At 35.1% G+C, this 144179-nt stretch overlaps 1 protein-coding gene and 1 long non-coding RNA gene across 4 annotated transcripts; one reads left to right on the forward strand and one right to left on the reverse strand.

Annotated features, from left to right (window-relative positions):
* Positions 1 to 42868: 42868 nt before the first annotated feature.
* On the reverse strand, positions 42869 to 95464 carry LOC126716950 (F-box/kelch-repeat protein At3g06240-like). Of its 3 annotated transcripts, none has more exons than XM_050418012.1 (2): positions 94955 to 95464; positions 42869 to 43551 (listed from the first exon to the last, which is right to left on the reverse strand). In XM_050418012.1, exons 1-2 carry the CDS (start codon positions 95462 to 95464, stop codon positions 42889 to 42891), a joined length of 1173 nt encoding a protein of 390 aa, XP_050273969.1. In that variant the 3' UTR covers positions 42869 to 42888. The 3 variants fall into 3 exon arrangements, with proteins under 3 accessions (XP_050273969.1, XP_050273970.1, XP_050273971.1); XM_050418013.1 differs by lacking the exon at positions 94955 to 95464 and adding an exon at positions 44484 to 44673 and having other exon boundaries at positions 42869 to 44082; XM_050418014.1 differs by lacking the exon at positions 42869 to 43551 and adding an exon at positions 94193 to 94881 and having other exon boundaries at positions 95014 to 95464.
* A 23459-nt stretch (positions 95465 to 118923) lies between these two features.
* On the forward strand, positions 118924 to 120016 carry LOC126720033 (uncharacterized). Its single transcript, XR_007653211.1, has 3 exons — positions 118924 to 119106; positions 119521 to 119600; positions 119693 to 120016. It is a non-coding gene; the product is annotated as an uncharacterized LOC126720033 (long non-coding RNA).
* The last annotated feature ends 24163 nt before the right edge of the window (positions 120017 to 144179 follow it).

The raw sequence follows: 144179 nt of genomic DNA on the forward strand, positions 1-144179 counted from the left end.
ATTAATGAGGAGAATATAACCAAACTCCTAGCATTATTTAGTTATATTCTTTATTCGGTAGAGAAATTTTCATAATATTCAGAATTATGAAGAAAAAAAAAAAAAACCGATCCATGCCATTGCCATGTGAGCCAATTAAAAATCTAGTTTTGAAGAAGTACATCAGGATCTTTTTTTTTTTTTTTAATTATATATTTTTTGCTTACCACAAGTAAAAGAAGATTGGTTTTTTGCTTACCACAACTAAAAGAGGTTGATTTAATCAAAATTGTGAAGGTAATAATATTGAAACACAATATATTTAACTAATAGGAAGATTGACTGGCTTTCTTTTTTCATGTATAAGTTATTAAATGATGCCATGTTGGGTACAAATTAGTACCAAATCCTTTGAATACAAAACATATAATATGAAGTGCATCCTAAGTTCCTAACAACCATTGAATAAAGACAATATACTAACAATAGTCATGACTCATCCTCATTCATTAATCACTAGATGTCTTTTTTTTTTTTGCTACAAGTGATGTGAAACTTAAGCCCCAGACTAATCACTAGATATCAATCCATTTATTTATTCATAAAGTAGATGTCAATCCATTAACAAAAGGAATCTAATTAATTGTGCATCCTTGTTAATGGAGGACTTATTTAGCTTGTGTAAACTTTGAAAATCTATACAAAAAAGAAAGAAAGAAAGAAAAGACTAAACTTGGTCTTATTCCAGTTTAAAACAAAATGCAAGTCAATTATACACGAATTGTAAGAAGCCACGTCATGCAAAATTGGAATTGAAAATTTACAAGTGGAACTATTTGTAGCTCAAATGGTTTTGTATGAGTGGAATCGCAATTCCAATCACTCCAGCAACTATTGTATGACAGTAAGCATGATATTGTTGACATTTTTTGGCATAACATTCTCTTAATAACAATATTCTTGATTTGTTACTTTTATGTACTACGCATAAACACTCTTAAGTCCAAATTATTAGGTCTCTATTTTATTTTGGAATCTCTTAAAATAAATTCTTCTAAGAAAACTTGAAAAATAAATTACCGAAAATATTATTTACCTTTTTTTTTTTAAGTAAATTTTCATTTGTCCTAAATTGATTAACAAAATCAGGAGAGAAATAAATTAGATTTTTAAGAGAATTCAAGTGGATGTTTAATTGTTCCACACAATCTAACAATATTATAGTGGCCAATTTGAAAAAAGCATAACAAGCCGAGGTGTTTAGTTCTATGGTGTGGATATTTTTGTTTTTGATAGATATGAGTGTTTTAAACATATAGCGTTTGCTCTATGATATATATACATATATATATATATATATATATATCAGTTTGGTATCTTTGTCAACTTTTACATTTTAGCTATTTTTGATTTCTAAAACTCATATCTCGGTTGGATAGATTTGCAACATGTTTTATTTTATAAGAGAAAGAAGAAATCAATATTGTATAATAATTTAATTATATATGTAATTAGTGTTTTTATAATTCTAATTAAAAAAAATAAAGATACATGTTACTTGTTGTCCATAAGGCAAAAATAAAATAAAGATTTAAAATTTTTTAAAAGTTCAAAACAATTAATAGATTAAAACACAATTTCATTTCTTTTTGGGGGAATCAAAAATCAAAACTCCAAAACACTCCCTTTAACACGATTTAGCCTTAGGTGTTATTGAATTGATTTCAATTTTGGCTCGGGTTTGGGTATGTGATTCTCTTATACAATAAATTCTTTCTGTTAGCAAAGAACATTTATTCATAATGATTGTTTAAGGATTTGATAATATATGGTCTTGTCCTCACTTGCTTAAGCTAAATATCCAATACAAAACAGTAAAATACCGATCGGGAATCTTAGCACTACTCTTATTGTTAGTCACCTTAAGTTCAATGGTGTATGAAAAGAACAAGCATATGAGAAGAATGCTGCTTAAATAAAGCACACATATTCTTCATATTCAACTCTTGGCATATGGTGTAGCTTTTTTTTTTTTTTTTTTTTTTTTTTTTTTTTTTTTTTTTTTTTTTAAATTTGCTACAAACATCTTCCTCAAAGCCATTCACATTTTCCCCTTTTATCTCTTTATTTTCCCTTTGTTCTTGGTTGTTTTGCTTTCGAAGGGCGTGTTTAGGTGTTTTGAACATGTGCATTTTGGTGGTTTTGCTCACCGCTTATTTGATTTTTTTTTTTCATAGACTAATTAATGATTCGAGTGCAAATTCCTTTTCTCTTCTGTTTCCCTCTTTTTAAAATGATTTTGATGCTAAATATTTCTTGATTTTTGATAAACTATAAAATAATTGAGACATACAAGGATAGGAGGTATAAAAGAAATACCTTGATTTGGTTGCTGGAACATGATTTGTGTAATGAGGCAGAATAATGACATTGTTTTTTGGGAGAGAAGTATAAATTGCAAAGTATTGTATTAGAAATTTTTTTTTCAAGAACCCTCTTTTTTCATGTATGCTATCTTAATCATAAAATTATTTCCCCCTTGCTTATGGTTGTAGGTTATTTCAATAAAAATAAGGATATAAACGCTTTGTTTGTTTTGATGTAAAATATTTACAAGAAAATATTTTCTCATTTTATAGTTTTTGTTTTGTAGTAAAATATTTACTCAAAAGTAAAATATTTTCAATCAACCAAATCAACTCAAGCAAATTTGTGTAAAATGGTAAAATATTTTACACTTAAAATTTTGGTAAAATATTTTACACCTGACAACTCTTAGGCTATCTATTCTCTCCCTTTCCCACTATCCCTCTCAACCTAAAAATTCTCTCCCAAAACTTGGTGGCGCCACCCACTGACCAACGCAACCCAACAGCGAGGCCACCCACCGACCAAAGCCACTCACCGATTGGTGCTACCCACCAGCGATGGCACCCATCGACGACCATTGCCTCTTTTGTGGTGCCGATCGGTGATAAGGTCGGTAGTGGGGTGAGCCGTTGTCAGATCTGAGTGTCGATGTCCCTTCCGATGGTGGGGTGGGTTGTTGGTGATGGGTTTTAGTGGGCTGGGTCATTGGTGTTGGGTTTTGGTGGGCTGAGTTTGGTGTTTTCAAGTTTGGTTTTGAGGTTTGTGGCTGGAACGATTGCTATAGTTGTGGTGGTTCGTGGGTTTTGATGGCGGCTAAATAAGAGTGGGTTTCATTGATCTTTGATTTTGGAATTTTTGTTTTCATTTGGGATTGTTGCTTCCTGTTGGTGGTTGTTGTTGTCGTGGTGTGGCCGTGTGAATGGTGGTGTGTAGTCTGGTGGCAGCAGGGCGGTGGTGGCTTTTTTTTTTCCCAGGTGGTTAGTAGTGGTGCTGTGCTTGTATTTGGAGGCAGGTGGCTGTTTACATTTTCAAAGGTCTAACTTTGCCAAACACTCATGTAAAATATTTTACAGTAAAATATTTTACATGTAAAATATTTTACATCGAAACAAACAAAGCGAAAATAATAGTAAAAAAACACATTACTTACTTCCCAAAAAAAAGAAAAGAAAAGAAAGACATCACTTGGAAACATTAACACTTTATTAGAAAAATATGGTAAACAATCATGCATGTTGCTAGCAAACACTTACAGCAGAGATATAGATGAGTATTGAATCATTTTTATGAATTGCCTTGTTCCTTAAGATCATTTCCTCATTTGAGAGAAATTAGGCTCTTAACATAAGTAATCATCTGCATCGGTTGTCCATCAACTTAAAGATTAGTAATTTTTTGGGCCAAGGGATCATACAAGAGTAATTGCCCCTCATTATTTCTCAAAAACAAGCTTTCATTCTTCCAAAATCCTAGTGGCTTTTCAATTCCCATAAGGGGTCCAATAGTGAATAGCTTGATAAAAATAATAACACATTTTCCATGAAAAAACAAATAATTCTCAAGATTAAAATGTAACTTTAAGTCAAGACTTTTTTTTTTTTTTTTTTTACAAGATAGAAATTCTACTCTAGCCTAATTTAAATGTATATGTGTGTGAAGTTTCCTCCGGGAGACTTGAATCCTGGCCTTTGCCCCCTCACACCCCACAAGTATTAGTGACCATCATATCAAGGGTGCGTGGTGGTAAATCATAGTTGTTTTTTTTTTTTTTTTTTTTTTTTGTAAAATACTATTTTGGTTCTTAAGTTTCACCAAAAAAAAAATTTTCGACCCTAAATTTTAAAAATTTCTTTTCTCATCCCTAAACTTTGTAAATAATTTTTTTAATAGTTAAGAGACAAAAATAGAGATGAAAAGAACTTCCTTCTTTCAATAGTTTAGAGATGAAAAACAAACTTTTAGTAAAGTTTAAGAACATAAATAAAAAATTACAATAATTTAGGGATGAAAAATGAACTTTTTAATAGTTTAGGAATGAAAACTGAACTTTTTAAAGTTTAGGGATGAAAAAGAAACTTTTGGCAAAGTTTAGGGACCAAAAATAGTATTTTACCCCTTTTATTTGTAGTGTTTGTTACACACATTTTTTAATTGAAATCATAAGTTAAAAACGCATTCATTAGGTTCTTCGAGTTCAATTTCTAGATCTAGATCCATTCTCATTTCTTGTTTTGATTTATTTTCATCCATTTTTTCTTAAATTTTGGATTTTTTATACGATGAGAATTGATCGGTTAGGGTTTTTTGAGTTTTGATTGCTTTTTAATGCATATGATTAAAATGGTTGCCATGATTGATCGAATGGATATATGAGATCTATCTAGGTTGAATTTTCTCATTTTGTTGTTTCGTTTTGTTCTAGATTTGTAGATTTTGAGTTTGTGTTCAAAATACTTGCATGGCATTTGAATTTTGAGCTTTTTGATGGATTCATTGAGTTTTTTTGGACCTTTATTGCTTTTGAAAGTGGAATTTGACTTGGTTTTGATAATTGCTTTTGAAAATGAATGTTTCAACTTGATAATTTTTTTTTTTTTTGAAAAAAAGAAGAAGAGTACTTTCATAACTTGATTGGAAATTTAGCTACTCAAAGTAATTGAAATAAAACACAAAAATAAAATATTAAGCATTAAATTGCAAATAAAATAGAGAAAGGAATAATCATAATGCTACTTGTGGGGCCCAATAATTTGTGGTCCTGGCCCATTTTTACATTTGGGCCCAAGGCCCGAGCCGAGGAAGGGTATAGCCGAGGATGTGTAATAAAATCCAAATAGTCTTGAAACACAGCCGAGAATGATTTTGTCCTCAACATATCTGACGTCCCCCTGGAAGAAAGGGTAAAAACAGTATAGGAACAGTTTGGGAAAATATCTAAAATATCTGTGTCAATAGAGAAGGAGACGCTAGATAGTATAATGACCAAGGACAAAGGGAAAACTGCCATTACTACCATTCAATACTCTGCACCTGACAAAGCCATGCTCTTCAGCTTTTACAACCACCCCCAACCACTCTAGGTATGGGCTGACAAGACAAATCTTAAGTCCTAGGAAACTGAGCTTACACGTGGACGTTGGTGAGAGGATAAATGCCCGTATAAAAGGATAAGAGAGGCAGTGTGAGAGAGGCGGGGGACAATCCGTCCTCCCAGCTATGGTGTCCTAGAAACAAGGAGAATAAGAAGAGCATAGAGCTCTCCAGACTCCTCGGATGAGATTCACTGACCGGAGCCAACCCGAACTACCGTCCAGTGACCAAGACCTAGCCTTTCAAACCCACACTCTCCAAATAATATTGTTTGGGCCCTCTTTACGTACGAGCCCAATATTATCTTGGGGTCGTTACGAATCGAGTCCCTACACTACCATAAAGAAAAGTTACAGAAAATTCACATACGGCTGCTTCTACATGCTACACCTTCATCCCTAGCCTCTATTTTCTCTCCACAGTTTTACAAACTAACAAGAGGTTTGTATATGGGAAGCCACTCCTAATACAAAACAAATTATCCTACTTACTATTGCTTTGATTTGCTAATTTGTAATCCATCACATGCGGCTGACCCAAAGCCTTATTAATAATTAGCAAAATCCTAGGGTGGCCCAAAAGTTAGAACTCCTATCCCAGGTTCGTGTTTTGGTGAAGAAATAAGGTGGCCCATGTCAAACATGCAATCAAGCCCGTTGTACATCTCCTACAAAAGCAAACTATTATATTTTCCTCTCTTTACTTCTTCTTCTTCTTTTTTCCTTTTTTATTTTGCTTTTTTCTACCAGCTTAATTTCTTCTTGACTCTTTTATTCTTCTCTTCCTTGGCCTTGCTCTGCTCCTTTTTTTTTTTTTTTTTTTTTTTTTTTAATTATACTTTTTCTTCATGCTTTCCAGGTTCTTCAAGTTGGCTTAGAGGTTGGCATAGCCCCCACTTTGCATGTAAAGCCCTTACCTATAACACAACTATAATATATAATCAGTCTCAAAATAACATAAAGTAAGGTCAAATATGTATATATGAGAGGTCGTTATTATCTATATTTCATGCACATCAATATACTGAATATTGAAATTAATAGAACATTTTTGTTTATGACATTTATTCAAATATAGATTGTGTGTGTGTGTATATATATATATATATATATATATAAACATGATTATATATGAGACATTTGAATTGATATTTAAACTACTTAATTACTTCAAATTTAATATAAACAAAAGAATACTTAAAACTCATAAGTAAAGATGTAAATAAAATGGTGCGATTCAGAATTAATGTGGAGAATATTACCAAACTCCTAGCACTATTTAGTTATATTCTTTATTCGGTAGAGAATTTTTCATAATATTCAAAATTATGAGAAAAAAAAAAAAAAAAAACCATTCCATGCCATTGCCATGTGAGTCAATTGAAAATTTACTTTTGAAGAAGTACATCACGGTCTTTTTTTTCTTTTTTCTTTTTTTAAATTTAAAATTTTTTGCTTTCCACAAGTAAAAGAAGTTTGGTTTTTTGCTTACCACAAGTGAAAGAGGTTGATTTAATCAAAATTGTGAAGGTAATAATATTGAAACACAACATTCTTGACTAATATGAAGATTGATTGGCTTTCTTTTTTCATGAATAAGTTATTAGATGATGCCATGTTGGGTACAAATCAGTACCAAATCCTTTGATTACTAAAAAAAAAAAAAAAAAAAAACATATAATATGAAGTGCATCCTAATAACCATTGAATAAAGACAATTACTAACAATGGTTACGACTCATCCTCATTCATTAATTAGTAGATGTCTTTTTTTTTTTTTTTTTTTTTTTGCTACAAGTGATGTCAGACTTAAGGCATAAACTAATCACCAAATATTAATCCATTTATTTATTCAAAAAGTAGATGTCAATCCATTAACAAAAGGAATCTAATTAATTGTGCATCCTTGTTAATAGAGGACTTATTTAGCTTGCGTAAATTTTGAAAATGTATACAAAAAAGAAAGAAAGAAAAAAGAAAAGAAAAAAGAGAGAGATTAAAATTGGTCTTATTCCAGTTTGAAACAAAATGCAAGTCAATTAAATACGAATTGTATGTTGTCAACAGCTAGTTTTTGACACTTCTTAAACAAAATCTAACTTCTAATTTTAGTAATAATTTAACTTGCACATCAAAAAAACCTATTCAATTAAGAAAAGTACTAGCAATTCATCCATGATCACCAATTACAAAATGTCAAAATCCATTAACAAATGGATCCTATTGATTTTACCATAATTTAAAATACGCATATAATTAAAGAGTTAGCTTGAACTTCATTCTGATTTGAAATTCCCATGAAATAAATGACTAGACTTGGTCATATTTTGATTTAACAAGAGAGCTCAATTAAATGGAATGTGCATAGTCACCAATTAGCCATTAACAATCTTTTAAACAAAATTTACTTTCACTATTTATATTTTAACTTACACATCCAAGGTAAATCTATATAATATTCTTCTATGTTACATCTTGATTATGTTACTCACTATGATCATAATCATTTATTTCAAATGTTTTAATTTAAGAATTTAATTTATTAATTTTTATTTAAAAAAATATAAAAATTTAAACACTTACAAATAGTAGATATAATACCTAAAAATTTTAAGTAATAATTTTATAAAATTTATACATTACTTGTAAGTTTTCAAAACACATCTTTCCTTTCTTCATTTCTCCTCTAAAATAGACCATAAAAAAAGAAGATATTTATCTCACATCCGGATAAGAAAAGCGTTTGCGTGCGTTTTAAAGCCAATGTTGTGTATCCAAAAGTTAGCTCTTATAGATATACACCACTTGCTAAGTCATCAAAACATGTATTTCATTTCTCAAATAAAATAAGCTATCAAAAAAATGAATACTAATAGTGTTTAAACTATGTATTTTTTTTTTTTTTTTTGAATTTAAGACTTCCCATCCTCATGTGAAATCAAAATAGAATATAAATGGGTAAGAATTAGGAATAGTATTTAGGTGCTATTTTTAGGTTCATCTTTTTAGATTTTGTCATGTGGCTTTTATCTCATGAGATGAAAGAGTATTTTTTAATTAATTGGCCACATATCAAAATCTTAAAAGAAAACCCTAAAGAACCACACTTAAAATACTGTATATAAATTTTGTCCAATATAAATTCTCTTGCCACTAGAAAGCTTGAGGCCCAGGGTCACAACTTTTTTTTTTTGTTTGATGGGAAACCCAGGGTCACAACTTGATTTGCTATAATGGGGACCATCTATTTATCGCAGTCAATTTGGCTTCATATGGTATGATAGCTTAGCAGCATAGTATTTGTTCTTTTCTTTAATTCTTCTCTCAACGGAGATAGGTACGGTCTTTGTTACCTTATGATGGGCCCCACAGAACGGCACCGTACGAAATAGTATCATTTAGCTTTTCTTTGGGGATTTCGCGGAAGTTGCATGCACGAAAACTGTTTAACATATGCACTTCTATAAATATCTAAGGCTATATGGTTGCTTCATAGTTTTTGTTACTTAAGTAATATAACATATATTTTTACAATATTTTTTTATTTATATGTATTTTTACAATACGTAAATAACGTTATTAGAATAACATTAGAAAACGGATCCTTAAATTTATCCTTTACTTCTTTCACCACATCCCATCTTCTTTCTCAACTCGCCCCGTGTCCTTTGATACACAGTTCTCACCTGTTAGATTAAAGAGTCATTGAACCAGGGTTGTATCGGACTGGACCTAGTGCAGGCTTTTGTCGTACAAACTTAACTTAACACATTGACATTTGGGTTCAACAAGATCAGTGAGCTCAAGGAACAACGTGACAGTGAGGCTCAACTTCAATGCCATTCCAACTTTGGTCAATATATATATATATATATATATATATGAGTTGTGTTAACTTTGCAGAGAGAAAAAATATTTAAATAACCAAAAGGACTAGTTTTATGTCATTTTCATTTATTAATTTAATTTTTTTATTAAATGAGACTCACCTTTGTACAATCTAACAAGCACCGCATAAGTGCTTGTTAACATTTTCCTATATATATTATAGTCTTTAACACTCCAATTTCTACTGGGATTTTCACTCCTTTATATTGTTGTAACCCTTGTATCTCAAATCAAGTTCAATCCTCTAATTAAATTAACCATTCAGCCAATCTTCCTAAGGATTTCTCCCTTGTGCTACGTTCATCAGGACCCTTAAGCTGGTAATTTCTAGTATACTCATGTGAAAGAGAGGGTGGTTGCATTGAATATAAGAACGTAACTAAATGCTATGAGGAAGAGAAACCACCAAAAATAGTTGGAGAAACTGTGACCAGATAGAGATGTTTCAAAACAATTGAATAAAGATATATAGGGTTTTAATTAAGATAAGGTAGTTTTTGAGATGTGACAAAATGGGAAAGCGGTGGCTTAATAACTGTTGCTAGCTAGGAATTCAGCTTACCTTAATCAAGAGATACGCGTACAAGTTAGCAAAATAAAAGAGAAATAGTACTACTAATACTAATACGTGTAAATGGTTTATAAACTTTCCTATTTCTAGCTAGGATTGGAGTTGGAGCTGGAATAGTTTAAATTAATGAATTAATTGTTTTTTCCTCTTTCTTTTTCCAGTCCAAAACGATTGCAAGAATGGGGTGTCTTCATTTCTTGGTACAAATTAATATGGAGGGTCCTAAGCTTGGCGTAGCAGTTGAAAATTCAAACAACTTTAATTTCAATAGAAATTTGATTAAAGCAAATGTAGTGGTAATTGAAATATGCATTTGTATATGTGTTATTGTGCTTATTTGACTAATAAATTTGATGGTTGTAATTTATTATTTACTTATAAATTCATTAGTTTTTTCCCCTTTAATTTTCTACTATCAATTAATTTGTTAGTTTTTCTATATATTTTTAAATGAATCATTACCTTTTCTATTAATTCTTTTAGTAAAAAGCCAATTTTGGAACTCTGACAGTGACACATTTAAGCGGTTTGAGGTTCTTTTAGAATTTGGGATTCTTGATTATGTTACTCACTATGATCGTAATCATTTATTTCAAATGTTTCAATCTACTAATTTTATTTATTAATTTTTTAAAAAAAGAAAGACAAAAATTTAAACACTTACAAATAGAAGATATCATACCCAAAAATTTTAAGTAATACTGTTATAAAATTTATACATTACTTGTAAGTTTTCAAAACACATTCATTTTTAAGTGTGCCAATCACTTTCTTTAGTTCTTTAGTTTCATATTGCTCTCGTTTTTGATAAAACGAAGCTGCTAGCAAGCTCCTGACTACACGTTTAGCTATATTTGTAAGAGTTGATACCATTTAGCATTTAACTATCATCTCCCAACCAAATATCTTAACTTCTTCCTGTATACTTTCTCAATTTATACCATTCACACATGCATGGAAACAACCACTAGGCACTTGAACATACATTTTGAAAGAAACAATTACAAAGTGTCAAAATCCATTAACAAATGAATCCTGTTGATTTTACCTTAATGTAGAATGCCCATATAATTAAAGATTTAGCTTGCACTTCATTTTGATTTGAAATGCCCATGAAATAAATTACTAAACTTGGTCATATTTTGATTTAACAAGAGAGCTCAATTAAATGGAATGTAGTGGTAATCGAAATATGCATCTTAACTTCTATATAAACCCCTACCTGCCTCATTATATAGAATCTCATGACCATGTGTTCATGGGTGATTAACTTCTCAAAAGAAATTTAGTAAATTTAGGATCACAAATTATTTTATAATTTTTTTTGTCACGACTTTAACATGATAGACTGTAAGTTGTTAATCATCACTTGCACATAGACTCACTATTTTTTTTACCAATTACACTTTGCCATATCACAGTTGTAGTAAAAAATTGTGAAAAAAATTTGTGATCCTAGATTTGTCCAAAGAGATTGGGATTTTAATTTTTAAACGAGGCAACTCACACAAGTGTTGTTTTTAAGCTGCTTTTGGCGGTTGATGCAACTAGTGTTGTTTGGTTAGATGAATAACTGTGTTGGTTGGATAGATGAATAACTGTGTTGTTCTTTTTATTTTCAAGTAAAATGATAAAAAGAGAAGAGAGAAGAGGAGCAGCACCTGAGAGTGGAGTGGCTGGTAATTAATTGTGGTTGTGTATCACTGTTGTGGGTCTTGCCATTTTTGATAGTTTTTAGACCCCTTAAACAATTGATTAAACCTAGGTAATTAGCCAAGTTGTTACTTAGTCCAATTAAACAAGTCTAGGTTATCACAATAATAAAGATCAAATCATGCAAAGCAGCGGAAAATAAATAACACAAGATATGATCACCCAAGAAACTAAATCGGTAAAAACCTGGGGAGGATTTGACCTAGCTATCCTCAAGGTAAACTTGAATCCACTATCTTGAAAGAATCGAAGTTCATACAATAAGACTTACAAGCCCCCACGCTCGACTTCTTATTGCTACCAACTAGTAGAACTTACTGACACAACCACGTGCAAGTTCCGAATCCACGGACTCCTTCTTTCTTGGATTCACAACCAGATACAAGCACACCCGCTTATGTTTTCTTTAAGTTTCAATGGCAGCAACTGAGTTGATCATCAAGGTGTAGATAAATATTCTCCTTGAAAACCCTAAGTTTGTGTAAAGGAAAGCTTCTCTAGATCTCACAAGAAATTTACACAAACCGCAATTATGAACAACTCTAAAACGTGGCTAGGGTTTGCCTTTTATACTTAGGACAAATAAGAAACCCTAAAAATATTTTAAAACACTTAGGGCTGAGTTGGACAAATCTGTAGAAAAAAATTCTGCCCGAGTTTCGATCGATCAAGCCTGTCTTTCGATCGATCGAGCCAGGCCGAAAGGCATAATCCTTTCCTGCTTTAACTTGATTCCAACTTTACATAGATACACAACTTTGAGCTAGACTTAAACACTTCTAAACACATTGTTTTGATCATGGTTTGCCAATAACACAAATTAGAGTTCTAAATACATAAAATCCTAAGACTTTTAGAACCTAACAGTTTTTTTTAAAGCAGCACATTAATATGATTTTTTTTTTAAATCAAAAAAAAAAATTACGTGTAGGATTAGATTTTTTGATTATCAATTTATATCATTTTTGCAAAATCATGTATATAAATTTAGTTAGCAGATTGTGTTTTCTAACGTTTGGTTATGAGGGTATTTTGGAGTTTTGCTATTAGTTGGGATATTTTAGAAATTTCACAAAGGAATATTCTAGAAAATAAAATATTTTGGTAAGTTTAAAAGAGAGAGTAACAGAGTGGGGTATTTTCTCATTTCCAAAACAGTAAAGGACATTGCTTGGTTTCAAAGATTATGAGGGAAATTATGAACTATTCCAAACATAAAGGGAAAAAAATTTCTCATTTTTTAAAATAATTAAGTGTCTTTTTGGCATCTTGTAGTTTTCTGGTAGCTTTTTTACTAAATATGAGATCAAATATATAGTTTTCAATTAATAGCTTTTATGTTAACAAAAAATTAACTTATTTTCAAAAAGTTAACTAGTTTGGCTAAATTTATAACAATAAAAAGACTAACACAAAAGGCAAAAAAAAAAAAAAAAAAAAAAAAAAAAAAAAAAAAATCAAACAGAAACTTAGCCATTTAGTTGTTTGTGGGGTCATGGGCCCAGATCATACAATTGGGTTTTGGGCTTAAGGCTCAAGCCGAGGATAAGGGGCCGTCCAAGGATGGGTAAGTATAGCCAAGGAAACCCATGCTAGTGGATAAGGAAGACAATATTGAACATAATGGCCTAGGAGTTTGTGCCAAGGATGAATTTGTCCTTGACTAGCCAAGGCCGAGGTCCGTAAAGGATGCCTGCCATCTAGAGGTGTGATCCATGAAGTTCTAGAAATATGGATAAGTATTACAGGAGCAAAAGACAGAGAAGAATCCCAAAATATCTTGGGAAAAGCTGCTATCACCGCATTGAATGCACCCCAGCTAACTCCCTAGCTGCATTGATGAGGAAGTGGCCTCTGCACAGTATTATTGTAGTCTTACAACCACCCCAGAAGACTTCTAGAGGGGGCTGATGGGACAAGTATTAGCATAAACCATCAACTATCCACGTGTAGGGTAGAGATGAAGGAAGATATGTAGTTTAAATAAGGGTAGAGACCCCAAAGATCGAGGAGAAAGGGAGAAGAGAAAGCACTGTAGCAATCTCAACAACTCCTGTAACCATTTTCATCCAATATATATTGGAACAGAGCTCCTCGGATTGTGCCGAGGACAAACTCTCTTGTACAAACTTGGTTTGTTTCTGTTTGATTGTCTTGGAAACTCATTATAACTGTTATCCCATTCACTAAAGCCTAGTTCTTTTACTCACTCTCTACAAATTTATTATACAGGGTTCACTGGGCCAGAATCCCATACATTTTGGGCCTGGGCTGAAAATCGTGTCCCTACAATTGGCGCCGTCTGTGGGAAGAGCTTGTATGATAGTGAGTGCAATGGTTAGTTAAGGTAGGATCAGGCCCCCATCAACAAGAGTCCTTGGGGAAAGCCATTATGGTGGCCAGTTTACTATGTGAGTAAGACACTACATAAGGCACACACAGTTGTTGTCCTCACTCAGCTTTCGCTTAGGTCTATACTTTGAAGTGCGGATTATACGGGGAGGATTACTAAATGAGGCACAGTTCTAAGGGCTTCTGACATCAAGTACATGCCTCGTACCTCTGTCAAGGGTAAGGTCCTCACAAATCTGGTGGCCGAGTTCACTGAACCTCCATTAGAGGAAGTGGCAGCAACACAGAGCGATTCAAGGGGGCTCCGCGACGGGGCTAGTTCTGGTAAACATCACAGAGGAGTTGAAATTTACATTGTGAACTTAGTATTTTCCATAGTATGTTCAACAAAAAAAAAGGAGGGGCAAATTGCATAAATGAGATTACTCCATTATCAAGTAAAGCATGAGTTGAAATTTGCATTGTGGGCTTAACATTTTTTGTTACCCATTCAATAAAAGAAGAACCTTAGCTATGTCAGGTCTCTCAAACCTCCTGCTAAGAAGAACCTTAGCTATGTCGAATCCCCTTAGATCTCCTGCTAAGCGTTATACAGAGCCTTAGCTATGTCGGGTCCCTCAGACCTCCTACTAAGAAGAACCTTAGTTATGTTGGATCCCTTCGGATCTCTTGCTAAGCGTTATACAGAGCCTTAGCTATGTCGGGTCCCTCAGACCTCCTGCTAAGAAGAACCTTAGCTATGTCGGATCCCCTCGAATCTCTTGCTAAGCGTTATACAGAGCCTTAGCTATGTGGGGTCCTTTAGACCTCCTGTTAAGAAGAACCTTAGCTATGTTGGATCCCCTCGGATCTCCTGCTAAGCGTTATACAGAGCCTTAGCTATGTCAGGTCCCTCAGACCTCCTGCTAAGAAGAGCCTTAGCTACGTCGGGTCCTTCAGACCTCCTGCTAAGAAGAACCTTAGCTATGTCGGGTCCCTCAGACCTCATGCTAAGAAGAACCTTAGCTATGTCGGATCCCCTCGGATCTCCTGCTAAGAAGAACCTTAGTTATGTCGGATCCCCTCGGATCTCCTGCTAAGCGTTATACAGAGCCTTAGCTATGTCGGGTCCCTCAGACCTCCTGCTAAGAAGAGCCTTAGCTACGTCGGGTCCCTCAGACCTCCTGCTAAGAAGAACCTTAGCTATATTGGATCCCCTTGGATCTCCTGCTAAGCGTTATACAGAGCCTTAGCTATGTCGGGTCCCTCAGACCTCCTGCTAAGAAGAGCCTTAGCTACGTCGAGTCCCTCAAACCTCTTGCTAAGAAGAACCTTAGCTATGTCGGATCCCCTTGGATCTCCTGCTAAGCGTTATACAGAGTCTTAGCTATGTTGAGTCCCTTAGACCTCTTGCTAAGAAGAACAATAGCTATGTCAGATCCCCTCGGATCTCCTGCTAAGTGTTAAGTAGAACCTTAGCCATGCATAAGTCCTCGAATCACATGCTTTGGAAAAATTAACACACATGACAGCTTTCTATAAGTATCAAGACAGACCTAAAATATAACCAAATCCTCAGATTGGTAGCTCTGAAAGGAGCAATTTACAGTACAAATATGGGACGCGTGAAACGGCACTCCCTCGGGTGTAAATCAAAGGATCAAAGCAGAATTAACTCTTAAGAATTCAAAACCCCACCTTTTTCCTCGGATGAGAGGAAAAAACCGGAGTTTTGAGGGGCTATTGTAAGGTCATGGGCCTAGATCATACAATTGGGTTTTGGGCTTAAGGCCCAAGCCGAGGATAAGGGGCCGTCCAAGGATGGGAAAGTATAGCCAAGGAAACCCATGCTAGTGGATAAGGAAGACAATATTGAACATGATGGCCCAAGAGTTTGTGTCGAGGATGAATTTGTCCTCGGTTAGCCAAGGCCGAGGTCCGTAAAGGATGCCTGACATCTAGAGGTGCGATCCATGAAGTTTTGGAAATATGGATAAGTATTGCAGGAACAAAAGACAGAGAAGAATCCCAAAATATCTTGGGAAAAGCTGTTATCACCGCATTGAATGCACCCCAGCTAACTCCTTGGCTGCATTGATGTGGAAGTGACTTCTGCATAGTATTATTGCAGCCTTACAACCATCCCAGAAGACTTCTAAAGGGGGCTGATAGGACAAGTATCAACATAAACCATCAACTATCCATGTGTAGGTTAGAGATGAAAGAAGATATGTAGTATAAATAAGGGTAGAGACCCCAAAGATCGAGGAGAAAGGGAGAAGAGAAAGCACTGTAGTAATCTCAACAACTCCTGTAACCATTATCATCCAATATATATTGGAACAGAGCTCCTCGGATTGTGTCGAAGACAAACTCTCTTGTACAAACTTGGTTCGTTTCTGTTCGATTGTCTTGGAAACTCATTATAACTGTTATTCCATTCACTAAAGCCTAGTTCTTCTACTCACTCTCTACAAATTTATTGTACTGGGTTCACTGGGCCAGTATCCCATACATTTTGGGCTTGGACTGAAAATCGTGTCCCTACAGTTGTGATTAATGAATAAAAATATGATAGATAACAAGTCTATATTCCATCAATCAAAATCTATTAGGTTGTTAACCTGCCAAGTATTATAAATTTAGGATTATTCATTTCATCTTATTTCAAACACAAGTTTAGATGAGATCGAGCTCATCAACAAAGTAGATCGTGTATTTAAGCTTGACTTATTTTATAGTTGAGCATGCTTAAATTTTTTCAGGAGTTAATCAATCAACTTATTCTTTTTCATATAATAAATACTAAGAGTCTATGACTAAATTGTTTGTAACTTCACAAATCTATTTTAATAATTATAAATAAATCATAGTGGAAATTATATTATTTGAACTACTTGGATAAAATGATTTCTTTTATAAGTTTATAAAAATTAGATTCACTAATCTTTTATTGTTGAAATTTACATATAACTTTTCTACAAAAGAAACTATTTATATTATGAATAAATTACAAATAATAGTATGATATCTTATGAAAAGAACAAGCATATGAGAAGAATGTAGCTTAAATTAAGCACACAAATTCTTCGTATTCAACTCTTGGCAAATGGGGTAGCTTTCTAATTTTCTTTTTAATTTGCTACAAACATCTTCCTCAAAACCATTCACATTTTCCTCTTTTATCTCTTTATTTCCCATTTGTTCTTGGTTGTTTTGCTTTCGAACGGTGTGTTTAGGTGTTTTGAACACGTGCATTTTGGTGGTTTTGCTCACTGCCTATTTGATTTTTTTTTGTCTTAGACTTATTAATGATTCAAGTGCAAATTCCTTTTCTTTCTTTTTTTCCCCTCTTTTTAAAATGATTTTGATGCTAAATATTTCTTGATTTTTGATAAACTATAAAAATACTTGGGACATACAAGGATAGGAGGTATAAAAGAAATACCTTGATTTGGTGGCTGGAACATGATTTGTGTAATGAGGTAGAATAATTACATTGTTTTTTGGGAGAGATGAGGCAGTATAAATTGGAAAAGTATTGTTTTAGAAAAAATTCTGTCAAGAATCCTCTATTTTCATGAATGCTTTCTTAATCATTAAATTATTTCCCCCCTTGCTTATGGTTGTTGGTTATTTCAATAAAAATAAGGATATAAAATATCAATCGAAAAAAACATCACTTACTTCGCAAAAAAAAAAAAAAAGAAAAGAAAAGAAAGCCATCACTTGGAAACATTAACACTTTATTAGAAAAATATGGTAAATGAAGATGATAAAATATGGAGCCTGATGGGCTTACCTTAATGGGCCTGACGGATTGGAACTCTTGGGCTTGTGTGAAGATGATTCCATGCGCTTTGAAGGCCCATCACTGACAGGCATAGTGAGGGCCCATGATCCGAAATCTCTATCGCCTAGAAAAGCCCTAAGATCCGAAAATGGAAATCCTTGCTCACCACGTTCAGAAGAATTTGTATTAGAGTCCCACATGGAAAAGATTTGGAGACCAAGAAGAAAAGCCAACTCTCTACTACTATAAAAGACCTAACACCCTCGTAAATCGAGGTACATTTTGAATTGACCCTCTCTAACACTCTAGAGTGGTGAGAAGAATTCTAACTTGACCTTCGGAGAGTGTTTGGCCGGCACCATACCGGTGCTCTCTAAAGGTTTTCTTTCGATTGCTTCTGTTGTGCAGGTTCGCTTTGAGTCGCGAGTGCGGTGTGACCTATTGGTGATAATTTTCGTCGTCATCAGTAAACAATCATGCATGTTGCTTGCAAACACTTACAGCAGAGATATAAATTTAGAATTGATATTAGAGTTTTCACTATTGCACAACAAATACAATTAACCACTACTATAGAGAGGTTAGCGAGTGTGGTAATACACTTGACCAAATGGGGGTAAGACAATCCCAAGAAAAAAAAAAACAAAAGTGATAAGACGGAATTTAGGCCAAAATGGGCAAATGCCCTTTTCACGCAAAAAATTCAATATCTTGCCCTCTTTCTCAAAATAATTAGGGAAATACCCCTCTTTTGTAACTCAACAATACCAAAGTTGAGATTTATTGAAAAACTCGATGTTCCTATAGTCGAGTTTTGTATGAGGTTTATACATAGAATAGAATTGCATAGGTAATGAGTTTGTATGGAAGTGAAACCTAGTTATGGCTTGTAAAATTTCAAAAATAGGTTTAATATAATTAGATAATCAATATTTTTTTAAAAATAAAAATAAGGTTAAAATTATAATTTAACAAAATTCAAAAAAAAAATACCAAATAATTTTTTTTTCTTAAAATTAGCACTCTCTATTTGAATATAATTCACACACTTGTGATATATTTTTTCTTAAAAACTAACACACACTAAATGCAACAGATTACTTATTTTCAAATTGTAAGGTTGAATTTAATCAACCATTTTGTTGGCTTTATTTGTGCCAAATTTGCTTGTATTTCAGCATTTAGTAACCCTGTATTTAGGTGGGTTTGTTGTAAGGGTAGTGAGTGAGATAAAGTGTTGAATGCTCAAGAGTGTGCAAGAAAACAAAGTCTCGCGGCTGGATCTCGTGGGTGACTCACGGCTGTAAGCCGCCAGATGTAGCACACGTGCCAAGCATGCCAGAAGGTGAACAGTCATGCTAGCTGGAGCACTACAGGATAAAATAGGACAATTGGCCATACAGTTATCTCGCGACTCAGTCAAGTCGCGAGGCCAAGCCGCGAGCCACCCCTGTTTTGAAAAACCTGACGTTTCACATTCTCTTCTCACCCCAGTATAAATATCCCTCATACCCACAAATGAAAGAGAGCTTCCAGAGAGAATTTTGAGAGAGAAACCTTAAAGAAAAACAAGATTGAGTCATCCACAATCTTTACATAAGAGTCTCTTCATATTCCTTAACTCTCTTTCTTTCCATTGTCAAACCCTTGAGAGGCATTTTACCAAAACCTTGTTCTCACCATATTCATTACTGTGAGAGGGCTGTTTGGTGTTCTGGGAAGCAGTTAGGAAGGAACCAATCTACATTGGTTGATGCTATGGTCAAGTAGCGGAATCCGGGAAGCTAGAAAAGAAAAAGGTTCGGCGTAACCTCGTTGGAGCAAGAAGCTTGGAGGGCTTAGGTGCACTAGGTAGATTAGGCTTGGAGGGTCTATTTCTATCCATGTATCCCAACTATATTTTCTAGTGGATTGTTTACCGCTTGGAGGGCGGCGGAGAGGTTTTACACCGAGGGCTTCGGTTTCCTCTTCAATAACACATTGTGTGTTGTCCTTGTGTTTGCATCTTCCTTCCCTTTTATTTTTGCCTTTTATTATCTGCTGTGGGTTGTGATTTTAATTTGGTTTAGATAGTTTTTCCAATTCTGTTTTATAGCTTTTGTTCATTTTCTGCACACTAGTTGTTTGACATAAAGCTTGAATTGGTTTATTTGTAAATTGGGGGTCTAAACGTTCAAGGGTGTTTTTACACTATTTGAACTTTCACAAATCCTAAATTTTAGTTTCTTAAAAATTCATTCCTCTATAACTTTACTTATAATAGATAAATTCAAATTAAAAAGTTACATTAAACTTAAAATAAATAAAAAATAAAAAAAATTCATCGCACGTTCTAGAACTAGTATAATGAAATTAGTAGTAAATAAGAATACTGCCCTGCCTTGTTACAATCTTTGGAGTGCTTGAGATGGTGACATTTAAAAAAATATATTGATAAGGACGGTGACAAGTATTCATCTCACCCCATATGTGTTGGCTGGACTTTTGATCTATCATGAATTGCCACGTGACATATGGGTTGCCAGGTGCATTATCATAGTAATTAATTAATGCTGATGAGATAAAGATGACATATAAAGGAAATTTTCTTGGATTTCAAGAAATTATACACATCCATTAGTCTATGTTCAATGAGATGTACCTGAATCAAATAAATGTTTTTTCTCAAAAATAAATAAACAAATAAATATCAACATAATTTTAAGTGCAAATGGACTTGATAAAAATAATAACACATTTTCCATGAAAAAACAAATAATTTTCAAGATTAAAATGTAACTGAAAGTCATGACTTTTTTTTTATTTTTCTTTTTATAATTTTTATACAAGATATTCTACTCTAGTCTAATCTAAGTATATATGTGTGTGAAGCTCCCTCCGGGAGACTTAAACCTCGGCCTTTGCTCCCCACACCCCACAAGTATTAGTGACCATCGTATCAAGGGTGCGCAGTGGTAAGTCATAATATATTTTTTTTGGTAAAATATTATTTTGGTTCTTAAGTTTCGCCAAAAAAAAATTTTTCGACCCTAAATTTTAAAAAGTTCTTTTCTCATCCCTAAACTTTGTAAATAATTTTTTTAATAGTTAAGAAACAAAAATAGGGATGAAAAAAGAACTTCCTTCTTTTAGTAGTTTAAAGATGAAAAACAAACTTTCAATAAAATTTAAGAACATAAATAAAACATTACAATAGTTTAGGGATAAAAAATGAACTTTTTAATAGTTTAGGAATGAAAACTGAACTTCTTAAAGTTTAGGGATGAAAAAGAAACTTTTGGCAAAGTTTAAGGACCAAAAATAGTATTTTACCCCCTTTTTTATAGTGTTTGTTACACACATTTTTTTAACTAAAATCTTAAGTTGAAAACACATTCATTAGGTTCTTTGGGTTCAATTTCTAGATCTAGATCCATTCTCATTTCTTGTTTTGATTCAATTTCATCCATTTTTCTTAAATTTTGGATTTTTTTTATACGATGAGAATTGATTAGTTAGGGTTTTTTGAGTTTTGATTGCTTTTTCATGCACCATTTTGATTGCCATAATTGATTGAATGGATATATGAGATCTGTCTAGGTTGAATTTTCTCATTCTGTTGAGTTTTGCTGTTTCGTTTTGTTTTAGATTTGTAGATTTTGAGTTTGTGTTCAAAACACTTGCATGGCATTTGAATTTTGAGCTTTTAGATGGAATCATTGAGTTTTTTTGGACCTTTATTGCTTTTGAAAGTGGAATTTGACTTGGTTTTGATAATCAAAATGAATGTTTTAGCTTGATAATTTTATTTATTTTTTTGAAAAAAAAAAAAAAGAGTGCTTTCATAACTTGATTGAAAATTTAGCTACTCATAGTAATTGAAATAAAACACAAAAATAAAATATTAAGCATTAAACTGTAAATAAAATAGAGAAAGCAATAATCATAATGTAAACATGGATAAAAGTTACAGAAAAGCCACACGCGACCGCCTCTACATGCTACACCTTCATCCCTAGCCTCTATTTTCTCTCCACAGTTTTACAAATTGACAAAAAGTTTGTATATGAGAAGCCACTCCTAATACAAATTGAATTAGCCTACTTACCATTGCTTTGATTTGCTCATTTGCAATCCATCACATGCAGCTGACCTAAAGCCTTATTAGTAATTAGTAAAATCCTAGGGTTGCCCAAAAGTAAGAACCCCCATCCCAGGTTCGTGTTTTGGTGAAGAAATAAGGTGGCCCATGTCAAACATGCAGTCAAGCCCGTTGTACATCTCCTACTAAAGCAAACTATTATATTTTCCTCTCTTTAACTTTTTTTCTTTCTCTTTCTTTTGCTCTACCAGCTTTCTTCTTGTCTCTTTTATTCTTCTCTTTCTTTTCCTTGCTTTTCCTTTTTTATTTTATTTTATTTTTTATAATTTTTCTTCATGCTTTCCAGGTTCTTCAAGTTGGCTTAGCAATTGGCATAGCCCCCACTTTGCATGTAAAGCCTTTACCTATAATACAATTATAATATATAATCAGTCACAAAATAACATAAAGTAAGGTCAAATATGTATATATATGAGAGTTCATTATTAACTATATTTCATGCACATCAATATACTGAATATTGAAGTTAATAGAACATTGTTGTTTATGACATTTATTCAAATATAGATTTTATATATATATATATATATATATATATATATAAACACAATTATATATGAGACATTTGAATTGATCTTTAAACTACTTAATTACTTCAAATTTAATCTAAACAAAAGAATACTTAAAACTCATAAGTAAAGATGTAAATAAAATGGTGCGATTTAGTATTAATGAGGAGAATATTACCAAAATCCTAGCACTATTTAGTTATATTCTTTATTCGGTAGAGAATTTTTCATAATATTCAAAATTATGAAAAAGAAAAAACCATTCCATGCCATTGCCATGTGAGTCAATTGAAAATCTACTTTTGAAGAAGTACATCATAGTCTTTTTTCTTTTTCTTTTTTATAATTTTATATTTTTTGCTTTCCACAGGTAAAAGAAAATTGGTTTTTTGATTACCACAAGTAAAAGAGGTTGATTTAATCAAAATTGTGAAGGTAATAATATTGAAACACAATATTCTTGACTAATAGGAAGATTGATTGGCATTCTTTTTTCATGAATATGTTATTAGATAATGCCAAGTTGGGTACAAATCAGTACCAAATCCTTTGATTCCCAAAAATAAACATATAATATGAAGTGCATCCTAACAACCATTGAATAAAGACAATTACTAACAATGGTTACAACTCATCCTCATTCATTAATCAGTAGATGTCCTTTTCTTTTCTTTTTTTGCTACAAGTGATGTGAGACTTAAGCCCCAAACTAATAACAAGATATCAATCCATTTATTTATTCAAAAAGTAGATGTCAATCCATTAACAAAAGGAATCCAATTAATTGTGCATCCTTGTTAATGGAGGACTTATTTAGCTTGCGTAAAATTTGAAAATGTATACAAAAAAGAAAGAAAAAAAAAAGAGAGACTAAACTTGATCTTATTCCAGTTTGAAACAAAATGCAAGTTAATTAAATACGAATTGTATATTGTCAACAGCTAGCTTTTGACACTTCTTAAACAAAATCTAGCTTCTATTTTTAGTAATAATTTAACTTGCCCATCGAAAAGACCTATTCAATTAAGAAAAGTACTAGCAACTCATCCATGATCACCAATTATAAAATGTCAAAATCCATTAACAAATGGATCCTATTGATTTTACCTTAATGTAAAATGCACATATAATTAAAGATTTAGCTTGCCCTTCATTCTGATTTGAAATGCCCACTTGGTCATATTTTGATTTAACAAGAGAGCTCAATTAAATGGAATGTGCATTGTCACCAATTAGCCATTAACAATCTTTTAAACAAAATTTACTTTCACTATTTATATTTTAACTTACACATCCAAGGTAAATCTATAGAATATTCTTCTATGTTTTATCTTGATTATGTTACTCACTATGATCATAATCATTTATTTCAAATGTTTTAATTTAAGAATTTTATTTATTAATTTTTATTTTATTTTTAAAAAAAGATAAAAATTTAACCACTTACAAATAGTAGATATCATACCTAAAAATTTTAAGTAATACTGTTATAAAATTTATACATTACTTGTAAGTTTTCAAAACACATCTTTCCTTTCTCCATTTCTCCTCTGAAATAAACCATAAAAAAAAAAAAAAAGAAGATATTTATCTCACATTTGGATAAGAAAAGTGTTTGCGTGTGTTTAAAAGCCAATGTTGTGTTTCCAAAAATTAGCTCTTATGGATATACACCACTTGTTAAGTCATCAAAACATGTATTTCATTTCTCAAATAAAATAAGCTATCAAAAAAATGAATACTAATAGTGTTTAAACTATATATTTTTTTTGAATTTATGACTTCCCATCCTCATGTGAAATCAAAATAGAATATAAATGGGTAAGAATTAGGAATAGTATTTAGGTGCTATTTTTTAGGTTCCTTTTTTTAGATTTTGTCATGTGACTTTTATCTCATGAGATGAAAGAGTATTTTTTAATTAAGTGGCCACATGTTAAAATCTTAAATGAAAACTCTAAAAAACCACACTTAAAATACAATACCTAAATTTTGTCCAATATAAATTCTCTTGCCACTAGAAAGCTTGAGGCCCAAGGTCACAACTTGATTTGCTATAATGGGGACCATCTATTTATCACGGTCAATTCGGCTTCATATTGATAGCTTAGCAGCATGGTATTTATTCTTTTCTTTAATTCTTTTCTCTCAACGGAGATAGGTACAGTCTTTGTTACCTTATGATGGGCCCCACAGAATGGCACCGTACAAAATAGTATCATTTAGCTTTTCTTTGGGGATTTCGCAGAAGTTGTATGCGTGGAAACTGTTTAACCTATGCACTTCGATAAATATTTAAGGCTATTTGGTTGCTTAACAGTTTCCGTTATTTAAATAACATAATATATATTTTTTTAATATTTTTTTTATTTATATGTATTTTATCGTTTGCTTCTTTCACCGCATCCCATCTTCTTTCTCAACTCGCCCCATGTCCTTTGATACACACTTCTCACCTGTTAGATTAAAGAGTCATTGAACCACGGTTGTATCGGACAGGACCTAGTGCAGGATTTTGTAGTACAAACTTAACTTAACACATTGACATTTGGATTCAACAAGACCAGTGAGCTCAAGGAACGACGTGACAGTGATGTTCAACTTCAATGCCATTCCAACTTTGCTCAATAAATATATATATATATATATATATATGAGTTGTGTTAGCTTTGCAAAGAGAAAAAATATTTAAATAACCAAAATGACTAGTTTTATGTCATTTTCATTTATTGATTTAATTTTTTTATTAAATGAGACTCACTTTTGTACAATCTTAACAAGCACTTATGCGGTGCTTGTTAACATTTTCCTATATATATTATAGTCTTTAACACTCCAATTTCTACTGAGATTTTCACTCCTTTCTACTGTTGTAACCCTTGTAACTCAAATCAAGTTCAATCCTCTAATTAAATTAACCATTCAGCCAATGTTCCTAAGGATTTCTCCCTTGTGCTACGTTCATCAGGACCCTTAAGCTGGTAATTTCTAGTATACTCATGTGAAAGAGAGGGTGGTTGCATTGAATATAAGAACGTAACTAAATGCTATGAGGAAGAGAAACCACCAAAAATAGTTGGAGAAACTGTGACCAGAGATGTTTCAAAACAATTGAATAAAGATATATAGGGTTTTAATTAAGATAAGGTAGTCTTTGAGATGTGACAAAATGGGTAAGCGGTGGCTTAATAACTGTTGCTAGCTAGGAATTCAGCTTACCTTAATCAAGAGATACGTGTACAAGTTAGCAAAATAAAAGAGAAATAGTACTACTAATACTAATACGTGTACATGGTTTATAAACTTTCCTATTTCTAGCTAGGATTGGAGTTGGAGCTGGAATAGTTTAAATTAATGAATTAATTGTTTTTTCCTCTTTCTTTTACCAGTCCAAAACGATCCATTAACAAATGAATCCATTAACAAACGATCCATTAATAGTTTATACATTACTTGTAAGTTTTCAAAACACATTCATTTTCAAAACTGTAAGGTTGAATTTATTCAACCATCTAATTAGCTTTATTCCGTGCCAAATTTGCTTGTAATTCAGCATTTAGTAACCCTGTATTTAGGTGGGTTTGTTGTAAGGGTAGTGAGTGAGATAGAGTGAAGATTGCTCAAGAGTGTGCAAGAAAACAGAGAGTCGCGGCTGTGACTCGCGGGTGACTCGCGGCTGCAAGCCGCCAGAAGCAGCACACGTGCCAAGCATGCTGGAAGATGAACAGTCATGCTAGTAGGAGCACTACAGGACAAAATAGGACAACTGGCCATACGGTTAACTTGCGACTGGATCTCGCGACTTAGTCAAGCCGCGAGGTCAAGCCGCGAGCCACCCCTGTTTTGTAAAACCTGACATTTCACATTCCTCTCCCACTCCAGTATAAATACCCCTTTTACCCACGATTGAAAGAGAGCTTCCAGAGAGAATTTTGAGAGAGAAACTCTAAAGAAAAACAAGATTGTTTCACCCACAATCTATACCTTAGAGTCTTTTCAAATTCCTCTACTCTCTTCCTCTCCATTGTCAAATCCTTGAGAGGCATTATACCAAACCTGGTTCTCACCATCATCATCACTGTGAGACAGTTGTTTGGATTTCTGGGAAGCAGTTAGGAAGGAACCAATCTTCATTGGTTGATGCTACGGTCTAGTAGCGGAATCCGGGAAGCTAGAAAAGAAAAAGGTTCAGCGCAACCTCGTTGGAGCAAGAAGCTTGGAGGGCTTAGGTGCACTGGGTAGATTAGACTTGGAGGGCCTATTGTTGTCCTTGTATCCCAACTGTATTTTCTAGTGGATTGATTACCGCTTGGAGGGCGGCGGAGAGGTTTTACGCCGAGGACTTCGGTTTCCTCTTCGATAACACATCGCGTGTTGTCTTTGTGTTTGCATCTTCCTTCCTCTCTATCTTTGCCTTTTTATTATCTGCTGTGATTTTATTTTGTTATGGCTTAGATAGTCTTTAACCAATTTCGTATTATAGCATGTGTTAAGTTTCCGCACACTAGGTGTTTAACATATTGCTTGTATTGGTTAAGTTGTAATTTGGGGGTCTAAACGTTCAAAGGTGTTTTGTACACGTTTTTGAACTTTCAATTGGTATCAGAGCGGGTACACTTGTTGTGGTTTTAGTACCTAAGTGTGATCCTAGACCCCTGTGTTGTGATTGTTGTTTTGGAATATACCATGCTGAATTGTAGCTTAAGTGTTTGTGAAAATGACTCTATGCATATGTCTGAAAGGTGTCTTATTGATGGTCTTGTAGAGTTGTTAAAAACTAAGAAACATGCTAGAGTATTTGTTCACATGCTGGAATATCTTGAAAATCAGAATCATGTCTTACACAGTAGCATATCTGAATCTAAATCATTGATTAAGAAATATAAAAGAAAGAATAGAATGTTGTGTGAGATGATTGAGAATCTGAAAATGAAAAATCAATCTGAAAGAAGCATGAAAACTGATGATGAGTTTGTGTTTGAAGGTCAAGAATGTCTGTCACATGTGAACCTATTTGTGCATACCTCATTGAAGGTGTTTAATGCGTGTTTGTGGTATCTTGACAGTGGGTGTTCTCGCCATATGACAGGGGATAAGTCACTATTTAAGACACTCAAAGAAAAGGTTGGTGACTATATGACCTTTGGTGATGGAAGTCATGCCCAAGTTCTAGGCAAAGGAACCATTGAGATACCTGGTTTGCCTCTGTTGAAAGATGTGCTGTACATAAAAGGGCTGAAGGCGAATTTGCTGAGCATCACTCAAATTTGTGATAATGATTTCCTGGTACAATTCTCTAAGAAGGGATGTTTGATCATCAATGAAGAGGGGATTCAAGTTTTGGAAGGAAATCGGACTACAATAATTGTTATGGAATAGTTCCCACGGCACCCATATTGTGTAGAAGTGCTCGTGTGGATATGTTGGAGCTGTGGCATCATAGATTTGGGCATGCCAACTTCAAACAAGTAGCAAAAGTCTCCAAACTTGAAGCAGTCGAGGGACTTCCTAAGTTTGGAAAAATGAAGAAGACCGTTTGTGGTGCATGTCAAATTGTAAGCAAACTAAGACAAGTCATCACAAGGTGAATGTGATAGCCACCTCTCGGTGCTTAGAGTTACTCCATGTTGATCTAATGGGGCCTACCAGAACTGAAAGCCTAGGGGGGAAGAGATACATTATGGTCATTGTGGACGACTACTCAAGATACACTTGGGTTGAATTCCTTAGAGAAAAATCAGAAGCTTGTGAGAGGTTGGAGATTCTGTGCAAGAAACTACAAAACGAAAAAGGGATTCCGATAGCCAAAGTCAGAAGTGATCATGGGAGGGAATTTGAGAATGCAAGATTCGAGTCCTTCTGTGAGAAGAATGGAATTAAAAGAGAATTTTCAGCTCCCAAAACTCCACAGCAAAATGGAGTGGTAGAGAGAAAAAATCGTGTGATCCAGGAGATGGCAAGAGTCATGTTGCTTAACAAGCAAATACCTCAAAAATTTTGGGGAGAAGCTGTCAACACCTCGTGTCACATTGGAAATAGGATTTTCTTTTGAGTTGGTACAAAGAAGACTGCCTATGAGATATGGAATGGGAAGAAGCCTAAGGTGAAGTATTTCCGGGTGTTTGGAAGTAAATGCTATATCCTAAATGATCGAGAGAATCTTGGGAAGTTTAATGCGAGAAGTGATGAGGGTATTTTTCTTGGCTACTCTACTACAAGTCGAGCATATAGAGTGTTTAACAAGAGAACAAAGGCTGTAATGGAGTCCATAAATGTCAAGATTGATGATGCCTTACCTAAGGTGGAAATGATTGATGATGTAGAAGGGCCAAGCACCAAAGAGCCTGATGTTGAGGTAGAAGCTTTGGATATAGAAGGTGAAGAACCTATACCAGAAGTAGAATCGACTCCCATCAACCCAAGAATGGAAACGAGATCGATGTCTAGAACATCAAGTCCTCTTACTCCTCCAGAAGTTCATCCTCCTATCTCTCGTAGTGTGAAGTTTCCACTTCAAAAAGGCCATCTTCAAGAGTCATCAAGAATCATCCGGAAAGTAATATCATAGGATCTCTTGATGACGGTCTTCGCCTCAGGAAAGGAAACATTCTGCTAGCCAATCATGTAACATATCACTGTTATCTTGCACAGTTTGAACCAAAAAGGGTTGAAGAGGCTCTTCAAGATTAGAATTGAGTTGAGTTAATGCATGAAGAGCTGAATCAGTTTGTGAGGAATGATGTGTGGGAACTTGCTCCACGGCCTGAGAACGTTCATGTTATAGGCACAAAGTGGATTTTTAAAAACAAAACTGATGAAGATGGAGAGATAATTCGAAACAAATCTCGGTTAGTAGCTCAAGGATACACTCAAGTAGAAGGAGTGGATTTTGATGAATCATTCACTCCGGTGGCAAGACTCGAATCCATTCGAATCCTCATGTCCATTGCGTGCACTTTGAATTTCAAACTTTATCAAATGGATGTAAAGTGCGCGTTTCTGAATGGATATCTAAATGAAGAAGTATTTGTTGAGCAACCAAAAGGATTTGAGGATCCTCATTTTTCAGATCATGTATTAAGATTGAAGAAAGCCCTTTATGGCTTAAAACAAGCGCCTAGAGCCTGGTACGATCGTCTTACACATTATCTTCTAGATAGAGGTTTCAAGAGAGGATATGCCGATCGAACTCTGTTTGTCAAAAATGATGAAGATTATCTCCTTGTGGCACAAGTCTATGTTGATGACATAGTGTTTGGGGCAACTATCGAAGATCGTGCTACTGAATTTTCTGAGGAAATGAAGAAGGAGTTTGAGATGAGTATGGTGGGGGAGCTCACATTCTTCTTGGGTCTTCAAGTCAAACAACAGAAGGAGGGTATATTTGTATCTCAAGAGAAGTATGCCAGAAACATTGTCAAGAAGTTTGGACTAGACTCCAAAAAACATGCCTCCACTCCCATGAGCTCTTCCACTAAACTGAATGTGGATTCGTCGGGAGTTGAAGTAAGTCCTACATTGTATAGGAGCATCATAGGGAGTTTGCTCTACCTTACAGCCAGTAGACCGGACATTGCTTTCAGTGTGGGCGTTTGTGCCAGGTACCAAGCTAATCCGAAGGAATCTCATCTGACTGCTGCTAAGCGAATCATTCAATATGTGAATGGTACTGCAAACTATGGTCTGTGGTATTCAAAAGACTCAAATGCTTGTCTTGCTGGGTATTCAGATGCTGGCTGGGCTGGCAGTGTAGACAATCGGAAAAGCACCTCAGGCGGCTGTTTTTATCTTGGTAACAATCTTGTCTCGTGGATGAGCAAGAAGCAGAATTTAGTGTCTCTATCTACTGCAGAAGCAGAATACATCGCTGCTGGAAGTTGCTGCACTCAGCTTCTTTGGATGAAGAAATTACTTCATGACTATGGAATTCCTCAAGAAACGATGTGTGTCTTTTGTGACAACACCAGTGCCATCAATCTTTCCAAGAATCCTGTCCAGCATTCAAAATCCAAACACATAGAGATACGTTACCATTTCATTTGGGATTTGGTAGAGGAAAGAGTTGTGTGTCTTGAGTTCATACACACCGACAATCAAAAGGCGGATATCTTCACCAAGCCTCTCGATGGTCCACGGTTTGAATCACTCCGTAAGACCATTGGTGTTGGTACAATTCCTTGACTCTCTTGTGTGTTGTGTGCTTCACATATTTATTATATGATAAGTCTGTTTGTGTTGGGGCACACACCTCTTTGATTAACTATTTGTGCAACATGTTTATTGTTTGTTTGTCCATCTGTGAATAATGTTGTTTCTTTTTATGTTTGTTCAATCATTTTTTTGTGTGTCAAAAATCCAAAAATCACATAAAAATTAGAAAATCAAAAGGCTTGATTGACTTTGTTGAGTTTTGTCTCAAATCTTGTTTTGTCTTGTACCCTTGTGCTAATGGCTTTGTGCATTTTCGAGTATTGCTTGTTTTCATGCACTTATATCACTGTGGGAAAAATCTTGAAATCTATGTGATTGTTGTAAATAGATCTTCAAACTTGTCATGAATGATTAGTGAATGGTTATGTTGATCTTGAGACATGCATAGACTTGTGTCTATATATCTTCCCACTCTTTATTTTTGTTTTGCTAAAAAGAGCTCACCAAATGTAAATCTCCAAATGAAAAGAGATATTGAGCTGCAAAAGCCTATCGCACATTCTAGTATTCGACTAGGAAAAAGGGTAAGCAACCTTATATTAAAGTGAATGTTTATTCAAAAAGCCAAAAGCTTGTTCATTAAAGTGAAATGTCAAATATCACTCTCACAATGATAGGTGATTGCCTCAAAAGATCAAAAAGATCAAATGTTATGATTAAAAGTGGAGTCAAATGATAAGCTCCAAGTTATGTTATCAAGTTGTGTGGGAGGTCATATATACATATTTCTATAATTGAGATGGGTCACATGATCTAGTGCTAATTGTGTATGCCTTGGTTGAATTGATCATTGAAACTTCACATTAGACGAAGGACTATCTCATTGTTGATATCCACACACAACACACAAGTTTATGTTCAATAAATGCCATATTCATTTGTGTGATTGTACTTGATGAAATGTGTTTTCACATGCTCAATCTTTGTTAATTCAAGCACAAAAAGATTTTTGGATGTTTTAGGTGTTTTTGGAAAGTATTTTGTTTGAAAAATCTAAAAATTTCAAAAATCCAGTTTTGCCCTGTTTTGGCGGCTCATTCGCGGGTATGTCAAGTCGCGAGCCTCAGTCGCATCTTCGCTGGTCATATTTGGCGACTTGTTCGCGAGTGGAAGGTCCAGTCGCGAGGTTCACTCAGAGATTTTCGCGGCTCAGCTCGCGACTCACTCGCGGGTAGACCTTCCAGTCGCGAAAAACACTTAGAAATTTTTTTCATATTTTTGTTCTTGAGTGCTTTGGCGGCTTGAGCTGGCGACTGTGTGGCAACTCATTTCAATCGCGAAAATCGCATGTTTTGGACATACAGGGGCAGTTTTTTTTAAAACTTTTTGTTTCTCCCTCGATCGTTTTGTGATTGTTCATTGTCTTTCTCATCTGCTCTTACCCATTCACACCGTGCCTCCATTGTCGATCACCATTATTTGCTTCTTTTCAACTCAAAATCATCGACTAACAGGTATGGTTTTTCTGTCTTGAACTCTTTTTTACTTGTTATTATGGTTTTCCCTCTAGATTATTCACACTTGATTGTGATTTTGTGATGGGTTTTTAGCTCAACTATTACTCTTTGTCCATGCTTACTTATGGAATCTTGTGTTTCTGTTTTTGAGCTACTTTATTGTGGTGGTTATGTTCTTCATCTTGTGCTTAGCTAGGGTTAGCTATTTTTGTCTGATCTGCTGATTGTTGTCGTGTTTCTCTATGATACTGTGTGGTATTCTATTGATGTATTGTTGCATGTTGGTCCTTTTTCAGCTGATTATGTGGTTTGATTTGGACTCCCTCTACTGTGTAGTTCAATTTGGGCCATTTGTGTCCCTCATTGCTATTTTCGGACCATTTTCATCCAGCTCTTAGGGTTTCTTCATTGTCCCTAAATTTCCACTAACCCACTGCTAATATAGTCTGTTGGATTGTGTTCTGTCATTTCCCTTGTTCATAATGCAAACTGGTCATGTCACCATTCAAGAAAGCTGCTGTGAAAGGAGGTAGTTCCAAAGGGAAGGAACCAGTAATTGATGTTGATGAAGACCCACCTCAACCAAAAGGGACTCGCTCTTCATCAAAGAGATTCGATCCTAATAAGTTCAGATCATATGCAGCCTATCAGTTTTATGAGAATTTCTTTCTACATGCCAAACCATTACTAGAAAGAGTTTTGGATCAGTCCTCACTTCATGACATTGACATTCCGAAATGGTTTGCTTATAAGGATTGGAATTACCTTCTCTCTGATCCGGATGACGTGTATGAAGAGTTAGTAAAAGAATTTTATGCTAACGCGATTGTGGAAGGAGATGAACTTAAGTGCTGGGTTCGGAAAAAGAGCTTTTCTGTCTCTCCTACATATCTGGCAGAAATTCTTCACATCAACAGACCCATTTTCCGACATTCACCGGTTTATGATGATCTCTGTCCTGATGAGGAGCTTCTCAAAGAAAGTCTTGGTCAAGACTTAGAGTTCTCACCCAACGGTAAATCCATCCGTGTGTCCTCTCTTTCTCCAAAACTGAGAGTGCTTACAATTGTGATGTTTCACAATTTGTACCCTTTATCAAGCACTGGGTATATGAACCTCGGACGTGCTTTGTTTCTTGATGATCTAATCTCTGATGTGGAAATAGACATCTGTGCTCATATCTTTCATGTTCTGTGCAAAACGGTTCTTCGAACAGAGTCTCGGATATGCGTTCCTTTCTGCAGTCTCATTTCACGGATCTTGAAGCTCAAGGGAATTTATCCAACGGCTGATGAATCTCCTATCTCCAAACCAAGTCCAATCAACATGCGTACCTTCAATGCAAGCATTGGACATAGTCGGAAGAGAGCCAAACCAGAAACTTCTGCATCTCACAGTGACTCTCAGTTTAGCACTCTCTCCCTAGATGAGAAACTTGATCACATTGTATCCTCTATCCACGAGTTGAATACAAAGATGTCTGGACTCACCGCTTCTCTACACCATCAAAGCACTCGATGGGATATGAAGTTTACTTCTCTTTAAACCCAATTGGATCAAATTCAGAGAAAGCTGGAAGAGGATGACTAGCCTATTCCATGACAAAAAGGGGGAGTGATAGGCATGATCAGAGGGGGAGGATATTACCTAAGGGGGAGTGTCTTTACATTCTTCTTCAGTTTAAATTTTCTCTTTAAGTTGATATATTGTGTTTTGTAAACTGTTATTCAGGATGCTTTTGTGTTTGTACCCATGTGCTTTTGTAAGCTTTTAGGGTTATTGTTTTATGCATAGTTTGTAGGCTTTATGGTATGTACCTTGCTTTATGCAGCCTTTATGCTATGTTGAAATCAGTACTTTAATCTAAATGTTCTGCATTTTGGTTTATGTACTGTCACTCTTGTGCCCTTGTAGGATTGTTCCTAGATGCATATGCCTTGTGTGTTATGCATTGGTTAAGTGTTGAGCATACAAGTGTCTTGCCTTGTGCTTGTTATCTTGTATGTCCTTGTGTTCATTCCAAGTGTGAATGAGCACTGTGATCACTACCCTGTGGTGTTCACTTGGTTGATCAAGCCATGGTTTGTTTCTTAACTCCATCTTTGCTTGATCACATATTGCCTGTTTCATATGCATTTATAATTTTCTGCTTACAATGATCATGGTGTATTGTTGTGTTTCAGGAGTATTATGTTCATATGATTCAAGTGCTTCACAGCTTCTAGAGTTAGGTATGAGTGAGTTTTGTTCAACTGTTCCCAACTCACATATTAAGTCTAGAGTCTGTTTTAGGGTTTTGTCACGGAATAGCCAAAGGTGACGATTGTAAGGTTGAATTTATTCAACCATCTAATTGGCTTTATTCTGTGCCAAATTTGCTTGTAATTCAGTATTTAGTAACCCTGTATTTAGGTGGGTTTGTTGTAAGGGTAGTGAGTGAGATAGAGTGAAGATTGCTCAAGAGTGTGCAAGAAAACAGAGAGTCGCGGCTGGGACTCGCGGGTGACTCGCGGCTGTAAGCCGCCAGAAGCAGCACACGTGCCAAGCATGCTGGAAGATGAACAGTCATGCTAGCTGGAGCACTACAGGACAAAACAGGACAACTGACCATACGGTTAACTCGCGACTGGATCTCGCGACTTAGTCAAGCCGCGAGGTCAAGCCGCGAGCCACCCCTGTTTTGTAAAACCTGACGTTTCACATTCCTCTCCCACTTCAGTATAAATACCCATTTTACCCACGATTGAAAGAGAGCTTCCAGAGAGAATTTTGAGAGAGAAACTCTAAAGAAAAACAAGATTATTTCACCCACAATCTATACCTTAGAGTCTCTTCAAATTCCTCTACTCTCTTCCTCTCCATTGTCAAATCCTTGAGAGGCATTATACCAAACCTGGTTCTCACCATCATCATCACTGTGAGACAGTTGTTTAGATTTCTGGGAAGCAGTTAAGAAGGAACCAATCTTCATTGGTTGATGCTACGGTCTAGTAGCGGAATCCGGGAAGCTAGAAATGAAAAAGGTTCGGCGCAACCTCGTTGGAGCAAGAAGCTTGGAGGGCTTAGGTGCATTGGGTAGATTAGACTTGGAGGGTCTATTGCTGTCCTTGTATCCCAACTGTATTTTCTAGTAGATTGATTACCGCTTGGAGGGCGGCGGAGAGGTTTTACGCCGAGGACTTCGGTTTCCTCTTCGATAACACATCGCGTGTTGTCTTTGTGTTTGCATCTTCCTTCCTCTCTATCTTTACCTTTTTATTATCTGCTGTGGTTTTATTTTGTTATGGCTTAGATAGTCTTTAACCAATTTCGTATTATAGCATGTGTTAAGTTTCCGCACACTAGTTGTTTGACATATTGCTTGTATTGGTTAAGTTGTAATTTGGGGGTCTATACGTTCAAAGGTGTTTTGTACACGTTTTTGAACTTTCAAAAACACTTCTATATAAACCCCTACCTGCCTCATTCTCATTCTCATTCTCCAAACCCCTGCCTCTGCCTCTGCCTCCACAATCAAAAATGAAAATGAATCTCCTTCTCTTGTTCCTAGCAGCTATGGTGGTCAGAGCTATTTCCCAACCACCAAACCCCTTCCCTCTCCCTTTTGACTACTATTCCGTGGCCTTCCAATGGGCAAAGTCGGTCTGCAACACCGGCGTGAATCAATGTATAAAACCAACTTTCCCTGCTTTCACCCTGCATGGCCTATGGCCTCAACGGTATCCTTTTCCACCTCTTGATGACTGCAAACTAAACCCCCGAAGTACACAATTTAAAAATGCTTCGGTATTGTAATCTTCTGCTTCTTTTTATTTTTAGTTAAAGGGCAAATAATATTATACTGGAGTACTACTTATTTGTTATTTTTTATTATTTTGGCAGATACCTGATCCTGTTAGGAATAATTTAATACAATATTGGCCAAACATGTACGGTCCAAATGAAGATTTTTCGGGGCATGAATATGAGAAACATGGTTCATGCGTGGATCCATTTTACTCAAATCAGTTGACATATTTTGTAGCAGCTCTTAGAGTGGCGACTTCTACTGATTTGTATAGCATACTAGCAGCAGCAGGTTCTTAATATTTTGTATTGTATAAAGATAATTTAATTCTTGCTAACATTTTTATAATTTATATATTTTACTGAATAAAAACAAACTTAAGTTTCCCGTAACCCCTTTTTGTAGGCATTCTATGTGGTAACCCAACCACTGTCGGAGCCGTTCGGACCGCAATTCATGCATCAACTGGATTTTGGCCCACCGTGCAATGCAACAGGAGCATAACTAGAACTTTCCAATTATTCCAAATATATCTTTGCTTCAACAAAATAACCAACGTGCCGATGGATTGCCCAATAGTTCAGAATGGGTGTATTGATCCAATTGACTACCCTCGGCCTATATGAGGGATCCTACTTGTAATGTCTCTCTCTCTCTCTCTCTCTCTTTTTTTTTTTTTTTTTTTTTTTTTAATCTTTTTCAATTTTATCAGTGTAATGTCTCTTTTATATATGAATGAAATTATTAATTAGCGGTTAATTTTGGTTTTTTTTTTCTCCCCCACTAAAAGTCCATATCAGTTTCGTGTCTTTTCATGTGTCGGCTTCAATTTTTACATTATTCATTTATCTCAAGTTATATGAAAAACTCGACAATAAAAAGGACTTCAAAGTTTTTACCAATTGGCAGAGAAATTTTCCCTTTGACTATAGCTAGGTGGTCACCTTATTAATTTTATGTAAAAAGTGTAATTCCACATGAAGAATGGAGTATTTGACACGTCTAGGCTGATTATTGATTAATAATAATGCTGAGCCCACTCAATATAGTTTGAGAACTACTTAAGCGTTAATTAATTTAAGAGAGACTTTTTAATGTTTAATACTTATTTAAAATTCTATATCATAGTTTTTTATCTCTCTCTCTCCCTCTCTAAAAGGTGGCCATAAAAGCTTTATGTAAATTTTTTGAAGGAATGCATGGTCAACCAAATAAAAGAGCTAAAATGCCCCAATTTTTATTCTTTCGTAAATATCTCTGGTATTAAAAAAATTGACCCAATCAAGGATTCTCTAGCAATAATTCGGCAATATCAACATTTTCCAGTCTACTGAGAACTTGATCAGGATTCGGTATGTGAGATTGTTGAAATTAAAAGGAACAAACCTGGGAAAAAAATGTTGATGTATAAAAATTCTTGTCTTAAGTTGAATTTGGTTGTCTTGAACTAATTGTTTGTAAATTTTAGACTAGAAAGAACGTGACTTGGAATTTTCTTATTCTTTTCTTTTCTAGGCGGCTGTACGTAATACGTAACAAAAGTACTGTAAATTAATTAATTAAATAAAATGAAAAATATTTCATGGCATATTGGCATGGGAGCCAATTGAAAATCTAGTTTAGTACATCATGATCGATGACATATATAAATATAATATATATACATCATGCCAAGCAAGAACATTATTTACTAATATATATACATCATGCCAAGCAAGAATATTATTTACTTCTTAAACAAATTCTAACTTCTATTTTTAGTATTAATGTATCTTGCACATCGAAACAACCATTCAATTAAGAAAAGTACTAGCAACTCATCCATAATCACCAATTACAAAGTGTCAAAGTCCATTAACAAATGGATCTTATTGATTTTACCTTAACGTAAAATGCGCGTATGATTAAAAATTGACATGGTAAACTGTGAGTTGTTAATCATCACTTGCATATAGACTCACCATTATTTTTTACCAATTACACTTTGCCATATCACAGTTATGGCAAAAATTTGTTAAAAAAATTTGTGATCCTAGACTTGTCCAAAGAGATTGGGATTTTAATTTTTAAACGAGGCAACTCACACTAGTGTTGTTTTTAAGCTGCTTTTGGCGGCTGATGCGACTGTGTTGTTTGGATAGATGAATAACTGTGTTGTTCTTTTTATTTTCAAGTAAAATGATAAAAACTAAAAAGAGAAGAGAGAAGAGGAGCAGCACCTGAGAGTGGAGTGGCTGGTAATTAATTGCGGTTGTGTATCGCTGTTGTGGGTCTTGCCATTTTTTTAAAGCAACACATTAATATGATTTTTTTAAATTAAAAAAAAAATTACGTGTAGGATTGGATTTTTTTATTCTTAATTTATATCATTTTTGCAAAATCATGTATATAAGTTTAGTTAGTAGATTGTGTTTTCTCACGTTTGGTTATGAGGGTATTTTGGAGTTTTGCTATTAGTTGGGATATTATAGAAATTTCACGAAGGAATATTCTAGAAAATAAAATATTTTGGTAAGTTTAAAAAAGTGAGTAACAGAGTGGGGTATTTTCTCATTTCCAAAACAGTAAAGGACATTGCTTGGTTTCAAAGATTATGAGAGAAATTATGAACTATTCCAAACATAAAGGGAAAAAATGTTTTTCCCATTTTTTTAAATTATTAAATGTTTTTTGGAATCTTGTAGTTTTTTAGTAGCTTGTTTACTAAATATGAGATCAAATATATAGTTTTCAATTACGCTATGTTTATTTTAAAGTAAAATATTTTCAAGAAAATATTTTACACATTTTACTATGTCTGCTTTGATGTAAAATATGGTATACTATAAAATATTTTCTAGTCAAAGTGGAAAATTAGGCGAACCAACTGTAAAATATTTTACACTTAAAACAAGTGTAAAATATTTTACAGAAGTCACTCAATCATCTTTCCCTACTCTCTCAACACTGTGCTTTCTCAATATCAAAGTTCCCCTTCCACAAACTAGACCTCCACCGATTTGTTCACCGGCCACCAATCCACTCATTGGTGCCACTCATCACCATTGCCATCAGCACCACCCACTGATTCACTATGAAGCACGAACACAGCTGGGAGGGTGCCGCACCGGAGTCCGACGTGGGCCGACACGGTTGCTTCCGCGTCAGTGTCGCATTTGATCTTTTTTTTTTTTTCCTTGGATTCGTGCCGACTTGGCTTCAATTTGCGCTGATTCGACCAAAATCAAGTCGTATCGACCGAATTGAGTCGTATTGGCCGGAGACCGAAACGGTTGAAACGAACCGAAACAAGCCGAAATCGGCCATGAATCATACCGATGAGGATTCGCCAGATTCAAGGTATGAAGTGAAGGTCCTGAAGGAGTAGTTTTCCATGGGTTGATCGTAAAGAGAGAGAAACAAAAAAGAGTGGAAGATTTTTCTTTTTTGTTTTGGAAAAAGGAGAGGAGAGGAGAGGAGAGGAAATTGATGTCAGATGTGGGGTGGGTGTGTGCTTTGTTATGAGTTATGGGAAGGACTTTTTGAGGACAGTGGGTCCTACTCAGCATTCATTGATGAGGTGTGTGTGTGTGAGAACTATAGAAGCACTATGGCTTTATTTAGTTTAGTGTACCAATGAAACACAAGTGTGAAGTTGTGCCCTATAAAACAATTGAGATTTTAATATAGATTAATTATTGTTGTATATAATTAGTTACACACAATCGTGCATATATTTTGTGAAGTTGTATTTTAAAAATAAAACTTCAATTATAATTGTAAAATCACAAAATTGTATTTTCAAAACATAATTTTATAATTTATACTTAGAAATATATAGAAAATATAAATAAAAATATTTTAAATAATTTTTTAATCACCACACCCTGCTGCACCCGCACCCTACTTTTTCAAAAATTGCCGAGTCTCGCACCCGCACCCGAATCCGAAAACGCACCCGTACTTCATAGCTGATTCACCTCCCTATGTTTTTTTCTTTTTTTCTTTTTTCTTTCTATTATCCTCCAGCGTCGTCGACCCTACTGTTTCTTGGCCACCTCCACCGTTGTTGATTCATTCTTTTAATTTCAGTTCTAGGCCTTTTTTTTTTTTTTTCCTTTATTGCTGCATGGCTTTACCAATTTGGATTTTTGGATAGTTTATGGGTCATGGGTGGCTGGGTTTATGGGTTGTGGTGGATGGCTGGGATGTTTTGTGAGCTTGGTGGTGGCTGAGTTGTGGGTTTTGGTGGGTAGCTGAAATGAATTCTGGTTGTGACTCTATTATGGGTTGCAGTGGGTGGTTGGCCATCTTTTTTATCTTTTTCCTCTCCAATAGGTGGATATAAGTGGTCAGGTGTTGGGTTCAAGCCACTATTGTGGTGGTTTGGGTGGTTTTCTTCTTGTGCTATTAAGTTCTGTTTCAAGCATTTTTTGAGGTTGGTGTGCCAGTGATTTTTTTATCTCATTATTTGTTCTTCCTGGCAGCTGAGAAGCAATTGTAGACCATCTGCAAGTGTGGGATGGTCCACTTAATTTTAAAATTTGAGGAAGTACCAAGTCGATAACTGACTAATTACTAATGGTTATTATGTCATCTTTATTATGCCTAATGTTTTGGTAAATTTGTTTACAAATTGAAAGTAATTAAAGCGTACCGATTCCCCAGTGATTCATGTATTGGTGGTGGGTTGGTTTTTACTGATGATGTTATAGAATCTTATGACCATGTGTTCATGGGTGATTAACTTCTCAAAAGAAATTTAGTAAATTTAGGACCACAAATTATTTTATAATTTTTTTTGTCACAACTTTAACATGGTAGACTGTAAGTTGTTAATCATTACTTGCACATAGACTCACTATTTTTTTTACCAATTACACTTTGCCATATCACAGTTGTAGTAAAAAATTGTGAAAACAATTTGTGATCCTAGACTTCTCCAAAGAGATTGGGATTTTAATTTTTAAACGAGGCAACTCACACTAGTCTTATTTTTAAGCTGCTTTTGGCGGTTGATGCAACTAGTGTTGTTTGGTTAGATGAATAACTGTGTTGGTCGGATAGATAAATAATTGTGTTGTTCTTTTTATTTTCAAGTAAAATGATAAAAAGAGAAGAGAGAAGAGGAGCAGCACCTGAGAGTGGAGTTGCTGGTAATTAATTGCGGTTGTATATCGCTGTTGTGGGTCTTGCCGTTTTTTTTAAAGCAGCACATTAATATGATTTTTTTTTTTTAAATCAAAAAAAAAAAAAAAAACAAAATTACGTGTAGGATTAGATTTTTTTTATTATAAATTTATATCATTTTTGCAAAATCATGTATATAAATTTAGTTAGCAGATTGTGTTTTCTAACGTTTGGTTATGAGGGTATTTTGGAGTTTTGCTATTAGTTGAGATATTTTAGAAATTTCACAAAGGAATATTCTAGAAAATAAAATATTTTGGTAAGTTTAAGAAAGAGAGTAACAGAGAGGGGTATTTTCTAATTTCCAAAACAGTAAAGGACATTGCTTGGTTTCAAAGATTATGAGGGAAATTATGAACTATTCCAAAAATAAAGGGAAAAAATTTTCTCATTTTTTAAAATAATTAAGTGTCTTTTTGGCATCTTGTAGTTTTCTGGTAGCTTTATGAGATCAAATATATAGTTTTCAATTAATAGCTTTTATGTTAACAGAAAATTAACTTATTTTCAAAAAGTTAACTAGTTTAGCTAAATTTATAACAATAAAAAGACTAACACAAAAGGCAAAAAAATCAAAAATCAAACAGAAACTTAGCCATTTAGTTGTGATTAATGAATAAAAATATGATAGATAACAAGTCTATATTCCATCAATCAAAATCTGTTAGGTTGTTAACTTGCCAAGTATTATAAATTTAGGATTATTCATTTCATCTTATTTCAAACACAAGTTTAGATGAGATCGAGCTCATCAACAAAGTAGATTGTGTATTTAAGCTTGACTTATTTTATAGTTGAGCATGCTTAAATTTTTTCATGAGTTAATCAATTAACTTATTATTTTTCATATAATAAATACTAAGAGTCTATGACTAAATTGTTTGTAACTTTACAAATCTATTTTAATAATTACAAATAAATCATAGTGGAAATTATATTATTTGAACTACTTAGATAAAATGATTTCTTTTATAAGTTTATAAAAATTAGATTCACTAATCTTTTATTGCTGAAATTTACATATAACTTTTCTACAAAAGGAACTATTTATATTATGAATAAATTACAAATAATAGTATGATATCTTATGAAAAGAACAAGCATATGAGAAGAATATAGCTTAAATTAAGCACACATATTCTTCATATTCAACTCTTGGCAAATGGTGTAGCTTTCTAAATTTTTTTTTTAATTTGCTACAAACATCTTCCTCAAAACCATTCACATTTTCCTCTTTTATCTCTTTATTTCCCATTTGTTCTTGGTTGTTTTGCTTTCGAAGGGTGTGTTTAGGTGTTTTGAACACGTGCATTTTGGTGGTTTTGCTCACTGCCTATTTGATTTTTTTTTTCCATAGAATTATTAATGATTCAAGTGCAAATTCCTTTTCTTTCTTTTTTTCCCCTCTTTTTAAAATGATTTTGTTGCTAAATATTTCTTGATTTTTGATAAACTATAAAATACTTGAGACATACAAGGATAGGAGGTATAAAAGAAATACCTTGATTTGGTGGCTGGAACATGATTTGTGTAATGAGGTAGAATAATTACATTGTTTTTTGGGAGAGATGATGCAGTATAAATTGGAAAAGTATTGTTTTAGAAAAAATTCTGTCAAGAATCCTCTATTTTCATGAATGCTTTCTTAATCATTAAATTATTTCCCCCCTTGCTTACGGTTGTTGGTTATTTCAATAAAAATAAGGATATAAAATATCAATCGAAAAAAACATCACTTACTTCCCAAAAAAAAGGAAAAGAAAAGAAAAGAAAGCCATCACTTGGAAACATTAACACTTTATTAGAAAAATATGGTAAACAATCATGCATGTTGCTTGCAAACACTTACAGCAAAGATATAGATGAGTATTGAATCATTTTTATGAATTGCCTTGTTCTTCAAGATCATTTCCTCCTTTGAGAGAAATTAGGCTCTCAACATAAGTAATCATCTGCATCGGTCGTCCATCAACTTGAAGATTAGTAATTTTTTGGGCCGAGGGATCATACAAGAGCAATTGCCCCTCATTATTTCTCAAAAACAAGCTTTCATTCTTCCAAAATCCTAGTGGCTTTTCAATTCCCATAAGAGGTCCAATAGTGAATAGCTTAATCCAAGACTCCTTAACACCATATTCAAGCAGTGACCAAATATAAAAACAATTCTCCAATCGTTCTCTATCTTTACCAAAAGTAACTAGAGAAACCAATTCATTAAGCACAAAAAAAATTCTCCAAGTACCATTGGGATCCTCCAAATCGCCATCTGGTAATGTTGTTGTTAGGAATACCTCATTGCTCATATCAAATGATAAAATGCCAGGAAAGAAATCAGGATCATCTCTAATACTTGCACTCCAAGAAAACATCCCTTTCGTGTATGTCCTATAACAACCAGAGTCCATAAAATAACCGGGCGCAGAAGTACTAACTGTTCTCCATGAACCAGTACTTAAGCAATATACCTCAGCTGCATAAAAATAATTTATATCATCGATACGATATTCAGAATCTGGGTCAAAGATTTCTAACAGTTTGACCACCTTGTAGTCATTAGTTTTGAAGTCGAAACCAAACCCAACATCTCTAGTTATGGTTCTACCTTGGGGGTAGGATATACCGGACTTGGGAAGAACTTTTGTTTCATTTGTTGCTGGATTCCATAGAACAATATCTGGGTTTAGAGTGTTAAGATTCAGACAAACGAGACCATTAATTGAGCTCACTATGTTAATTCGTATATGCTTAGGAATACCAAAATACGGTGAAGGAACAGCTTGTGTTGACAATATTTCAAGAGATTCATATTGAAGCTTGGAGAAAACACGATCATTGGAAGATTTTTGGCGTTGGATAAGGAGGAAACCGGCGTTCCTTTTCTTGTTAGAGGTGGTCTGGTTGTGGAGAAGGTGCTTATTGATGAAGTTTTGGCCATTAATGAGAGCACACCATGATTTACAGACACACTTGAATCGCAATAAAGACACCACCGGCAACCATAGCAAAATTTGTATAATTAAGTCTTCAGGCAGTACTTCGTTAGTTGTAAACATTGCTTTTCTTCCTTTAATTTCCTGGGTTACACAGAGAGGAAAATGAATGATCAACAAACACAGAGATGAGAAACTTTTGGTCTTGGATGGAAGGATTTTAGACGAATAGAGGAAGAAAATTATATATATATAACAAAGTTGAAAGTATGATCTATTCGTTGTACACAACTCGCCCAAAAATCGAAAGGAACATTTCGAATTAAGATAAGACCTTATTGGGTTGGATCTAAGAACTATGGGGGCCGATTGGGTAATGGCTCAAATTTTTTACGGGTCGGACTGATCCGACCCACTTAGCCAAAGTGCCAAACAGCTGCCTCATGCCTATCGAAATTCTTTAACCAAAGCGTGTGATTTGTGATGTAATTTAAGAAACAGGAACCAAAAAACAAAAGAGAAATGTAGAGGAATTTTGGATTTACCCTTGAGTTGGCTGGATTTTCTGGTTTTTGTTCCTCTGCTCTTGATTTTCTGGTTTTTGCTCCTCTGCTCTTGATTTTTGCTGGGAAAGTTTTTCTGGGGTTTTATTTGAGTGTTAAACAGGGGAATTTGCGGTGAGATTTTTGGGGGTAATATTAAGGAAGATAGAGAAAATGAAGAATAGTGTCACTCTCTCTGCCTTTTTATTTTTTAGGAGTGCGGGAGTGGAAGGTTTTAAGGGGTTGGTCTTTGTTTATACATAGAATAGAATTGCATAGGTAATGAGTTTGTATGGAAGTAAAACCTAGTTATGGCTTGTAAAATGTCAAAAATAGGTTTAACATAATTAGATAATCAAATTTTAAAAAAATAAAAATAAGATTAAAATTGTAATTTAACAAAATTCAAAAAAAAAAAAATTACTCTTAAAATTAGCACTCTCTATTTGAATATATTTCACACACATGTGATATATTTTTTTCTTAAAAACTAACACACACTAAACACAACAGATTGCTTATTTTCAAATCTAAAATTTTAGTTTCTTAAAAATTCATTCCTCTGTATCTTCACTAATAATAGATAAATTCAAATTAAAAACTTACATTAAACTCAAAATAAAAAAAAATAAAAAAAATTCATCGCAAGTGCAAAAATAGTATAATGAAATTAGTTGTAAATAAGAACACTACCCTGCCTTGTTACAATCTTTGGAGTGCTTGAGATGGTGACATTTAAAAAAAAAAAAAATTTATAAGGATAGTGACAGGTATTCATCTCACCCCATATGTGCCAACTGGACTTTTGATCTAACATTTTTTTTTTTTTTTTTTGAGAAACTACTTTTGATCTAACATGAATTGCCACGTGACATATGGGTTGGCAGGTGCATTATAATAGTAATTAATTAATGCTGATGAGATAAAGATGACATATAGAGGAAATTTTCTTGGATTTCAAGAAATTATACACATCCATTAGTCTATGTTCAATGAGATGTACCTAAATCAAATAAATGTTTTTTCTCAAAAATAAATAATCAAATAAATATCAACATAATTTTAAGTGCAAATGGACTTGATAAAAATAATAACCATTTTCCATGAAAAAATAATAATTCTCAAGATTAAAATGTAACTTTAAGTCATGATTTTTTTTTTTTTTTTTTTTTTTACAAGATAGAAATTTTACTTTATCTTAATCTAAGTGTATATGTATGTGAAGCTTCCTCCGAGAGACTTGAATCCCGGCCTTTGCCCTTCCACACCCCACAAGTATTAGTGACTATCACATCAAGGATGCACGGTGGTAAGTCATAGGTTTTTTTTTTTTTGGTAAAATATTTTTTTGGTTCTTAAATTTCACCAAAAAATTTTTTTTCGACCCTAAATTTTAAAAAGTTCTTTTCTCATCCCTAAACTTTGTAAATAATTTTTTTAATAGTTAAGAGACAAAAATAGGGATGAATAAAGAACTTCCTTCTTTCAATAGTTTAGAGATGAAAAACAAACTTTTAGTAAAATTTAAGAACATAAATAAAACATTACAATAGTTTTGGGTTGAAAAATAAATTTTTTAATAGTTTAGAAATGAAAACTGAACTTCTTAAAGTTTAGGAATAAAAAAGAAACTTTTGGCAAAGTTCAGGGACAAAAAACAGTATTTTACCCCCTTTTTTTATAGTGTTTGTTACACAATTTTTTAAACTGAAATCTTAAGTTGAAAACACATTCATTAGGTTCTTTGGGTTCAATTTCTAAATCTAGATCCATTCTCATTTCTCATTTTGATTCAGTTTCATCCATTTTTCTTAAATTTTGGATTTTTTTACGATGAGAATTGATAAGTTTGGGTTTTTTGAGTTTTGATTGCTTTTTCATGCATATGATTAAAATGGTAGCCATGATTAATTGAATGGATAGATGAGATTTGTCCAGGTTGAATTTTCTCATTCTGTTGAGTTTTGCTGTTTCGTTTTGTTTTAGATTTGTAGATTTTGAGTTTGTGTTCAAAACACTTGCATGGCATTTGAATTTTGAGCTTTTTGATGGATTTATTGAGTTTTTTTGGACCTTTATTGCTTTTGAAAGTGGAATTTGACTTTTTTTTTTTTTGAGAAAGAAGTGGAATTTGACTTGGTTTTGATAATTGCTTTTGAAAATGAATGTTTCAGCTTAATTATTATTATTATTTAAAAAAAAAAAAGAGTGCCTTCATAACTTGATTGAAAATTTAGTTACTCATAGTAATTGAAATAAAACACAAAAATAAAATATTAAGCATTAAACTGCAAATAAAATAGAGAAAGGAATAATCATAATGTAAACATGGCGAAAAGTTATAGAAAAGCCACACGCGGCCGCCTCTCCATGCTACACCTTCATCCCTAGCCTCTATTTTCTCTCCACAGTTTTACAAATTGACAAAAGATTTGTATATGAGAAGCCACTCCCAATACAAATCGAATGAGCCTACTTACCATTGCTTTGATTTGCTCATTTGTAATCCATCACATGCGGCTAACCTAAAGCTTTATTAGTAATTAGTAAAATCCTAGGCATGCTCATTTGTTAAAATCTTTGGAGTGCTTGAGATGGTGACATTAAAAAAAATAAAAAATTGATAAGGACGGTGACAAGTATTCATCTCACCCCATATATGCTAGCTAGGCTTTTGATCTATCATGAATTGCCACGTGACATGGGTTGCCAAGTGCATTATCATAGTAATTAATTAATGCTGATGAGATAAAGATTACATATAAAGGAAATTTTCTTGGATTTCAAGAAATTATACACATCCATCAATCTATGTTCAATGAGATGTACCTGAATCAAATAAATGTTTTTTTCTCAAAAATAAATAAACAAATAAATATCAACATAATTTTTAAGTGCAAATGGACTTGATAAAAATAATAACACATTTTCCATGAAAAAACAAATAATTCTCAAGATTAAAATGTAACTTTAAGTCATGATTTTTTTTTTTTTAAATTTTTATACAAGTTATAAATTCTACTCTAGCCTAATCTAAGTGTATATGTGTGTAAAACTCTCTCCGGGGGACTTGAACCCCGGCCTTTGCCCCCCACACCCCACAAATATTAGTGACCATCGTGTCAAGGGTGCGCGGAAGTAAGTTATAGTTTTTTTTTTTTTTTTGGTAAAATATTATTTTAGTCCTTAAGTTTCACCAAAAATTTGTTTTTAATCCCTAAATTTTAAAAATTTCTTTTCTCATTCCTAATCTTAGTAAATAATTTTTTTAATAGTTAAGAGACAAAAATAGGGACGAAAAAAGAACTTCCTTCTTTCAATAGTTTAGAGATGAAAACAAACATTTAGTAAAGTTCAAGAACATAAATAAAACATTTACAATAATTTAGGAACAAAAACTGAACTTCCTAAAGTTTACGGATGAAAAAGAAACTTTTGGCAAAGTTTAGGGACCAAAAATAGTATTTTACCCTTTTTTTTTGGTAGTGTTTGTTACACATTTTTTAACTGAAATCTTAAGTTAAAAATGCATTCATTAGGTTCTTCGAGTTCAATTTCTAGATCTAGATCCATTTGCATTTCTTGTTTTGATTCAATTTCATCCATTTTTTCTTAAATTTTGAATTTTTTAAACGATGAGAATCGATCAGTTAGGGTTTTTTGAGTTTTGATTGCTTTTTAATGCATATGATTACAATGGTTGCCATGATTGATTGATATATGAGATCTGTTTAGGTTGAATTTTCTCATTTTGTTGAATTTTGTTGTTTCATTTTGTTCTAGATTTGTAAATTTTGAGTTTGTGTTCAAAACACTTGCATGGCATTTGAATTTTGAGCTTTTTGATGGATTCATTGAGTTTTTTTGGACCTTTATTGCTTTTGAAAGTGGAATTTGACTTGGTTTTGATAATTGCTTTTGAAAATGAATGTTTTAGCTTGATAATTTTCTTTCTTTTAGAAAAAAAAAAAAAAAAAGAACACTTTCATAACTTGATTGAAAATTTAGTTACTCATAGTAATTGAAATAAAACACAAAAAAAAAAAAAAAAAAAAATTATTAAGCACTAAACTGCAAATAGAATAGGGAAAGGAATAATCATAATGCTACCATGGAGAAAAGTTACTGAAAATCCACATGCGGCCGCCTCTACATGCTACACCTTCATCCCTAGCCTCCATTTTCTCTCCACAGTTTTACAAACTAACAAAAGGTTTGTACATGAGAAGCCACTCCTAATACAAATTGAATTAGCCTAATCTTTTATTGTTGAAATTTACATATAACTTTTTTACAAAAGGAACTATTTATATTATGAATAAATTCCAAATAATAATATGATATCTTATGAAAAGAACAAGCATATGAGAAGAATGTAGCTTAAATTAAGCACACATATTCTTCATATATATTCAACTCTTGGCAGATGGTGTAGCTTTCTAATTAGATTTTTCTTTCTTTTTAAAGAATTTTTCTCATCCCTAAACTTTATAAAGAATTTTTTCAATAGTTAACAGAAAAAAATTGGAATGAAAAAAGAATTTTTTTCAATAATTTAGGAATGATAAACAAACTTTTAATAAAGTTTATGAACATAAATAAAGTATTTTCAATAATTTAGAGATTAAAGATGAACTTTTTAATATTTTAGGAACGAAAAATGAATTTCTTAAAATTTGGGGAAGAAAAAAATAATTTATCAAAGTTTAGTGACCAAAATAGTATTTTACCCCCTTTTTTTTTTGTAGTGTTTGTAACACACATTTTTTTTTTAAAAAAACTAAAATCTTAAGTTGAGAATGCATTCATTAGGTTCTCCATGATCAATATCTAGATCTAAATCGACTCTCATTTCTCGTTTTGATTCAATTTCATCCGGTTTTTTCCCAAATTTTGGATCTTTTTTTATATGATGAGAACTGATCAGTTAGGGTTTTTTTGAGTTTTGATTGCTATTTCATGCATGCAATTAAAATGGTTGTCATGATTGATTGATTGGATATATGAGATCTAGCAAAGTTGAATTTTCTTATTCTATTAAGCTTTGCAATTTTGTTTTGTTCTAGGTTTGAAGATTTTGAGTTTGTGTTCAATTTTTTATTTTTTAAACACTTGCATGGCATTTGAATTTGGAGTTTTTTGATGGATTCATTGAGTTTTTTTGGACCTTTATTGCCTTTGAAAGTGGAATTTGACTTGGTTTTGATAATTGCTTTTGAAAATGAATGTTTTAGCTTGATAATTTTTTTTTTTTTGGAAAAAAAAAAAGAGTACTTTCATAACTTAATTGAAAATTTAGCAACTCATAGTAACTGAAATAAAACACAAAAATAAAATACTGAGCATTAAACTACAAATAAAATAGAGAAAAAAAATAATCATAATTCTATCATGGAGAAAAGTTACAGAGAAGCCACAAGCGGCTGCCTCTACATGCTACACCTTCATCCCTAGCCCCTATTTTCTCTCCACAGTTTTACAAACTGACCAAAGGTTTATATATTAGAGGCCACTCCTAATACAAATCGAATAAGCCTACTTACCGATGCTTTGATTTGCTTATCTGTAATTCATCACATGCAGCTAACCTAAAGCCTTCTTAGAGCACTAGCAATGGGGTGTGTAAAAACCCCCCTAGTTGCTATTTTAGCAACTAAGACTCAAAAACACAGTTACATTCAGGTATGGGAATTCCAAATTCTTAAGCATCTGTGAATAGTAGGTGTCTATATTTACAACCTGCTATTCATCAAATTGAAAACCAATAATAATATATGTTTTATTCCTCTTTCTCTCTCTCTCTCTCTCTCTCCTCCTTCAGCCCCTTTCAGTCTCTAAATCTATCTCCTCTCTCAACTCATTTGTAAATCGTAGATTGCTCACTGTAATAGAAATAGATCGTTGTGGTTGTTGTTTGGTGGGTTTGGGTTGGCGTTTGGGTCGAATTTGGTCGGTGTTTGGGTCTGATTAGGGTGGCATTTGGGTGGTGTTTGTGTCGGCATTTGGGTGGTTGGATTTAGGGCTAGTGTTTGTGATTTTTTCTGATGGGTTAGGGGATTTGTTCCTATGGGTTTGATGGTGGGTTTCAGTGTTTGCTGGGTTTGTTTGGTAGTGGGTTTCAGTGAGGATGATGATGAGGAGGAGGAAGAGTTGGTGAGAACAAATGGGTTTGGGATGAATAGAGATGGCGATGGCAGAAGTAGGGGATGGCGACGGCGGCTTGAAGACTAGGTCAGTGGCTGTTTGATGATTTTTTGGATTGGTGTTTGGCCAGATCGACCTTGGGTGGGTGCGATTCAGTATTAATGAGGAGAATATAACAAAACTCCTAGCCAGGGGTGGCTTGATGCATTTAGAGGCCTACGGCGAAAATTGATTATCTTGTTTTAGATACAAAATTATTACTAATTAACACGAATTACGTAGAATTTTTTCTTTTTTTAGAAATTTTATAGACAGAAAAAATTTGACAAAATTTTTCATACTTGATGTGGTGGATTGATAATGGTAAGTAAAAGAGTAGTGTTAGTGGTATACTTAGATGAGAACTAGTAAAAGTTTGCTAACTAAACTTTTATTATTATTTTTTTTTTAAGTGCAACATTCACAATATATTTTACAACAAATCTTAGGTTTTAAGTTGCTTATTGTTTTCTATTTGAAAATATATATATTACTATAATTATTTTTTTACCATCAATAACAGGCTGTAACAACTTGCTACTTAGCATTAGTTGTAAAAGTATTGCAAAAAATATTGTGGATGTTGCATTTTTCTTTATTTTTTGTTTGTTTTTCATCTGGTAAAAAAATATTATTTTATTTATTGATTATAAATAACCGTATTGGTTAAAATTTGGGAGCCTTTTTTTTTTTATTTGGGGCCTTAGATGATCGCATCTCTTGCTTCACCATTCAACCTACCCTGCTCCTAGCATTATATATTATAAGATTGTTTTAAAAAAAAAAAAAAAAAAAAAAAAAAAAACTCTATATATTACTTTTGTGTTTGTGTGTTCTGATAAGTATTACTGTTTTCTCAAAAATATATATATATATATATATATATATATATAAGGATGGTTATTGGTTGTGTTTGTTAAAGATTCAGTCCTTATAACCCTAGGCTACTACTACAAAGATTAGACATTTTTGTTGTGGTACTCTGGTTATGTAATATATTATAAGACTGTTTAAAAAATTCTATATATTGCTTTCATGTTTGTGTGTTCTAATAAGTATTACTGTTTCCTAAAAAAAAATTATAGGGATGTTTATCTCATGTCGGTTGTGTGTGTTAGAATTTCAGTCCTTATAACCCTAGACTATTACTATAAAGGTTAGATCCTTTTGTAATGGTACTTTGATTATGTAATATATTATAAGCCTGTTTAAAAAATTCTATATATTTCTTTCAGAATTATGTGTTCTAATAAGTATTACTGTTTCCTCAAAAAAAAAAAAAAAAAAAAAAAAAAAAAACTCCTAGCATTATTTAGTTATATTCTTTATTCAGTAGAGAATTTTTCATAATATTTAGAATTATGAAAAAATAAATAAATAAAAAACCATTCCATGCCATTGCCATGTGAGCCAATTGAAAATCTTGTTTTGAAGAAGTACATCATGATCTTTTTCTTTTTTAATTATATATTTTTTGCTTACCACAAGTAAAAGAGGTTGATTTAATCAAAATTGTGAAGGTAATAATATTGAAACACAATATTCTTGACTAATATGAAGATTGATTGGCTTTCTTTTTTCATGAATAAGTTATTAGATGATGCCATGTTGGGTACAAATTAGTACCAAATCCTTTGATTACCAAAAAAAAAAAAAAAAAACATATAATATGAAGTGCATCCTAACAACCATTGAATAAAGACAATTACTAACAATGGTTACGACTCATCCTCATTCATTAATCAGTGGATGTCTCTCTTTTCTTCTTTTTTTTGCAACAAGTGATGTCAGACTTAAGGCCTAAACTAATCACTAAATATCAATCTATTTATTTATTCAAAAAGCAGATGTCAATCAATTAACAAAAGGAATCTAATTGATTGTGCATCCTTGTTAATAGAGGACTTATTTAGCTTGTGTAAAATTTGAAAATGTATACAAAAAAGAAAGAAAGAAAAAAAGAGAGAGAGACTAAACTTGGTCTTATTCCAGTTTGAAACAAAATGCAAGTCAATTAAATATGAATTGTATGTTGTCAACAGCTAGTTTTTGACACTTTTTAAACAAAATCTAACTTCTATTTTTAGTAATAATTTAACTTGCACATCGAAAAAACCTATTCAATTAAGAAAAATACTAGCAACTCATCCATGATCACCAATTACAAAATGTCAAAATCCATTAACAAATGGATCCTATTGATTTGACCTTAATGTAAAATGCGCATATAACTAAAGATTTAGCTTGCACTTCATTCTGATTTGAAATGCCCATGAAATAAATGACTAGACTTGGTCATATTTTGATTTAACAAGAGAGCTCAATTAAATGGAATGTGCATAGTCACCCATTAGCCATTAACAATCGTTTAAACAAAATTTACTTTCACTATTTATATTTTAACTTACACATCCAAGGTAAATCTATATAATATTCTTCTATGCTACCTCTTGATTATGTTACTCACTATGATCATAATCATTTATTTCAAATGTTTTAATTTAAGAATTTAACTTATTAATTTTTATTTAAAAAAAGATAAAAATTTAAACACTTACAAATAGTAGATATCATACCTAAAAATTTTAAGTAATATTTTTATAAAATTTATACATTACTTCTAATTTTTTAAAACATATCTTTCCTTTCTTCATTTCCCCTCTAAAATAGACCATAAAAAAAGAAGATATTTATCTCACATCCGGATAAGAAAAGTGTTTGCGTGCGTTTAAAAGCCAATGTTGTGCATCCAAAAGTTAGCTCTTATAGATATACACCACTTGTTAAGTCATCAAAACATGTATTTCATTTCCCAAATAAAATAAGCTATAAAAAAAATGAATACTAATAGTGTTTAAACTTTCTTTCTTTTTTTTTGAATTTATGACTTCCCATCCTCATGTGAAATCATAATAGAATATAAATGGGTAATGTAGGGTCACGTTTCGCTGCCTAAGCCCAAAATGTATGGGATCTTGGACCTGTGAGCCTTGTATAATAAATTTGTAGATGGTGGGTCAAAGAGCTAGGCCTTAGTGCATGGATAATAGTTAATATGGTGTTTATCATGGTCAAGCAATGATGAACTGAGTTTATCAAAGACGGTTGGTCCTCGACACAGTCCGACGAGCTTTTCTAGTGCCTCTTGAGTGATCCCCCTTTCAACCCCTCCCCCCCTTTATATTAGTTTCCTTCCTCTCGATTTGGGTTCCCAATGCTAATACTTGTCTCATCAGCCCTTCCACCCAGTTGTTGGGAGCGATTGTAAAGGCAGAAAAACATGGCTATGTCAGGTACAAGGTACTGAATGCAATAATGGTAGCTTTTCCCTTAGATATTTCTATTCTTTCCGTTGTCCTTTTCTATTTTAATACTTTTCCTATTCCATGGAGTGACATGGAGTGCCACTCTTAGTGATAGGCCGTTCCCTTTGTCCTCGGCCAAGTATGGCCGAGAAGGGGTTCTTCCTTGGACTGGGCCCTTGGACCAACGTGTATATTGGTATGGGCTCTCTAGTCCATTACCCTTACAATAGCCCCTCAAGATTCTTCTTTTCTTTCCCATGGGAGGAAAGGAGGATCTCGATGTGATGATAGTCTTTTTGCACCCATTTTGCACTATGATTGGTTGTAAGACATTCTTTTAGTTTATCCAAATCGCGTTCCTGCCGTTTCGGTATACGAGGCACGCTTTCATTAAGATCTTTTACGAGGTGACGCAAATCCAACGGCTGAAGACTGCTTTGGAAATTGAGCGAGATTTATCTCGCTTGTAATTCTTTCTTGGAGATTTGGGTGAATTGATGGCCACCAGGTTTGCCTCCTATATAAGACACACCGGGGGAGGGGGGGGCGTTCTTCTTCATTTATAAATCCTTGAGTTCTGCGGAAGTTTCAGGCTCTTAACTTTTCAAATGTTTCCAAGGGCACCACCAAGGTGGTGATTGAAATTTAGGAAATGAAATGGCTAAGGATGAGGGTGAGGGTGTAGGAACCAAGCCCTCTTCAGAAGTCAAGGGCGTCACCAAGATTCACAATGACACAGTTAAGGCAAGGGAAGTAGAGGCCAAATATATTTCTCTCCTTCGACCGGACAAGAAAGAAGTCTCTCTTCCTTCAGCCAAATACGAAGCAAGTGTAGGTCGCATCAGATTTTTGATGCGACAAAATTTGGATTTCATCCGGCACAGTGTGTCACACGTGTACGAATCTGGATTTCTCATCGCTAGTACCATCCATACTTGCTTAATCGCTGCTAGAGAAATATTTGCTCGATTGCTGCTAGAGCAAGATTGTGGATCTGGTGTCTTTGCTTCTTCTTCTCTCCCATCACCAGTACCATCCATACTTGCTCGATTGCTGCTGGAGCAAGATTGTGGATCTGGCGTCTCTGCTTCTTCTTCTCTCCCATCGTTGGTACCATCCACACTTGCTCGATTGTTGCTAGAACGAGATTGTGGATTTATCGTTCCTATGGACTGCTTTTTATAATTAGCTTTTGAAACAGGCTTGTCTAAGCCCTTTTATGTACAATGTAATTCTTCTTTATCTAATAAAAAGATGACTTTATTTTACTTTGCGAACCTTTCCTTTTATGCAATAATTGTTTTATGAATGGGTGTGTTGGTATCTTTTCTTACGAATAGTATTTAGAATTGATGTCGTTGATGGTAAAGAGTAGTCACCCTGAATTTATCAAAACTGACGGGCACACAACCGCTAACTTTAAATAAGTTAACTATATAGGACTAATCAGGAAAATAACCGGGGGCTCTACATTACGAATAGCACAACCGCCAAAGGACGTGTAATTTAAAGTAAACGGTTTGAGGGGATCACTGGGTACTAAGGTTCCTTTCAAAATTTACAATGATGTTTATAGTGTTAACTTCCCTTAAGCGTCTGGTCCGAGGACAGAGGCATGATTGAATTTAGCTTAAACACTTAGAAAGTTGCCAGTGCGTGTTAGTTTCCACAAAGCAGGAGGTTCGAGGACCATACAAGACTTTGGTTCTGTCTAGCACTTAGAGTCTTCTTTGAAGCAACTAGTTTTCCCATAGGTTTGAGTCTAAGGACCATGCAAAACCTTGGTTTTGTCTAGCACTTAGATTCTTCTTTGAAGTAACTAGTTTCCCCATAGGTTTGAGTCCGAAAACCACCAAGACCTAGGTTCTGTTTAGCACTTAGATTCTTCTTTGAAGTAACAAGTTTTCCCACAAGTTTGAGTCCGAGAACCATGCATGACCTTGGTTCTGTCTAGCACTGAGATTCTTCTTTGAAGCAACTAGTTTCCCCATAGGTTTGAGTCTGAGGACCATGCAAGACCTTGGTTCGGTCTAGTACTTCGATTCTTCTTCGAAGCAACTAGTTTCCCCCATAGGTTTGAGTTTGAGGACCATGCAAGACCTTGGTTCTACCCAATACTTAAATTCTTCTTTGAAGCAACTAGTTTCCCCATAAATTTGAGTCCGAGGACCATGTAAGACCTTGATTCTATCTAGCACTTAGATTCTTCTTTGAAGCAACTAGTTTCCTAATAGGTATGAGTCCAAGGACCATGCAAGACCTTGGTTCTGTCTAGCACTTAGATTCTTCTTTGAAGTAACTAGTTTCCCCATAGATTTGAGTTTGAAGAAACTAGTTTCCCCATAGGTTTGAGTCCGAGGACCATGCAAGACCTGGGTTCTGTCTAGCACTTAGATTCTTATTTGAAGCAACTAGTTTCCCCATAGGTTTGAGTCCGAGGACCATGCAAGATCTTGATTTTGTCTAGCACTTAGATTCTTCTTTGAAGTAACTAGTTTCCTCATAGGTTTGAGTCCAAGGACCATGCAAGACCTTGGTTTTGTCTAACACTTAAATTCTTCTTTAAAGCAACTAGTTTTCCCATAGGTTTGAGTTCGAGGACCATGTAAGATCTTGGTACTGTCAAGCACTTAGATTCTTCTTTGAAGCAACTAGTTTCCCCATAGGTTTGAGTCCGAGGACCATGCAAGACCTTGGTTCTGTCTAGCACTTAGATTCTTCTTTGAAGGAACTAGTTTCCCTATAGGTTTGAGTTTGAGGACCATGCAAGACTTTGGCTCTGTCTAACACTTAGATTCTTCTTTGAAGTAACTAGTTTTCCCACAGGTTTGAATCCGAGGACCATGCAAGACCTTGATTCTGTCTAGCACTTAGATTCTTCTTTGAAGCAACTAGTTTCTCCATAGGTTTGAGTCTAAGAACCATGCAAGACCTTGGTTCTATCTAGCACTTAGATTCTTCTTTGAAGTAACTAGTTTCCCCATAGGTTTGAGTTTGAAGAAACTAGTTTCCCCATAGGTTTGAATCCGAAGACCATGTAAGACCTTGGTTCTGTCTAGCACTTAGATTCTTCTTTAAAGCAACTAGTTTTCCCATAGGTTTGAGTCTGAGAACCATGCAAGACCTTGGTTCTGTCTAACACTTTGATTCTTCTTTGAAGCAACTAGTTTCCCCATAAGTTTGAGTGTGAGGACCATGCAAGATCTTAGTTCTGTCTAGCACTTAAATTCTTTTTTGAAGCAACTAGTTTCCCCATAGGTTTGAGTGTGAGGACCATGCAAGATCTTGGTTCTATCTTGCACTTAGATTCTTCTTTAAAGTAACTAGTTTCCCCATAGGTTTGAGTTCGAGGACCATGCAAGACCTTGGTTCTGTCTAATACCTAGATTCTTCTTTGAAGTAACTAGTTTCCTCATAGGTTTGAGTCCAAGGACCATGCAAGACCTTGGTTTTGTCTAACACTTAAATTCTTCTTTAAAGCAACTAGTTTTCCCATAGGTTTGAGTTCGAGGACCATGCAAGATCTTGGTACTGTCTAGGACTTAGATTCTTCTTTGAAGCAACTAGTTTCCCCATAGGTTTGAGTCCGAGGACCATGCAAGACCTTGGTTCTGTCTAGCACTTAGATTCTTCTTTGAAGGAACTAGTTTCCCTATAGGTTTGAGTTTGAGGACCATGCAAGACTTTGGTTCTGTCTAACACTTAGATTCTTCTTTGAAGTAACTAGTTTTCCCATAGGTTTGAATCCGAGGACCATGCAAGACCTTGATTCTGTCTAGCACTTAGATTCTTCTTTGAAGCAACTAGTTTCTCCATAGGTTTGAGTCTAAGAACCATGCAAGACCTTGGTTCTATCTAGCACTTAGATTCTTCTTTGAAGTAACTAGTTTCCCCATAGGTTTGAGTTTGAAGAAACTAGTTTCCCCATAGGTTTGAATCCGTAGGCCATGCAAGACCTTGGTTCTGTCTAGCACTTAGATTCTTCTTTAAAGCAACTAGTTTTCCCATAGGTTTGAGTCCGAGGACCATGTAAGACTTTGGTTTTGTCTAGGACTTAGATTCTTCTTTGAAGTAACTAGTTTCCCTATAGGTTTGAATTCGAGGACCATGCAAGACCTTGATTCTGTCTAGCATTTAGATTCTTCTTTGAAGTAATTAGTTTCCCCATAGGTTTGAGTCTGAGAACCATGCAAGACCTTGGTTCTGTCTAACACTTCGATTCTTCTTTGAAGCAACTAGTTTCCCCATAAGTTTGAGTGTGAGGACCATGCAAAATCTTGGTTCTGTCTAGCACTTAAATTCTTTTTTGAAGCAACTAGTTTCCCCATAGGTTTGAGTGTGAGGACCATGCAAGATCTTGGTTCTATCTAGCACTTAGATTCTTCTTTAAAGTAACTAGTTTCCCCATAGGTTTGAATTCGAGGACCATGCAAGACCTTGGTTCTGTCTAATACCTAGATTCTTCTTTGAAGTAACTAGTTTCCCCATAGGTTTGAGTCCGAGGACCATGCAAGACCCTAGTTCTGTCTAGTATTTAGATTCTTCTTTAAAGTAACTAGTTTCCCCATAGGTTTGAGTCCGAAAACCACCAAGACCTAGGTTCTGTTTAGCACTTAGATTCTTCTTTGAAGTAACAAGTTTTCCCACAAGTTTGAGTCCGAGAACCATGCATGACCTTGGTTCTGTCTAGCACTGAGATTCTTCTTTGAAGGAACTAGTTTCCCCATAGGTTTGAGTCTGAGGACCATGCAAGACCTTGGTTCTGTCTAGTACTTAGATTCTTCTTCGAAGCAACTAGTTTCCCCCATAGGTTTGAGTTTGAGGACCATGCAAGACCTTGGTTCTACCTAATACTTAAATTCTTCTTTGAAGCAACTAGTTTCCCCATAAATTTGAGTCCGAGGACCATGTAAGACCTTGATTCTATCTAGTACTTAGATTCTTCTTTGAAGCAACTAGTTTCCTAATAGGTATGAGTCCAAGGACCATGCAAGACCTTGGTTCTGTCTCGCACTTAGATTCTTCTTTGAAGTAACTAGTTTCCCCATAGATTTGAGTTTGAAGAAACTAGTTTCCCCATAGGTTTGAGTCCGAGGACCATGCAAGACCTGGGTTCTGTCTAGCACTTCGATTCTTATTTGAAGCAACTAGTTTCCCCATAGGTTTGAGTCCGAGGACCATGCAAGATCTTGATTTTGTCTAGCACTTAGATTCTTCTTTGAAGTAACTAGTTTCCTAATAGGTTTGAGTCCAAGGACCATGCAAGACCTTGGTTTTGTCTAACACTTAAATTCTTCTTTAAAGCAACTAGTTTTCCCATAGGTTTGAGTTCGAGGACCATGCAAGATCTTGGTACTGTCAAGCACTTAGATTCTTCTTTGAAGCAACTAGTTTCCCCATAGGTTTGAGTCCGAGGACCATGCAAGACCTTGGTTCTGTCTAGCACTTAGATTCTTCTTTGAAGGAACTAGTTTCCCAATAGGTTTGAGTTTGAGGACCATGCAAGACTTTGGTTCTGTCTAACACTTAGATTCTTCTTTGAAGTAACTAGTTTTCCCATAGGTTTGAATCCGAGGACCATGCAAGACCTTGATTCTGTCTAGCACTTAGATTCTTCTTTGAAGCAACTAGTTTCTCCATAGGTTTGAGTCTAAGAACCATGCAAGACCTTGGTTCTATCTAGCACTTAGATTCTTCTTTGAAGTAACTAGTTTCCCCATAGGTTTGAGTTTGAAGAAACTAGTTTCCCCATAGGTTTGAATCCGAAGACCATGTAAGACCTTGGTTCTGTCTAGCACTTAGATTCTTCTTTAAAGCAACTAGTTTTCCCATAGGTTTAAGTCTGAGAACCATGCAAGTCCTTGGTTCTGTCTAACACTTTAATTCTTCTTTGAAGCAACTAGTTTCCCCATAAGTTTGAGTGTGAGGACCATGCAAGATCTTAGTTCTGTCTAGCACTTAAATTCTTTTTTGAAGCAACTAGTTTCCCCATAGGTTTGAGTGTGAGGACCATGCAAGATCTTGGTTCTATCTAGCACTTAGATTCTTCTTTAAAGTAACTAGTTTCCCCATAGGTTTGAGTTCGAGGACCATGCAAGACCTTGGTTCTGTCTAATACCTAGATTCTTCTTTGAAGTAACTAGTTTCCCCATAGGTTTGAGTCCAAAGACCATGCAAGACCTTGGTTTTGTCTAACACTTAAATTCTTCTTTAAAGCAACTAGTTTTCCCATAGGTTTGAGTTCGAGGACCATGCAAGATCTTGGTACTGTCTAGCACTTAGATTCTTCTTTGAAGCAACTAGTTTCCCCATAGGTTTGAGTCCGAGGACCATGCAAGACCTTGGTTCTGTCTAGCACTTAGATTCTTCTTTGAAGGAACTAGTTTCCCTATAGGTTTGAGTTTGAGGACCATGCAAGACTTTGGTTCTGTCTAACACTTAGATTCTTCTTTGAAGTAACTAGTTTTCCCATAGGTTTGAATCCGAGAACCATGCAAGACCTTGATTCTGTCTAGCACTTAGATTCTTCTTTGAAGCAACTAGTTTCTCCATAGGTTTGAGTCTAAGAACCATGCAAGACCTTGGTTCTATCTAGCACTTAGATTCTTCTTTGAAGTAACTAGTTTCCCCATAGGTTTGAGTTTGAAGAAACTAGTTTCCCCATAGGTTTGAATCCGAAAGCCATGCAAGACCTTGGTTCTGTCTAGCACTTAGATTCTTCTTTAAAGCAACTAGTTTTCCCATAGGTTTGAGTCCGAGGACCATGTAAGACTTTGGTTTTGTCTAGGACTTAGATTCTTCTTTGAAGTAACTAGTTTCCTTATAGGTTTGAATTCGAGGACCATGCAAGACCTTGATTCTGTCTAGCATTTAGATTCTTCTTTGAAGTAATTAGGTTCCCCATAGGTTTGAGTCTGAGAACCATGCAAGACCTTGGTTCTGTCTAACACTTTGATTCTTCTTTGAAGCAACTAGTTTCCCCATAAGTTTGAGTGTGAGGACCATGCAAGATCTTGGTTCTGTCTAGCACTTAAATTCTTTTTTGAAGCAACTAGTTTCCCCATAGGTTTGAGTGTGAGGACCATGCAAGATCTTGGTTCTATCTAGCACTTAGATTCTTCTTTAAAGTAACTAGTTTCCCCATAGGTTTGAAGTCGAGGACCATGCAAGAACTTGGTTCTGTCTAATACCTAGATTCTTCTTTGAAGTAACTAGTTTCCCCATAGGTTTGAGTCCGAGGACCATGCAAGACCCTGGTTCTGTCTAGTATTTAGATTCTTCTTTAAAGTAACTAGTTTCCCCATAGGTTTGAGTTCGAGGACCATGCAAGACCTTGTTTCTGTCTAATACTTAGATTCTTCTTTGAAGTAACTAGTTTCCCCATAGGTTTGAGTCCGAGGACCATGCAAGACCCTGATTCTGTCTAGTATTTAGATTCTTCTTTAAAGTAACTAGTTTCCCCATAGGTTTGAGTCCGAGGACCATGCAAGACCTTGGTTCTCGACTTCTTTCCCCAGTGGGGATTCATCGAGCCGGGCTACTAGACCTACAAGAACTAGCCCCTTGACGTATGTATGGGGCATAGACTTGATGTCAGAAGCCCCTAGAACTGTGCCCCGTTTAGCAACTCTCTCCGCGTAATTAGTACCTCGAAGAGCAGCCCTGAGCGGAAGCTGAGTTATGACAATAACTGTGTATTCTTGGAAATGATGGGGAAGCTTTCCTGTAGCATGCACCACCACCAAAATGGTCCTCTCGAGGGACTCTTCCTGATAGGAGCTTGATCCCACCATGATTAACCGTTGTACTCACTAACACACGAGCTCTTTTCACAGACAACACCAATTGAAATGTCACGTTTCACAGTCCAAGCCCAAGATGTATGGGATCTTGGACCTATGAGCCCTGTATAATAAATTTGTAGAGGGTGAGTCAAAGTGTTAAGCCTCAGTACATGGATAACAGTTAATATGGTATTTATCACAGTCAAGCAAGGATGAATTGAGTTTATCAAAGACGGTTAGTCCTTGGCACAGTCCGAGGAGCTTTTCTAGTACCTCTTGAGTGATCCCCCTTTCAGCCCCCCCTTTTATATTAGTTTCCTTCCTCTCAATTTGGGTTCCTAGCGCTGATTCCTGTCCCATCAGCCTTTCCACCTAGTTGTTAAGAGTGGTTGTAAAGGCAGAAAAGCATGGCTATGTCAGGTATAAGGTACTGAATGCAATAATAACAGCTTTTCCCTTAAATATTTCTATTCTTTTCGTTATCCTTTTCTATTTTAGTACTTTTCCTATTCCATGGAGTGACCCAGAGTGTCACTCTTAGTGACAAGCCGTTCACTTTGTCCTCGACCATACCTGGCCGAGGAGGGGTTCTTCCTAGGATTGGGCCCTTGGCCCAATGTGCATATTGGTATGGGCTCCCCGATTCGTTACCCTCACATGTAAGAATTAGGAATTGTATTTAGGTGCTATTTTTTAGATTCCTCTTTTTAGATTTTGTCATGTGGCCACTTAATTAAAAAATACTCTTTCATCTCATGAGATGAAAGAGTATTTTTTAATTACGTGGCCACATATCAAAATCTTTAAAAAAAGACCTAAAGAACCAATCTTAACAAGCACTTATGCGGTGCTTGTTGACATTTGCCTATATATTATAGTCTTTAACACTCCAATATCTGAGCATAAGTTATTACTTGCTTATTGTAACAAGGATAGTTATATGCAAGTCTGTTTGTATTCTGTGGCAGTGGTGTTGTTTGGAAAATCTCAATAAGCTTTATATATATTTATAGATGTAATATAAGTTTTTTTGAAATGAAAAGAGCATGCATGTTCACAGGCAGTGTACTAGGGAAATGGGCAAATCTCAATAAACTAAAGAACATAAGCATTTGGGTGTCTAGGGCAGGGTAGATACATACATCTCTGTAGAATTGTGACTGTTCACAATTTTTTGTTGGCTTCTTGGAAAGGAAATTTGGGAATATTTGGATATTTGGGTTACAACTCTGTCATGTATCATGTGGCATCTTTGGAAAGATAGACATACTTTCAAGGGAAAGGAGTTATCCATGCCACATCTCAAGTTTCTCTATCTCAAGACAATATACAAGTGTACTTCCAATTCTTTCAATTTCTCTATGACTAACTTCTTGGACCTATTTTTTAGATGTTAATCTCTTTTTCTTTGGTCCTTTATGTTTTCCTCACTATTCTTTTATATAGACCTCGTGTACCAGGTAGCACTTTATTTTGTGCTTTTTTTAATGAAATTCTATTTTATGGACGTAGCTGTACCTAGTGCCCCAAGCTACAACTTTTTGTAGGGCCTGGGAGAGGTCATGTAGGCAGCCTTTCCCCCAATTTTTTTTTTTTTTTTTGGAGAGGTTGATTCTCTTAATGTAATTCTATTACATATTAAAAATACATAAAGTTATTTTGAACATATTTCCCATATATAATTTTTCTTTATTACGTTGCATACGGTTCAAGAAGTTAGAATGCTATATATAAATTTTCCAATTGCGCAGGGAATTAACACATCACAGGTTTTTTTTGGTAATTTCTTTTTGGAATAATGAATTCATTGCTGTAAATCATATTTAGTTATTTATTAAGCCTAGTTATTCCATTTTTGTGTTTCAGATAAGTTTTGTTACAATTTCATTGTACAGTGGACCAAAGTGGCTGCACGCAAGCACTCTAGCCCACCTACTTCTGTAAAATGTTCTCTGTGCAAGGTTCAGTTTTTTTTTTTTCTACTATTCTTCCAATTCTACTAAATGCCAGTTAGATTTCTTCTTCTTCTTCTTCTTCTTCTTCTTTCATTTTTCTTTTGGTTCTAATTCTTTTTCCAATTCAATTGCATTCCAGTCTTCTTCCCCTTTTTTTGGTGAGTAATAGCTTTTGGGATTATCTATGATCTAAAAGATTAAGTAATATGCACTCCAATTTATCAAATATATATATATATATATATATACTCCAAATTTCCTGATCCAAATTTGACGTGTCAAATAGATTTGAAAATCAGCCCTCAATATTGCAAAAATTATATGCATGCTCTTGTCTGGGTGGAAAAGAATGCGAAGGGCTATTTAGATTTGAATTCAGATTTGAATTGCTATTTTTGTCTAATTTGCAGACAGAAAATTTTTCTATACTACATGGATATGATGGAAGTTCATTTCAACGGCATTACATTAATCGAGATTTTGGATAATGGTATCGTCCTTTTGATTTCTTTTCCTACAGTTTCTTTTCCCTGCAGTTATTATATTTCTATATTTATGCTACTTCATGTAATGGTGTTGCAGCTTTCTCTTAACAAGAGCACACAAGTATAGATAATAGTGCTATTACACTGAACCAGGTCTTATGCTGCTTGTCATTCTATTTATTGGTTCTTCTTAATGCTACCTGTTTGAAACTTTATTTCCTGACAAAATCACTATTACCTGTATTTATGCTTTTCTGATAACCGTGTGTTCAATCAGGTATACTAGATGACATATTCAAGGTACTATGGTACAGGAAATCTCATAAGTATCTTCAGCCAAACCACTAGCTCCAAAGTTGGTTGAGAAGGGAAATACAAGCTCTTATACAGATCTGCAAATTAACCAGTCTAATGTTTCCTTATGAACACTATAAATTGATTGCAGACTACGACATAGAACACAAGCTGCATGTAACAAAACACGTTGCTAATCCTGAATGAAGCTTTCCAACCATTTATTATCATGTTAGCATCAGCCAATTTGCATAGGTTAAATTCTAGAGGAAAAATCTGTATATCCACCAACTCAATTTTTGCTGGGCGTCCAAAGCTCACTATGGCCAATCTTATTCATTAAATTGAAAAGAAAAAAACAGAGACATACCATTGTTGGTAAAAGAGCACTGAATCTCACTTAAAGTGCAAAGTGTCGAGGGTAAAGCAAAGTGGAGCGCTGTAGCCCAAACCTCAGATATTTACTTAATTTTAACCTTTTAATTATTATATTTTAAGTTAAAATAAATTTTTTTATTCTATTATAGTTACTAAGCAACATTCACCATTTTAAAAGGATGAGAGTGAGAGAGAGAGAGAGAGAGAGAGAGAGAGATTCAGACTATGGTCCATTCATGGAGAAGTTCGTTCTACAACCAAGCCCATCAGCCCATGAGCTTCCTTTGAATGCACTCACCTTTGCTGCTAAAGACATGTCAGTCCTAATAACACTCTTTCACTTTTATTCCTCTGAGTTATTATACTATCTATCACTCTTCTTTGTCCTCCAACAATTCAAAGCTTTTGTACTTGTTTTCTTTTGCTTTTAACTACTGGGTTTTCTCAATTTTTTTCTTTGGAAGTGTGTTGGTGCCTGGAAAATCATGTACAATAAAATTCAGAGTGAGAGAGTCTTTTTATTAATTTTAACTATTGGATTTAAGCCATGCTCTTTTGAAGTTTGAAGTTTCTGCATCTATGTTCTTTAATTGTGTGCACAAGCTTATGCATCAATGTCAGCTATTGTTTGTGATTACCAGTATTATTTAGAAGATTTCATGTGTTTTTGTGGTGTATGTGTGGATAACAATATCAGTAATTGGGTATTTTTATGTGTTGCTCTGCAGATTGTGTATGTGTGTGTATTAGATTTGTCTTTTAAGTTTTTTATTTTGGAAACAGATATAATGTCGATGGATGTGTGACTGGGTTTGGAAGTCTTGACTTGGCAAGGACTCATCCGACATTTTGTGCTTATTTTTTATTTTTTATTTTTTAAATTTTATTATTATTATTATTATTATTATTATTTTGTAAAGATAAATAACCAATTAAATGCATTATATCTGAATACTATTTATATGAGCCCTTGATTTGTTATATAAATACCAATCTTATGTTGTGATACACATTGGCCCAAACCTCATTATAAATTCTAGAAGTAGGGAAACAATAAAAGGAGCACACACTCCAATATCTTTGAAAGTTATAGATGATAACAATGAGGGTTGACTGGGAGAATAGAAGAAAGATAACCCAGTGAATGTGCTGACAATGATCATGCATTTGATAATTATTACTTGACGTGGTGTAATGTTGCTGGAGCTTCTGGAGTTGCTGAAGAAATTTTCAACATGAGATCAAAATTGAGGTCACTAGGAAGGATAATGGATTTAAGATCTAGTTCACAAATCTTAAGGGTCTGCTTAGATACCACTTATTTTGCAAAAATTAAAAATTTATTGCTAAAAGTACTGTAGATAAAGGTAAAAGTTAGTTGAAATAGTACAGTAGAGCCTATAAATAGTACCAAAAAGTGCAGTGGAGCATATGAATAGTACCAAAAATTCATTATAAATTCTAGAAGTAGGGAAACAATAAAAGGAGCACACACTCCAATATCTTTGAAAGTTATAGATGATAACAATGAGGGTTGACTGGGAGAATGGAAGAAAGATAACCCAATGAATGTGCTGACAATGATCATGCATTTGATAATTATTACTTGACGTGGTGTAATGTTGCTAGAGCTTCTGGAGTTGGAGAAGAAATTTTCAACATGAGATCAAAATCGAGGTCACTAGGAAGGATAATGGATTTAAGATCTAGTTCACAAATCTTAAGGGTTTGTTTAGATATCACTTATTTTGCAAAATTTGAAAACTTATTGTTTAAAGTACTGTAGATAAAGGTAAAAGTTAGTTGAAATAGTACAACAGGGCCTATAAATAGTACCAAAAAGTGCAGTGGAGCCTATGAATAGTACCAAAAATAAGCTGAATAGTGAAATAATTTTAATTTTTCATTGCTTCCCAAACGCATGCTAAGTCCTAATGAGGAAGAGAGAAAATTAATTTAGATGAAGTAGATGAGGAAGATGATGAAGGTTACACATTTGTGATGACAATGATCATGTTTTATGCTTAAGATTGCATTGCATTGGTTATGTTATTCATAAAAGTCACTATTTACCATTCTAGTGCTTTTTGTTATTTGCCCTTTGGGTGTATTAGGGCTTAGGGTTTAGGATTGCATTGAATTGCACTGCTTATGTTATATTCATAGAATCACTGCCTGCTATTCTAGTGCTTTTTGTTGTTTGCCTTTTGGGCATATATGATTCAACCATGCAGTACATTTTGATTATGGCTATCAAATATCATAAGTTTGTATGTTTTTAAAGCACAAGAGAATTATATAAAATGTCATGTTTAAATTTTATATGATTAGTTGATCACTTGATTGTCATGTTACCTATTGATAATTGTTTCCGAATTTGCTTCATTGTTTTAAAGAATGTGCATTTTACATAAAATAAGCATGTGCTTGCACATTATGCCTAGTCTCCAGAGCTATTTACACTTAATGCATCCCACACTTTCATTGACACTAACCTTGCGCTTATGCCGCATACTCAATTCTTTTAACCTATTTTTTTCAAGATATGTCTGTTTGAGCATCTACTTCTTCTTCCACGTATTGATTATATATGGGTTCTTGAATGCATTCCCTTCCTCTATTGTCTTCAATTATCAATACACTATCACACATTTCTTCTTCTTCTTCATATATTGGAAATTCTTCATCTTTCTGGTCTTTACAACCTTTAATTATCAATGCTTTACCCTTGCCTTGAGCATTAACTCCCCCTTTCTTGCAATTTGTGGCCTTGTGCGCAGCTTCTCTACACTTTTAGCACTTAAATGTAAAAAACTTTGTGCTGCTTTAGGGATTGGTTTGGCTGCACCAAAAGTTAAAGGAAAACCTACACTATCAATCTTGAAAGGCTATGCACTGCTAGTAGTTGGCCTTCCTTGAGTGCTGACTTGGGTACTTCTGCTACCACCATAAGCTTGGAACTACACGAAAGATTTTATTGCAAGTTGCTTCTCGAACATCAAGGCTCTATTGTAAGCTTTAGAAACAAACCACTATTGGTGCATAGATAAGGCATCTTGAATTTATGGTTTAAGACCACTCAAGAACCTTGCAACCACTTGTTCTTCACTCTCACTCAGGTCTACTCGAGCTACCAGCTGATAAAATGCCTCTGTATACTCTTCCACCCTGCCATGTTGCTTCAAATTATGCAATTGTTTGTCCAAGGACTGCATATAATTAAAAGGCATAAACTGGTTTCTCATTTTCTACTTCATCTTTCATCAATCCTGGATTGGAACACCTCATCTTGCATCATTGATAGAGATCAATTTTACTTTCTTAGAGGACTAGGCACTTGCCTTGGAATGCCTCCTCTAGGCTGACCAATTAGGTTACTACAATTGCTATGACTATCAATTTCAGCATCTTCAGCAGGCTCATCATCATTTCTAGGATGATAATGCCGATTTCTTCTCACTTCCTCAGTTAAGGCAGAAAACTGCCCCCTTAGTAGCTCCACAGTTTGCTCCAATGTCACTTGAGATTCTCCTTCTTGGTGTGGTTGCAACTGCTGCCTAGGATGAACCTGCACCTCAGGTTCATGTGCTATAGAACCTTTCTTGTTCCTTCTATTATAAATTATTGGTGCCATCTTCACAAATTCTTAGGCTCACTAGTAGAGAATAAGAAAAATGAAATCAAGATAGGATCTTGATAGGTTCTTGATGATAGAAAACGAAGAAACAAATTGCAAGCTAACTTGAATCCTAAGGATCTCAAGCTCTGATAACAAATTATGATGGAGGAAAAATGGTGAAAAGGAAAGATGTTTTAGAAAGCTAAGTTGCTTAGAGAAAAGAAAAAATGAACTAGTTCTTCAAGAGACACTCTTGGAATAATACCTCATAGATAGATTTCTTGGATTCAAATTCAACTAGTTACAATGAGGGCAGCCTTGCTTATTTATAGTTACATAAGCAAACTGCTAAGTTAGTTACAAGAACCCACCATATGGCCGCATGTGATTGGCCAAAGCGTAACTAACTTCTCTAACTAATTAATAGGCTATTGTACTTGTCATAAACAAATTATCAACTAACTAACTTTCCGTTACAAGTGATAAAAACTATTAAAAGTAAAAAGAAACTACTTATTATACAACATAAGCTAGTAACAGATAGGCTCCTCAAAAAGAAAGCTAGTTATAGATAGATTTAAAAATGAATTGCATCATATAACTTGTGTGCCTTTTTATTAGGACCTCTTTCTCTCTCCCTTGTGTGTATATGTGTGTTTGTTTTTTTTTTTTTAAAATGAAAGCAAATGAAATCCTCATGTTTTACTTCATAATATTTATGCTCACCAATTATGATATTGATGAAGATAATAATGAAGAAAATTATTGGGTACATCATATTTATTTATCATTCAGTACATAACCTGTCATTTATTAAGATTCAGCTTTTTTTTTTTCTCCTCTAGGTTTTCTCTAGAACTCCTAGAGCTATCTTCCTATCTCTGGATTGGCACCTTCCCCTTTGGTGGGACCTTTCTTTATCCTCTCCACCCACTTCTTTCTTCACCCATCTTCCCTTCTCCTTCCTAAACACTCTCTCCACCCTCAAACATGGGTGATATCACAAGTAAATGGGATCTTCTATCGCTAAACCAAATTGAAAACCAAACAGTTACTCTCACTCCCATAGTTATAGGTAATGGCAAGGTTCCTCTCCATATCATATCTCATTTCTTTCTTTTTTTCATAAAGGAAGAATTGATTTGCAAATCAAGTTGATGCAGAAAAATGTTCATTAGCACAGGGGAGAAGGGGCTGCCTTTAGCGATGCCTTTCGTGCGATTTGAATATGAATGCCCCCTTTTGTCTAAGATTGGAGTTTGGAGGAAAGCGGAAATGATATTACAGAAGGATGCGTTCTATGTTACGCACACTTAAGAGTATGTGGAAGACTGAGAAATGTTTTGACATTCGGGATCTTGGCTCTAATATGGTATTGGTCTTGTTCGATGAGGAATATGACCTGGACCACATTCTGATGCGTGGTCCTTGGTCTTTCGACATTCTCGGATTGTACAAGTTAGAGAAAAATGAGGCAGTCAAGCATGCAAGGTTTGATAGAGCAAGCTTTTGGGTTCAAATGCACAACCACAACCACAACCACAACCACAACCATCGGCCACACCGACCACGCCATCGGCCTCTTCATTCCGATCTACCCAATTTCAACTATTTATAATTATCTCTTTTAAAACCTAATACTGATATGATATATATTCTCTGATGCTCTTTCTCCACACCATACGTTTATAGTTTGTGCGAATATGTGATTGTGGTGTTTGGTTTTTTTTTTTTTTTTTTTTTTTTTTTTTTTTGAGGATGATTAATTGTGAATTGATTATATGAATAATTGATCTCTGATTGTGTTTGTGAATTTGTCTCTCGAAGACTGAAAATTATATGAATAATTAATCTGTGATTGTATTTGCTGTGAGTAAAGTTATATTATATACTGAGAGTAGGGGTTGTAAAAAATAATATAAAATAATGTTCATTTGTTTGACTACAACAATAGGAACATGCACAAATAGACCAACAGAGGATAGTGATTCAGGAAACAAAATCCAGCGGTTAGGAAAAGTGTGTTACCTAGTAGTGCATTATAAATTCATAATGTTGTTTTTTCGCGTCTATGTTTGTCGTTTTATGGATTTTGTAATGCCGTTTGCTTGGCTTTTGGATTAGGTCCATTTAGGATTTAAGAAGTTTGGGTATTGCTGGTTAATTTTGTATTTTGAAATATGGATTTTTTATAATGTGGTTTTGAAATTATCAGTGGTATCAGGTACGGTAGTGTGAGTTTAGAATGCTCAAAAATATTCATAATGTCGGTAGTGAGTAAGTAGGGATGTGTTTGGGGTGTGAGCAAGTAACAAATATAAAAAGACAAATAATTAATATAATAAACATGTCACAATTTTTTTTCTTATATTTCGGTCTCCTAGCTTGAAATCCTGAGTCCGTCTCTGGGTAAAAATCCTTAAATTACCTTATAACTAGTTTTGACAAGTGGGGTTAGTAGGTATGAATTTGACTAACAATGAGGATTGTTGAAAATTTAAAAAAAAAAAAATATATATATATATATATAGAGAGAGAGAGAGAGAGAGAGAGAGAGAGAGAGAGAGAGGAACCCAAATTTCAGGTTTTACAGGTTGTGTAATCATTAGAAATGGAATTATAATACCTTCTCCTCATTGATCAAGGACACGACAGTAAACGCCTATAGAATAAATCCTCTTTGATCCTTGTATTAGTTCTTGTACACCTATTGCACACAGACCCTTTTGTAAGTCATCATAAATTAACACGACTTTCATAATTCATGTTGGTAGTTTCTCCGATCAGTTTTTTATTTTTTAAATGAAGTCTAAATATGAATTTTATGATCTGGCCCATGTGTGTTTTTAACTTTAGTTGGGTAGATGAATATTAAATAGAAGTCTTTGAATTTTATTTTTAATAATTTTATAATTACAATCGGGAATAAAGATTTGAACCCGGAATGTCGTGGACATAAGAGATGCAAATAAATTAAGTTACATGGCTTTCAGTGAATAGTTTGAAGTTTTTGCTAAAAAAAGTAGTAATTATTCCCACTATTCTAATGCCCTTGGTTTATTCCCCAATATTTCATGATTTTTGTTGTCAATGATAATTTTCGTTTTAAATATTCAATTTTAGAAAAGAATATGTCAATTAAGTAGATAATAGAGAATAAGTTTTTTTTTTCATGGGAAGAGACAGAGAATAGGTTTTTTTTTTTTTTTTTTTTTTAAAAATACAATTCCCAAACTGAGGAGCTAGAGAGCAACAATAAACCCTAGAAAAAAAAATTGTATTTGTTCTCTCTACCTTCACCCTCTCAAAATTTTAAATTCTTGAAGAGGAGATTTTATACCTTACACACGTCAAAACCTTGAGTATTGTTGGTGTTGGGGAACTAATGGAGTAGTCCTAAATCTTTGAGAGGCCTTGAAGTAATCAAAGAGACTTGATGGATCACTAACAAGGAGAGAAGATTTTTGGAATCAGTTGCTAGCAAGAGCTAGAGGCTAAAGTACTTAAGTCATTACTTAGCTAGGTGGGTTTTGTAAGTGGCTTGTAATGCAACTATTCTTGTTAGTGGATCATTTGTTGCTATAGAACCTGAAGAATTTTTTTTGGCCCAGTTTTGGGTTTTTCTCTCTGTGAACACTTATTGTGTTCTTGTGGGTGTGTTTAATTGTTTGTGATTTGTTTTTTTATTATCTACCCATGCTTTATTTTTTTGGAGAAACTATTCAGGCATATGTTAATTGGTTAATTATAACTATAATCAATCTTAATTCAATAGATAGGTTAAAATTAACATAAACCTTAAAATCAGGGTCTAAAGTGTAACTCTCAATTATTGTTATTGTTGTAGTAACGAAAATTAACCTCATTCCACGCCCATGGTATGGTAAAAGAATGAACCACTGTGCACCCTTAGCACGATAATCAATCAAGTATTAAGTGCTTGTGGGGTGTGAAGAGCAAGGGACGAGATTCAAATCTTTAGGAGGGAGTTTTGCACACATAAACACTTAGATTAGGCTAAAGTAGAATTTCTATCTTGTATCCACACAGAAAAAAAAAAATGAAAAGTAAATAAAATTAAATTTTAAGGTTCAGTGGCTTGCTCAAATAAGCTCAAGGTTCGCTTGAGCAAAGTTGCGTTGCAAGCAAAGTATCAATCGAGAAACATAATTCCCAAAGAGACACAAAATGGTTAAGACAAAATTTAAAGTGACCCCGCTCAATATTATCCTAAAGACATGGTTTTCTACACCCCTTAAGCAAAGTCTTTGTGTGGGGGACAGATATTGTCTTGAAGAGAAATGAATCATTAATGCCTCTAAGCCTACTGTTTTTGTGATCCTTTCATTGTTTCACCATATTTGCCCAACAACATATTCAACTTATCCTTTAACAAAACAATCTTCTTGTAACAAACCATCAAATATCTCCCTATAACTATTCATAAATAATATAAGGTTGTAATCTCACACCATAATAATTTTTACTATTTTTATATGGCAAGTTTCAAATAATTTTCATTTAAACCTCGTAGTGTTGAATAAGTTTTATTCAAACCTTATAGATTCAAATGGCTCCTACCTCTCATGCACAAACAATATAATATTATAATATCCATCACTGCTAAACTATGGGGACTTAGAGATGGATTAATCCTTTTCTCTCAACTTATTCTCGTGGCCATGAACTTAATGCAAATGCTATTGTATGCCTTATGAACAATTCAAAAGAATCACTTTGTAAGTTTGATCTTCTAGTTGATGGCTGCAGGTAGCTTCTTAGAAGAACACCATTGAAGACGGTTAAAAATTGCCTTAAACTCCTAATTTTATTTGGTTTGGGTTTCCTTGACATGGAAGAAAATGTTTTTCCTTGGTGCAAAAGACAAGGATTTTTCTTGACATGGAAACAAGGATTCTCCTCAACATAAAAGGAAAAGGTATTCATTGTTCAAGAAGTAGTTGGTAATATTCTTTATACATCAAAGGATAGAATTTAGAGTCTTATAAATAGACATTGTTGCAAAGGGTTTGGTAACTTTTGCCCAACGCTCCTCCCACATAGGGAGAAGAGAAGACTTCTAGAAGATTATGAGTGGGTTTTTTTTAAGAGTATTTTGGTAGATCTTTTGGGGTTGAAAGAAACCCATGGTTACGTGGTTGAGACTTTAGAGTGCGTTTGTTTTGTGAGTGTAGTTTTTGGGTGTGTTTGGACTTTGGGTTTGTGAGTTAATTTGTGTTAGTGAGAGATTTTGTTTATGTTTGAGAGTGTTGTTTGTGCAGTAATGGGTGTTTTGAGGTTTGATTAAGTGTGAATGCGTGATTGTAGTCTATATTATTGATAGTAGATTTTGGTTGGTATTACCCATGGACGTAGGCATGGAATTAGCCTAATCATGTTAAATGTTGTTATCTTATTTGAATGTTTTATTTTCTTGTTCATGTGAATGTGTTTCCATTAACCCAAATCATAAGAATTGATATTAGAGTTTCCACTATTACACAACAAATACAATTAACCACTACTATAGAGAGGTTAGCGAGTGTGATAATACACTTGCCCAAATGGGGGTAAGACAATCCCAAGAAAAAAAAAGTGATAAGAAGGAATTTAGGCCAAAATGGGCAAATGCCCTTTTCGCGCAAAAAATTCAGCATCTTGCCCTCTTTCTCAAAATAATTAGGAAAATACCCCTCTTTTGTAACTCGACAATACCAAAGTTGAGATTTATTGAAAATCTCGATGTTCCTATAGTCGAGTTTTGTATGAGGTTTATACATAGAATAGAATTGCATAGGTAATGAGTTTGTATAGAAGTGAAACCTAGTTATGGCTTGTAAAATGTCAAAAATAGGTTTAATATAATTAGATAATCAATATTTTAAAAAAAAAATTAAAATAAGGTTAAAATTGTAATTTAACAAAATTAAAAAAAATTACCAAATAAATTTTTTTTCTTAAAATTAGCACTCTCTATTTGAATATATTTCACACACGTGTGATATATTTTTTCTTAAAAACTAACACACACTAAACGCAACAGATTACTTATTTTCAAATCCTAAATTTTAGTTTCTTAAAAATTCATTCCTCTATAACTTTACTAATAATAGATAAATTCAAATTAAAAAGTTACATTAAACTTAAAATAAATAAAATTCATCCCACGTTCTAGAACTAGTATAATGAAATTAGTAGTAAATAAGATCACTGCCCTGCCTTGTTACAGTCTTTGGAGTGCTTGAGATGGTGACATTGAAAAAAAAAAAAAAAATTGATAAGGATGGTGACAAGTATTCATCTCACCCCATATGTGCCGGCTGGACTTTTGATCTATCATGAATTGCCACGAGACATATGGGTTGCCAGGTGCATTATCATAGTAATTAATTAATGCTGATGAGATAAAGATGACATATAAAGGAAATTTTCTTGGATTTCAAGAAATTATACACATCCATTAGTCTATGTTCAATGAGATGTACCTGAATCAAATAAATGTTTTTTCTCAAAAATAAATAAACAAATAAATATCAACATAATTTTAAGTGCAAATGGACTTGATTAAATCTCGGCCTTTGCCCCCCACCCCCCACTAGTATTAATGACCATCGCATCAAGGGTGCACAGTGGTAAGTCATAATTTTTTTTTTTTGGTAAAATATTATTTTGGTTCTTAAGTTTCGCCAAAAAAAAATTTTTTGACCCTAAATTTTAAAATGTTCTTTTCTCTTCCCTAAACTTTGTAAATATTTTTTTTAATAGTTAAGAAACAAAAATAGGGATGAAAAAAGAACTTCCTTCTTTCAGTAGTTTAAAGATAAAAGAAAAACTTTCAATAAAATTTAAGAGAATAAATAAAACATTACAATAGTTTAGGGATAAAAAATGAACTTTTTAATAGTTTAGGAACGAAAACTAAACTTCTTAAAGTTTAGGGATGAAAAAGAAACTTTTGGCAAAGTTTAAGGACCAAAAATAGTATTTTACCCCCTTTTTTGTAGCGTTTGTTACACACATTTTCTAACTAAAATCTTAAGTTGAAAACAAATTCATTAGGTTCTTTGGGTTCAATTTCTAGATCCAGATCCATTCTCATTTCTTGTTTTGATTTAATTTCAACCATTTTTCTTAAATTTTGGATTTTTTATAGGACGAGAATTGATTAGTTAGGGTTTTTTGAGTTTTGATTGCTTTTTCACGCACCATTTTGATTGCCATTATTGATTGAATGGATATATGAGATCTGTCTAGGTTGAATTTTCACATTCGGTTGAGTTTTGCTATTTCGTTTTGTTTTAGATTTGTAGATTTTGAGTTTGTGTTCAAAACACTTGCATGGCATTTGAATTTTGAGCTTTTAGATGGATTCATTGAGTTTTTTTGGACCTTTATTGCTTTTGAAAGTGGAATTTGACTAGGTTTTGATAATCAAAATGAATGTTTCAACTTGATAATTTTATTTATTTTTTTGCGAAAAAAAAAAGAGTGCTTTCATAACTTGATTGAAAATTTAGCTACTCATAGTAATTGAAATAAAACACAAAAATAAAATATTAAGCATTAAACTGCAAATAAAATAGAGAAAGCAATAATCATAATGTAAACATGGAGAAAAGTTACAGAAAAGCCACATGCGACCACCTCTACATGCTACACCTTCATCCCTAGCCTCTATTTTCTCTCCACAGTTTTACAAATTGACAAAAGGTTTGTATATGAGAAGCCACTCCTAATACAAATAGAATTAGCCTACTTACCATTGCTTTGATTTGCTCATTTGCAATCCATCACATGCGGCTGACCTAAAGCCTTATTAGTAATTAGTAAAATCCTAGGGTTGCCCAAAAGTTAGAACTCCCATCCCAGGTTCGTGTTTTGGTGAAGAAATAAGGTGGCCCATGTCAAACATGCCATCAAGCCCGTTGTACATCTCCTACTAAAGAAAAATATTATATTTTCCTCTCTTTAACTTTTTTTTCTTTCTTTGTCTTTCTTTTGCTCTACTAGCTTTCTTCTTGTCTCTTTTATTCTTCTCTTTCTTTTCCTTGCTTTGCCTTTATTTTATTTTATTTTATTTTATTTTTTATACTTTTTCTTCATGCTTTCCAGGTTCTTCAAGTTGGCTTAGCAATTGGCATAGCCCCCACTTTGCATGTAAAGCCCTTACCTATAACACAATTGTAATATATAATCAGTCACAAAATAACATAAAATAAGGTCAAAGATGTATATATATGAGAGTTCGTTATTAACTATATTTCATGCACATCAACATATTGAATATTGAAATTAATAGAACATTATTGTTTATGACATTTATTCAAATATAGATTTTATATATATATATATATATAAACACGATTATATATGAGACATTTGAATTGATCTTTAAACTACTTAATTACTTCAAATTTAATATAAACAAAAGAATACTTAAAACTCATAAGTAAAGATGTAAATAAAATGGTGCGATTCAGTATTAATAAGGAGAATATTACCAAACTCCTAGCACTATTTAGTTATATTCTTTATTCAGTAGAGAATTTTTCATAACATTCAAAATTATGAAAAAAAAAAACCATTCCATGCCATTGCCATGTGAGTCAATTGAAAATCTAATTTTGAAGAAGTACATCACGGTCTTTTTTTTTTCTTTTTTATAATTTTATAATTTTTGCTTTCCACAAGTAAAAGAAGATTGGTTTTTTGCTCATCACAAATAAAAGAGGTTGATTTAATCAAAATTGTGAAGGTATAATATTGAAACACAATATGATTGATTGGCATTCTTTTTTCATGAGTAAGTTATTAGATAATGCCAAGTTGGGTACAAATCAGTACCAAATCCTTTGATTCCCAAAAATAAACATATAATATGAAGTGCAACCTAACAACCATTGAATAAAGACAATTACTAACAATGGTTACAACTCATCCTCATTCATTAATCAGTAGTTGTCCTTTTCTTTTCTTTTTTTGCTACAAGTGATGTGAGACTTAAGCCCCAAACTAATCACAAGATATCAATCCATTTATTTATTCAAAAAGTAGATGTCAATCCATTAACAAAAGGAATCCAATTAATTGTGCATCCTTGTTAATGGAGGACTTATTTAGCTTGCGTAAAATTTGAAAATGTATAAAAAGAAGAAAGAAAGAAAAAAAAAAAAAAAAGAGAGAGACTAAACTCGATCTTATTCCAGTTTGAAACAAAATGAAAGTTAATTAAATACGAATTGTATGTTGTCAACAGCTAGTTTTTGACACTTCTTAAACAAAATCTAACTTCTATTTTTAGTAATAATTTAACTTGCCCATCGAAAAAACCTATTTAATTAAGAAAAGTACTAGCAACTCATCCATGATCACCAATTATAAAATGTCAAAATCCATTAACAAATGGATCCTATTGATTTTACCTTAATGTAAAATGCACATATAATTAAAGATTTAGCTTGCCCTTCATTCTGATTTGAAATGCCCACTTGGTCATATTTTGATTTAACAAGAGAGCTCAATTAAATGGAATGTGCATTGTCACCAATTAGCCATTACCAATCTTTTAAACAAAATTTACTTTCACTATTTATATTTTAACTTACACATCCAAGGAAAATCTATAGAATAATCTTCTATGTTATATCTTGATTATGTTTCTCACTATGATCATAATCATTTATTTCAAATGTTTTAATTTAAGAATTTTATTTATAAATTTTTATTTTAAAAAAAAAAGATAAAAATTTAACCACTTACAAATAGTAGATATCATACCTAAAAATTTTAAGTAATACTGTTATAAAATTTATACATTACTTGTAAGTTTTCAAAACACATCTTTCCTTTCTTCATTTCTCCTCTGAAATAAACCATAAAAAAAGAAGATATTTATCTCACATCTGGATAAGAAAAGTGTTTGCGTGTGTTTAAAAGCCAATGTTGTGTTTCCAAAAATTAGCTCTTATGGATATACATCACTTGTTAAGTCATCAAATCATGTATTTCATTTCTCAAAAAAAATAAGCTATCAAAAAAATGAATACTAATAGTGTTTAAACTATATATTTTTTTTGAATTTATGACTTCCCATCCTCATGTGAAATCAAAATAGAATATAAATGGGTAAGAATTAGGAATAGTATTTAGGTACTATTTTTTAGGTTCCCTTTTTTAGATTTTGTCATGTAACTTTAATTTATCTCATGAGATGAAAGAGTATTTTTTAATTAAGTGGCCACATGTCAAAATCTTAAAGGAAAACCCTAAAAAACCACACTTAAAATACTATACCTAAATTTTGTCCAATATAAACTCTCTTGCCACTAGAAAGCTTGAGGCCCAAGGTCACAACTTGATTTGCTATAATGGGGACCATCTATTTATCACGGTCAATTTGGCTTCATATTGATAGCTTAGCAGCATGGTATTTGTTCTTTTCTTTAATTCTTTTCTCTCAACAGAGATAGGTACAGTCTTTGTTACCCAGAACGGCACCGTACGAAATAGTATCATTTAGCTTTTCTTTGGGGATTTCGCAGAAGTTGCATGCGCGAAAATTGTTTAACATGTGCACTTCGATAAATATTTAAGGCTATTTGGTTGCTTAACAGTTTTCGTTACTTTTGCTTCTTTCACCGCATCCCATCTTCTTTCTCAACTCGCCCCGTGTCCTTTGGTACACACTTCTCACCTGTTAGATTAAAGAGTCATTGAACCAGGGTTGTATCGGACTGGACCTAGTGCAGACTTTTGTAGTACAAACTTAACTTAACACATTGATATTTGGATTCAACAAGATCAGTGAGCTCAAGGAACAACGTGACAGTGATGTTCAACTTCAATGCCATTCCAACTTTGGTCTATATATATATATATGAGTTGTGTTAACTTTGCAGAGAGAGAAAAAATATTTAAATAGCCAAAAGGACTAGTATGTCATTTTCATTTATTAATTTAATTTTTTTATTAAATGAGACTCACTTTTGTATAATCTTAACAAATACCGCATATATAAGTGCTTCTTAACATTTTCTTATATATATTATAGTCTTTAACACTCCAATTACTACTGGGATTTTTACTCCTTTATATTGTTGTAACCCTTGTAACTCAAATCAAGTTCAATCCTCTAATTGAATTAACCATTCAGCCAATGTTCCTAAGGATTTCTCCCTTGTGCTACGTTCATCAGGACCCTTAAGCTGGTAATTTCTAGTATACTCATGTGAAAGGGAGGGTGGTTGCATTGAATATAAGAACGTAACTAAATGCTATGAGGAAGAGAAACCACCAAAAATAGTTGGAGAAACTGTGACCAGAGATGTTTCAAAACAATTGAATAAAGATGTATAGGGTTTTAATTAAGATAAGGTAGTTTTTGAGATGTGACAAAATGGGTAAGCGGTGGCTTAATAACTGTTGCTAGCTAGGAATTCAGCTTACCTTAATCAAGAGATACGTGTACAAGTTAGCAAAATAAAAGAGAAATAGTACTACTAATACTAATACGTGTACATGGTTTATAAACTTTCCTGTTTCTAGCTAGGATTGGAGTTGGAGCTGGAATAGTTTAAATTAATGAATTAATTGTTTTTTCCTCTTTCTTTTTCCAGTCCAAAACGATCCATTAACAAATGAATCCATTAACAAACGATCCATTAATAGTTTATACATTACTTGTAAGTTTTCAAAACACATCCATTTTCAAAACACTTCTATATAAACCCCTACCCGCCTCATTCTCATTCTCATTCTCCAAACCCCTGCCTCTGCCTCTGCCTCCACAATCAAAAATGAAAATGAATCTCTTTCTCTTGTTCCTAGCAGCTATGGTGGTCAGAGCTATTTCCCAACCACCAAACCCCTTCCCTCTCCCTTATGACTACTATTCCGTGGTCTTCCAATGGGCAAAGTCGGTCTGCAACACCGGCGTGAATCAATGTATAAAACCAACTTTCCCTGCTTTCACCCTGCATGGCCTATGGCCTCAACGGTATCGTTTTCCACCTCTTGACGACTGCAGACGAAACTTGGGATATACAAATTTTAAAAATGCTTCGGTATTGTAATCTTCTGCTTCTTTTATATTTTTAGTTAAAGGGCAAATAATATTATACTGGAGTTCTACTTATTTGTTATTTTTTATTATTTTGGCAGATACCTGATCCTGTTAGGGATAATTTAATACAATATTGGCCAAACATGTACGGTCCAAATGAAGATTTTTGGGGGCATGAATATGAGAAACATGGTTCATGCGTGGATCCATTTTACTCAAATCAGTTGACATATTTTGTAACAGCTCTTAGAGTGGCGACTTCTACTGATTTGTATAGCATACTAGCAGCAGCAGGTTCTTTATATTTTGTATTGTATAAAGATAATTTAATTCTTGCTAACATTTTTATAATTTATATATTTTACTGAATAAAAACTAACTTAAGTTTCCCGTAACCCCTTTTTGTAGGCATTCTATGTGGTAACCCAACCACTGTCGGAGCCGTTCGGACCGCAATTCATGCATCAACTGGATTTTGGCCCACCGTGCAATGCAACAGAAGCATAACTAGAACTCTCCAATTGTTCCAAATATATCTTTGCTTCAACAAAATAACCAACGTGCCGATGGATTGCCCGATAGTTCAGAAATGGTGTATTGATCCAATTGACTACCCTCGGCCTATATGAGGGATCCTACTTGTAATGTCAACTGGAAAGAGTGAGACTAAGTATAAGAATAAATATCTCCTATATGAGGGATCCTACTTGTAATGTCTCTCTCTCTTCTTTTTAATCTTTTTCAATTTTATCAGTGTAATGTCTCTTTTATATATGAATGAAATTATTAATTAGCGGTTAATTTTGTTTTTTTTTTTCTCCCCCACTAAAAATCCATATCAGTTTCGTGTCTTTTCATGTGTCGGCTTCAATTTTTACATTATTCATATATCTCAAGTTATATGAAAAACTCGACAATAAAAAGGACTTCAAAGTTTTTACCAATTGGCAGAGAAATTTTCCCTTTGACTATAGCTAGGTGGTCACCTTATTAATTTTATGTAAAAAGTGTAATTCCACATGAAGAATGGAGTATTTGACACGTCTAGGCTGATTATTGATTAATAATAATGCTGAGCCCACTCAATATAGTTTGAGAACTTAAGCGTTAATTAATTTAAGAGAGACTTTTTAATGTTTAATACTTATTTAAAATTCTATATCATAGTTTTTTATCTCTCTCTCTCCCTCTCTAAAAGGTGGCCATAAAAGCTTTATGTAAAATTTTTGAAGAAATGCATGGTCAACCAAATAAAAGAGCTAAAATGCCCCAATTTTTATTCTTTCGTAAATATCTCTGGTATTCAAAAAATTGACCCAATCAAGGATTCTCTAGCAATAATTTGGCAATATCAACATTTTCCAGTCTACTGAGAACTTGATCAGGATTCGGTATGTGAGATTGTTGAAATTAAAAGGAACAAACCAGGGAAAAAAATGTTGATGTATAAAAATTCTTGTCTTAAGTTGAATTTGGTTGTCTTGAACTAATTGTTTGTAAATTTTAGACTAGAAAGAACGTGACTTGGAATTTTCTTATTCTTTTCTTTTCTAGGCGGCTGTACGTAATACGTAACAAAAGTATTGTAAATTAATTAATTAAATAAAATGAAAAATATTTCATGGCATATTGGCATGGGAGCCAATTGAAAATCTAGTTTAGTACATCATGATCGATGACATATATAAATATAATATATATACATCATGCCAAGCAAGAACATTATTTACTAATATATATACATCATGCCAAGCAAGAACATTATTTACTTCTTAAACAAATTCTAACTTCTATTTTTAGTATTAATGTAACTTGCACATCGAAACAACCATTCAATTAAGAAAAGTACTAGCAACTCATCCATGATCACCAATTACAAAGTGTCAAAGTCCATTAACAAATGGATCTTATTGATTTTACCTTAACGTAAAATGCGCATATGATTAAAAATTGACATGGTAAACTGTGAGTTGTTAATCATCACTTGCATATAGACTCACCATTATTTTTTACCAATTACACTCTGCCATATCATAGTTTTGGCAAAAATTTGTGAAAAAAATTTGTGATCCTAGACTTGTCCAAAGAGATTGGGATTTTAATTTTTAAACGAGGCAACTCACACTAGTGTTGTTTTTAAGCTGCTTTTGGCGGCTGATGCAACTGTGTTGTTTGGATAGATGAATAACTGTGTTGTTCTTTTTATTTTCAAGTAAAATGATAAAAACTAAAAAGAGAAGAGAGAAGAGAAGCAGCACCTGAGAGTGGAGTGGCTGGTAATTAATTGCGGTTGTGTATCGCTGTTGTGGGTCTTGCCATTTTTTTAAAGCAGCACATTAATATGATTTTTTTAAATTAAAAAAAAATTACGTGTAGGATTGGATTTTTTGATTCTTAATTTATATCATTTTTGCAAAATCATGTATATAAGTTTAGTTAGCAGATTGTGTTTTCTCACGTTTGGTTATGAGGGTATTTTGGAGTTTTGCTATTAGTTGGGATATTATAGAAATTTCACAAAGGAATATTCTAGAAAATAAAATATTTTGGTAAGTTTAAAAAAGAGAGTAACAGAGTGGGGTATTTTCTCATTTCCAAAACAGTAAAGGACATTGCTTGGTTTCAAAGATTATGAGAGAAATTATGAACTATTCCAAACATAAAGGGAAAAAATGTTTTTCCCATTTTTTTAAATTATTAAATGTTTTTTGGAATCTTGTAGTTTTTTAGTAGCTTATTTACTAAATATGAGATCAAATATATAGTTTTCAATTATGCTCTGTTTATTTTAAAGTAAAATATTTTCAAGAAAATATTTTACACATTTTACTGTGTCTGCTTTGATGTAAAATATGGTATACTGTAAAATATTTTCCAGTCAAAGTGGAAATCAGGTGAACCAACTGTAAAATATTTTACACTTAAAACAAGTGTAAAATATTTTACAAAAGTCACTCAATCATCTCTCCCTACTCTCTCGACACTGTGCTTTCTCAATATCAAAGTTCCCCTTCCACAAACTAGACCTCCACCGATTTATTCACCGTCCACCAATCCACTCATCGGTGCCACTCATCACCACTGCCATCAACACCACCCACTGATTCACTATGAAGCACGAACACGGCTGGGAGGGTGCCGCACCGAAGTCCGACGTGGCCCGACGCGGCTGCTCGCGCGTCGATGCCGTGTTTGATCTTTTTTTTTTTTTTTTTTTTTCCCTCAGATTCGTGCCGACTCGGCTTCAATTTGCGCTGATTCGACCAAAATCAAGTCGTATCGGCCGAATTGAGTCGTATTGGCCGGAGACCAAAACGGTTGAAACGAACTAAAACAAGCCGAAATCGGCCATGAATCATACCAATGAGGATTCGCCAAATTCAAGGTATGAAGTGAAGGTCCTGAAGGAGTAGTTTTCCATGGGTTGATCGTAAAGAGAGAGAAACAAAAAAGAGTGGAAGATTTTTCTTTTTTGTTTTGGAAAGAGGAGAGGAGAGGAGAGGAAAGTGATGTCAGATGTGGAGTGGGTGTGAGTTTTGTTATGAGTTATGGGAAGGACTTTTTGAGGACAGTGGGTCCTACTCAGCATTCATTGATGAGGTGTGTGTGTGTGAGAACTATAGAAGCACAATGGCTTTATTTAGTTTAGTGTACCAATGAAACACAAGTGTGAAGTTGTGCCCTATAAAACAATTGAGATTTTAATATAGATTAATTATTGTTGTATATAATTAGTTACACACAGTCGTGCATATATTTTGTGAAGTTGTATTTTAAAAATAAAACTTCAATTATAATTGTAAAATCATAAAATTGTATTTTCAAAACATAATTTTATAATTTATACTTAGAAATATATAGAAAATATAAATAAAAATATTTTAAATAATCTTTTAATCACCACACCCTGCTGCACCCGCACCCTACTTTTTCAAAAATTGCCGAGTCTCGCACCCGCACCCGAATCCGAAAACGCACCCGTACTTCATAGCTGATTCACCTCCCTATGTTTTTTTTCTTTTTTTCTTTTTTCTTTCTATTATCCTCCAGCGTCGTCGACCCTACTGTTTCTTGGCCACCTCCACCGTTGTTGATTCATTCTTTTAATTTCAATTCTAGGCCTTTTTTTTTTTTTTTTCCTTTATTGCTGCATGGCTTTACCAATTTGGATTTTTGGATGGTTTATGGGTCATGGGTGGCTGGGTTTATGGGTTGTGGTGGATGGCTGGGATGTTTTGTGAGCTTGGTGGTGGCTGAGTTGTGGGTTTTGGTGGGTAGCTGAAATGAATTCTGGTTGTGACTCTGTTATGGGTTGCAGTGGGTGGTTGGCCATCTTTTTTATCTTTTTCCTCTCCAATAGGTGGATATAAGTGGTCAGGTGTTGGGTTCAAGCCACTATTGTGGTGGTTTGGGTGGTTTTCTTCTTGTGCTATTAAGTTCTGTTTCAAGCATTTTTTGAGGTTGGTGTGCCAGTGATTTTTTTATCTCATTATTTGTTCTTCCTGGCAGCTGAGAAGCAATTGTAGACCATCTGCAAGTGTGGGATGGTCCACTTAATTTTAAAATTTGAGGAAGTACCAAGTCGATAACTGACTAATTACTAATGGTTATTATGTCATCTTTATTATGCCTAATGTTTTGGTAAATTTGTTTACAAATTGAAAGTAATTAAAGCGTACCGATTCCCCAGTGATTCATGTATTGGTGGTGGGTTGGTTTTTACTGATGATGTTATAGAATCTTATGACCATGTGTTCATGGGTGATTAACTTCTCAAAAGAAATTTAGTAAATTTAGGACCACAAATTATTTTATAATTTTTTTTGTCACAACTTTAACATGGTAGACTGTAAGTTGTTAATCATTACTTGCACATAGACTCACTATTTTTTTTACCAATTACACTTTGCCATATCACAGTTGTAGTAAAAAATTGTGAAAACAATTTGTGATCCTAGACTTCTCCAAAGAGATTGGGATTTTAATTTTTAAACGAGGCAACTCACACTAGTGTTGTTTTTAAGCTGCTTTTGGCGGTTGATGCAACTAGTGTTGTTTGGTTAGATGAATAACTGTGTTGGTCGGATAGATGAATAATTGTGTTGTTCTTTTTATTTTCAAGTAAAATGATAAAAAGAGAAGAGAGAAGAGGAGCAGCACCTGAGAGTGGAGTTGCTGGTAATTAATTGCGGTTGTGTATCGCTGTTGTGGGTCTTGCCATTTTTTTTAAAGCAGCACATTAATATGATTTTTTTTTAAATCAAAAAAAAAAAAAAAAAAAACAAAATTACGTGTAGGATTAGATTTTTTTTATTATAAATTTATATCATTTTTGCAAAATCATGTATATAAATTTAGTTAGCAGATTGTGTTTTCTAACGTTTGGTTATGAGGGTATTTTGGAGTTTTGTTATTAGTTGAGATATTTTAGAAATTTCACAAAGGAATATTCTAGAAAATAAAATATTTTGGTAAGTTTAAGAAAGAGAGTAACAGAGAGGGGTATTTTCTAATTTCCAAAACAGTAAAGGACATTTCTTGGTTTCAAAGATTATGAGGGAAATTATGAACTATTCCAAAAATAAAGGGAAAAAATTTTCTCATTTTTTAAAATAATTAAGTGTCTTTTTGGCATCTTGTAGTTTTCTGGTAGCTTTATGAGATCAAATATATAGTTTTCAATTAATAGCTTTTATGTTAACAGAAAATTAACTTATTTTCAAAAAGTTAACTAGTTTAGCTAAATTTATAACAATAAAAAGACTAACACAAAAGGCAAAAAAATCAAAAATCAAACAGAAACTTAGCCATTTAGTTGTGATTAATGAATAAAAATATGATAGATAACAAGTCTATATTCCATCAATCAAAATCTGTTAGGTTGTTAACTTGCCAAGTATTATAAATTTAGGATTATTCATTTCATCTTATTTCAAACACAAGTTTAGATGAGATCGAGCTCATCAACAAAGTAGATTGTGTATTTAAGCTTGACTTATTTTATAGTTGAGCATGCTTAAATTTTTTCATGAGTTAATCAATTAACTTATTATTTTTCATATAATAAATACTAAGAGTCTATGACTAAATTGTTTGTAACTTTACAAATCTATTTTAATAATTATAAATAAATCATAGTGGAAATTATATTATTTGAACTACTTAGATAAAATGATTTCTTTTATAAGTTTATAAAAATTAGATTCACTAATCTTTTATTGCTGAAATTTACATATAACTTTTCTACAAAAGGAACTATTTATATTATGAATAAATTACAAATAATAGTATGATATCTTATGAAAAGAACAAGCATATGAGAAGAATATAGCTTAAATTAAGCACACATATTCTTCATATTCAACTCTTGGCAAATGGTGTAGCTTTCTAAATTTTTTTTTTTAATTTGCTACAAACATCTTCCTCAAAACCATTCACATTTTCCTCTTTTATCTCTTTATTTCCCATTTGTTCTTGGTTGTTTTGCTTTCGAAGGGTGTGTTTAGGTGTTTTGAACACGTGCATTTTGGTGGTTTTGCTCACTACCTATTTGATTTTTTTTTTCATAGAATTATTAATGATTCAAGTGCAAATTCCTTTTCTTTCTTTTTTTCCCCTCTTTTTAAAATGATTTTGTTGCTAAATATTTCTTGATTTTTGATAAACTATAAAATACTTGAGACATACAAGGATAGGAGGTATAAAAGAAATACCTTGATTTGGTGGCTGGAACATGATTTGTGTAATGAGGTAGAATAATTACATTGTTTTTTGGGAGAGATGATGCAGTATAAATTGGAAAAGTATTGTTTTAGAAAAAATTCTGTCAAGAATCCTCTATTTTCATGAATGCTTTCTTAATCATTAAATTATTTCCCCCCTTGCTTACGGTTGTTGGTTATTTCAATAAAAATAAGGATATAAAATATCAATCGAAAAAAACATCACTTACTTCCCAAAAAAAAGGAAAACAAAAGAAAAGAAAGCCATCACTTGGAAACATTTACACTTTATTAGAAAAATATGGTAAACAATCATGCATGTTGCTTGCAAACACTTACAGCAGAGATATAGATGAGTATTGAATCATTTTTATGAATTGCCTTGTTCTTCAAGATCATTTCCTCCTTTGAGAGAAATTAGGCTCTCAACATAAGTAATCATCTGCATCGGTCGTCCATCAACTTGAAGATTAGTAATTTTTTGGGCCGAGGGATCATACAAGAGCAATTGCCCCTCATTATTTCTCAAAAACAAGCTTTCATTCTTCCAAAATCCTAGTGGCTTTTCAATTCCCATAAGAGGTCCAATAGTGAATAGCTTAATCCAAGACTCCTTAACACCATATTCAAGCAGTGACCAAATATAAAAACAATTCTCCAATCGTTCTCTATCTTTACCAAAAGTAACTAGAGAAACCAATTCATTAAGCACAAAAAAAATTCTCCAAGTACCATTGGGATCCTCCAAATCGCCATCTGGTAATGTTGTTGTTAGGAATACCTCATTGCTCATATCAAATGATAAAATGCCAGGAAAGAAATCAGGATCATCTCTAATACTTGCACTCCAAGAAAACATCCCTTTTGTGTATGTCCTATAACAACCAGAGTCCATAAAATAACCAGGCGCAGAAGTACTAACTGTTCTCCATGAACCAGTACTTAAGCAATATACCTCAGCTGCATAAAAATAATTTATATCATCGATAAGATATTCAGAATCTGGGTCAAAGATTTCTAACAGTTTGACCACCTTGTAGTCATTAGTTTTGAAGTCGAAACCAAACCCAACATCTCTAGTTATGGTTCTACCTTGGGGGTAGGATATACCGGACTTGGGAAGAACTTTTGTTTCATTTGTTGCTGGATTCCATAGAACAATATCTGGGTTTAGAGTGTTAAGATTCAGACAAACGAGACCATTAATTGAGCTCACTATGTTAATTCGTATATGCTTAGGAATACCAAAATACGGTGAAGGAACAGCTTGTGTTGACAATATTTCAAGAGATTCATATTGAAGCTTGGAGAAAACACGATCATTGGAAGATTTTTGGCGTTGGATAAGGAGGAAACCGGCGTTCCTGTTCTTGTTAGAGGTGGTCTGGTTGTGGAGAAGGTGCTTATTGATGAAGTTTTGGCCATTAATGAGAGCACACCATGATTTACAGACACACTTGAATCGCAATAAAGACACCACCGGCAACCATAGCAAAATTTGTATAATTAAGTCTTCAGGCAGTACTTCGTTAGTTGTAAACATTGCTTTTCTTCCTTTAATTTCCTGGGTTACACAGAGAGGAAAATGAATGATCAACAAACACAGAGATGAGAAACTTTTGGTCTTGGATGGAAGGATTTTAGACGAATAGAGGAAGAAAATTAAATATATATAACAAAGTTGAAAGTATGATCTATTCGTTGTACACAACTCGCCCAAAAATCAAAAGGAACATTTCGAATTAAGATAAGACCTTATTGGGTTGGATCTAAGAACTATGGGGGCCGATTGGGTAATGGCTCAAATTTTTTACGGGTCGGACTGATCCGACCCACTTAGCCAAAGTGCCAAACAGCTGCCTCATGCCTATCGAAATTCTTTAACCAAAGCGTGTGATTTGTGGTGTAATTTAAGAAACAGGAACCAAAAAAGAAAAGAGAAATGTAGAGGAATTTTGGATTTACCCTTGAGTTGGCTGGATTTTCTGGTTTTTGTTCCTCTGCTCTTGATTTTCTGGTTATTGCTCCTCTGCTCTTGATTTTTGCTGGGAAAGTTTTTCTGGGGTTTTATTTGAGTGTTAAACAGGGGGAATTTGCGGTGAGATTTTTGGGGGTAATATTAATTAAGGAAGATAGAGAAAATGAAGAATAGTGTCACTCTCTCTGCCTTTTTATTTTTTAGGAGTGTGGAAGTGGAAGGTTTTAAGGGGTTGGTCTTTGTTTATACATAGAATAGAATTGCATAGGTAATGAGTTTGTATGGAAGTAAAACCTAGTTATGGCTTGTAAAATGTCAAAAATAGGTTTAACATAATTAGATAATCAAATTTTTAAAAAATAAAAATAAGATGAAAATTGTAATTTAACAAAATTCAAAAAAAAATTACTCTTAAAATTAGCACTCTCTATTTGAATATATTTCACACACGCGTGATATATTTTTTTTCTTAAAAACTAACACACACTAAACGCAATAGATTACTTTTTTTCAAATCTTAAATTTTAGTTTCTTAAAAATTCATTCCTCTATAACTTCACTAATAATAGATAAATTCAAATTAAAAAATTACATTAAACTCAAAATAAAAATAAAAAATAAAAAAACTCATCGCAAGTGCAGAAATAGTATAATGAAATTAGTAGTAAATAAGAACACTGCCCTACATTGTTACAATTTTTGGAGTGCTTGAGATGGTGACATTTAAAAATAAAATAAAAATGATAAGGACGGTGACAAGTATTCATCTCACCCCATATGTGCCAACAGGACTTTTGATCTATCATTAATTGCCACGTGACATATGGGTTGCCAGGTGCATTATAATAGTAATTAATTAATGGTGATGAGATAAAGATGACATATGGAGGAAATTTTCTTAGATTTCAAGAAATTATACACATCCATTAGTCTATGTTCAATGAGATGTACCTGAATCAAATAAATGTTTTTTCTCAAAAATAAATAAACAAATAAATATCAACATAATTTTAAGTGCAAATGGACTTGATAAAAATAATAACCATTTTCCATGAAATAATAATAATTCTCAAGATTAAAATGTAACTTTAAGTCATGACTTTTTTTTTTTTTTTTACAAGATAGAAATTCTACTCTATCCTAATCTAAGTGTATATGTATGTGAAGCTTCCTCCGAGAGACTTGAACCGCGGCCTTTGCCCTCCCACACCCCACAAGTCTTAGTGACTATCGCATTAAGGGTGCACGATGGTAAGTCATAGTTTTTTTTTTTATTTTGGTAAAATATTTTTTTGGTTCTTAAATTTCGCCAAAAATTTGTTTTTCAACCCTAAATTTTAAAAAGTTCTTTTCTCATCCCTAAACTTTGTAAATAATTTTTTTAATAGTTAAGAGACAAAAATAGGGATGAATAAAGAACTTCCTTCTTTCAATAGTTTAGAGATGAAAAACAAATTTTTAGTAAAGTTTAAGAACATAAATAAAACATTACAATAGTTTAGGGTTGAAAAATGATTTTTTTAATAATTTAGAAACGAAAACTGAACTTCTTAAAGTTTAGGAATGAAAAAGAAACTTTTGGCAAAGTTTAGAGACCAAAAATAGTATTTTACCCCCTTTTTTTGTAGTGTTTGTTACACAATTTTTTTAACTGAATTCTTAAGTTGAAAACACATTCATTAGGTTCTTTGGGTTCAATTTCTAAATCTAGATCCATTCTCATTTCTCGTTTTGATTCAATTTCATCCATTTTTCTTAAATTTTGGATTATTTTACGATGAGAATTGATAAGTTAGGGTTTTTTGAGTTTTGATTGCTTTTTCATGCATATGATTAAAATGGTAGCCATGATTGATTGAATGGATAGATGAGATTTGTCTAGGTTGAATTTTCTCATTCTGTTGAGTTTTGCTGTTTCGTTTTGTTTTAGATTTGTAGATTTTGAGTTTGCGTTCAAAACACTTGCATGGCATTTGAATTTTGAGCTTTTTGATGGATTTATTGAGTTTTTTTGGACCTTTATTGCTTTTGAAAGTGGAATTTGACTTGGTTTTGATAATTGCTTTTGAAAATGAATGTTTCAGCTTAATTATTTTATTTTATTTTATTTTTTAAAAAGAGTGCTTTCATAACTTGATTGAAAATTTAGTTACTCATAGTAATTGAAATAAAACACAAAAATAAAATATTAAGCATTAAACTGCAAATAAAATAGAGAAAGGAATAATCATAATGTAAACATGGAGAAAAGTTATAGAAAAGCCACACGTGGCCTCCTCTCCATGCTACACCTTCATCCCTAGCCTCTATTTTCTCTCCACAGTTTTACAAATTGACAAAAGATTTGTACATGAGAAGCCACTCCCAATACAAATCGAATGAGCCTACTTACCATTGCTTTGATTTGCTCATTTGTAATCCATCACATGCGGCTGACCTAAAACTTTATTAGTAATTAGTAAAATCCTAGGCATGCTCATTTGTTACAATCTTTGGAGTGCTTGAGATGTGACATTAAAAAAAATATAAAATTTTTTTCATAAGGACGGTGACAAGTATTCATCTCACCCCATATGTGCCAGCTAGGCTTTTGATCTATCATGAATTGCCATGTGACATGGGTTGCCAAGTGCATTATCATAGTAATTAATTAATGCTGATGAGATAAAGATGACATATAAAGGAAATTTTCTTGGATTTCAAGAAATTATACACATCCATCAGTCTATGTTCAATGAGATGTACCTAAATCAAATAAATGTTTTTTTCTCAAAAATAAATAAACAAATAAATATCAACATAATTTTTAAGTGCAAATGGACTTGATAAAAATAATAACACATTTTCCATGAAAAAACAAATAATTCTCAAGATTAAAATGTAACTTTAAGTCATGATTTTTTTTTTTTTAATTTTTACATAAGATATAAATTTTACTCTAGCCTAATCTAAGTGTATATATGTGTAAAACTCTCTTCGGGGGACTTGAACTCCGGCCTTTACCCCCCACACCCCACAAATATTAGTGATCATCGTGTCAAGGGTGCGGTGGTAAGTTATAGTTTTTTTTTTTTTGGGTAAAATATTATTTTAGTCCTTAAGTTTCACTAAAATTTTGTTTTTCATCCCTAAATTTTAAAAAGTTCTTTTCTCATTCCTAATCTTAGTAAATAATTTTTTTAATAGTTAAGAGACAAAAATAGGGATGAAAAAAGAACTTCCTTCTTTCAATAGTTTAGAGATGAAAACAAACATTTAGTAAAGTTCAAGAACATAAATAAAACATTTACAATAATTTAGGAACAAAAACTGAACTTCTTAAAGTTTAGGGATGAAAAAGAAACTTTTGGCAAAGTTTAGAGACCAAAAATAGTATTTTACCCTTTTTTTTGGTAGTGTTTGTTACACACATTTTTTAACTGAAATCTTAAGTTAAAAATGCATTCATTAGATTCTTCGAGTTCAATTTCTAGATCTAGATCCATTCTCATTTCTTGTTTTGATTCAATTTCATCCATTTTTTCTTAAATTTTGGATTTTTTAAACGATGAGAATCGATCAGTTAGGGTTTTTTGAGTTTTGATTGCTTTTTAATGCATATGATTACAATGGTTGCCATGATTGATTGATATATGAGATCTGTTTAGGTTGAATTTTCTCATTTTGTTGAATTTTGTTGTTTCATTTTGTTCTAGATTTGTAGATTTTGAGTTTGCGTTCAAAACACTTGCATGGCATTTGAATTTTGAGCTTTTTGATGGATTCATTGAGTTTTTTTGGACCTTTATTGCTTTTGAAAGTGGAATTTGACTTGGTTTTGATAATTGCTTTTGAAAATGAATGTTTTAGCTTGATAATTTTCTTTTTTTTAGAAAAAAAAAAGAAAAAAAAAAAGAGCACTTTCATAACTTGATTGAAAATTTAGTTACTCATAGTAATTGAAATAAAACACAAAAAAAAAAAAAAAAAATATTAAGCATTAAACTGCAAATAGAATAGGGAAAGGAATAATCATAATGCTACCATGGAGAAAAGTTACTGAAAATCCACATGCGGCCGCCTCTACATGCTACACCTTCATCCCTAGCCTCTATTTTCTCTCCACAGTTTTACAAACTGACAAAAGGTTTGTACATGAGAAGCCACTCCTAATACAAATTGAATTAGCCTAATCTTTTATTGTTGAAATTTACATATAACTTTTTTACAAAAGGAACTATTTATATTATGAATAAATTCCAAATAATAATATGATATCTTATGAAAAGAACAAGCATATGAGAAGAATGTAGCTTAAATTAAGCACACATATTCTTCATATATATTCAACTCTTGGCAAATGGTGTAGCTTTCTAATTTTTATTTTATTTTATAATTTGATACGAACATGTTCCTCAAAACCATTAACATTTTCCTCTTTTATCACTTTTTTTCCCCTTCGTTCTTGGTTGTGCTTTTGAATGGCGTGTTTAGGTGTTTTGAACATGTGCATTTTGGTGGTTTTGCTTGCCGCCTATTTGATTTTTTTTTTTTTTTTTTTTATAGACTAATTAATGATTCAAGTGCAAATTCCTTTTCTTTTCTTTTCTTTTTCCTTCTTTTAAAAATGATTTTGATGCTAAATATTTCTTGATTTTTGATAGACTATAAAATACTAGAGACATACAAGGATAGGAGGTTAAAAAGAAATACCTTGATTTGGTTGCTAGAACATGATTTGTGAAATGAGGTAGAATAATTACATTGTTTTTTGGGAGAGATGAGGCAGTATAAATTGAAAAAGTACTGTGTTAGAAAAAATTCTGTCAAGAACTCCCTTTTTTCATGTATGCTATCTTAATCATAAAATTATTTTCCCTTTGCTTATGGCTGTTGGTTATTTCAATAAAAATAAGAATATAAAATACCAGTTGAAAAACACATCACTTCCCCAAAAAAAAGACATCACTTGGAAACATTAACACTTTATTAGAAAAATATGGTAAACAATCATGCACGTTGCTTGCAAACACTTATTGTTGAGATATAGATGAGTATTGAATCATTTTTATGAATTGCCTTGTTCCTCAAGATCATTTCCTCCTTTGAGAGAAATTAGGCTCTCAACATAAGTAATCATCTGCATCGGTCGTCCATCAACTTGATGATTAGTAATTTTTTGGGCCGAGGGATCATACAAGAGCAATTGCCCCTCATTATTTCTCAAAAACAAGCTTTCATTCTTCCAAAATCCTAGTGGCTCTTCAATTCCCATAAGAGGTCCAATAGTGAATAGCTTAATCCAAGACTCCTTAACACCATATTCAAGCAGTGACCAAATATAAAAACAATTCTCCAATCGTTCTCTATCTTTACCAAAAGTAACTAGAGAAACCAATTCATTAAGCACAAAAAAAATTCTCCAAGTACCATTGGGATCCTCCAAATCGCCATCTGGTAATGTTGTTGTTAGGAATACCTCATTGCTCATATCAAATGATAAAATGCCAGGAAAGAAATCAAGATCATCGCGAATACTTGCACTCCAAGAAAACATCCCTTTCGTGTATGTCCTATAACATCCAGAGTCCATAAAATAACCGGGCGCAGAAGTACTAACTGTTCTCCATGAACCAGTACTTAAGCAATATACCTCAGCTGCATAAAAATAATTTATATCATTGATACGATATTCAGAATCTGGGTCAAAGATTTCTAACAGTTTGACCACCTTGTAGTCATTAGTTTTGAAGTCGAAACCAAACCCAACATCTCTAGTTAAGGTTCTACCTTGGGGGTAGGATATACTGGACTTGGGAAGAACTTTTGTTTCATTTGTTGCTGGATTCCATAGAACAATATCTGTGTTTCCAGCGTTAAGATTCAGACAAACGAGACCATTAATTGAGCTCACTATGTTAATTTGTATATGCTTAGGAATACCAATATACGGTGAAGGAACAGCTTGTGTTGACAATATTTCAAGAGATTCATATTGAAGCTTGGAGAAAACATGATCATTGGAAGATTTTTGGCGTTGGATAAGGAGGAAACCTGCGTTCCTGTTCTTGTTAGAGGTGGTCTGGTTGTGGAGAAGGTGCTTATTGATGAAGTTTTGGCCATTAATGAGAGCACACCACGATTTACAGACACACTTGAATCGCAATAAAGACACCACCGGCAACCATAGCAAAATTTGTATAATTAAGTCTTCAGGCAGTACTTCGTTAGTTGTAAACATTGCTTTTCTTCCTTTAATTTCCTGGGTTACACAGAGAGGAAAATGAATGATCAACAAACACAGAGATGAGAAACTTTTGGTCTTGGATGGAAGGATTTTAGACGAATAGAGGAAGAAAATTAAATATATATAACAAAGTTGAAAGTATGATCTATTCGTTGTACACAACTCGCCCAAAAATCAAAAGGAACATTTCGAATTAAGATAAGACCTTATTGGGTTGGATCTAAGAACTATGGGGGCCGATTGGGTAATGGCTCAAATTTTTTACGGGTCGGACTGATCCGACCCACTTAGCCAAAGTGCCAAACAGCTGCCTCATGCCTATCGAAATTCTTTAACCAAAGCGTGTGATTTGTGATGTAATTTAAGAAACAGGAACCAAAAAAGAAAAGAGAAATGTAGAGGAATTTTGGATTTACCCTTGAGTTGGCTGGATTTTCTGGTTTTTGTTCCTCTGCTCTTGATTTTCTGGTTTTTGCTCCTCTGCTCTTGATTTTTGCTGGGAAAGTTTTTCTGGGGTTTTATTTGAGTGTTAACATGGGGAATTTGCGGTGAGATTTTTGGGGGTGATGGAGAAAATGAGTTTTTTTTTTTTAAGGAGTGTGGGGAATTTGCAGTGAGATTTTTCTTTTTCTCTTTTAAGGAGTGTGGGGAAGGAATACGATGGGAGACGAAAGTTTTAAGAATGTGAGAGAGAATAAATGGTGAGAAAAAAAAAAGGGAGCGACGGCTGAAGAGAAAAGAATAAGATGCGGCTGGAATATAACTAGGGTTATACAAACCTTAAAAGCAATGGCTTGAACAAGAGAACTCCTGGCCGGCCCAACCACGTAATACAACCAAGCTACAGCCCCCTATCATGTTGTCTTTCTTTTTTTAGATATATATCGGTTCAGTTCATTTTGGTCAAAAATCCAACACCACCACCAAACTAAAAGCCGAAAAAAGTATATATCTCAAACCAAAACCGAACCGAAGTAATAGAAAACCGACCGAAACTCTAAAATTTCGTTCGGTACAATCAATTGGTTGGTTATTTTTACACCCTTACTTTAAAGTTTAAAATAATCAATGGGTCTTTCTTTTTTGGTGAAATATTATTTTAGTTCAAAGCTTTGCCAATTTTTTTTTTTTTTTTTTTGGTACTTAAACTTTAAAAAGTTCTTTTCTCATCCCTAAACTTTATAAAGAATTTTTTCTATAGTTAATAGAAATAAATTGGAATGAAAAAAGAACTTTTTTCAATAATTTAGGAATGAAAAACAAACTTTTGATAAAGTTTAAGAACATAAATAAAGTATTTTCAATAGTTTAGAGATTAAAGATGATCTTTTTAATAGTTTAGGAACGAAAAATGAATTTCTTAAAATTTGGGGAAGAAAAAAAAATTTATCAAAGTTTAGTGACCAAAATAGTATTTTACCATTTTTTTTTGTAGTGTTTGTTACACATATTTTTTTAAAAAAACTAAAATCTTAAGTTGAGAATGCATTCATTAGCTTCTCCAGGATCAATATCTAGATCTAAATCCACTCTCGTTTCTCGTTTTGATTCAATTTCATCCATTTTTTTCCTAAATTTTGGATCTTTTTTTGTATGTTGAGAACTGATCAGTTAGGGTTTTTTGAGTTTTGATTGCTATTTCATGCATGCAATTAAAATGGTTGTCATGATTGATTGATTGGATATATGAGATCTAGCGAAGTTGAATTTTCTTATTCTGTTAAGTTTTGCAATTTTGTTTTGTTCTAGGTTTGAAGATTTTGAGTTTGTGTTCAATTTTTTATTTTTTAAACACTTGCATGGCATCTGAATTTGGAGTTTTTTGATGGATTCATTGAGTTTTTTTTGGACCTTTATTGCCTTTGAAAGTGGAATTTGACTTGGTTTTGATAATTGCTTTTGAAAATGAATGTTTTAGCTTGATAATTTTTTTTTTTTTTGAAAAAAAGAGAGTACTTTCATAACTTAATTGAAAATTTAGCAACTCATAGTAATTAAAATAAAACACAAAAATAAAATACTAAGCATTAAACTACAAATAAAATAGAGAAAAAAATAATCATAATTCTATCATGGAGAAAAATTATAGAGAAGCCACACGCGGCCGCCTCTACATGCTACACCTTCATCCCTAGCCCCTATTTTCTCTCCACAGTTTTACAAATTGACCAGAGGTTTATATATTAGAGGCCACTCCTAATACAAATCGAATTAGCCTACTTACCGTTGCTTTGATTTGCTTATTTGTAATTCATCACATGCAGCTAACCTAAAGCCTTCTTAGAGCACTAGCAATGGGGTGTGTAAAAACCCCCCCAGTTGCTATTTTAGCAACTAAGACTCAAAAACACAGTTACATTCGGGTATGGGAATTCCAAATTCTTAAGCATTTGTGAATAGTAGGTGTCTATATTTATAACCTGCTATTCATCAAATTGAAAACTAATAATAATAATATATATTTGGGATAATTACACATAACCCACCTGTGGTTTGGGCAAAAATCACTTTGCCTACCCGTGGTTTGAAAAGTATCACTTAACCCACCTGAGGTGTGTTTCCGTCACTCTCCGTAACCCACCTCGGTCTCTGCCGTTACAAAAAACACCTTTTAACCCAAAAACAGAACATAACGTGAATCAAAACCCCCAAAACTCAAACACTTTTCGAGAGAGAGACCCGGGGTGCGATCAGCTTGTTCTTCGTGGTTTGGAGCGTGTGGAGAGGGAGAAAACACTTGTTTTGCATCATCGAACCTAGGCAAGGTATGTGTGACTGCTGTTCATCTGCATTTGGGTCTGTTCCTGATTTAGGGTTTCAGATTTTGTTCAAGTGTGAACTTACTGTGTGAAAGTCTAAATTTGTACTTCCCAAGAATCGTGTTATGTTGAGATGTCTTCATCAAGTGGTAATTTCTCGGGTTCATGTGGACATATGTGCAATGAGCAGACTTGTGTTTTGAGAACAAGTTTGAGTTTGCACAATTTTGGGAGGAGGTTCTTGGGTTGTAGCCGTTATAAGGTTGGTCCTAAGTGTCCTTTCTTTGTTTGGATTGATAACCTAACCTGTCCTCGTGGGAATGAAGCTGCACCTTTGGCTCTAGAGAAGATGTCTAGGCTTCAGACTGCTCTCCAACTTGCAAATGAGAGGGAAAGGACAGCTCTGGAAACGGCAGAAGAAGCTAGGCAAATGGCAGAAAAGGCTCTTGAAGAGGAAGCCAAAGCCAAGGAGAGGGAGAGAAAGGCTCGAGCTGTCTGTGCAAAAGCTAAGGAAAAAGCCATTCTTGCTGAAGAAAAGCAAAGAATGTGGAAGTCTGCATGCATTTTGTCATGGATCTTTTTTGTTATTGTTATGTTGTTGTGTTTTGGCTCAATTGAGTTCTCTGGAGTGAAGAGACCTAGATTGTTGCCCCTGAAGTAGTTAATTGGTTAGTAGAGATAGTTATGGCAATGGTGTTAATGAATTTGCATTGTAATAGCACTAGCCTACTGATGTAATGTTTTGATGTGTCAATGAATGAAGAATTAGTCAATTATTGAGTATTTTGTGCATATCATAACAACCATTCAATGGAAGAAGTAATGATCAATTATCAATTTGGCTGTGCATACCATAACAACCATTCCACAATAAAAACTTCCATACACTCTATTAGAAAAATATACTTGGACACAATTTGTAGTAGCAATAAATAAACTTCCATATAATTTGGTTTTGCATACCATAACAACCATTCCACAATAAAAACAATATACTTGGACACAATTTGTAGTAGCAATAAATAAACTTCCATATAATCTGGTTTGGACAAATATTGTTCCATACAAACTGTAATATCACAACTTCCATATAACAACCTGGAGTGTATTGTACCTTAATTACAAAAAAGCACATTCGAAGGCCAGCAGTGATTGTTTTTTACACTAATTAGTAATTACAAAAAAGCACATTCCAAGGCCAGCAGTGATTGTTTTTTACACTAATTGATAATTACAAAAGGCCAACAGTGGTCTTCACAAAAAAAAAAAAAAAAAAAAAAAAAAAAAAAAAAAAAAAACCAAAAAGGGCCACATGTTCCCACTAGCTTTACTCCCAATGCTGGCATGCGTACCCACTAGCTTCATTCATTTCTTGCCTTTACTCTTTCCTCTTTCCACCCACTGGATTCATTTTTGGTGGCCTTTATGCAGCAAGCTGTCCTCTAGTCCTCACACCACCAGTGCTCCCACTTGCATGTGAAGACTACAAAATAAAAAATAGATCCACTTGTTAAAAAATATCCTAAGCTACACAACCATCCAGGACTAAGTTACCTGTGAAGAACTTAGTAAGGTATCCCAGGTCTCCCTAGGTGTGTGAAACTCTGGTTGTGAGGAAGAGAACCATCCTGCTCTCTTGTGAGATGGCCTAGGTTAATTTCCTTGCTGTGAGGATGAAGGCTGAGTGGCAGACATCATGTTGTAGGTCTGGGTAGGCTGCTGGGATGGTGGCTGAGGTGCAGGCTGAGGTGCAGGCTAAGGTGTAGATCTAGGTGCAGGCACCCCTTCCCTTGCCTGCAACAAAACCCAGTTTCAATACAGTGTCTATTGTAAGTTTAAAAACAAGTTTTTTTTTTTTTTTTGCCATTTAAATCCTAATTACTTACAGCTTTTTCTCTTTGAAGTCTCTATCTCCTCTGCCATGGTGTCTCCCCAGTGATGCCAGCCTTGCACCCTCTTGAGTTATGCCCTTCCTTTTTGCATTTCCCACATCTTATAGGTCTGTTCTGTCTACTTGCTTTGTAAGGGTTCCTAGGCTCATCAGAAACCCTCTTTCTTTGCTTGGGTGGTCTGCCTGGTGGTTTGTATATGTGAGGTGCCAGGGGAGCAGGCTGTCCAGTCTCAGCCCATTCTGACTGGCCAGGCATGGGAGGAAGTACCTCCTTGTATATCTCCATGTAAGTTTCTTTGAAGTAGCATGGGTGGGTATAGTCTTCTGGTGTCTCAATGTTTGTATAAATGGCTGTTATGGCATGTTTGCAGAGAATGCCATTTAAATCCCAAGACCTACAGCTACATGTCTTCTTCACCAAATCTACTACATGCCTCTCATACCGACTGCCTACCTCATAAAGGAAACTACTAGCTGAGGTAGCACTAAATGCCTTTCTTTCAACCTTCAATTTCTCCAACCTATCTTGTATGCTTGAACACAACTTTCCAGTATACTTCTGTATCCCTTCCCTTTTTGTGTAAAGCCTAGTCATAAGTCTAACCCTAATCCACTCCAACATTGCCAAGATAGGCTTGTCCCTAGACTTCAATATCATTGCATTAAAAGACTCACTCAAATTATTTACCAAACAATCTGTTAAGGCCCTAGAAGTGAAGTGTGACCTTGTCCACTGTGCAGGTGCAATGTTTGCAAGATACTCATATGCCTTTTCATCCAAATCCCTTATGTACTGCATGCATCTCTCAAACTCCCTTACTGTTGTGGTAGCAGCACACCTCCACAATGCATCCTTCAGCTCCAATCCCTTGTGATCAACTTTAAAATTGTTGTAGATGTGTTTCACACAGTATCTATGCTCCACGGTAGGGAATAGTGTCTCTATTGCAGGTATAAGCCCGTGTAAATAAGCAAACAAACAAACAAAACAAGTTAGTTCAGCAAACAAAGTCAACTATTCAAGTGTAACTGAACAAAACAAAACTTGCATACCTTTTGCCTATCAGAAATGAAGACCAACTGAAGCTCCTCTGGCCTCCCTATATCATCAGCAAAAATTTCCAAAAACCATATTCAAGACTCCCTGGTTTCTTGTTCCACAACAGCCATGGCTACTGGAAAAATGTTGTCATTTGCATCCTTGGCAGTGGCAGATAAGATTTGCCCACCAAATCTGTGCTTTATGTGACAACCATCTAAACCTATAAATGGCCTGCATCCACCTAAAAATCCTACCTTCTGAGCATTGAACCTAACATACATCCTCTTAAATTTTGGCTGGGAAGTCTCCTCAGCCATTTCTGTCTGCAGTATAACCCTACTCCCCTTGTCTACAGTGGTTATCATTTGTGCATAGTCCCTAAGGACACCATATTGCAGTTGCTCATCTCCATTTATCAAATCCTTTGCCTTTCTCTTTGACCTATACACTTGGTTTACACTTAGATCAACAGATAAATTTTGCATCACATGGTTGTGTACACCACTCACTTCCCAATTTGGATTTTTGCTAAAATCCTCAACGAACCTCTTAGCAACATAAGCTGATGTTGCTTGGCTGTTTTTGAAAGACTTGGGACAAATACAGTCATCAGTCAAGGTCTTAATTTGAAATGTTAGCTCTCCACTTATTTGAGATGCATAACATCTCCACCCACACCCATTCTTGTAGTGAACTGATATCTTGGTCTTCTCATTAAGCTTGAATTTGATGTCAATAGGTTTTTTGATTGTATACTCCCTCAAAGCAGCTCTGAACACCTTTGCATTAGGGAACTTCATCTCCTTTTTCAGTACAACATTTCTCATGTCACTCTTAGCATTAAACTCTACTTGCTCAGGTACCTGCTCATCATCAGACCCATCCATGCTTACCAGGTCATCATCAAGGGCTGGCTCAGCCCACTCAGGGTCTGTGTGGGGTGCATTGCTTGATTCTGGGGCTGTGTGGGGTGCATTGCTTGATTCTAGGTTTGTATTGGGAGCAGAACCTTGTGGAGCTGAGTTTTGAGTAGCAAATACATCATCACCAAAGCCATCCTCCTCTAGGCCTTCATTTAGCCAATCATCATCATCATTGTAAGGTTGAATTTATTCAACCATCTAATTGGCTTTATTCCGTGCCAAATTTGCTTGTAATTCAGCATTTAGTAACCCTGTATTTAGGTGGGATTGTTGTAAGGGTAGTGAGTGAGATAGTGTGAAGATTGCTTAAGAGTGTGCAAGAAAACAGAGAGTCGCGGCTGGGACTCGCGGCTGGACTCGTGGCTTCAACCCGCCAGAAGATGCACACGTGCCAAGCATGCTGGAAGATGAACAGTCATGCTAGCTGGAGCACTACAGGACAAAACAGGACAACTGACCATACGGTTAACTCGCGACTGGAACTCGCGACTCAGTCAAGCCGCGAGGTCAAGCCGCGAGCCACCCCTGTTTTGGAAAAACCTGACGTTTCGCATTCCACTCCACTTCAGTATAAATACCCTTTTAACCCACGATTGAAAGAGAGCTTCCAGAGAGAATTTTGAGAGAGAAACCCTAAAGAAAAACCAGATTGTTTCATCCACAATCTCTACCTTAGAGTCTCATCAAATTCCCTCACTCTCTTCCTCTCCATTGTCAAATCCTTGAGAGGCCTTTATACCAAACCTGGTTCTCACCATTATCATCCCTGTGAGACAGACGTTTGGAGTTCTGGGAAGCAGTTAGGAAGGAGCCAATATTCATTGGTTGATGCTACGGTGTAGTAGCGGAATCCGGAAAGCTAGAAAAGAAAAAGGTTCGGCGCAACCTCGTTGGAGCAAGAAGCTTGGAGGGCTTAGGTACATTGGGTAGATTAGGCTTGGAGGGTCTATTGCTGTCCTTGTATCCCAACTGTATTTTCTAGTGGATTGATTACCGCTTGGAGGGCGGCGGAGAGGTTTTTCGCCAAGGTCTTCGGTTTCCTCTTCGATAACACATCGGGTGTTATCTTTGTGTTTGCATCTTCCTTCCTCTCTATCTCTGCCTTTACATTATCTGCTGTGGTTTATTTTGTTATGGCTTAGATAGTTGTTTAACCAATTTCTTATTATAGCATATGTTAAGTTTCCGCACACTTGTTGTTTGACATATTGCTTGTGTTGGTTAAGTTGGTTTTTGGGGGTCTAAACGTTCAAAAGTGTTTTTGTACACGTTTTTGAACTTTCAATTGGTATCAGAGCGGGTACACTTGTTGTGGTTTAAATACCAAAGTGTGATCCTTGACCCCTTGTGTTTATTTGCCATGGATTGTGCTTTGTATGCCTCTTTGCATGATTTGGTTGGTGATGAATGTAACATGCCACGTGTTTGTGAAAATGCCTCTATGAGTGTTAATCCTCATAAGTGTGATGACATGTTATTTGAATCTATGGGTGTTGTTGACAAACTCTTGAAGAAAAATGCTAAGAAGTTTCAAAAGAATTTAAGCAAGTTATTTTGTGAAAAGGATGATTTGATTGCTAAGCTCAATGAATCCAACAAATTGGTTGTGAAATATAAAAAACTTGCTGAAGATTCTCTTGAAAAGCTAAAAGAGTTTGAATGTTTGAATATGGACTTGGATGCTAAACTTGTTTTGTCTAACAAACTTGTTGATGAGTTAAAATGTGAAAATGAATCTCTTAAGATGCATGCCAAGTGTTTGATTGCTGAACCCATTGATAAAATGGATGATAATATGTGTTGCAATCATGTTGTGGTACCCGATCTTGTGCCTAATGTGTATTCTACCTCTAAGGACAAATCGGTGTACGTTCCTCCACATAAAAGAAATCAAAATGTGGAGAGAAAGGCTGTTAAGTCAAAGCCTCTGTTTAGGTCTCAACCTAAGACTTTGGATGGATCTAAGTTTGTTCCAACTTGCCACCATTGTGGTGTGATTGGTCATATAAGACCTCAATGTCATAAGTTGAAGAGGGAACAAAACCATATTGCTAGATCCCTTCCCAAAAGGCCTAGTGGACCTAAACACATTGTGTGTCACCATTGTGGTGCCTTTGGTCATCTAAGACCTCAATGCTCTAAGTTTCATGCTTTGAAAAGAATCAAAAGAAAAGAAAAACTTGAGCTTCTTGGAAGTTGTGCTAAAAAGGATAAACCGGATTTGAGTGATAATAGCATGTTGTTAAAGAAAGTGTTTAATGCTCTTAACTCCTTGTCTATGTGCATCTCCGGTTCTCATTCTTCCAACCCTCGTCTCACTTCTCATGAGACACTCATTCCAAACAATTGTTCTGTTTGGATGAGGAAGGGTTCCTATGGTTGAGCTTTTGCTCCTTTGGTCCTTGATCTAATTCTTTCGATCTTTGTAGGACCCTTCATGCATTAGATGCTTCATTGTCATGCATTTGTGCATCATGCATATCTTTATATGCATTGTTTTGTTTTTGTTTTGATCTTACTTTTATGTCTTTGGTTTGTGTGTGTAAAAATCCAAAACCACATAAAAAGTAGAAAATCAAAAAGTTTGATCGACGTTGTTGAGTTTTGTCTCAAAACTTGTTTTGCCTTGTACCTTTGTGCTAATGGCTTTGTGCATTTTCGAGCATTGCTTGTTTCTTTGCACTCATATCACTGTGGGAGAAATCTTGAAATCTATGTGATTGTTGTAAATAGATCTTCAAACTTGTCATGAATGATTAGTGAATGGTTATGTTGATCTTGAAACTTGCATAGACTTGTGTCTATATATCTTCCCACTCTTTATTTTTGTTTTTACTAAGAAGAGCTCACCAAATGTAAATCTCCAAATGAAAAAAGATATTGAGCTGCAAAAGCCTGTCGCACATTCTAGTATTCGACTAGGAAAAAGGGTAAGCGACCTTATATTAAAGAGAATGTTTATTCAAAAAGCCAAAGGCTTGTTCATTAAAGTGAAATATCAAATATCACTCTCACAATGAGAGGTGATTGTCTCAAGAGATCAAAATGATCAAATGTTATGGAGTCAAATGTAAAGCTCCAAGATATGTTATCAAGTTTTGTGGGAGGTCATATATACATATTTCTATAATTGAGATGGATCACTTGATCTAGTGCTAATTGTGTATGCCTTGGTTGAATTGATCATTGAAGCTTCACATTAGACTAAGGACTATCTCATTGTTGATATCCACACACAACACACAAGTTTATGTTCAATAAATGCCATATTCATTTGTGTGATTGTACTTGATGAAATGTGTTTTCACATGCTCAATCTTTGTTAATTCAAGCGCAAAAAGATTTTTGAGTGTTTTAGGTGTTTTTGGAAAATATTTTGTTAAAAAATCTGAAATTTTTCAAGAAACCCAGTTTTGCCCTGTTTTGGCGACTCAGTCGCGGGTAAGTCAAGTCGCGAGACTCAGTTGCGTCTTCGCGGGTCATTTTTGGCAACTTGTTCGCGAGTGGAAGGTCCAGTCGCGAGGGTTACTCAGAGATTTTGGCGACTCAGCTCGCGACTCCCTCGCGGGTAGACCCTCCAGTCGCGAAAAACACTTAGAAAATTTTTCAAAATTTTGTCTTTGAGCATTTTGGCGGCTTGCCCTGGCGACTTAACTCAGTCGTGAAAATCGCGTGTTTTGCATATTGAGGGTTATTTTCAAAGTTGTTTTCAAAAAATTTTCATTTTTCCCCTCATGCATCATTAGCATTGTTCGTACCTTCATCTCTTGCCCTTGTTTCTTCTTGACCCTTTGTCTATTCCTGACAAAAAGGGGGAAAGTATACTCTAGAGTATGTTTCGGAGTATTTTGTCATTTCTATATGACTCTTGTGCACATCCTTAGGGGGAGAAATTCTATTTCTCATGCACATTTGTAGGGGGAGAGATATTCCATAGGGGAGATGCATATACCAAGGGGGAGAAGGCATTGTGTTAACTAGAAAACCTTGTTCTGTTTGTTTTCTTGTTGGCTTTATGGTGCTTTGTGTTATGCTTTGGTGTTCTCATTGCATCATGTTTGTGCTTTGGACATGCATATATCCCTATGCTATTGTGCTTCTTTGAATGCATGTTCAGATGATCTTTTGCTTTGCTATGAGATCATTGTTGTCATTTCTATATGACTATTTTGGTGTATGATCAAGTTGCTCACATGTTTCACATCATGTTTACTTGATCGCAATTTACTTGTTACATTATACTTGTCCTTTTATTACTTGCTTTACCTTGAGGGTCTAATGTGTTTTGTGCAAGTGTTTCAGGTTACAAATATATATGTTCCAAGTGCATCACAGCTTCTCATCTTTTTGAAGGGGAGAAACTTTAAGCACTTTTATTTTATATTGTTTAAGTTTTTATTCAATATAATGTGTTTTGTACCCATGTGCTTTTGTAAGCTTTTAGGGTTAATGTTTTATGCATAGTTTGTAGGCCTTGTGGTATGTACCATGCTTAAGTGCAGCCTTTATGCTATGTTGAAATCAGTACTTTAATCTAAATGTTCTGCATTGTGATTGTTGTACTGTCACTCTTGTGCCCTTGTAGGATTGTTCCTAGATGCATATGCCTTGTGTGCTATGCATTGGTTGAGTGTTGTACATACAAGTGTCTTGCCTTGTGCTTGTTAACTTGTATGTCCTTGTGTTCATTCCAAGTGTGAATGAACACTGTGATCACTACTTTGTGGTGTTCACTTGGTTGATCAAGCCATGGTTTGTTTATTAACTCCATCTTTGCTTGATCACATATTGCCTGTTTCATATGCATTTATAATTTTCTGCTTACAATGATCATGGTGTATTGTTGTGTTTCAGGAGTTTATGTTCATATGATTCAAGTGCTTCACAGCTTCTAGAATTAGGTGTGAGTGAGTTTTGATCAACTGTTCCCAACTCACATGTTAAGTCTAGAGTCTGTTTTAGGGTTTTGTCACGGAATAGCCAAAGGGGGAGATTGTAAGGTTGAATTTATTCAACCATCTAATTGGCTTTATTCCGTGCCAAATTTGCTTGTAATTCAGCATTTAGTAACCCTGTATTTAGGTGGGATTGTTGTAAGGGTAGTGAGTGAGATAGTGTGAAGATTGCTCAAGAGTGTGCAAGAAAACAGAGAGTCGCGGCTGGGACTCGCGGCTGGACTCGCGGCTTCAACCCGCCAGAAGATGCACACGTGCCAAGCATGCTGGAAGATGAACAGTCATGCTAGCTGGAGCACTACAGGACAAAACAGGACAACTGGCCATACGGTTAACTCGCGACTGGAACTCGCGACTCAGTCAAGCCGCGAGGTCAAGCCGCGAACCACCCCTGTTTTGGAAAAACCTGACGTTTCGCATTCCACTCCACTTCAGTATAAATACCCTTTTAACCCACGATTGAAAGAGAGCTTCCAGAGAGAATTTTGAGAGAGAAACCCTAAAGAAAAACCAGATTGTTTCATCCACAATCTCTACCTTAGAGTCTCATCAAATTCCCTCACTCTCTTCCTCTCCATTGTCAAATCCTTGAGAGGCCTTTATACCAAACCTGGTTCTCACCATTATCATCCCTGTGAGACAGACGTTTGGAGTTCTGGGAAGCAGTTAGGAAGGAGCCAATATTCATTGGTTGATGCTACGGTGTAGTAGCGGAATCCGGAAAGCTAGAAAAGAAAAAGGTTCAGCGCAACCTCGTTGGAGCAAGAAGCTTGGAGGGCTTAGGTGCATTGGGTAGATTAGGCTTGGAGGGTCTATTGCTGTCCTTGTATCCCAACTGTATTTTCTAGTGGATTGATTACCGCTTGGAGGGCGGCGGAGAGGTTTTTCGCCGAGGTCTTCGGTTTCCTCTTCGATAACACATCGGGTGTTATCTTTGTGTTTGCATCTTCCTTCCTCTCTATCTCTGCCTTTACATTATCTGCTGTGGTTTATTTTGTTATGGCTTAGATAGTTGTTTAACCAATTTCTTATTATAGCATATGTTAAGTTTCCGCACACTTGTTGTTTGACATATTGCTTGTGTTGGTTAAGTTGGTTTTTGGGGGTCTAAACGTTCAAAAGTGTTTTTGTACACGTTTTTGAACTTTCAATCATCATCATCATCATCATCATCATCTCCTTCAACATTCTGTTCTTCATCTCTTGCATCATGTCAACATCCTCAACATCTTCTTCATCATCACTCTCATCATTATTCTCATCATCTTCATCATCATCACTATCCAATTCTATTTCAACCCTTGCTGCATCACCACTTACATCACCACCTGCATGACCACCTACACCATCTGCCACTCCCCCTGCATCACCATCTACACCACCATCTGCCACTCCCCCTGCATCAGGATACTCAACTGCCAATGACTCCACATCTATGTCAGTATAGATTATGATTTTTTCAGCATACCATGCCTTATGAAGGTTAGTCATGTTTACGACATCTGTATCTGTTTCTATGTCTCTTAAATCATGCTGTAGATCACCATCAGGAATTAAATACTTGTATCTACTGTGTTCTTTAGGAGCACCAACTAGATGGCATAAATCCCGAATTTCAAAGTAACTCAACTTGTCAGGGTCAATCTCTGTCAGTAAACGTACAGACCCACCCACATATTGTATGGTTGGCTCCTCCACAAAACATCCCCCAACATGAATTTCAAGGTCAAATGTGAAGTCAACCATCTGCAATTAAAATAAGTATTTTGTTTACACACACTGACATGCAGAAAGTGACAAGAAGCCAAAAGAGACAACAAGCCAACAAATTGACAACAACACACAGACAAAGGACCACATAAAGCACATGCAAAACCAGATTCCCAAAAAACTCATAGGGACCACACTACCCACACTTCACAAACAAGTGCAATCATTGACAAATAAACTTGATTCTACACATAAATAGCAAAATGCTAATTTAACATACAAAAAAATTTTATTGTGCAGATGAACAGCAAAACCTAACTACGTGGGTGGGTCACCATAAAAAAATGACATCAAGAACCCAAATGCAGATGAAAAACAATCACACATACCTTGCCTAGGTTTGATGATGCAAAACAAGTGTTTTCTCCCTCTCCACACGTTCCAAACCACGAAGAACAAGCTGATTGCACCCCGGGTCTCTCTCTCGAAAAGTGTTTGAGTTTTGGGGGTTTTGATTCGCGTTATGTTCTGTTTTGGGGTTAAAAGGTGTTTTTGTAACGGCAGAGACCGAGGTGGGTTACGGAGAGTGACGGAAACACACCTCAGGTGGGTTAAGTGATACTTTTCAAACCACGGGTAAGCAAAGTGATTTTCACCCAAACCACAGGTGGGTTATGTGTAATTATCCCTATATATTTTATTCCTCTTTTTGTCTCTCTCTCTCTCTCTCTCTCTCTCTCTCTCTTTTCCTTTCTCTTTTCTCTCTTCTCTCCTCCTTCGGCCCCTTTCAGTCTCTAAATCTATCTCCTCTCTCAGCTCATCTGTAAATCATAGATTGCTCACTGTAATAGAAATAGATCATTGTGGTTGTTGTTTGGTGGGTTTGGGTTGGCATTTGGGTCGAATTTGGTTGGCGTTTGGGTCTAATTAGGGTGGCATTTGAGTGGTGTTTGTGTTGGCATTTGGGTGGTTGGATTTAGGGCTGGTGTTTGTGATTTTTTCTGATGGGTTGGGGGCTTTGTTCCTATGGGTTTGATGGTGGGTTTCGGTGTTTGCTGGGTTTGTTTGGTAATGGGTTTCAGTGAGGATGATGATGAGGAGGAGGAAGGGTTGGTGAGAACAAATGGGTTTGGGATGAATAAAGACGGCGACGGCAGAAGTAGGGGATGGCGACGGCGGCTTGAAGACTAGGTCGATGGCTGTTTGATGGTTGTTTGGATTGGTGTTTGGCCAGATCGACCTTGGGTGGGTGCGATTCAGTATTAATGAGGAGAATATAACCAAACTCCTAGCCAGGGGTGGCTTGATGCATTTGGAGGCCGACGGGGAAAATTGATTATCTTGTTTTAGATGCAAAATTATTACTAATTAACACGAATTATGTAGAATTTTTTCTTTTTTTAGAAATTTTATAGATAGAAAAAATTTGAAAATTTTTTTCATACTTGTTGATGTGGTAGATTGATAATGGTAAGTAAAAGAGTAGTGTTAGTGGTAGACTTAGATGAGAACTAGTAAAAGTTTACTAACTAAACTTTTATTATTATTCTTATTTTTTTTAAAAGTACAACATTCACAATATATTTTACAACAAATCTTAGGTTTTGAGTTGCTTATTGTTTTCTATTTGAAAATATATATATCACTATAATTATTTTTTTACCATCAATAATAGGCTGTAACAATCTGCTACTTAGCATTAGTTTTAAAAGTATTGCGAAAAATATTGTGGATGTTGCATTTTTCTCTATTTTTTGTTTGTTTTTCATCTGGTAAAAAAACATTATTTTATTTATTGATTATAAATAACCGTATTGGTTAAAATTTGGGGGCCTTTTTTTTTATTTGGGGCCTTAGGCGATTGCATCTCTTGCTCCACCATTCAGCCAGCCCTGCTCCTAGCATTATATATTATAAGCTTGTTAAAAAAAAAAAAACTTTATATATTACTTTTGTGTTTGTGTGTTTTGATCAGTATTACTGTTTCCTCAACAAAAAAAAAAAAAAAATATATATATATATATATATATACATATATATAGGGATTGTTATCGGTTGTGTTTGTTAGAGATTCAGTCCTTATAACCCTAGGCTACTATTAAAAAGGTTAGACCTTTTTGTAGTGGTACTCTGATTATGTAATATATTATAAGCCTGTTTAAAAAATTCTATATATTGCTTTCATGTTTGTGTGTTCTAATAAGTATTACTGTTTCCTAAAAACAAAAATTATAGGGATGTTTATCTCACGTTGGTTGTGTGTGTTAGAGTTTCAATCCTTATAACCCTAGACTATTACTATAAATGTTAGATCCTTTTGTAATGGTACTTTGATTATGTAATATATTATAAGCCTGTTTAAAAAATTCTATATATTACTTTCAGAATTATGTGTTCTAATAAGTATTACTGTTTTCTCAAAAAAAAAAAAAAAAAAAAAACTCCTAGCATTATTTAGTTATATTCTTTATTCAGTAGAAAATTTTTCATAATATTTAGAATTATGAAAAAAAATAAAAATAAAAAACCATTCCATGCCATTGCCATGTGAGCCAATTGAAAATCTAGTTTTGAAGAAGTACATCATAATCTTTTTTTTTTTTAATTATATATTTTTTGCTTACCACAAGTAAAAGAGGTTGATTTAATCAAAATTGTGAAGGTAATAATATTGAAACACAATATTCTTGACTAATATGAAGATTGATTGGCTTTCTTTTTTCATGAATAAGTTATTAGATGATGCCATGTTGGGTACAAATCAGTACAAAATCCTTTGATTACCAAAAAAAAAAAAAAAAAAAACATATAATATGAAGTGCATCCCAACAACCATTGAATAAAGACAATTACTAACAATGGTTACAACTCATCCTCATTCATTAATCAGTAGATGTCTTTTTTTTTTTTTTTTTTTTTGCAACAAGTGATGTCAGACTTAGGGCCTAAACTAATCACTAGATATCAATCCATTTATTTATTCAAAAAGTAGATGTCAATCCATTAACAAAAGGAATCTAATTAATTGTGCATCCCTGTTAATAGAGGACTTATTTAGCTTGCGTAAAATTTGAAAATGTATACAAAAAAGAAAGAAAGAAAAAAAAAGAGAGGGAGACTAAACTTGGTCTTATTCCAGTTTGAAACAAAATGCAAGTCAATTAAATACAAATTGTATGTTGTCAACAGCTAGTTTTTGACACTTCTTAAACAAAATCTAACTTCTATTTTTAGTAGTAATTTAACTTGCACATCGAAAAAACCTATTCAATTAAGAAAAATACTAGCAATTCATCCATGATCACCAATTACAAAATGTCAAAATCCATTAACAAATGGATCCTATTGATTTTACCTTAATGTAAAACGCGCATATAATTAAAGATTTAGCTTGGACTTCATTCTAATTTGAAATGCCCATGAAATAAATGACTAGACTTGGTCATATTTTGATTTAACAAGAGAGCTCAATTAAATGAAATGTGCATAGTCACCCATTAGCCATTAACAATCTTTTAAACAAAATTTACTTTCACTATTTATATTTTAACTTACACATCCAAGGTAAATCTATATAATATTCTTCTATGCTACATCTTGATTATGTTACTCACTATGATCATAATCATTTATTTCAAATGTTTTAATTTAAGAATTTAATTTATTAAGTTTTATTTAAAAAAAGATAAAAATTTAAACACTTACAAATAGTAGATATCATACCTAAAAATTTTAAGTAATATTTTTATAAAATTTATACATTACTTGTAATTTTTCAAAACACATCTTTCCTTTCTTCATTTCTCCTCTAAAATAGACCATAAAAAAAGAAGATATTTATCTCACATCCGGATAAGAAAAGTGTTTGCGTGCATTTAAAAGCCAATGTTGTGCATCCAAAAGTTAGCTCTTATAGATATACACCACTTGTTAAGTCATTAAAACATGTATTTCATTTCCCAAATAAAATAAGCTATAAAAAAATGAATACTAATAGTGTTTAAACTTTTTTTTTTTTTTTTGAATTTATGACTTCCCATCCTCATGTGAAATCATAATAGAATATAAATGGGTAATGTAGGGTCACATTTCGTAGCCTAAGCCCAAGATGTATGGGATCTTGGACCTGTGAGCCCTGTACAATAAATTTGTAGAGGGTGGGTCAAAGAGCTAGGCCTCAGTGCATGGATAACAGTTAATATGGTGTTTATCATGGTCAAGCAAGGACGAACTAAGTTTATCGAAGACGGTTGGTTCTCGACACAGTCCGATGAGCTTTTCTGGTGCCTCTTGAGTGATCCCCCTTTCAGCCCCCCCTTTTATATTAGTTTCCTTCCTCTCGATTTGGGTTCCTAGTGCTAATACTTGTCCCATCAGCCCTTCCACCCAGTTGTTGGGAGTGGTTGTAAAGGCAGAAAAGCATGGCTATGTCAGGTATAAGGCACTGAATGCAATAATGACAGCTTTTCCCTTAGATATTTCTATTCTTCCCGTTGTCCTTTTCTGTTTTAATACTTTTCCTATTCTATGGAGTGACACGGAGTGCCACTCTCAGTGATAGGCCATTCCCTTTGTCCTCGGCCAGGTAGGGCCAAGGAGGGATTTTTCCCATGGCCGAGGAGGGGTTCTTCCTTGGACTGGGCTCTTGGCCCAACGTGTATATTGGTATGGGCTCCCTGGTTTGTTACCCTCACAATAGCCCCTCGAGATTCTTCTTTTCTTCCCCATGGGAGGAAAGGAGGATCTCGATGTGATGATAGTCTTTTTGCGCCCATTTTGCACTATGTTTGGTTGTAAGACATTCTTTTAGTTTATCCAAGTCACGTTTCTGCCGTTTCGGTACACGAGGCACGCTTTCATTAAGGTCTTTTACAAGGTGACGCAAATCCAACGGCTGAAGACTGCTTTGGAAATTGAGCGAGATTTATCTCGCTTGTAATTCTTTCTTGGAGATTTTGGTGAATTGATTGCTACCAGGTTTGCCTGCTATATAAGACACACCTGGGGGGGGGGGGTTCTTCTTCATTTACAAATCCTTGAGTTCTGCGGAAGTTTTAGGCTCTTAACTTTTCAAATGTTCCCAAGGGCCCCACCAAGGTGGTGATTGAAATTTAGGTAATGAAATGGCCAAGGATGAGGGTGAGGGTAAAGGAACCAAGCCCTCTTCAAAAGCCAAGGGCGTCGCCAAGATTCAGAATGACATAGTTAAGACAAGGGAAGTAGAGGCCAAAGATATTTCTCCCCTTCGACCGGACAAGAAAGAAGTTTCTCTTCCTTTAGCCAAAATCCGAAGCAGGTGTAGGTCACATCAGATTTTTGGTGCGACAAAATTTGGATTTCATCCGGTGCAGTGTGTCACGCGTGTGCGGATTTGGATTTCTCATCGCCGGTACCATCCATACTTGCTCGATCGCTGCTAGAGCAATATTTGCTCGATTGCTGCTAGAGCAAGATTGTGGATCTAGCGTCTCTGCTTCTTCTTCTCTCCCGTCACCGGTACCATCCATACTTGCTCGATTGCTACTGGAGCAAGATTGTGGATCTGGCGTCTCTGCTTCTTCTTCTCTCCCATCGCTGGTACCATCCATACTTGCTCGATTGCTGCTAGAATGAGATTGTGGATTTATCATTCCCATGGACTGCTTTTTATAGTTAGCTTTTGAAACAGGCTTGTCTAAGCCCTTTTATGTACAATGTACTTCTTCTTTATCTAATAAAATGATGACTTTATTTTACTTTGCGAATCTTTCCTTTTATGCAATAATCATTTTATGAATGGGTGTGTTGGTATCTTTTCTTACGAATAGTAATTATAATTGATGCTATTGATGGTAAAGAGTTGTCACCCTGAATTTATCAAAACTAACGGGCACACGACCGCTAACTTTAAATAAGTTAACCATATAGGACTAATCAGGAAAATAACCGTGTGCTCCACATTGCGAATAGGGCAACCGCCAAAGGACGTGTAATTTAAAGTAAACGGTCTGAAGGGATCACTGGGTACTAAGGTTCCTTTCAACATTTACAATGATGTTTATAGCGTTAACTTCCCTTAAGCGTCTGATCCGAGGACCGAGGCACGACTGAATTTAGCTTAAACACTTAGAAAGTTGCCAGTGCGTGTTAGTTTCCACAAAGCAAGAGGTCCGAGGACCATACAAGACCTTGGTTCTGTCTAGCACTTAGAGTCTTCTTTGAAGCAACTAGTTTCCCCATAGGTTTGAGTCCAAGGACCATGCAAGACCTTAGTTCTGTCTAGCACTTAGATTCTTCTTTGAAGTAACTAGTTTCCCCATAAGTTTGAGTCCGAGAACCATGCAAGACCTTGGTTCTATCTAGCACTTAGATTCTTCTTAGAAGCAACTAGTTTCCCCATAGGTTTGAGTCCGAGGACCATGCAAGACCTTGGTTCTGTCTAGTACTTAGATTCTTCTTCGAAGTAACTAGTTTCCCCACAGGTTTGAGTCTGAGGACCATGCAAGACCTTAGTTCTGTCTAGTACTTAAATTCTTCTTTGAAGCAACTAGTTTCCCCATAGGTTTAAGTTCGAGGACCATGCAAGACCTTGGTTCTGTCTAGCACTTAGATTCTTCTTTGAAGTAACTAGTTTCCCCATAGGTTTGAGTCTGAGGACAATGCAAGACCTTGGTTCTATCTAGTACTTAAATTCTTCTTTGAAGCAACTAGTTTCCCCGGATCATGCAAGACCTTGGTTCTGTCTAGCACTTAGATTCTTCTTTGAAGCAACTAGTTTTCCCATAGGTTTGCGTCCGAGGACCATGCAAGACCTTGGTTCTATCTAACACTTAGATTCTTCTTTGAAGTAACTAGTTTCCTCATAGGTTTGAGTCCGAGGACCATGCAAGACCTTGGTTCTATCTAGCACTTAGATTCTTTTTTGAAGCAACTAGTTTCCCCATAGGTTAGAGTCCGAGGACCATGTAAGACCTTGGTTCTGTCTAGCACTTAGATTCTTCTTTAAAGTAACTAGTTTCTCCATAGGTTTGAGTTTGAAGAAACTAGTTTCCCCATAGGTTTGAGTCCGAGGACCATGCATGACCTTGGTTCTGTCTAGCACTTAGATTTTTCTTTGAAGCAACTAGTTTCCCCATAGGTTTGAGTCCGAGGACCATGCAAGACCTTGGTTCTGTCTAGCACTTAGATTCTTCTTTGAAGCAACTAGTTTCCCTATAGGTTTGAGTCCGAGGACCATGCAAGACCTTGGTTCTGTCTAGCACTTAGATTCTTTTTTGAAGCAACTAGTTTCCCCATAGGTTTGAGTCCGAGGACCATGCAAGACCTTGGTTCTGTCTAGCACTTAGATTCTTCTTTAAAGTAACTAGTTTCCCCATAGGTTTGAGTTTGAAGAAACTAGTTTCCCATAGGTTTGTGTCCGAGGACCATGCAAGACCTTGGTTCTGTCTAGCACTTAGATTTTTCTTTGAAGCAACTAGTTTCCCCATAGGTTTGAGTTTGAAGAAACTAGTTTCCCATAGGTTTGAGTCCGAGGACCATGCAAAACCTTGGTTCTGTCTAGCACTTAGATTCTTCTTTGAAGCAACTAGTTTCCCTATAGGTTTGAGTCCGAGGACCATGCAAGACCTTGGTTCTGTCTAGCACTTAGATTCTTCTTTAAAGTAACTAGCTTCCCCATAGGTTTGAATCTGAGGACCATGCAAGACCTTAGTTCTGTCTAGCATTTAGATTCTTCTTTGAAGCAACTAGTTTCCCCATAAGTTTGAGTGTGAGGACCATGCAAGACCTTGGTTCTATCTAGCGCTTAGATTCTTCTTTGAAGCAACTAGTTTCCCCATAGGTTTGAGTGTGAGGACCATGCAAGATCTTAGTTCTGTCTAGCATTTAGATTCTTCTTTGAAGTAACTAGTTTCCCCATAGGTTTGAGTTCGAGGACCATGCAAGACCTTGGTTCTACCTAGTACTTAGATTCTTCTTTGAAGTAACTAGTTTCCCCAGAGGTTTGAGTCTGAGGACCATACAAGACCCTGGTTCTATCTAGGATTTAGATTCTTCTTTGAAGTAATTAGTTTCCCCATAGGTTTGAGTCCGAGGACCATTCAAGACCTTGGTTCTCAACTTCTTTCCCCAATCGGGATTCATCGAGCCGAGCTACTAGACCCACGAGAACTAGCCCCTTGACGTATGTACAGAGCATATACTTGATGTCAGAAGCCCCTAGAACTATGCCCCGTTTAGCAACCCTCTCCGCGTAATCAGTACCTCGAAGAGCAGCCCTGAGCAGAAGCAGAGTTATGACAATAACTGTGTATTCTTGGAAATGATGGGGAAGCTTTCGTGTTGCATGCACCACTGCCAAAATGGTTCTCTCGAGGGACTCTTCCTGATAGGAGCTTGATCCCACCATGATTAACCGTTTCACTCACTAACACACGAGCTCTTTCCACAGACGGCACCAATTGTAATGTCACGTTTCGCAGCCCAAGCCCAAGATGTATGAGATCTTGGACCTGTGAGCCCTGTACAATAAATTTGTAGAGGGTGGGTCAAAGAGTTAGGCCTCAGTGCATGGATAACAGTTAATATGGTGTTTATCACGGTCAAGCAAGGACGAACTGGGTTTATCAAAGATGGTTAGTCCTCGGCACAGTCCGAGGAGCTTTTCTAGTGCCTCTTGAGTGATCCCCCTTTCAGCCCCCCCCCCCCCCTTTATATTAGTTTCCTTCCTCTCGATTTGGGTTCCTAGTGCTGATACTTGTCCCATCAACCCTTCCTCCTAGTTGTTGGGAGTGGTTGTAAAGGCAGAAAAACATGGCTATGTCAGGTACAAGGCACTGAATGCAATAATGGCAGCTTTTTCCTTAGATATTTCTATTCTTTTCGTTGTCCTTTTCTGTTTTAATACTTTTCCTATTCCATGGAATGACCCGGAGTGTCACTCTCAGTGATAGGCCTTTCCCTTTGTCCTCGACCATACCTGGTCGAGGAGGGATTCTTCCTATGGCCGAGGAGGGGTTCTTCCTTGGATTGGGCCCTTGGCCCAATGTGTATATTGGTATGGGCTCCCCGGTTCGTTACCCTTACAGGTAAGAATTAGGAATAGTATTTAGGTGCTATTTTTTAGGTTCCTCTTTTTAGATTTTGTAATGTAGCTTTTATCTCATGAGATGAAAGAGTATTTTTTAATTAAGTGGCCACATATCAAAATCTTAAAAAAAAAAACCCTAAAGAACCAATCTTAACAAGCACTTATGCGGTGCTTGTTAACATTTGCCTATATATTATAGTGTTTAACACTCCAATTTCTAAGCATAAGTTATTACTTGCTTATTGTAACAAGGATAGTTATATGCAAGTCTGTTTGTATTCTGTGGCAGTGGTGTTGTTTGGAAAATCTCAATAAGCTTTATATATATTTATAGATGTAATATAAGTTTTTTTGAAATGAAAAGAGCATGCATGTTCACAGGCAGTGTTCTAGGGACATGGGAAAATCTCAATAAACTAAAGAACATAAGCACTTGGGTGTCTAGGGTAGGGTAGATACATACATCTCTGTAGAATTGTGACTTTTCACAATTTTTTGTTGGCTTCTTGGAAAGGAAATTTGGGAATATTTGGATATTTGGGTTACAACTCTGTCATGTATCATGTGGCATCTTTGGAAAGATAGACATACTTTCAAGGGAAAGGAGTTATCCATGCCACATCTCAAGTTTCTCTATCTCAAGACAATATACAAGTGTACTTCCAATTCTTTCAATTTCTCCATGACTAACTTCTTGGACCTATTTTTTAGATGTTAATCTCTTTTTCTTTGGTCCTTTTTGTTTTCCTCACTAATCTTTTATATAGACCTCGTGTACCAGGTAGCACTTTATTTTGTGCTTTTTTAATGAAATTCTATTTTATGGACGTAGCTGTAGCTGTACCTAGTGCCCAAAGCTACAACTTTTTGTAGGGCCTGGGAGAGGTCATGTAGGCAGCCTTTTCCTCAATTTTTTTTTGGAGAGGTTGATTCTCTTAATGAAATTCTATTACATATTAAAAATAAATAAAGTTATTTTGAACATATTTCCCATATATATTTTTCTTTATTACGTTGCATACGGTTCAAGAAGTTAGAATGCTATATATAAATTTTCCAATTGCGCAGGGAATTAACACATCACAGGTTTTTTTTTTTTTTTTTTTGGTAATTTCCTTTTGGAATAATGAATTCACTGCTGTAAATCATATTTAGTTATTTATTAAGCCTAGTCATTCCATTTTTGTGTTTCAGATTAGTTTTGTTACAATTGCATTGTACAGTGGACCAAAGTGGCTGCACGCAAGCACTCTAGCCCACCTACTTCTGTAAAATGTCCTCTGTGCAAGGTTCAGTTTTTTTTCTACTATTCTTCCAATTCTACTACATGCCAGTTAGATTTCTTCTTCTTCTTCTTCTTCTTCTTCTTTCATTTTTCTTTTGGTTCTAATTCTTTTTCCAATTCAATTGCATTCCAGTCTTCTTCCCCTCTTTTTGGTGTGTAATAGCTTTTGGGATTAACTATGATCTAAAAGATTAAGTAATATGCACTCCAATTTATCAAATTTATATATATATGCACTCCAAATTTCCTGATCCAAATTTGACGTTTCAAATAGATTTGAAAATCAGCCCTCAATATTGCAAAAATTATATGCATGCTCTTGTCTGGGTGGAAAAGAATGCGAAGGGCTGTTTAGATTGTGTGTCAACAATATTATGATTACTTGAGATTTGAATGGCTATTTTTGTCTAATTTGCAGACAGAAAATTTTTCTATACTACATGGATATGATGGAAGTTCATTTCAACGGCATTACATTAATCGAGATTTTGGATAAAGGTATCGTCCTTTTGATTTCTTTTCTTGCAGTTTTTTTTCCCGGCAGTTATTATATTTCTATATTTATGCTACTTCATGTAATGGTGTTGCAGCTTTCTCTTAACAAGAGCACACAAGTATAGATAATAGTGTTATTACACTGAACCAGGTCTTATGCTGCTTGTCATTCTATTTATTGGTTCTTCTTAATGCTACCTGTTTGTAACTTTATTTCCTGACAAAATCACTATTACCTGTATTTATGCTTTTCTGATAACCGTGTGTTCAATCAGGTATAGTAGATGACATATTCAAGGTACTATGGTACTAGAAATCTCATAAGTATCTTCAGCCAAACCACTGGCTCCAAAGTTGGTTGAGAAGGGAAATACAAGCTCTTATACAGGTCTGCAAATTAACCAGTCTAATGTTTCCTTATGAACACTATAAATTGATTGCAGACTACGACATAGAACACAAGCTGCATGTAACAAAACAGGTTTCTAATCCTGAATGAAGCTTTCCAACCATTTATTATCATGTTAGCATCAGCCAATTTGCATAGGTTAAATTCTAGAGGAAAAATCTGTATATCCACCAACTCAATTTTTGCTGGGCGTCCAAAGCTGACTATGGCCAATCTTATTCATTAAATTGAAAAGAAAAAAACAGAGACATACCATTGTTGGTAAAAGAGCACTGAATCTGACTTAAAGTGCAAAGTGGAGCGCTTTGAATCAGATTGATATTTAGCCCAAACCTCAGATATTTACTTAATTTTAACCTTTTAATTATTATATTTTAAGTTAAAATAAATTTTTTTATTCTATTATAGTTACTAAGCAACATTCACCATTTTAAAAGGATGAGAGAGAGAGAGAGAGAGAGAGAGAGAGAGAGAGAGAGAGAGATTCAGACTATGGTGCATTCATGGAGAAGTTCGTTCTACAACCAAGCCCATCAGCCCATGAGCTTCCTTTGAATGCACTCACCTTTGCTGTTAAAGACATGTCAGTCCTAATAACACTCTTTCACTTTTATTCCTCTGAGTTATTATACTATCTATCACTCTTCTTTGTCCTCCAACAATTCAAAGCTTTTGTACTTGTTTTCTTTTGCTTTTAACTACTGGGTTTTCTCAATTTTTTTCTTTGGAAGTGTGTTGGTGCCTGAAAAATCATGTACAATAAAATTCAGAGTGAGATAGTCTTTTTATTAATTTTAACTATTAGATTTAAGCCATGCTCTTTTGAAGTTTGAAGTTTGTGCATCTATGTTCTTTAATTGTGTGCACAAGCTTATGCATCAATGTCAGCTATTGTTTGTGATTACCAGTATTATTTAGAAGATTTCATGTGTTTTTGTGGTGTATGTGTGGATAACAATATCAGTAATTGGGAATTTTTATGTGTTGGTCTGCAGATTGTGTATGTGTGTGTATTAGATTTGTCTTTTAAGTTTTTTATTTTGGAAACAGATATAATGTCGATGGATATGTGACTAGGTTTGGAAGTCTTGACTTGGCAAGGACTCATCCGACATTTTGTGCTTATTTATTTATTTTTTTTAAAAAAAAAATTTTATTATTATTTTTTTTTGTAAAGATAAATAACCAATTAAATGCATTAAATCTAAATACTATTTATATGAGCCCTTGATTTGTTATATAAATACCAATCTTATGTTGTGATACACATTGGCCGAAACCTCATTATAAATTCTAGAAGTAGGGAAATAATAAAAGGAGCACACACTCCAATATCTTTGAAAGTTATAAATGATAACAATGAGGGTTGACTGGGAGAATGGAAGAAAGATAACCCAATGAATGTGCTGACAATGATCTTGCATTTGATGATTATTACTTGACGTGGTGTAATGTTGCTGGAGCTGCTGGAGTTGGAGAAGAAATTTTCAACATGAGATCAAAATTGAGGTCACTAGGAAGGATAATGGATTTAAGATCTAGTTCACAAATCTTAAGGGTCTGTTTAGATACCGCTTATTTTGCTGAAATTGAAAACTTATTGCTGAAAGTACTATAGATAAAGGTAAAAGTTAGTTGAAATAGTACAGTGGGGCCTATAAATAGTACTAAAAAATGCAGTGGAGCCTATGAATAGTACCAAAAATAAGCTGAATAGTGAAATAATTTTAATTTTTCATTGCTTCCCAAACGCATGCTAAGTCCTAATGAGGGAGAGAGAAAATTAATTTAGATGAAGTAGATGAGGAAGATGATGAAGGTTTCACATTTGTGATGACAATGATCATGTTTTATGCTTAAGATTGCATTGCATTGGTTATGTTATTCATAAAAGTCACTATTTACCATTCTAGTGCTTTTTGTTATTTGCCCTTTAGGTGTATTAGGGTTTAGGGTTTAGGATTGCATTGAATTGCATTGCTTATGTTATATTCATAGAATCATTGCCTGCTATTCTAGTGCTTTTTGTTGTTTGCCTTTTGGGCATATATGATTCAACCATGCAGTACATTTTGATTATGGCTATCAAATATCATAAGTTTGTATGTTTTTAAAGCACAAGATAATTATATAAAATGTCATGTTTAAATTTTATATGATTAGTTGATCACTTGATTGTCATGTTACCTATTGATAATTGTTTTCGAATTTACTTCATTGTTTTAAAGAATGTGCGTTTTACATAAAATAAGCATGTGCTTCCGCATTATGCCTAGTCTCCAGAGGTCTTTACACTTAATGCATCCCACACTTTCATTGACACTAACCTTGCGCTTATGCTGCATACTCAATTCTTTTAACCTATTTTTTTCAAGATATGTCTATTTAAGCATCTACTTCTTCTTCCACGTATTGATTATATATGGGTTCTTGAATGCATTCCCTTCCTCTATTGTCTTCAATTATCAATACACTATCACAAATTTCTTCTTCTTCTTCATATATTGGAAATTCTTCATCTTTTTGGTCTTTACAACCTTCAATTATCAATGCTTTACCCTTGCCTTGAGCATTAACTCCCCCTTTCTTGCAATCTGTGGCCTTGTGCCCGGCTTCTCCACACTTGTAGCACTTAAATGTAAAAAACTTTGTGCTGCTTTAGGGACTAGTTTGGCTGCACCAAAAGTTAAAAGAAATCCTACACTATCAATCTTGAAAGGCAATGCACTGCTAGTAGTTGGCCTTCCTTGAGTGCTGACTTAGGTACTTCTGCTACCACCATAAGCTTGGAACTACACGAAAGATTTTCTTGCAAGTTGCTTCTCGAACATCAAGGCTCTATTGTAAGCTTCAGAAACAAACCACTATTGGTGCATAGATAAGGCATCATGAATTTATGGTTTAAGACCACTCAAGAACCTTGCAACCACTTGTTCTTCACTCTCACTCAAGTCTACTCGAGCTACCAGCTGATAAAATGCCTCTGTATACTCTTCCACACTGCCATGTTGCTTCAAATTATGCAATTGTTTGTATAAGGACTGCATATAATTAAAAGGCATAAATTGGTTTCTCATTTTCTGCTTCATCTTTCATCAATCCTGGTTTGGAACACCTCATCTTGCATCATTGATAGAGATCAATTTTACTTTCTTGGAGGACTAGGCACTTGCCTTGGAACACCTCCTCTAGGCTGACCAATTAGGTTACTAAAGTTGCTATGACTATCAATTTCAGCATCTTCAGCAGGCTCATCATCATTTCTAGGATGATAATGCCGATTTCTTCTCACTTCCTCAGTTAAGGCAGCAAACTGTACCCTTAGTAGCTCCACAGTTTACTCCAATGTCACTTGAGATTCTCCTTCTTGGTGTGGTTGTAGCTGCTGCCTAGGATGAACCTGCACCTCAGGTTCATGTGCTGTAGAACCTTTCTTGTTCCTTCTATTATAAATTATTGGTGCCATCTTCACAAATTCTTAGGCTCACTAGTAGAGGATAAGAAAAATGAAATCAAGATAGGATCTTGATAGGTTCTTGATGATAGAAAACGAAGAAACAAATTGCAAGCTAACTTGAATCCTAAGGATCTCAAGCTCTGATAACAAATTATGATGGAGGAAAAATGGTGAAAAGGAAAGATGTTTTAGAAAGCTAAGTTGCTTAGAGAAAAGAAAAAATGAACTAGCTCTTCAAGAGACACACTCTTGGAATAATACCTCATAGATAGATTTCTTGGATTCAAATTCAACTAGTTACAATGAGGGTAGCCTTGCTTATTTATAGTTACATAAACAAACTGCTAAGTTAGTTACAAGAACCCACCATATGGCCGCATGTGATTGGCCAAAGCGTAACTAACTTCTATAACTAATTAATAGGCTATAGCACTTGTCATAAACAACCTATCAACTAACTAACTTTCCGTTACAAGTGATAAAAACTATTAAAAGTAAAAAGAAACTACTTATTATACAACATAAGCTAGTAACAGATAGGCTCCTCAAAAAGAAAGCTAGTAACAGATAGATTTAAAAATGAATTGCATCATATAACTTGTGTGCCTTTTTATTAGAACCTCTTTCTCTCTCCCTTGTGTGTATATGTGTGTTTGTTTGTTTGTTTTTTTTTTTTTTTTTTTTTTAAATGAAAGCAAATGAAATCCTCACGTTTTACTTCATAATATTTATGCTCACCAATTATGATATTGATGAAGATAATAATGAAAAAAATTATTGGGTACATCATATTTATTTATCATTCAGTACATAACCTGTCCTTTATTAAGATTCAGCTTTTTTTTTTTCTCCTCTGGGTTTTCTTGGAACTCCTAGAGCTATCGTCCTATCTTCGGATTTGCACCTTTCCCTCTGGTGGGACCTTTCTTTATCCTCTCCACCCACTTCTTTCTTTACCCATCTTCCCTTCTCCTTCCTAAACACTCTCTCCACCCTCAAACATGGATGATATCACAAGTAAATGGGACCGCCTATTGCTAAACCAAATTGAAAACCAAACCGTTACTCTCACTCCCATAGTTACAGGTAATGGCAAGGTTTTGGTGGCAAAGTTCTTTACAAAGAGAAGAATCAATATGGAAGCTATGTTACACACACTTGAGAGTATGTGGAAGACTGAGAAATGTTTTGACATTTGGGATCTTGGCTCTAATATGGTATTGGTCTTGTTCAATGAGGAATATGACCTGGACCACATTCTGATGCGTGGTCCATGGTCTTTCGACATTCTCGGCTTGTACAAGTTAGAGAAAATTGAGGTAGTCAAGCATGCAAGGTTTGATCGAGCAAGCTTTTGGGTTCAAATGCACAACCTCCCAATCCAACAAATGAACAAGGAGAACGCAGAGGCTATAGGCAACTCGGTGGGCCTTGTTGAACAGGTGGACACTTCTCTGACGGGCGACTGTCGAGGTAGGTATCTATGTGTGCATATAAACATCGACATGGGTCAGCCTCTGTGCCGTAGCATAAAAGTGGATGTGGGAATCATCACCCTAGTGGGTTTCATTCCGATATAAGTGTATGCCGATATTCTGCTACTGGTGTGGTTTGCTAAACCACGACGAAAAGGACTACAAGCTCTGGATATGCAGCAAAGGCACTCTAAGGAAGGAAGATCAACAGTATAGGGTATGGCTAAAAGCCAGCCAAGAGCGACCTCAGCAATGCCCTGACGTTGCTCCATCAACGCCGGACCATCGAGCTGCCACAACGACAGCCACCACCGGCGGCCCTACTGCCAACCTTGCTAAACCACAAAACAGCCTAAGTACCTCAGCAATTAATGCTACCCGACATGCCCCGACATATGCGGAAACATTAAATGCCCATGATCACCTCAAATCACACATTAATGAGATTGCTCAAGTTACGCCAACAAGTCCGTAAAAGCAAGCGTTGACTTCAACTGACGCCCATACATAAACTCCCATTACTGCTACTATAATGAATGCATTGATGCCGGATCTTGAGACATCCTCTCAATTTACTTCAATCAGCACTCATGCAAAAGTGGAGACACCATCAATTCCTACAAAAGAAGATAAAACACAAAATGGGCCTAACACTATTGCACCAACAATCACAGCCCAACAGCTTGCTACGTGGAAATGAAAAAACATAGCCCAAAGGCCCAAAGACTCCAAAGATGCAGACAAACCACACTTGGGGCCCAAACGAAAATCTAGTGGAATTACTCTTGACACAAGCCGAAATGCAGATAAGAAACAAAGAATAGAAGATGAAACTATGTCCCTCAGCAAAATGTTTGCAATACATCTAGGATCGGTGGTAGATGCTACGCAGCACCGCCGGGTCCAATGAGTACCATCAGTTGAAATTGTCGGGGGCTTGGGAACCCCTGCACAGTTCGTGCTCTAAAGAGAGCATTGCACAAGGAAGCTCCCCAGTTCATCTTCTTGATAGAGACGAAGCTGTCACAGGAAGAGATGAATCACAAAAAACAAGAACTCGAGTACACGCAGGGATTGTCAATCTCTAGCATTGGTTAGAGCGGTGGTCTTGCACTTCTATGGAAACCAGAATCCAAGATAGCAATCCAAGGTTTTCACGGTGGCATATTGATGCTTATTTTACATGCACTCGTACTGGAATAATATGGAGACTGACAGGCTTCTATGGACAGCCGGACATAAGTAAGCATGAGGAAACATGGACCTTACTTGAATCACTTGGATAATCCAACCAATTCCCTTGGCTCTGTATTGGAGATTACAATGAGATTATTAGCCAAACCAAAACGTCGGGAGGCCGTGCCCGCCCAGCCAGACAGATGGAACGATTCATACAAGTCATAAACTATTGCGGCTTCCATGACTTGGGTTTCGTTGGTCCTCCATTCACCTGGTCCAAAAGTTATAGAACAGAGGGCCGCTTGCGCATTCACCTGGACAAAGCACTTGCAAATAATGAATGGAAATGACTCTTTCAAGGGGCAGTTCTCCATCATCTTTCATCGTCAACTTCAGACCACTCCATACTGTCTCTCCGCTTCAAAAGGACATGTCACCATCGACGACCATCAAGGAAAATCTTTAGATTTGAAGAGATGTTGTTATGGGACCCGCGCTGTGCAGAAGTGGTGCAAGATTCTTGGTACGAAGGATTATATAAACTTGGTGGACATTCGATCACTAACTGTCATGATACTTGTAGGGAACGGTTGATGGCCTGGAACAAATCTGAATTTGGACATTTGGAACACAAGATTGATAGCTTGCAGAAAAAACTACAAATGCTTGAAATGCTACCTAGTACGCTTGCAACTAATACTGAAATCAGTGAGGTACGTAGTGCTTTGAACGTTTGGCTTGATGCTGAGAACACCATGTGGAGGCAACGCTCTAAAAATTTTTGGCTCACGGAAGGGGACCGAAACACAAGTTTTTTCCATACAAAGGCTACCAACCACAAACAGTGAAACACCATTCATGGCCTATGTGATGCAAATGGGGAATGGCAAGAGAATGAACTACTGGTTGAATAAATCGTAGTGGAGTATTTCTCTGACATGTTTCGCTCAAATGGCCCAACAGACACAACCACATTGATTGAAGCTATTGAACCTGTTGTTTCCACAGACATGAACAATTTCTTGACCCAAGAATTCAAAGCTGATGAAGTCCACAAAGCTTTAAAGCAAATGCACCCAAAAAGATCTCCAGGCCCCAATGGTATGCCCCCACTCTTTTATCAACATTTTTGGTCTTTGGTTGGTGAATGTGTTACAAAAACTGTACTAGATTTTCTCAATCATGGTATTACCCCCCCCCCCCCCCCAAAGTTCAATGAAACCCATATTGTACTCATTCCAAAAATAAAAAACCCCAAAATGATCACCCAATTTCGGCCCATAAGCCTTAGTAATGTGATCTCTAGATTATCCTCAAAAGTTTTAGCCAATCGGTTGAAACATTTTCTCCCAAAAATAATCAGTGAAAACCAGAGTGCTTTTATGTCAAACCATCTCATAAAAGATAATATCCTAGTAGCTTTTGAAATAATGAATCACATCAAACATAAAAGAACTGGTAAAGTAGGGGAAATGGCTCTAAAACTTGACATGAGTAAAGCTTTTGACCTAGTAGAATGGGGTTGCCTAGAAAAGGTTATGTGCAAAATGGGATTCCATGATATGTGGGTGAAAACTGTGATGAGATGTGTTAGTTTAGTTACTTACTCCATAAAAATTAATGGCCACCCACGTGGGCATATTATCCCTACTAGGGGCATTTGTCAAGGCGACCCCTTTTCCCATTTTCTGTTTTTGTTTTGTGCAGAGGGACTATTAACTCTAATAAGACAAGCAACGGGGAGTGGCCAATTAAATGAAGTGGCAGCATGTCAAAGAAGCCCAAAAATTTCACACCTTTTCTTTGCAGATGACAGCATTATCTTCTGCCATGCTACCATTGAAGAGTGCTCCACCCTTGAGAATATTTTGGAAACATATGAACATTCATCAGGGCAACAATTGAACCGTGAAAAGACTGCACTTTTCTTTAGCCGCAATACTCCACAAACCATCCAAGACACCATTAAAAATCGGTTTGGGGCGGATATCATTCGACCAGATGAGACTTATTTGGGCTTGCCGTCATTTGTGGGTAAAGGAAAGTGTAATACCTTCCGACAATTCAAAGAGAGACTTGCCAACAAGCTTTCGGGTTGGAAGGAAAAATTATTATCCCATGCAGGTAAAGAAACTCTCATCAAAGCAGTAGCTCAAGCAATTCCCATGTATACAATAAGCGTGTTCCTACTTCCAAACTCATTATGTGATGAGATGACAAGTATGATCTGCCAATTTTGGTGGGGGCAGAACAATGGGAAGAACAAGATGGCATGGATTAGTTGGGATAAAATCTGCTCTCCAAAAACTGAAGGTGGCTTGGGTTTTCGTGATTTGAGGGCATTCAACTTAGCTCTCTTGGCCAAACAAGGATGGCGCTTGCAAACTCACACTTCCTCCCTAGTGCATAGAGTCTTCAGAGCCAAATATTTTCCTGAAGGTGACTTCCTTACTGCCTCTCTAGGCTCTTCACCTTCGTATGCTTGGCGGAGCATTATGGTTGCCCAAAAATTTGTGCAACAAGGATACCAATGGCAAGGTGGAAATGGAACATCCATCTCAGTTTGGATGGACAAATGGCTACCCACCAGCTCTACTTTTCGCATCACTTCCCATCCACCTGCTCTACCTACAAACTTAAGGGTCAGTTCCTTGATTGACCAGGAAACTAGGCAATGGAGGATCGATTTTATCAAGGAAAATTTCCAACCACATGAAGCCCAAACCATACTTAGTATACCACTAAGTCAGTCCTAATAACACTCTTTCACTTTTATTCCTCTGAGTTATTATACTATCTATCACTCTTCTTTGTCCTCCAACAATTCAAAGCTTTTGTACTTGTTTTCTTTTGCTTTTAACTACTAGGTTTTCTCAATTTTCTTCTTTGGAATTGTGTTGGTGCCTGAAAAATCATGTACAATAAAATTCAGAGTGAGATAGTCTTTTTATTAATTTTAACTATTGGATTTAAGCCATGCTCTTTTGAAGTTTGAAGTTTGTGCATCTATGTTCTTTAATTGTGTGCACAAGCTTATGCATCAATGTCAGCTATTGTTTGTTTTTACCAGTATTATTTAGAAGATTTCATGTGTTTTTGTGGTGTATGTGTGGATAACAATATCAGTAATTGGGTATTTTTATGTGTTGGTTTGCAGATTATGTATGTGTGTGTACTAGATTTGTCTTTTAAGTTTTTTATTTGGAAACAGATATAATGTCGATGGATATGTGACTGGGTTTGGAAGTCCTGACTTGGCAAGGACTCATCCGACAATTTTTTTTTTTTTTGTAAAGATAAATAACCAATTAAATGCATTATATCTAAATACTATATATACGGGCCCTTGATTTGTTATATAAATACCAATCTTATGTTGTGATACACATTGGCCCACACCTCATTATAAATTCTAGAAGTAAGGAAAAAATAAAAGGAGCACATAGTCCAATATCTTTGAAAGTTATAGATGATAACAATGAGGGTTGACTGGGAGAATGTATAAGGTTGAATTTAATCAACCATCTTGTTGGCTTTATTCCGTGCCAAATTTGCTTGTATTTCAGCATTTAGTAACCCTGCATTTAGGTGGGTTTGTTGTAAGGGTAGTGAGTGAGATAGAGTGATTGAATGCTCAAGAGTGTGCAAAAAAACAGAGTCTCGCGGCTTGATCTCGCGGGTGACTCGCGGCTGCAAGCCGCCAAAAGCATCACACGTGCCAAGCATGCCAGAAGTCGAAGCATCATGCTAGCTGGAGCACTACAGGACAAAATAGGACAACTGGCCGTTCTGTTATCGCGTGGTTGGAACTCGCAACTCAATCAAGCCGCGAGTCCAAGCCGCAAGCCACCCCTGTTTTGAAAAACCTGACGTTTCACATTCTTTTCTCACCCCAGTATAAATACCCCTTATACCCACAAAAGAAAGAGAGCTTCTAGAGAGAATTTTGAGAGAGAAGCCCTAGAGTAAAACAAGATTGATTCATCTACAATCTTTACATAAGAGTCTCTTCAAATTCCTCAACTCTCTTCCTCTCCATTGTCAAATCCTTGAGAGGCATTTTACCAAAACCTTTTTCTCACCATATCCATTACTGTGAGAGGGTTGTTTGGTGTTCTGGAAAGCAGTTAGGAAGGAACCAATTTACATTGGTTGATGCTAGAAAAGAAATAGGTTTGGCGCAACCTCATTGGAGCAAAAAGCTTGGAGGGCTTAGGTGCATTGGGTAGATTAGGCTTGGAGGGTCTATTGTTGTCCATGTATCCCAACTACATTTTCTAGTGGATTTTTTACTGCTTGGAGGGCGACGAAGAGGTTTTACGCCGAGGGCTTCGGTTTCCTCTTCGATAACACATCGCGTGTTGTTCTTGTGTTTGCATCTTCCTTCCCTTTTATCTTTGCCTTTTATTATCTGTTGTGGGTTGTGATTTTAATTTGGCTTAGATTGTTTTCCAATTTTGTTTTGTAGCTTTTGTTCATTTTCCGCACACTAGTTGTTTGACATAAAGCTTGAATTGGTTAATTTGTAAATTAGGGGTCTAAACGTTCAAGGGTGTTTTTACACTATTTGAACTTTCAATTGGTATCAGAGTGGGTACACTTCTAGTGGTTTCATTACCATAGTGTGATCCTTGACTCCCTATTGAGATGGATTGGTCTCAATCCCTAAATGCGCCTTCGTATTTTGATGGTAGTAATTATGCCTTTTGGAAGGTTCGCATGAGAGCATTTCTGTGTTCCATTGATGAATCTGTTTGGGATACTGTTGAGATAGGTTGGACCAGACCTGAGGCAGCCAAATCCACATGGGATAAGGCAGCACTCGCTGCATCTAATGCTAACAGTAAAGCACTCAATGCTATTTTCTGTGGTGTGTCTCCAGATGAATTTCACAGGATCTCTCACATTACTGTTGCCAAAGAAGCATGGGAGATATTGGAGACCACTAACGAAGGCACGAAGAAAGTAAAAGATACCAAGTTGCAGATGCTAACCACTCGGTTTGAAGAGCTAAAAATGAGTAAGGATGAGTCCTTTGACTCTTTCTATAGCAAGCTGAATAAGGTGATTGTAAGCAAGTTCAATTTGAGAGAGAAAATGGAGGATTCTAAAATTGTAAGGAAGATCCTTCGATCATTGTCGGAAAGTTTTCGTGCCAAAGTGACAGCAATTGAAGAGAGCAAGGACCTTGATGACATAAAAGTCCTGGAGCTGGTTGGTTCACTTCAGACTTATGAAATGTCACTGCCCAATCAACGGAAGAGTAAATCTCTTGCTCTTAAGACCATTAATGAAAAGGTGGAAGTCCATGACTCATCGGAAGAAGATGTGGTTGACAAAGATGTTTCATACCTTGTAAAAAATTTTCAAAAATTCTTGAAATTCAAGAATAATGGCAAATTTGGTGATAAAGGAAAATTCCAAAGTCCAGGAAGGGAGAAAAGAGAATTCAAAAAGAAAGATGGAAAAGAATCTCAATCTACACAAGGTGTGACTTGTTTCGAATGCAACGGGTATGGACACTTTAAGAAAGAATGTCCGAATTATTTAAAATCGAAAGGCAAAGTGTATGCCACGACATTGAGTGACTCGGATTCATCCGACTCTGATTCTGAGGAAAGTTGTGACGGAGAAGGGAATTATTCAGCTTTTATGACTATTGCTCATGTTGAGTCTTCAGACGAGTTGAATCTGCTTGTACAAGAGCTTGGAGTACATAGTGATGAAGAATCATTTGGAGCTGTTGAGGAATCAGATGTAGAAGAAGATGAAAACACAGTCAATCTTCAAGACAATTATAACTCACTCCTAGAGAGGACGGGTGAGTACACAAGGGTGGCAAAGGCAACTGTGAGAAAGATGATGAAGGCAAAGGAGGACTATAAAAGTCTCCTAATTCGCTATAAGGAGGCTAAATGTGAGATAGAAACACTGAACGGTGAGCTGTCAGAAGCTTACACAAAAGTGAGATTTCTTGAGCAAGAGGTTGTGCAAGCAAATGCCAAGATAGAGAGGGTCTCCACAAAGAAGCTAAATGATGTTATTTCATCCCAAAAGCATTTTTCAGACAAATCCGAGTTGGGATATACCGGAGGGAGTAGCTTGTCTGGCAATGTCACAAAAGAAATGAAGTTTATACCGGCTAAAGAGCCAGTTGAAGGTAGGCCTACTGCTAAGAAGCCCAAGATAGAGGAGAAGAGAAACGTGGAGAACGAACGGTTGTTGAAACCACGTAATCAATCCGTGGGCAAGTCTGAATCCCGAGCCAAGTCTCGTCCACGACCACAAAGGGGTCCTAGATCAACCTATGTGTGTCATCACTGCGGACTTCAAGGGCATACTCGACCAAATTGTCAAAAGCTAAGAGCAATGAATAGTACAACTCCTCAAAGGTCACAAGGACCTAGAAATGATAGGAGAAATTGGGCTGGTGAACCATTAAGAGATCAAAACGGTGATACCGGAATGATGGACGTAATGAAGATGATTGGTGCTTTCACCAACTGCTTGGAGAGCTTCACACGAAGGTTTGAAAGCCCTAACTCTCGTACCCAATCCTATAAGGAAATCACCCCAAACGCAAGTGACGTGTGGGTGAAAAAGGGTACTCATGCATAAATACTTCCTATGCTTTGTGACGGTGTTTGATTGTTTGCTTATTGATTATGTTGGTGGTTGTTTGTTTGTCTATTTGTGCATACTTTTGTTCATTTTTGTTTTTTATCAATCTTTTTCTTCTTATGTGTCAAAAATCCAAAAATCACATAAAAAATAGAAAATCAAAAAGTTTGATTGACATTGTTGAGTTTTGTCTCAAAACTTGTTTTGCCTTGTACCTTTATGCTAATGGCTTTGTGCATTTCAAGCGTAGCTTGTTTCTTTGCACTCTTATCACGGTGGAAGAAATCTTGAAATCTATGTGACTGTTGTAAATAGATCTTCAAACTTGTCATGAATGATTAGTGAATGGTTATGTTGATCTTGAGACTTGCATAGACTTGTGCCTATATATCTTCCCACTCTTTATTTATTTTTTTGCTAAAAAGAGCTCACCAAATGTAAATCTCCAAATGAAAAGAGATATTAAGCTGCAAAAGCCTGTCGCACATACTAGTATTTGACTAGGAAAAAGGGAAAGCGACCAAAAATTTATGTGAATGTTTATTCAAAAAGCCAAAAGCTATCTCATTAAGGTGAAATATCAAATATCACTCTCACAATGAGAGGTGATTGTCTTAAAAGGACCAAAAAGATCAAATGTTATGATTAAATGTGGAGTCAAATGTAAAGCTCCAAGTTATGTTATCAAGTTTTGTGGGAGGTCATATACGCATTCTTCTTTAATTGAGATGGGTCACATGATCTAGTGCTAATTGTGTATGCCTTGGTTGAATTGATCATTGAAGCTTCACATTAGACTAAGGACTATCTCATTGTTGATATCCACACACAACACACAAGTTTATGTTCAATAAATGCCATACTCATTTGTGTGATTGTACTTGATGAAATGTGTTTTCACATGCTCAATCTTTGTTGATTCAAGCACAAAAAGATTTTTGAGTGTTTTAGGTGTTTTTGGAAAGTATTTTGTTCTTAAAAATTGAAAATTTCAAAAATCATTTTTGCCCTGTTTTGGCGACTCAGTTGCGGGTAAGTCAAGTTGCACGCCATAGTCGCGAGCTCGCGGGTCAATTTTGACGACTTGTTCGTGAGTGGAAGGTCCAGTTGCGAGGGGTACACGGAGATTTTCGCGGCTCAGCACGCGGCTCCCTCGCGAGTAAGACTTCCAGTCGCGAAAAACACTAAGAAAATTTTTCAAAACTTTTGTCTTGAAGTGTTTTGGCGAGTGGATCTGGCGACTTACCTCAGCCGCGAAAAATGTGTGTTTTGCACAGTGAGGGCAGTTTTTAAAATCCTTTTCAGTTTTTCCTCGAACTTTTTGTGACTGTTCATCTTCTCTCTCAACTGTCTCCTTCCCAAATGCTCCGTGTAACCCATTTTGAACTCCATTGTTACTTCCTTTCAACTCAAAATCTTCAAGTAACAGGTATGGGTTTTCTTTCTCAAACTCAGTTTTTCTTAATTTTGTGTTTTTCCCACTTGAATATTCGCATTTTTGTCTGATTTGAGTTGAGTTTTTGTTTCGGCTGTTGCTCTTTGTCCGTGCTTAGCTAGTGGAGGCTATTGATTTATTTTGAACTTGTTTAAGTTGTTGGTTTTGGTCTTCATCATGTGCTTAGCTAGGGTTTGTTATCTGTCGATTACCCATCTTGTCTGATGTTATTTAGATGAGTTGATTCAAAATGTTCTTGTTTTGTTTGTTGGGTTTACTGTGTTGTCTATGTGCCTGCTTATCTAGTGTGTGCATCTGTCTTATGTTCTCTGGGTCATTTCATACTCATCAAAATGTATGTCTCATTGACATATATTTTTCTTTTGGGTGATTTCAATCTCTGCTGCTTTAATACTCTCCTGCATAATGCTAGTTGTTCTTGAGTATCTACCTTTATGTTCATTCGTATGTGTGGTTGATTTAAGTTATGAGGCTTGTCCTTTTATTTTTGTCTTTGTTACTAACAAAGTACTGATTTGTTCTACACATGTATTGTACTATGTTGTGGCCTTTTCTGATTGTTCATAGATGGCTCCTTCATCCCCAAAGAAGAAAACTCCTGCAAAGAAAGCAGATAAGAGAATGAAAATGGACCCTAACCTGTTCAGGTCTATTTCCCATTTTGAGAGATACAAGGATTTCTTCTTAAAGGCAGGAATCATTCAAGAAATGTTTGTGGATTTGGAGGATTTGAGAGACACTTTTATCCCTAGTTGTTTTGAAGGGAGAGGATGGGAAAAGCTTCTGTGTGATCTCCCAGTTGTGTGTGAACCCCTGATTAGGGAGTTTTATTCCAATGTTGTGATAAGGGAAGATGAACTAAACTGCTGGGTTAGAGGTAAAGAATTCACTTTAGATGCACATGACATTGATGATGTGCTAGGTCTTGAGGGTTTAGAAGATCAAGAGTTTGTTAACTACAAGGATAGGATTCTGTCTATTGAAACTGTACAATAGGGGATAGGTGGACAGAGAGAAAGGAAGTGTCTAAATACCACAGCTTTTCCAATGGACATGAGGTGTCTCACTATTATCATGATGTTTAACCTATATCCCATAAGGAAGTTGACTACAATTAACAGTGCAAGAGCAATTTTTCTGATGGACCTCAAGGAAAAGACATTCATTGACATCAATTCCCACATATTTGACACTATTGTGGATGAGACTAGAACCACTTCTAGGCCTAAACTGATCTTCCCTAGTTTGCCCATGAGGATCTTTAGAAAGAAGGGTGTTACAATCCCTAGAGACATTAGTCCCATGTCCACACCTTCTGCAATTAACAAGTTAACCTTCAAAAGGATAAGTGTTCGGCTTCCAGGTGAAGAAGATGAAGGTGATGAAGGAAAGGGTGTCCCAATGGAGACTGAGGCAGAGGCAGCAGGCCAGGCATTAACCTCAACACCCAGGAGGAGTGGCAAGAGGACTAGAGCATCAACTTCTTCAAATACACCTCCAGATGCATTTCAGATCATTCTGGAATGACTTGATGGAATCAGAGGGATCCAGACCGAGCACTCTGAGAGGATAGCAACCACGCAGGACTAGATTGATATTTTGTCAGCAAAATTTGACAGCTTCACCACCCAGCATGGACAGTGACCCATTGGCCATTTCGGTCAAAAAGGGAGAGATATATAAAGTTTTTGTTGAGGAGCAGAGAAGCAGCTCTTAAGGGGGAGTAATATGTTGAGGGGGAGTAGTAAAAAACAGTGTCCATCTTATTATCTTTGTTTATATTTTTGGGTTTTATTGTTGCTATGGGTTTGATACACTGTGGTTTCAGTGTATGTTGTGTTTCTAACTCTTAACACATGGATGGTTTTGAAACTTGGTTTACTTTTTATATTTATATTGTTGATGTTATTCAGAAGTATATTGTTTTTGTACCCATGTTGCTTCTGTAAGCTTTTAGGGTTATGTTTTATGCATTTCTTGTAAGCTTTATGGTTTGTACCATGCTTTATACAGCTTCTATGTTTTTGTTAAATTAGTACTTCTATCCAAATGTCATGCATTTTCTGGTTAAGTATTGTCACTCTTGTGCCCTTGTATGATTGTTCCTAGATGCATATACTTAGTGTATTATGCATTGGTTGAGTGTTGGGCATACAAGTAACTTGCATTGTTCTTGTTTGCTTGTATGTTCAAGTGTTCATTCCAAGTGTGAATGAGCATTGTGTTCACTACCTTGTAGTGATTACTTGGTTGATCAAGCCATGGTTTTTCTCTTATCTCCATCTTTACTTGATCACATATTGCCTGTTTCATATGCATTTCATGCTTTTCTGCATACAATGATCATGGTGTATTGTTGTGTTTCAGGAGTTTTATGTTCATATGATTCAAGAGCTTCACAGCTTCTAGAGTTAAGTGTGAGTGAGTTTTGCTCAACTGTTCCCAACTCACATGTTAAGTCTAGAGTCTGTTTTAGGGTTTTGTCACGAAATAGCCAAAGGGGGAGATTGTAAGGTTGAATTTAATCAACCATCTTGTTGGCTCTATTACGTGCCAAATTTGCTTGTATTTCAGCATTTAGTAACCCTGTATTTAGGTGGGTTTGTTGTAAGGGTAGTGAGTGAGATAGAGTGATTGAATGCTCAAGAGTGTGCAAGAAAACAGAGTCTCGTCGGGTGACTTGCGGCTGCAAGCTGCCAGAAGCAGCACACGTGCCAAGCATGCCAGAAGTCGAAGCGTCATGCTAGCTGGAGCACTACAAGACAAAATAAGACAACTGGCCATTCTGTTATCGCGGGGTTAGAACTTACGACTCAGTCAAGCCGCGAGTCCAAGCCGCAAGCCACCCCTGTCTTGAAAAACCTGACGTTTCACATTCTTTTCTCACCCCAGTATAAATATCCCTTATACCCACAAAAGAAAGAGAGCTTCTAGAGAGAATTTTGAGAGAGAAGCCCTAGAGTAAAACAAGATTGATTCATCTACAATCTTTATATAAGAGTCTCTTCAAATTCCTCAACTCTCTTCCTCTCCATTGTCAAATCCTTGAGAGACATTTTATCAAAACCTTTTTCTCACCATATCCATTACTGTGAGAAGGCTGTTTGGTGTTTTGGAAAGCAGTTAGGAAGGAACCAATTTACATTGGTTGATGCTATGGTCAAGTAGCGGAATCCGGGAAGCTAGAAAAGAAATAGGTTCGGCGCAACCTCGTTGGAGCAAGAAGCTTGGAGGGCTTAGGTGCACTTGGTAGATTAGGCTAGGAGGGTCTATTGATGTCCATGTATCCCAACTACATTTTCTAGTGGATTGTTTACCGTTTGGAGGGCGGCGGAGAGGTTTTACGTCGAGGGCTTCGGTTTCCTCTTCGATAACACATCGCGTGTTGTCCTTATGTTTGCATCTTCCTTCCCTTTTATCTTTGCCTTTATTATCTGCTGTGAGTTGTGATTTTAATTTGGCTTAGATCGTTTTCCAATTCTATTTTATAGCTTTTGTTCATTTTCCACACACTAGTTGTTTGACATAAAGCTTGAATTGGTTAATTTGTAAATTGGGGGTCTAAACGTTCAAGGGTGTTTTTATACTATTTGAACTTTCAGAATGGAAGAAAGATAACCCAATGAATGTGCTGACAATGATCTTGCATTTGATGATTATTACTTGACGTGGTGTAATGTTGCTAGAGCTGCTGGAGTTGGAGAAGAAATTTTCAACATGAGATCAAAATTGAGGTCACTAGGAAGGACAATGGATTTAAGATCTAGTTCACAAATCTTAAAGGTCTGTTTAGATACTGCTTATTTTGCTAAAACTGAAAACTTATTACTGAAAGTACTGTAGATAAAGATAAAAGTTAGTTGAAATATTACAATGGAGTTTATGAATAGTTTCAAAAAATGCAGTGGGGCCTAGGAATAGTACCAAAAATAAGCTGAATAGTGAAATAATTTTAATTTTTCATTGCTTCCCAAACGCATGCTAAGTCCTAATGATGGAGAGAGAATTAATTTAGATGAAGTAGATGAGGAAGATGATGAAGGTTATACATTTGTGATGACAATTGTTAGGACAAATGTGATTCACTTGTTAGGAACATATGTCACTATTTTATGTAATTGGCTAATCCTTTGACAAAATGCACTTTACTTGTATTTGGGTAGATCTAATACTTCAAGAAACTGTATTTCAAGATTAAGTGTTAAAACCATGCAAGTCTATCCAAGAAACAAGCTGAAGAAGTGCTGTTCATTAAAGCTCGACAGCTAGCTATCTATCGAGACCTGTAGAGTTGTTCAGCCCCGTAGCTCGATAGCATCTCGACAGATAGGGTATCTGTCGAGGTTTATGAAAAACAGATTTTCAGTTCTGTTTTAACTCTAATCCGTGTTTACATGTTTGGGCCTTCTTTTCTCACAACCCTAAACATATAAAAGGATTATTTTGAGGGCCGTCAAAGAGTACACAAGTTGAACAAGTGTTAAGTAAAGTTTGTTCAAGCAATTTGAGACCGGAGACATAGTTTTGCCTTAGTTCATCATTCTTGTGAAGAAATTGCTGTGTTTGTGCACCGTAGGGTATTGTGACCAAGCATCTTCTTGATCTTCATTATTGGGATGAACTAAAGAATTTTGCAACCAACAATTTTGCAGCCAATAACTTTTTCTAGTTGGTGATTGAAGTCACGTACTGGGATTCGTGCAATTGGTTAGTCACATACTGGGAGCCGTGCATCGAAAGGAGAAATTTTCACTACAGAACAAGTCCAATTGGGTATTGGGGTAAGGGTTCAACTATAGGTTGGTATAAGGTATTGAGATTCCTTTACTTGTAACCTCTTATTGTGATAATAGTGGAATTTCGAGAGTGGTGACCTGAAAATCACCCGATGGGGTTTTTGCCGTGTTGGTTTTCCCTATTCGTAAACAAATCACCGTATCAAATTTATTTTCCGCTGCATACTTAGTTTATTGGTGATTTGTTTGTGCTACCACGCATTTGCATGTTAATTAACTTGATTAATTCACTTGGCTAAATTAATTGGTTAATTTATCGTAAAGGGTCAATTTGTTTTTGGCCTATCAAGTGGTATTAGAGCCAGCACGCTCTGATTAGGGTTAATCTTTGCTGTGTTAATTCATTGACCCCTGTTTGTCATGGATAGAGGACAGTCATTCATTATACCTCCTTTATTTGATAGCACTAACTATGCATATTGGAAAATATACATGAGAGCTTTCTTGCAGTCTCTAAATGAGAAGGTGTAGCAAGCTGTAGAGATTGGCTGGACCAAGCCAAAGAAAGCATCTGCCGATTGGGGTGATGCCAAAATCAATGCGGCAAACTTCAACAACAGGGCATTGAATGCTTTATTTAATGCAGTCACTAATGAGGAGTTCAAAAAGATATCCTATACTAAAATTGTTAAGGAGACATGGACCATCCTCCAGACAACTTATGAAGGAACTAAGGCTGTCACGGATTCAAAGCTACAGAGGCTCACTACAAGCTTTGAAGAGATTAAGATGGAGGAGGATGAGTCATTCGATGAGTTCTATGTCAAGTTCAAGGACATAGTAAACTCAGCTTTCAATCTTGGGGAAACCATTCCTGAACCCAAGATTGTGAGAAAGATGCTCAGATTTCTACCTGAGAGATTCCATGCAAAGATCACGACGATCAAGGAATCAAAGGACATTGACAAGATTCCTTTGACAGAGCTGGTTGGCAATCTACAGACCTACAAGCTAGGGTTAACTAGAATTGGCAAATCGGGTAAAGGCAAGAGCATGGCACTGAAGGCCAAGAGCAGTGACACGGATGAGTCTTCAGACGATGAAGATTTTAAGATGAAGTCCTACATCACCAGACAATTCAAGAAGTTCATGAAGAATGCCAATGGGAAGGGCTTCGACAAGGACCGTAGGCAATTTAGTTCTTCTCAGTTCAAGAGCCAAGACAAAGGGAAGAAGGATGCTAGGGATGGTGGTCAGTACACTGTTCCCGCAGAACCTAAGTGCTTTGGGTGTCAAGACTTTGGTCACATGAAACAGGAGTGTCCTACATATCTTAAGAGCATTGGGAAGAGCAAGGCACTTGCTGCTACTTTAAGCGACACCGAGCTTGAGGATGATTCCGACAATGAGGATGATGGAATCCTAAATGCCTTCACTGCCACTGTCAATCCTACTGAGGGGATTGTTGAAGATGTGGATGAAGAAGAGGAATTGGTGGAGTCCAAGTTTGAAAAGATGGATGATCAAGATGATATCCATATAGCCTATGAGAAATTATACAAGCTTTCTGAGAAACATGAGAAACTTTATAGGCTGACCACCAAGAAGCTCAGTGATGTGAAACTTGATCGTGAAGAGCTTTCCATAAAGTTTGATGAAGCCAATCAAACTATTGGAGCACTGAGGTTCGAGAACAATTTCTTGGCTGAGAAGACCAAGAAGCTTGAAGCGGAGCTGTTTCAAGTCAGAGCTCAATTGGAGAGGACTTCAACTGAAAAACTTGATGAGATGCTCAGTCTTCAGAAATCTACTTCTGATTGAACATGTTTAAGGTATGGTCTCTCTTCTTCTAATATTGCTTCTACTAGTACTACTATTTTTGTTCCTGCTAGTAATAATGTTATTGAGAACAATGACGTTAAAACTGACATAGCTAGTGAGAATATAGACAAAGGTAAATCTATCTTAGGAGCACCCCCTAAGCAAGATAAGAAGGAAGCTAAAAACCCTAAGGCTAAAAAGGCTAACTCTCAAAAGCCTAAACAGAAGAAGTAGCATCTCTGTCATCATTGTGAAGTTGCCGGTTATACTAGACCAAATTGCTAAAAGTGGTTAGCCACTCAATAGAGCCCGGTCATAGGATCGAGTCATTGGAGCCGCATTGTGAGGGAAGGATTGTGAGGGATTTCACAATTCGCTCCAATACCAATGGGCTTGGTCTGCGATCGAATGCTATAAAAGATTTGTACCCCCCATCCTTCACCAATTGGTCATTGGATGGATCGATAAGGCACACGATCCGACAACAATGATCATGTTTTATGCTTAAGATTGCATTGCATTGGTTATGTTATTCATAAAAGTCACTATTTACCATTCTAGTGCTTTTTGTTATTTGCCCTTTGGGTGTATTAGGGTTTAGGGTTTAGGATTGCATTGAATTGCACTACTTATGTTATATTCATAGAAGTCACTGCTTGCTATTCTAGTGCTTTTTGTTGTTTGCCATTTGGGCATATATGATTCAACCATGCAATACATTTTGATTATGGCTATCAAATATCATAAGTTTGTATGTTTTTAAAGCACAAGATAATTATATAAAATGTCATGTTTAAATTTTATATGATTAGTTGATCACTTTATTGTCATGTTACCAATTGATAATTGTTTTCGAATTTACTTCATTGTTTTAAAGAATGTGCACTTTACATAAAATAAGCATGTGCTTGCGCTTTGTGCCTAATCTCCAGAGGTCTTTACACTTAATGCATCCCACACTTTCATTGACACTAACCTTGCGCTTATGCTACATACTCAATTCTTTTAACCTATTTTTTTCAAGATATGTCTATATGAGCATCTACTTCTTCTTCCACGTATTGATTATATAGGGGTTCTTGAATGCATTCCCTTCCTCTATTGTCTTCAATTATCAATACACTATCACACATTTCTTCTTCTTTTTCATATATTGGAAATTCTTCATCTTTTTGGTCTTTACAACCTTCAATTATCAATGCTTTACCCTTGCCCTGAGCATTAACTCCCCTTTCTTGCAATCTGTGGCCTTGTGCCCAGCTTCTCCACACTTGTAGCACTTAAATGTAAAAAACTTTGTGTTGTTTTAGGGACTGGTTTGGCTGCACCAAAAGTTAAAGGAAAACCTTCACTATCAATCTTGAAAGTCTATGCACTACTAGTAGTTGGCCTTCCTTGAGTGTTGACTTGGGTACTTCTGCTACCACTATAAGCTTGGAACTACACGAAAGCTTTTCTTACAAGTTGCTTCTTGAACATCAAGGCTCTATTGTAAGCTTCAGAAACATACCACTATTGGTGCATAGATAAGGCATCTTGAATTTATGGTTTAGGACCACTCAAGAACTTTGCAACCACTTGTTCTTCACTCTCATTCAGGTCTACTCGAGCTACCAGCTGATAAAATGCCTCTGTACACTCTTCCACACTGCCATGTTGCTTCAAATTATGCAATTTTTTGTACAAGGACTGCATATAATTAAAAGGCATAAACTGGTTTCTCATTTTCTGCTTCATCTTTCATCAATTCTGGATTGGAACACCTCATCTTGCATCATTGATAGAGATCAATTTTACTTTCTTGGAGGACTAGGCACTTGCCTTGGAACACCTCCTCTAGGCTGACCAATTGGGTTACTAAAGTTGCTATGACTGTCAATTTCAGCATCTTCAGCAAGTTCATCATCATTTCTAGGATGATAATGCCGATTTCTTCTCACTTCCTCAGTTAAGGCAACAAGTTGCCCCTTTAGTAGCTCCACAGTTTGCTCCAATGTCACCTGAGATTCTCCTTCTTGGTGTGGTTGTAGCTGCAATCTAGGATGAACCTACACCTTAGGTTCATGTGCTGTAGAACCTTTCTTGTTCCTTCTATTATAAATTATTGGTGCCATTTTCACAAATTCTTAGGCTCACTAGTAGAGGATAAGAAAAATGAAATCAAGATAGGATCTTGATAGGTTCTTGATGACAGAAAATGAAGAAACAAATTGCAAGCTAACTTGAATCCTAAGGATCTCAAGCTCTGATAACAAATTATGATGGAGGAAAAATGGTGAAAAGGAAAGATGCTTTGAAAAGCTAAGTTGCTTAGAGAAAAGAAAAAAATGAACTAGCTCTTCAAGAGACACACTCTTGGAATAATACCTCATAGATAGATTTCTTAAATTCAAATTCAACTAGTTACAATGAGGGCAGCCTTGCTTATTTATAGTTACATAAGCAAACTGTTAAGATAGTTACAAGAACCCACCATATGGCCGCATGTGATTGGCCAAAGCGTAACTAACTTCTCTAACTAATTAATAGGCTATTGCACTTGTCATAAACAACCTATCAACTAACTAACTTTCTGTTACAAGTGATAAAAATTATTAAAAGTAAAAAGAAACTACTTATTATACAACATAAGCTAGGAACCGATAGATTTAAAAATGAATTGCATCATATCACTTGCCTCACCCTCTCTTAAAAGTTACCATGGCTTTTGTGTAGAATTGTGGTGTGCCTTTTTATTAGAACCTCTTTTTCTCTCCCTTCTGTGTGTGTGTATTTGTTTTTTTTTTTTTTTTAAATGAAAGCAAATGAAATCCTCACCTTTTATTTCATAATATTTATGCTCACCAATTATGATATTGATGAAGATAATAATGAAGAAAATTATTGGGTACATCATATTTATTTATCATTCATTACATAACCTGTCACTTATTAAGATTCAGCTTTGCTCTGGTACGGATCTCAACCCAAGCATGCTCTTTCAAGCCAAACTGTGCCATCAACAGCCAAACAAAAGTAATAAGCTCACCACCCTTAGTTGTTGGATATGGGCCTTTGCTCTGCTACGACTCATAGCATATGACAACAATTCCACCCATACTTTACTTGTTACCTTCCATTTAATCTTTGGTCCCAAATCTTGAATCTCTTTTACCAACATGCACGCATCAAACAATACAGACTTATGCTATGTTTGGATGTTGGGGGAAGGAGGGGGAGTAGAGTAGAGGGAGGGAGAGTAATATAAATAAGTGACAGGTTATGTTCCAGCTAGGAGGAGAAAAATCGTGGGGATCCATAGCGTGTTTAGATGAAATGATTGATAAAACACGTGGTGAAGATTTGGAGGAGGAGCCAAATCAAGTGCCTAAGCCACAACTCATTATCGTCAATAGCAAAAGAATTTATTCTGTCTTGGCCACCAACCA

The sequence above is a fragment of the Quercus robur genome, chromosome 3 (assembly GCF_932294415.1).
Source record: "Quercus robur chromosome 3, dhQueRobu3.1, whole genome shotgun sequence".
Classification (NCBI taxonomy): Eukaryota; Viridiplantae; Streptophyta; class Magnoliopsida; order Fagales; family Fagaceae; genus Quercus; species Quercus robur.

Coding starts and splice junctions, on each gene's coding strand:
- LOC126716950 (XM_050418012.1), bottom strand. CDS start 95,464: ATGTTTACAACTAACGAAGTACTGCCTGAAGACTTAATTATACAAATT. Junction 43,552..94,954: donor TCAAAACTAATGACTACAAG/GTGGTCAAACTG, acceptor AATGACTACAAG/GTGGTCAAACTGTTAGAAAT.